The sequence below is a fragment of the Amphiprion ocellaris genome, chromosome 5 (assembly GCF_022539595.1).
Source record: "Amphiprion ocellaris isolate individual 3 ecotype Okinawa chromosome 5, ASM2253959v1, whole genome shotgun sequence".
In the NCBI taxonomy this organism is placed as follows: Eukaryota; Metazoa; Chordata; class Actinopteri; family Pomacentridae; genus Amphiprion; species Amphiprion ocellaris.
In genome coordinates, this window is record NC_072770.1 from 19,713,379 (window position 1) to 19,841,124 (window position 127,746).

Here is a 127,746-nt window from a genome sequence, read left to right on the forward strand (position 1 = left end):
ACAGGAAACTTTGTTGATACGTTTTTGTTTTGTTTACAGATGTTAAGTTACAGGAGTTTTATTTGTGACGTATAACCAATCAAATCACTACAGAAGACAGCACGACCACAGGTAGATTAAGATTCAGAGTCAAAGTAGCGCCATTTTTAAATGTATTTATCACCATAAATCAGTAAAAAATAAAATACTGATAATCAGTAAATCAGTCCACAATTACAATTCTACAATGTATGTCTCTTTCCTTTGACTTGTTATTTGTACAATATACGATGTATATGATCGCATTTTTTCATACCAAAGGCTATACTATGATGTTTTCTAAGAGACATACGATGCTACTCTGTTTGTTCTGGCCCTGGGCCGCTGCACTCCTCCTCTGTTGTTTTCTGGAATGTTCTCAGCTTCATGCCTTCGTCCACTCGGCCTCCGTTGACTCGTCCCGCCTGCCGTCTCTGGAGCTGAAGCTGGATTGGAACAGACCAAAGTACAGTCCAATCATGATGCCAGCTGCCTCTCAAAAGGCTCCTTCATCTGGCGGAACTTCTTCTGAGGGGAAGCTGAGCTGGCCCGGCAGAACTTTGGAGATGTGTTCCAGTGTTTGGTGGATGTGTGGGGAGATAGAGAGGGACCTTTGACTTGTTCAGAAAGGAAAAGAGGAAACCCATTGGTAGTTTTAGTTTAGGGTGCTACTGTGGTGTGATTTTGGGCTTGAAGAGGTGAACAGGAAGAGGTTTTTTTTTCGTATTGATTATCTTTTACTTTGTTCCTGGTTGGAATGCCCATCAATGTCAATGTGAATTTCACTTTTAGTTCTGTTTATTTATTTTTATTTTACTAACACCCATTTGCTTTTAACCTCCTCACATGTGTTGTTGTAAACTTACTCTTTCAAATAAATACTCATCTAACCCTCTGGAAACCAGCGTTTGGAGTGTTTTATATCATTATTTCATCATATGGCACGTTTTTAAAACATGTTGAAAAATCGCATTTTTTTCGACATAGTATACTATGGCGTTTTTTTGCGCCAAAATTCATGATTTTTTTTTTCAAAGACCTCTCTGGAGTGTTTTTCGCAGCTTTCTTAACATTATTTCATCATATGGCATGTTTTTGCAACATGTTGAAAAATCACATTTTTTTTTCAACATAGTATACTATGGCGTTTTTTTTGCGCCAAAATTCATGATGATTTTTTTTTTTTTAAAGAAAACCTTTCTGGAGTGTTTTTCGCAGCCTGCTTTACATTATTTCATCATATTGCATGTTTTCTCAACATGTTGAAAAATCGCATTTTTTTTTCGACATACTATACTATGGCGTTTTTTTTGCGCCAAAATTCATGATGATTTTTTTTTCAAAGAAAACCTTTCTGGAGTGTTTTTCGCAGCCTGCTTTACATTATTTCATCATATGGCACGTTTTCACAACATGTTGAAAAATGACATTTTTTTTTCGACATAGTATACTATGGCGCTTTTTTTGCGCCAAAATTCATGATGATTTTTTTTTCAAAGAAAACCTTACCATAGATTTTTTCACGGCCTCCTTTACATTATTTCATCATATGGCACGTTTTCACAACATGTTGAAAAATGACATTTTTCGACATGGTATACTATAGCGTTTTTTTTTTTTGCGCCAAAATTCATGATGATTTTTTTTTTCAAAGAAAACCTTACCATAGTGTTTTTCACGGCCTCCTTTACATTATTTCATCATATGGCACGTTTTCACAACATGTTGAAAAATGACATTTTTCGACATGGTATACTATAGCGGTTTTTTTTTTTGCGCCAAAATTCATGATGATTTTTTTTTTCAAAGAAAATCTTACCATAGTCTTTTTGACAGCCTCCTTTACATTATTTCATCATATGGCACGTTTTCACAACATGTTGAAATATTGCATTTTTTTTCAACATAGTATAGTATGGCGTTTTTTTTGCGCCAAAATTCATGATGATTTTTTTTTCAAAGAAAACCTTACCATAGTGTTTTTCACGGCCTCCTTTACATTATTTCATCATATGGCACGTTTTCACAACATGTTGAAAAATCGCATTTTTTTCGACATAGTATACTATGGCGTTTTTTTTGCGCCAAAATTCATGATGATTTTTTTTTCAAAGAAAACCTTACCATAGTGTTTTTCACGGCCTCCTTTACATTATTTCATCATATGGCACGTTTTTACAACATGTTGAAAAATCGCATTTTTTTTCCGACATACTATACTATGGCGTTTTTTTTGCGCCAAAATTCATAATGATTTTTTTGTCAAAGAAAACCTTTCTGGAGTGTTTTTTACAGCCTGCTTTACATTATTTCATCATATTGCACGTTTTCACAACATGTTGAAAAATGACATTTTTCGACATGGTATACTATGGCATTTTTTTTGGCGTTAAAATTCATGATGATTTTTTTTTTCAAAGAAAACCTTACCATAGTGTTTTTCGCAGCCTGCTTTACATTATTTCATCATATGGCACGTTTTCACAATACGTTGAAAAATTACATTTTTTTTCGACATAGTATAGTATGGCGTTTTTTTTGCGCCAAAATTCATGATGATTTTTTTTTCAAAGAAAACCTTACCATAGTGTTTTTCACGGCCTCCTTTACATTATTTCATCATATGGCACGTTTTTACAACATGTTGAAAAATCGCTTTTTTTTTTTCGACATACTATACTATGGCATTTTTTTTGGCGTCAAAATTCATGATGATTTTTTTTTCAAAGAAAACCTTACCATGGTGTTTTTCGCAGCCCGCTTTACATTATTTCATCATATGGCACGTTTTCACAATATGTTGAAAAATTACATTTTTTTTCGACATAGTATAGTATGGCGTTTTTTTTGCGCCAAAATTCATGATGATTTTTTGTCAAAGGAAACCTTTCTGGAGTGTTTTTCGCAGCCTGCTTTACATTATTTCATCATATGGCACGTTTTCACAACATGTTGAAAAATCGCATTTTTTTTCGACATAGTATACTATGGCGTTTTTTTTGCGCCAAAATTCATGATTTTTTTTTCAAAGAAAACCTTACCATAGTGTTTTTCACGGCCTCCTGTACATTATTTCATCATATGGTACGTTTTTACAACATGTTGAAAAATTACATTTTTTTTCGACATAGTATACTATGGCGTTTTTTTTGCGCCAAAATTCATGATGATTTTTTTTCAAAGAAAACCTTACCATAGTGTTTTTCACGGCCTCCTTTACATTATTTCATCATATGGCACGTTTTCACAACATGTTGAAAAATCGCATTTTTTTTCGACATAGTATACTATGGCGTTTTTTTTGCGCCAAAATTCATGATGATTTTTTTTTCAAAGAAAACCTTACCATAGTGTTTTTCACGGCCTCCTTTACATTATTTCATCATATGGCACGTTTTTACAACATGTTGAAAAATCGCATTTTTTTTTCGACATACTATACTATGGCATTTTTTTTGGCGTTAAAATTTATGATGATTTTTTTTTTCAAAGAAAACCTTACCATAGTGTTTTTCGCAGCCTGCTTTACATTATTTCATCATATGGCACGTTTTCACAATATGTTGAAAAATTACATTTTTTTTTCGACATAGTATAGTATGGCGTTTTTTTTGCGCCAAAATTCATGATGATTTTTTTTTCAAAGAAAACCTTACCATAGTGTTTTTCACGGCCTCCTTTACATTATTTCATCATATGGCACGTTTTCACATGTTGAAAAATTACATTTTTTTTCGACATAGTATACTATGGCGTTTTTTTTGCGCCAAAATTCATGATGATTTTTTTTCAAAGAAAACCTTACCATAGTGTTTTTCACGGCCTCCTTTACATTATTTCATCATATGGCACGTTTTCACAATATGTTGAAAAATTACATTTTTTTTCGAAATAGTATAGTATGGCGTTTTTTTGCGCCAAAATTCATTTTTTTTTCAAAGAAAACCTTACCATAGTGTTTTTCATGGCCTCCTTTACATTATTTCATCATATGGCACGTTTTCACAACATGTTGAAAAATCGCATTTTTTTTCGACATAGTATACTATGGCGTTTTTTTTGCGCCAAAATTCATGATGATTTTTTTTTCAAAGAAAACCTTACCATAGTGTTTTTCACGGCCTCCTTTACATTATTTCATCATATGGCACGTTTTTACAACATGTTGAAAAATCGCATTTTTTTTTTCGACATACTATACTATGGCATTTTTTTTGGCGTTAAAATTTATGATGATTTTTTTTTTCAAAGAAAACCTTACCATAGTGTTTTTCGCAGCCTGCTTTACATTATTTCATCATATGGCACGTTTTCACAATATGTTGAAAAATTACATTTTTTTTCGACATAGTATAGTATGGCGTTTTTTTTGCGCCAAAATTCATGATGATTTTTTTGTCAAAGAAAACCTTTCTGGAGTGTTTTTCGCAGCCTGCTTTACATTATTTCATCATATTGCACGTTTTCACATGTTGAAAAATGACATTTTTCGACATAGTATACTATGGCATTTTTTTTGGCGTCAAAATTCATGATGATTTTTTTTTTCAAAGAAAACCTTACCATAGTGTTTTTCGCAGCCTGCTTTACATTATTTCATCATATGGCACGTTTTCACAATATGTTGAAAAATTACATTTTTTTTTCGACATAGTATAGTATGGCGTTTTTTTGCGCCAAAATTCATGATGATTTTTTTTTCAAAGAAAACCTTACCATAGTGTTTTTCACGGCCTCCTTTACATTATTTCATCATATGGCACGTTTTCACAACATGTTGAAAAATCGCATTTTTTTTCGACATAGTATAGTATGGCGTTTTTTTTGCGCCAAAATTCATGATGATTTTTTTTTTTAAGAAAACCTTTCTGGAGTGTTTTTCACAGCCTGCTTTACATTATTTCATCATATTGCACGTTTTCACAACATGTAGAAAAATGACATTTTTCTACGTTTTTTTGCTCCAAAATTCATGATTTTTTTTTTCAAAGAATATCGTCCTGGAGTGTTTTTCGCAGCCTCCTTTACATTATTTCATCATATTGTACGTTTTTGTAACATGTTGAAAAATGACATTTTTTTTGACATAGTATACTATGGCGTTTTTTTTTGCGCCAAAATTCATGATGACTTTTTTTTCAAAGAAAACCTTACAACCGTGTTTTTCACGGCCTCCTTTACATTATTTCATCATATGGCACATTTTTAGAACATGTTGAAAAATTGCATTTTTTTTTGACATAGTATACTATGGCATTTTTTTGCGCCAAAATTCATGTTGATTTTTTTTCAAAGAAAACCTTTCTGGAGTGTTTTTCACAGCCTGCTTTACATTATTTCATCATATGGCATGTTTTCACAACATGTTGAAAAATGACATTTTTCGACATAGTATACTATGGCATTTTTTTTGCGCCATAATTCATGATGATTTTTTTTTCAAAGAAAACCTTACCATACTGTTTTTCATGGCCTCCTTTACATTATTTCATCATATGGCACGTTTTTACATGTTGAAAAATGGCATTTTTTTCTACATAGTATACTATGGCGTCTTTTTGCGCAAAAATTCATGATGATTTTTTTTTCAAAGAAAACCTTTCTGGAGTGTTTTTCGCAGCCTGCTTTACATTATTTCATCATATTGTACATTTCTGTAACATGTTGAAAAATCGCATTTTTTTTTCGACATAGTATACTTTGGTATTTTTTTTGCGCCAAAATTCATGATGTTTTTTTTTCAAAGAAAACCTTTCTGGAGGTTGCTGTCAATGCTATAGTATGACCTTTTTTGGACCAAAGGCTATACTATGACATTTTTATAGCGACATGCTATACTGTGACGTTTCAAGAGCGACATGCTATACTTTGACGTTTTTTGGACGACATGCTATACTCTGACTTTTTTTGGGTGACATGCTATACTATGACGTTTTTAGAGCGACATGCTATACTATGACGTTTTTTGGGCGACATGCTATACTATGATGTTTTAAGAGCGACATGTTATACTGTGATGTTCTTTGGACGACATGCTAAACTATGACGTTTTTTGAGCCACATGCTATACCATGACGTTTTTTGGGTGACATGCTATATTATGACGTTTTTAGAGTGACATGCTAAACTATAACATTTTCAGAGTGACATACTATGATGTTTTTAGAGCGATATGCTATACTATGACGTTTGTAGAGCGACATGCTATACTATGATAATTCAAGAGCGACATGCTATACGATGACGTTTTTTTGGACGACATGCTAGACTATGACTTTTTTTGGGCGACATGCATACTATGACGTTTTTATAGCGACATGCTATACTATGACGTTTTTACAGTGACATGCTATACTATGACGTTTTTAGATTGACATGCTATACTATGACGTTTTATGGGCGACATGCTATACTATGATGTTCTTTGGACGACATGCTAAACTATGATGTTTTTTGAGCCACATGCTATACCATGAAGTTTTTTGGGCGACATGCTATATTATGAAGTTTTTAGAACGACATGCTAAACTATGACATTTTTAGAGTGACATGATATGCTATAACGTTTTTAGAGCAACATGCTATACTTTGACATTTTTAGAGCAACATGCTATACTATGATGTTTCAAGAGCGACATGCTATACGATGACGTTTTTTGGACGACATGCTATACTATGACGTTTTTTGGGCGACATGCTATACAATGATGTTTTAAGAGTGACATGCTATACTATGATGTTCTTTGGATGACATGCTAAACTATGACGTTTTTTGAGCCACATGCTATACGATGACGTTTTTTGGACGAAAGGATATACTATGACGTTTTTAGAGCGACATGCTATGCTATGGCGTGTTTTTGGGCGACATGCTATACGATGACGTTTTTAGAGAGACGTGCTATACGCTGACATTTTTAGAGCGACATGCTATACTATGACGTTTTTAGAGCGACATGCTATACGCTGACGTTTTTAGAGCGACATGCTATACTATGACGTTTCAAGATCGACATGCTATATGATGACGTTTTTTGGATGACATGCTATACTATGACGTTTTTTGGGCGACGCTATACTATGACGTTTTCAGAGCGACATGTTATTCTATGACGTTTTAAGAGCGACATGCTATACTCTGACGTTTTTTGGACCAAAGGCTATACTATGATGTTTTCAGAGCGACATGTTATACTATGACGTGTTTAGAGTGACATGCTATACTATGACATTTTTATAGCGACATGCTATACTATGACGTTTTTAGAGCGACATGCTATATGATGACATTTTTAGATCGACATGCTATACTATGACGTTTTTAGAGCGACATGCTATAGTCTGACATTTTTAGAGCGACATGCTATATTATGACGTTTCAAGAGCGACATGCTATACGATGGCGTTTTTTGGATGACATGCTATACTATGACGTTTTTTGGGCGACATGCTATACTATGACGTTTTGTGGACGACATGCTATACAATGACGTTTTTTTGGACCAAAGGCTATACTATGACGTTTTTTGAGCCACATGCTATACTATGACGTTTTTACAGCGACATGCTATATGATGAAGTTTCAAGAGCGACATGCTATACGATGGTGTTTTTTGGACGACATGCTATACTATGATGTTTTTTGGGCGACATGCTATACTATGACTTTTCAGAGCGACATGTTATACTATGACGTGTTTAGAGTGACATGCTATACTATGTTTTTATAGCGACATGCTATATTATGACGTTTTTAGAGCGACATGCTATATGATGACATTTTTAGATCGACATGCTATACTATGACGTTTTTAGAACGACATGCTATAGTCTGACGTTTTTAGAGCGACATGCTATATTATGATGTTTCAAGAGCGACATGCTATACGATGGCGTTTTTTGGATGACATGCTATACTATGACGTTTTTTGGGCGACATGCTATACTATGACGTTTTTTGGGCGACATGCTATACTATGACGTTTTTTTGGACCAAAGGCTATACTATGACGTTTTTTGAGCCACATGCTATACTATGACGTTTTTAGAGCGACATGCTATACTATGACATTTATAGAGCGACATGCTACACTATGACGTTTTTTGGGCGACATGCTATACTATGACGTTTTTTTGGACCAAAGGCTATACTATGACGTTTTTTGAGCCACATGCTATACTATGACATTTTTAGAGCGACATGCTATACTATGACGTTTTTAGAGCGACATGCTATATGATGACGTTTCAAGAGCGACATGCTATACGATGGCGTTTTTTGGATGACATACTATACTGTGACGTTTCAAGAGCGACATGCTATACGATGGCGTTTTTTGGATGACATACTATACTGTGACGTTCTTTGGGCGACATACTATACTATGACGTTTTAGAGCGACATGCTATACTATGACGTTTCAAGAGCGACATGCTATACCATGACGTTTTTTGGACGACATGCTATACAATTACGTTTTTAGAAAGACATGCTATACTTTGACGTTTTTTGGACGACATGCTATACAATGACGTTGTTTGGGCGACATGCTATACTATGACCTTTTTTTGGACCAAAGGCTATACTATGACGTTTTTTGAGCCACATGCTATACTATGACGTTTTTTGGGCGACATGCTATACTATGACATTTTTTGGGCGACATGCTATACTATGACGTTTTTTTGGACCAAAGGCTATACTATGACGTTTTTTGGGCGACATGCTATACTATGACCTTTTTAGAGCGACAAGCTAAACTATGATGTTTGTTGGACCAAAGCCTATACTATGACGTTTTTTGAGCGACATGGTACACTATGATGTTTTTAGAGCGACATGCTATACTATGACATTTTTAGAGCGACATGCTACACTATGACATTTTTTGGACCAAAGGCCATACTATGACGTTTTTAGAGCGACATGCTATACTATGACGTTTGTTGGGCGACACTCTATACTATAGGCTTTTTAAATTGACATATTACTAGGCCTTTTTTTTGTTTTAGTTTTTTTGTATTTTAGCAACATATAAGACTTTGAGCAGTTTTAAAAATTACTATACTTTTACTTGTGCAATGAAATATTATTCTATAGGCTTTTTTTTAGATGACATATACTCTGATGTCTTGAAAAACATACTATTTTGACACTATACTGCACTATGACATTTTTTGAACCACATATCATACATGACAATTTTAGGCAACATCCTATCATTTTGCACTTATTGAACCACATAATAATCAGTTGGGTTTTTTTGCCAACATGCTATACTATGAACTACAGGCCATACTATGTTATTCTTGAAAAGTATACTATACTTTGACATTTTCTGAACTACATCCTATACTATGGCATTATACACAGAGTGCTTTGGTTACATGTTGATTTATAACCTAGATTTTTTTCTGTTTTGTTTTTTGACGAGATTACCACAGACCTGACCGTGAACACCGTTGACACCCACCCAAGGGAGATGCTGCCTAAGATCTCAAGGCTGCTTCGTCGTGGTCTTTCTGGTCCTGCTCCAGAATGCCTTCATCAACTATGTCTTCTTTTGAAGAGGCCCTCAGATGCTGCAATCTCTGACCTTAAGGAGGAACTGCTACTTTCACTCTGTAACGAGACAGCGGTTATTTTAAAGACCCAGCTCCTGGCGGCTTTGAGTGAAAGTTTAACACCCATCAAAACATCAATGATGCAGCAGAACTAAACTTCCATTTTCCTTCTTGTACTTCTGATACTAGAACTAAACGTATCTTCAACACGGATCATCTGCTTTTAATGAATCAGCAGCAACATCACAACAAATGAGACAATTTTCAACAAGTTAATGAAACTGATGTCATTTAAAACTATCAGAGTCTGTTTTGGTGTCAAATTAAAGCTGATTACTGACAACTAGAACATTAATGTTACTGTTTTAATCACATTTAAGTTTCCTGAACGTTACATTAATGTCAACCAGCCACAGTTTTATGAACTTAATGAACCACATTGCAGGAACACAACACACTTCAGCTGTTTACATGAAACTCAACACATTAGCTTGATGCTACGTTAGCTTTAATCAGACTACGACTGAGCAGCTAGCTCGGTTAGCATCGCTAACATTAAAGCTAATATTTACTATGCTAACTTTCTTCTCTGGTCAACACACACTGAAACAAACTCCACCAACATCTGGAGTGCATGGCGCGCATTATAGCTGACACTAAAACTGCATATAAAGTGCATTAAAAGCGGCACCGATACGAAAATAAACATTTACTTACCGAACTATTAGAGTCCTTTCAGTGTCTGCTGGTAGAATCAGCCGAAGGTAGAAAACTGGTTAAAACAAGCCAACGGGCAGGAAAACTGTCTGTGGTAAAATGTTCTGCTGCTCCACCGATAAATAAACCAACAGTTATTATATCAGAATTAATCCAAACGAGGAGAGCAGAGTCTCTGCTGCCTCCTCCATAGGACCTGTCAATCATTCCAGACCGGACTGTCAATCAAGTACCCCCGCCCCCTGGCTTTGCAAATCTTTAACGCTCTATAAAAAAAAATCAATATTGATTTATTTTAAGATCGGCCACCTGATCTCTCATTTTGACCATGAAAACTCACGAAAAAAAAAATGTATGTACAGTCTATGCACCGTACTCTGTTTGGCTCCACACTTGCTGATGACCACTTCCGGTCTCAGAAAATGGAAAAAAACTGACCTTTTTTCGTTTCTGTCTCTTACACTGATTTTACTTTTTTGTTATTCTAAATATAAAACGAAAATCAAAGCATTTAAAAAAAAAAAAAAAAAAGTCGTATATCCATTTTTGATCATGAAAAGGAAAAACGCCTTGTATTTCAATTTTAATTTTTGTATTTTAAAACGAAAATCAAATAACCACTCATTTTTTGTTCTTCAATACCCGTTTCAGAACGGAAAATCCAATTACCAGATCCGTACGGACCCGCAATACATCAAATGGCAAAATTTATGATTAATATTGTACATGGTCCCTTTTTAAATAAACTGATTAATAATAATAGTAATTTAGGAGTGTAGTATTCTGTGTTTACAGAGAATTAATAAGAGCTGCAGCTGCAGATATCTTGTCAAAGTTGTCCCCTGCTAGAGTTTCGGTTTCGGTGGAACGTGTCCTAAAGCCATGCTCAGTCTCTTTCAAGGCATCTACTGAAGTCTGTAGCGGCTGATGTGTTGCTGGATGAGGGTGGAAATATTCTTTTAAATTAGCCTGTTGTTTGGACAGTTCTCCCACGAGTTCTTTCATAGTTATTCCTTCATCTTTGGGAGAGTGTCTATTGGAAGAGGCCATATCCGTTAGCTTGTTAGCATTCATGCTTCGCGTTGTCAGGGTGGTTGTTTTTGTGTATAGGAAGTCATTACAGGTTTTTGAGGTCATTTAAGGCACTAAAATTGGTAAATTACTTAAATTTTGAGGTATTGAGGTCAATTTTTAAAAGTTATATGCAAGTGTGCTCAGAGCTCCTCACTCATGCTGCCTACACCTATATGAACTGCTATTCTGCCTGTTAAACTTCCACAGCTCCCTTGCTTTGGAGACTCATATGGACTCTAGTGCCGCAAGTACAAGTCAAAGTTAAACCTCTCGCTGTGATGGTTTAAAAGATATGTTGGTACTAAAAAGTGGGAAAAGTCTTCCCTTAATCATCTCCCACAACTTAACCAGCATTGTTTGATCATGCCTATCTGTGACTGGGTGCAGTTGGGCTATGCTAAAAGTGATACTGAAATCCTACCAGGTCCCTAATGGTAAGATTGCAGCGCAATTTATTGGCTAAATGAGTTGGGTTATCGATTCAGACATAAATCTGACATATTCAGTTGAACGAAAGGGGTTAACATTTCAATTTAGTGGAAATAGTGCAGAAAGAGTTCTTCTTGAGAACAATTAACCACTGGGGGCTGCTGGCAAGTTGTTACTGCACAAATTTAAGACTGTTTTACTGTTTAACTTGAGCATAACTTCCTGTACATTACATGCACACAAATTTTATGTGTGTTAGTCAGCATTTAAAGGATGTGGGATAACTCCTTTTACCCTCTTAGCCCCAGGTAGTTTCTGGATGCCATCACATTTCACTGCAATATAAATTGCTACACTTCTATGAAAAAATGACAATCATGGCTGGATGCAAAGAGAACTCAAAAATGTCTTTTTTGCAGTACAGCAAAGTTAAAATTTTGTAATTCATAAAACAGACAAAAAATTTAAACCCTGCAAATAATATGTATGACATATTTCCAAGTGCCTTCAGGTGTTACCAATCCTGGAAAAAAGGGTTGTTGTACTTACTATACATATTTTACTACTTGCATTTAACCCTGGAAGGATTAGAGATGCAACATTAATATCATCACTTTTATCATTTTTAAAATAATCACATTATTTTGGGTCCATTTGTTTAACCACACAGTCCTACTGAACACATACACCTACAAACTTGGCTTCAAGTTCATCTTTGTTTTATTGGACTATTTATGTCAAAATTAAAGTAAATAATGACTAGAATAATTTAAGTCATTAACGCAATATCCAGAAACTGTAGATATCCAGTTCCACTGGAATACTTGAATTATATTCAATTTTTAGTTCGTTATGTCTGTTGCAGATCCTCATACATGGGTGAGGATGGTAGTCAAAGTAGCACGTAAACCTGATACATGGTACCTGATACATGGCACAAAGGTACACATGGAAATCTGTCTTGTCTATTTCATTCAGCAAAGTTCAGAATGTGGTGTACACCATATAATACATTATTAGTATATTAATACATAATATATAATATTGACAAATTTAACAAATATATATTTGACTACACCAATTATATTTGGAAAACCCAACAAGACTAAGGACTCCCTTTGAGCAAGCATATAGTGGGGACTTAAAAACTCTCTTAACAAGGAGAAAACTCCAGCAGAACTGGGAGGCCGGCAATCTCCCTCAACTCGTTGGGTTGAGGGACAAGGGATTGCAGAGAAGCTCCATCGATCAGTCTGGCAAAAAGGCTCGAAGTCACTCACGGTGCAAACCGTGCTCACTCAGAGCAAACAGTACTCACTCTGACCAAACAGTACAATCTGCATGCAGTGTGGGACTCACTCTTAGAGCCATGGTGATGATGATCAGCCCCAGGTGAGGATAGTCACAGCTGCTCTCCCCCTGCGCTGATCACCAGCAGAGCAGAGGGAGAGGGACAAAAGCCGATGAGCCAACCAGGAAGGTGGGGGGTCAAACGCTGTCCATGACATTTTCTTCGTCATCTTTTTCCCTTTCCATATTTTTTAAACGACCAGGTTTTTTTTCCATTTCTTCCTGACAGCTCTGTTCTAGCACTTTATGCTTGAATCACGTAAGCCTGAAATGTTTTGGACTTGTGTTATCGTCATCTTCATCTCTTTCTCTCTTTTTTGAGCTACCAGGATTGTTTTCTTTTTCAGAAACTTCATCCCACTATCGGAATTTTTTGCTATCCTGATTATTGACATCCTTGTCATCTTCTCTCAGTCTTTTTCTGGATGAATCAGGAAGATCACCCGCATCAGTCTGACTGACTTGATGATAAACTGGAACATCAACGACATCATCATAATCATCAATGTCGCTGAGAATCCGATTCAGACTCGCTATCATCAAATTCGTCCCACCAGCGGAATCTTTTACTCCGAGTACCTTCGTCTTCATCCTCCTCGTCTCTCTGCTGTCGTCTTGATCCTTCAGGCTGAAGATCATCAGCTTCTGCTTCCTGGATGACCTCCACCTCTGGTCTTCAACATTGTCAATGTCAGTGTTGTTTACATTGTCAGTGGAGTAGCTGCCAAATATTTTGCTCAAATAAGAGAACAGTGGATCGTCCACTCCATGATAGGTTGCCATTCAAAGTAGTGCCAGCAACGCAGGTGCATGATCTGCAAATTCTGCCTCAAACATCCCTTCAGTTGTGGCCAGTTGGAATATAGCCACTGCAAGATCAAATAGACCATTTTGGCACAATTGGTAAGAATCAAAATGGAAATCAGTAATTCAGTTTTCCTCACATAGCTTTTCTAAAACTTGCTAAACTGTACATCACAGATATCCCAGGTGTGAAATAATGAAACAACTACTTACGATTTGGGGGCTGATAGAGAGAGTCCCTGTTGTTGTCCATCTTTTGAAAAGGAGTTGGCCAGTAAATTGCACAGTTGTGTTGAATTGTGAGAGAAAAACAAAGTTTTCTACAATAATCTGCAATTGCTCTGAAGTCTGTCAAGTCTTGGTCCTCGCCGGTCCAACGGTAATGTTGATTGTTTCAGTGAGTTCGGAACTTGCAGAGTAGTCTGCTATATTAAAAAACTCTGATGACGATTTCATAGAGGCATAATTGTTGTCAGTCCATGGAGTTTGCATGTCAACCGCTTTGATTTGACTGTTCGATTCAGTTCAGATCAAAACACTTTATTGGCCCCATCTGGGCAATTTAAGGATTCTGGTGTAGCGGCCACCCTGAGTGAAAATTACAGCTTTCACCAACATGGAGGTTAAAACCAACAGAAAGTCATTCATCTTGGCCAAGAAAATCACAGATGCACCTGCTGTCAACTGGCTCTGCTGGAGAAGGACTCTAGTGTGCTGCTGTATGGGTTAAAAAACGCTGATGCACAAGCATGATAGTGGAGAGAGAAGGAGTGACAAGTCACACTGCTCCACAGCGAGACTTGACATGGGATCACTGTAGTTACATGCGATTGTACTTGCAACTACTGCAGCACCGCTACATTCCAAATGTGAGACAATATCTGCCTGCTTTCACTTTTTATCAGCCCCTTCAGATGTCTGTATTAACAAAGTTAAATATTAATAAAGCTAATTTAAGTCGAAATTGATAAAGTGAAGGGAATTTCTGATTTGTCTTCTATAATAATAGATTAACTCACTTTTACACCCAGCCTAGGGGACACTGAACGCAACATGAAGTGCCATCCTGCCGGGGTCTCAAGCAGCACACCACAATGTTTTCACAAAGAAATTAACAATTTATTTAAAATAGATGTGTATTAATTAACAAAGATTGAGTTAAACAAAAAGTAATTGAGGGAAAGGTGTAAATTAAACTAGGAATGAGCTCTACACCAAAATAATCAACAAAATCACACTAAACTTTAGGAGATTGACTGACCTACCAAAATAAAAGTTCAAAATTTAATACGAAGTCTATCCTCCCTCTGTAATTTAAGGTGAAAGTGAATAAAACCAAAGTAGCAGAACTTGGTTTTACTAGGCAATGAACAAATTGTGCTGGCTGTGTGCCCGTTGGGATGCCGTGGAGGATGGCCCGTCCTTCTGACCCTCTCTCTGACATCATCCTTCCGCCTTATATCTGACCTTCCTGCTAGAACCCATGGCTAATCAGTTTCAATCCAGAAGGGATTCCATGATGCTCCAAGAAGTTGTGGTAGACCTTATTGTTCACGATCCCATTAATTTTAACTCAGTTGCCCATGTCGTTTCCACAAATGGAACCCCACCCCATAATGGAACCTCCACTGTACTTCACTGTGGGTATAATGCATCTAACATCAAAACGTTCTCCATCTTTCCTGCCGACATAAGCACAATGATGCTGAGTTTAAACTTGTATTCGTCAGTCCAGAGTACCTTCTTCCATTCATCTACAGTCAAGTGTTTGTGCTCCCTGGCAAATTTTAGGTGTTTTTGGATGTTTGCAGGCCTCAATAACAGCATCAGAGCAGCCATCCATCCATCCATTATCTATACACCGCTTAATCCTCACTAGGGTCGCGGGGGGCGCTGTAGCCTAAGCCATTCTTCCCTTAAAGCTTTTTTCATTCAGTCGTCTGCTGATCTAGAAGCATTAATCTCTGCCTGAAGACCAGCAGTGGTCTCCCTTCTGTCTCTAGTACTTAAAATCTTGAGGTGCCTGACATCTCCTTCAGTTAGCTTTCCTTTTCAGCCTCTTCCTTGGGGCATTTTGTCAGTACCAGTCTCTGCAATCGAGTCCAAGGCATACTTGACCACACTGTGAGAACACTTGATCTCTTGCCCTGTTTGTCTCAAAGACCATTCAGCATCATGAAATGCTTTAAACTGAATTCTGTCTTTCTCAGTGAGTTCTTCACCATTTGGAACAGGAGTGAGGTATTTCAAACTGAATTCACATTTTTTTAAACAAATTTGAGCCAGCACACTGGAAATCAGAAATTGGCATCTCAATCAAAAAATAATCTCACACACACACACACACACACACACACACACACACACACACACACACACACACACACACACACACACACACACACACATATATATGGTGTTTATGGTGTTGCTTAAAAGTAGACTAATATGTATATATATATTAGTCTACTTTTAAGCAACACCATAAATAACGTATTCTTCCTCTTACAAACAAAAAATTAAATATTACCTAACATGAAGTATAAACTCTCCATAAATATTGTTGTATCAGCATCTTTAATGGTCAAACACTTCCATGAGAATAGAATGACTGATTGCAAACCTGACCTGAGTAAACTAATGAAAAGCTGAAAAATAATTGCATATTTAAACTATTACATTGAAACTCACTTTTTTTAAGTTTGTTACTTTTAATTAAAATAACTTAATGTCACTTAGTGTCATTGCAGTTAAGCTGCACAGTCTCACTCTGAGGATATGGTATATTCTAAGAGTTAAAGAAACAAGCTCAACATTAATGTGACACATTCTCACCAAAGGTCGCAAACATGTCCCTTAAGAACACTCCATAAAATGCCCACCTCTATGTGATTTCAGTCAAAGTCCATGAGAGGGAAAGAATGGTGATCTGTGATGTTTTGAGGTCTTTGGGGCGGTTTACATTAATTTCAGTGGTCCAAGAACAGACAGCAGACTCCAGAGGGACCAAAGGGAGCAGTGGGTGATTTACTGGTGGTGGTCAACAAAATTTACGTTTCTTATGACTTAACTTTATTCTCATTTATTTTTTGTAAGAAGTGTATTTTCTACCCCGAAGGTAAATTATGATGTAAAAGTAAACACTTCAAGTTTGAAAGTACCACAAAGAGAAGGTGGAGGTGAAGGCATAAAAGCTTGATCATTGTCTCTTTGGGATGAACCCACTGACAGCAGTTGTGAACACTACAGATGTGTAGCTGTTATTCTAGGGGTTAAAAGAAGTTCCCTGTTCTTTCAGTTCAATTTGAAATATGGAGCGTCTTGAACTACTAGATATAAGTTTTCGGTTTTCTAGTTAGTATTGTCTGTTTATTTAGTTTATATGTCTTAACTGAAAAATCTGCTATGGAACAACAATGTACTAAGAATAGCAAAAATGGAACAGAAATAACAAAATCCTGATAAGATGGTATGACAAATGAAACAGGTTAATGGACAAAGATGGTCAATGAAATACTACAGTTCATTATTGTTTATATGATTTGTCATTTGTTATGCATTCTCCAGATTCAATTAAACCATTCTTCTCATGTTATTTACAACAGTCTGTGTCTCATAACTTGGTCTCTGTTGTCTTTTCCTCTAAGAAGGATTTCCCACAGACAGTAATGGCTTTGAACTCCTCTGAGATTTCCAGCAGAGTCTTTCCTTTTGTCTCAGGCAGAATGAAGAAGGCATAAAGAGAACCCAGCAGGCACACACAGGCGAACAGAGTAAAGCTGTATGTGGTTAGAGCAGTCTGAGCGAGGAAATGGAGAATAAAACACATGCATGAGCTTTATGGCTTCAAGAGTACAATATGACCCACATTCTTGTGGATGCTGTAATATGTTGCTTATTTTCATGTTGGTTGAACTCACAATAAGGAACGGAAAGGTTAGGCCCTGTAATATTGCTGTAGACCAGCGCAGCATCATCACGAGGACAAAAGCTGCCGGCCGATCAGACTGGATGAAGAGCTCAGTGTTGAGCGTACCAGTAGCTGCTCCTGGGTGAACCAGAGAGAGGATGCAGGGGATTGAATGGATTCAATGCGCACAAACATCCTGTCACATCTATTTCCATCTAAAATGTACTCAATTTTCATTTTGTAACACCCAGCTACTTATGTAAAGTGTAAAGCACATACCAGGTCCTCCACCAAAGGAGATAATGAAGAGAGTGATCAAAGCAGCAGTAATGTATGGAACCCAGTAGCTTGGATCCTACATGAAGGACAGTTTAATATTATTACATTTTTCCATTTGGTTTGAAAAGCAACTTGCTGAAATTGCTGCCTTTCGGTGCTACTGCAGTCAAAATGTTTAAACATTTCTACTATATGTGAAAATGTCAGCTTCAGTTTAGTTGGCAATACTGTTTTATATTTAATGGCACCACAGAAGTATTTTTACTCATTTATCCGCCAAACTTCGTGGTAGTTTTGTTTTTATTTGCTTATAGGATAGGTTTTCTCAGTTTTTTTAATCTTTATCCCAATACAACAAAGTGTTTCATTTATAAATTTTGAATCATTTCGTGCTTCTAAAATCATACATGAAAGAACATTACTCCAGTACTGCACATTTTTGAGGTATTTGTAGTTCCCTTTCATGCTGCCTTATACTTACAGTTTGTTTCACTGCATTTATTTGGCAGCTATAGCTCGTAATTTACAATCTACACAAAACACAAAACATATAATCTACTTATAAGATACAATATAATGTTTAATGCAGAGCTGTTTGAAATGTTCAGAATTTTTGTGCCGCAACCTGCCTCATTCAGACTTGTTTTTGATTAATTAAAGAGGAAAAACTTGTATATTTGATATCTGAAGTAGATGGAACTGCCCAGCATATGAAAAAAAATCAGTTTTCTCTACCCTACCCTATAGCTACAACAATAAAACACAATGCATTAGCAATGACAGTCCCATATTTTCAGCATCTGTATGTGAAATAAAACACCTTAAAATTAGGTTTTCTTTTTTTCTGTGAAATGAATATTTTGACTTTTAACACTTTTAACAGGCATGAAATATACTTTAAGTTTACCTTCAGGTTGAGTGTGACAGTGACCAACACCCAGATGACAGACATGGTACCGTAACCCCCAATGAACAACGGCCTCCTTCCTATGTGCTCAATCAAAAGACTCTGACAGGGAGGAAGGTAGAAAACAATGATAGAGTTTTAAAACATATGATAGCATTGGTTTTAATGAACAGATAGTTGAACAGTAACAATAAATACAGAAAAGCTCAGGGACAGACTGAGGGATTTACTCACACTGGAGATGGAGGTGATGATTTCAGCTATTCCAAGACCAACAGTCATGTAACGGATATTATCTTTTGGAATACCTGCATTACGGAAGATGTCAAAAGAAAAGGTACTGATCTGGGAAAAAAGAAAAGTGCATTTAAATTTCTTGAGGTTATAGTGGTCATTGTTTGTATATGTTTATTGTTATGCATGTCTATGACAAGTCATAAGTGTAATTGTTTATTATGTGCGTCCACCTCTTAAACACTGCTGCTTAAGGAGGTACAGTTAATTTCAAGGTAATACCATGAAGCTGTATGGTTTCAAAAAATAGTTTATGAAATCTAAATTATACTAAAAAAGCTGTATTTTGTAGATGACCAAATTAAAGCGCATCCTCACCACAGGCATGCCTGACAGCTGGTTGCAGCAGTAGATGGCGGACATGGAGATGAGCTGCCATCGGACAGTTCTGTCCCTCAGCAGCTGCAGAGGGTTTTTAGGTGGAGCTGCTTCGATGGCCGCTTGCTCAATCAACATCTCATCCATCTCCTGTTTGTAGTCACCTTGGCCCCACAGACTCTGGAGAGCTGGAATGAAGAAAGAAAAAAAGACATGAAAATTTCACTTTTTGCTCAAGTATCCAACAGTAGGAACTCAGTGCAACCAAAGCCAACTTTCATGGATTCAGGTCAGGCGACATTCTTGGCCAGGTCATAGTTTCTACATTGTAGTTGTTTAGAAACTCTTGTGTGATTTTGACAATGTGCTTTAGATCATAATCATGCTGGTGTGTTTCTTTTATGCCAAGCTTCTGCAGACTGGGAGTCTTCTTGTCTGTCAGCATTTTGGTTTATCTACAGGCATCTATGGTACAATCAGTAACTGTCATCATCACACTCCAACATCCATGTTTCACTGTCAGGACTATGAATTCACTCTGGCAGTTCTGGCCAAGTTCACAGCAAACATGCTGGAGCCCAGATGAGCCGAACAAATTTTTCTTGGTCTCTTATGTTCAAAGAATGTGCTCCTAATATCCAGCGGGCTTCTTTTAATGTTATTTAGCAAAATTTTATCTTTTCTGTTTTTTTCTTGGACGCCATCTATACAGGTTGATGTTATGCATTGTCCTTTACACTGCCTGAGGTGTCACAGAAAAACCTATTTTTATTGGTGACCCCTGTGGTTGTCTGTCTTACCCAGCGGTTTTTCAGAGCTAGATTATAAAAGCAGTTTACTGTCCATAAATTTTAGGATAACCGCCACTGTGGCTTTCATTAGTTTTGGTATGGCTCATCCTATATTTCCTAATTATCCTGTATCCTTTTATACTTCTTATATTTTTTTAAGTTTTTACAGTTGCTCTGGAAATCCTTTTCCTTGTATAGCCACGATGCAAACATGCAGACAGACACGACCCATAGGCCCAAAACTGAGATCATTCTGGTGATCACAGGTCCTTTTATAACCATGTTAATGCAGTTAGGCTGATTGTGTTCACTCTTGCTTCAATGATCACATTTGTATTCACTTTGGTTGCACTGAGTTCAAACTTTAGAGCCTGTATTTTTAATATGCTCTTTCTAAAGTATCTGTTTTTGATTTTTCATAAGAGAAAATACTCTCCTATTTAAATAATGCATTAAGAGGTAATTCAGTTTGGAATCATTTAACATTTAGATGTTTCACAAGGGTCTACTCACTTCTACTGCATACTGTATAGTTGCTTAAAGTTCTAACACTTCTAAAATCCTAGATAAGTTTAGTATTTAACTGCCATTAAAGACAACAATCATTCAAATATTGTTAGTAAATATATGAGTAGCACATTTTTTCATTCACATTCAGTTCAGCTGACGGTGTTGTTTGATGCACAAACTTAGAAAGGCCATTTGCTCAGGTCTTGCATGAATTTGGGGAATTGCACCAACCTTTTTTGCATTCCTTGTCGTCACCTTTCTCTATGAAAAGATATCTGGGAGACTCAGGAAGTAAAGGCAACACCATTATCGGAACCAATGAGAAACATCCAGGGACAAAGAGGACAATGTTCCACTGGTCTTCACGACCTAGAATCTCACTGAAAAGACAAAATGGAAAGTTGCGGTGAGGTTTAGTTTGTTATTTAATTGCTATTTTGCTGTGAATAGTTGCACTTTAATGTTCTGCCTGGCATTGGGCTTTTTGTGCACTCTTCTTCATTTCATCCTCAGCTGTTGTCTAAAATGCCTACCTTAATCCAAACAACTGTGCAGACAGTTTGCCAAGTGAGCCAAAAGTCGCTGAAGTCAGAGTCACTATCCCTCTTATCTTTCTGGGTGAAATCTCCATGAGATACATTAAATGGAGGCTCGCTCCCAACCCTGCAGGTCATTGATGGTATGTATGATGAGTGAGACAAATAAAAACATGTGTTCATGAGCAGTGTGCAGAATACGGTAGATTACCTGATGAGTAGCCATACAGGATCCTTGCCACAATAATCATTTCAAATGATTTGGCCCATTTACTTGTCAGCATGATCCCTGCTGCAATAATGGCAATAAAGTTGTTGCAGATCATCGCCTTTTTTCTGATGAAGGAGCACACATCACTTCAGGTCTTAAAGATTACATGACTAAGCACTATAATAGTAATAGTTTCATACTCACCTTCCCAGCCTGCTTGTAAAAAATTTGACACTAAAAGCACCAAAGACTCCCCCGACAGAAAACATGGAGACAACAAGAGACCAGATCATTGTGACCATGTGTGGCGATGGAAACTCTTCATATCTGTCATACCAGGTGCTGTTGATGAAGCTCTGTATGTACTGCAGAGACAGTTTCATTTTTTATCTTGTAGTGTAAATTTAGAAAAAAATAAGGACATGAAAATGAGAGATTAATGGAAAAGTGATGTCTCACTGGTGAGGGAGAACTCAGTCCAGTTACATGGTAGCCAAGATGAAAGTTTCCTCCAATTCCCAAAACAACAATGAGGAGCAGAACATTGCCACTGGTCTGCATATCAGAGTGAAGAGCAGAAATAGGATTCACCAATCAGATGTTTTGTGTTATAAATCATTTCATAATTTAACTCATAGTTTTAAAATCCACTCTACATTTGAAATACAACATTCTCTGAAATCAGATGTTTAGAAGCTAATTCTGGTCAACTAAACTTGAAGCCTGTCCTGAACCAAACACTGAGGATGGACTTTCAGTGAAGTAGGAGACATCTTGTGTCCAGCAGTGGAACTTTTAACCCTCCTGTAGTCCTGCGGGTCAAATTGGCCCGTTTTAAAGTTGAAAAATGTGGAAAAAAAAAAAAAAAATTTCACAGCGAAAATTTCTACATTTTCAGCATTTTTAAATTGTTGAGCTCTGAATTTTTGTGTGAGAGGAAGAGTGTAAAACATAACACAGTAACTGACAAAGTGCTATGACTCAGCTGAAATTGTGGTTAAAATGTCTCACGGAGTTCTATCAAACTGCAAAACAAACTGCTGGCCTAAAACAACACATTATGTTTTTCTCCAGATTTGCTGTTATAAAAGCTCATTAGAACTCAAGTATAAAGTCAGAAATTTAGAGATAAATTAGCCTTTTCTGTGTTCGATTTTGACACAAACATGTATTACATAATACTCAAACTGCCCTTTCAGAGCTTACACATACATACATAAAACAACATTACTGACTTGTATGTAACAAATTCAGCAGAAATGAGTGAAAGCTTACCAGCTGTTGAAGCAAAGTTCCCATTTTCTCTCTACTGCATGGACCTTACAGTGCATATGTCCAGACTTCATGTACTCTGTTAGTATTTCAGGCTGGTTATCATTAACTTTTCAGACTGGAAATAAAGTAACTGACAATCCTCCCTGTCACCGTGACAAAAACTTCCCTTGTGTGAGTCACTCATCTGTCAGGTGGACTGACTTTACTGTGGTGGACAATCAACCTCATCCAGCTGACTTTTGATTGCTGAGTCATAGCAGCATCCACATGTAGTTTTAGAGTTTCAGCAAAACAAACTTAAATATGTAAATATATAATCTTATGTGACCACTTGGGGGTTTCATGGATTTGACCTTCAGCATTAGTGTGCGTGTACGAATGTCTTGGCATATTTGCGACCATTTATGGCACGTTACAATATAGCACTACTGAATAGGTTTGAAATTCTTATTCAGTGAGTCTGTTGTTGACTTTTTTCATGTATTTGTTGGTGTCATTTCGGCCATTTTTTTGGCATTTAAGCACTATATAAACCATAAAAATAATCACTGGTCTGCAAAAGTACGATGTTTGCAATGTTTTATCAAAGTAATTGTCTAGTTATTGCTTTTTTTTTAAAAATTCTCTTTATTGAGGTTCATATTTCTGTGCAGGGCCAAAAACATACAAAATGGAACCTTATTGCCCACGTTTTTTTAACAACTGAACAAATATGAACATACAGCAGGTATAAGAAAAATAAATAAATAAATGTTAAAAATGTTAATAAATGAATTAAAATAGTAAAATAATAATAATGATAATAATAATAAGAAAATAATAATAATGAAATAAATAAAAACACAAACAGAAACACCAGAAGTTCACTCCTCTACACCACCAGAGTGTCAATGTTTCTTAAATTGACCAGAGTACTGCTGACTTATTAGAACAGGGTTCAGACTAAAACATGTCCATAACAGCCACATTGTCCAGAATGGGTTGCCATATCTTAATAAATCCTTCAGTATTGTCATGAAGGATGTAGGTTAGCTTTTCCAGAGGAAATATTCTCAGGACCTCCTTATACCAATCCTCCACTGTAGGGCTGTCCTTTGATATCCAGAGTTTGAGGATTGTCTTTCTTGATATATATAAGAGAATTTCAGTCAGTTTAGCATTATGTTTGTCCCTAGCATTGTCCACTTTCGCTGCCAAGAAACACTGAAATGGGGTGAGCTCCAAGTCATATCCCATCAAAGTAATAACTTCTTCCTTCACTTCAGACCAGAAATTTTGTATTTTACATTTCCAAACCATGTGTGTGTATGTACCAATTTCCGAATTACATTTAATACAGTGAGGAGAGTCTAGGCAATGGAGTCTGTTTAATATTTTGAATTGTGTCTCTTTGTCTGTATTACAGCTCAGAATTCGAAGTGTGTCTTTTATAATTGAAGTCCACACATTCTCTTCTATTTGTTCCCCTACATCGGTCTGCCACTGCTTTCTGATGTTGTCAGTAGAGTAGCTAAAATTTAAGGCAAAGGTTTTGTAAACATGAGAAATATCTAAATCTTTTTGGTGTGGGTTGTATTAGAAGGTCTTCCAGAAATGTTGTATTGGGAGCATGTACATTTTTAGGTATACAGTGTCTTATTTGTAAATAGCGGAAAAAGTGAGACTGTAGTCAAGAATATTTACTTTTCAGGGCTTCAAATGACTCCATTGTACCTCCCTCATAGAGTTTAACAAGCCGGTCCAAGCCCCTTTCCTGCCAAAATTTGTACACAGCCAAGGAGTTTACCAAGAAACAGGTAAACTTCTCCATCTATCCAAGTCATCCTTGATGTGTGTTACGATTGGTCGTAGGTTTAATTTAATCAGTTTTTTTGAGAAATGGACTAACTTTTATTTCTAGATAGGTAATCTCCTTGGGTGACCAATAGAAAGGGAAGCCACCAGGTGGAGCAGAATCCGCCATAGCACCAATGAGCATAGCGTCTGTTTTTGACAAATTTACTTTAAAACCTGATACATATCCAAATTGTTGTAAACATTCGAGCAGATGTGGGATGGTGGTATCAATCTCAACTAAATACAGAAGTATGTCATCTGCATAAAGCGATATTTTGTGTTCTGTGCCTTCAAAGTTAAAGCCCCTAATCTCTGAGGAAGTTCTAATAAGCTCTGCTAACCAGTACAAACAAGCGGGGACTCAAGGGGCATCCTTGGCGGGTTCCACGCTCTAGTGGGAAAGAATTTGAACAGTAGAGGTTCATGATGACAGCTGCTTTAGGGGACAGATATAACAATTTCACCCAGTCAATGAACCCCGTACCAACTTTGAATTTTTCCATAGCGTAAAAGAGGAATGACCATTCTACTCTGTCAAATGCTTTTAATGAATCGAGAGACACCACCAAACCCCTCATTTTTTTTCATGGGCTAGCTGTATTACATTCAGAAGTCTCCTGATATTATTAAAAGAATTTCTTCCTTTAATAAATCCTGTTTGATCAGGTTTTACTAATAGTGATATCAATGGTTCAAGCCTCAAGGTCAATACCTTGGCCAAGACTTTTGCATCAACATTAATGAGCGATACAGGCCTATAAGATGCAGGGTCTTCAGGGTCTTTATTCTTCTTCAGAATCAAACAGATGTTGGCCAATGACAATGATTTTGGCAAATGATGAGCAGTGTTAAAGCTATAGTTGTAGGTCCTGTCTAGGTGGGGAGTAAGCCTGTCCTTGAAGGCCTTAAACCATTCCACAGGGAACCCATCCGGGCTCGGAGCCTTTCCACTGCGCATTACAGTAACTGCCTTTAAAATTTCTTTCTCCTCAATTGGTTTCCCCAAAAACTTTTGTTGTTCTTCTGTTAATGTTGGTAGTTTAATTTTGGAAAAAAAGTTATCAAGTTCCTCTCTGGTGCTTTTATTTTCAGATTTATATAGTGACTTATAAAATGATACAAAAACAGAGCTAATGTTTTTCCTGTCAAAATGTCTTTTCCCTTCCAAATCTCTAATCCCTGCTATAGTGTTGTAAGTTTGTTTCTGGTTGAGCAGTCGTGCCAAATATTTACTAAGTTTGTTCCCATATTCATACATTTGTTGTTTTTGACAAAATAAGGACGTGGAAGCTTTCTCATTGAGAACTGAATTTAGTTCTGCTCTTATCGCTTGTGTTTTAATAAAATTTGTCTTAATTGGGTTGGATTTATAAGCTAGTTCTGCCTCGTTTAAGTCTTTTTCCAATTTACTTTGCTTCATCATCAAAGCTCTTTTTCGATGTGACATATACGATATGGTGAATCCTCTAATATAAGCTTTTGCAGATTCCCAGAGATACTCAGGATTTGTTTCTCCATTATCATTTATATCAAAAAATAAATCTAGCTCTGCCTCCATTTTCTTTTTAAAATCTTTATCATATGATGAGAATCGCCACCTCCGTGTGCTAGCTGTAACATCACATATGTTCATTTCTAAATAAACTGGGGTGTGGTCACTGATATGGATGGATCCTATGCTGCATGTATTTACTTGTCCTGTGATCTGTGGTGGTATGAAGAAATAATCAATTCGAGAGTAGGAGTTGTGTGAATTCGAGTAAAATGTAAAGTTTCTAACTGATGGATTTAAAGTTCTCCATATATCTATCAGAGTGACATCATCCAACATCTTAACAAGTGAGGTACCCATGCTGGCTTTTCTATGTGCATCTGTTGGAGTCCTATCTAATTTGTGATCTAGACTGCAGTTAAAATCGCCACCCAGCAGTGTCAAGGGACATTTGTACTCCTCCAGATCTAGTTCAAAACGAAGAGGATGGTGGACTAGGAGCATATATATTCATCATAGTAATCTCCACGCCATAAACTGTACCATGAACGATGATGTATCTGCCGTCAGGGTCCTTCTTGCATGCTTTAAGTACAAATGGGGTAGCCTTGTGTATCAGAATAGCGACTCCTCTACTATTAGAGCAGAATGATGAGTAGTAAGCCTGGCCCACCCAATCTTGTTTAAGTTTTATCTGCTCTTTATCCACCAAGTGAGTTTCTTGTAAAAAAGCTATCTGTATCTTGTCTTTTTTGAGAAAGCTTAGAATTTTCTTGCACTTTATGGGGTGATGAATCCCTTTCACATTAAAAGTGCACAATTTAATGGTATTCATACTTGACGTGTCTCATTTTTTCTTCTGTCCCAGAACGCATAGTTCTATCAGCTGCTTGCCCTTCCAGCTTATCTGTCCCTCTCATGTCCAATTCAGACGGATGTTTTTTGATGGTGATGGGGTGCAAATAACAAAACTGAAATACCCTTAACAGAGACAACAGAAAACTTAAACTTACACATACCTGCTTTAACACAAACTTTCCTATGGGGCTCATGTGAAAACACTTACTTCCTAATATCTCTTCCTCCTTCTTCAACTCAACACTAGGATCAGTAGGATGTACCAGAGGTTCCCAGACCGCCCAGAAAAATATCTTCAGAGATAGTATGGTTCAACTGTACACCCCCCCCCCCCCCAAAAAAAGAAAATGTGCATCTTATATGCAATAGGAAACAGTAACTCTTTTCAAAGGGAGTGTGTGTCCCTAAAACTTAGAGTATAGCCTCTAGTAATTTGGCCAATGTCTTCAGCATTTCCTCGATGTTAAACATGTCTTAAACTTGAATTACAGATATACATAACGTAGCTGCACTCATGTCAATAAATGTCTTTTATGCAATACCTGAACTGAGCACACAAGCAGAGCTGCATGTGTGCTCCACAGCACTTGCATGTGTCCATTATATGTAGTCTTTGTGCATCTCCTGAGCATACCTCTGTGCCTCTGCCGCCGTTTTGAAGAGCTGGACCTTGTTATCATGTGTGACGCGCAGCACCGCAGGAAAAAGCATCCTGCAGGGAATCCCCATTGCCCGGAGTGTCCTCTTTGCCTCCAGGAATTCTCGTCGCTTTTTTTCCACTGTGGGTGAAAAGTCTTCAAAAAAGTGTATGCGATTCACGGAGGCGGAGATCTCACCCATGTTCCGTGCACTCTGCATGATCAGCTGCTTATCCATGTAGTTATGGAGACGGATGTAAACGATCCTCGGTCTCTCTGATCCCGTCCGGAGTTGCGCAGGGCTGCGGTGGCATCTATCCATCTTTATCCAGTCGTTTTTCACTTTAAGATTCAGAATCCTTGGTATCCACGTCTCGAAGAATTCTTTAGCATTGTCGCCCTCTGTACACTCTGGCAGGTTGACGATCTTTATGTCCTGTTCTCTTGGTCCTCTAGCCTCTGCATGGTCTCCCTCAGACGGGCCTCGGTGTGTTCAAGTTTAGCTAGCAGTTGAGACGCTGAGTCTTCCGTGTCAGAGATTCTTTGTTCTGCGTCCTCTACTCTTCTCTCCAGAGCTTTCACGTTCTCACACACAGAGCTTACCGATTTGGCTATCTGGTCCAGTTTAGCGTCCAGGATGGAGCTGAGTTTAGTGAGCACACCTTCACTGATCTTCGCCACCAGGCTATCAATTTCCTCATCCTCCGCCATTTTATCAGGGCCGGAGGCTTCTGGCTGTGGCTGAGTTTTTTCGTGTTTTCTGTCGTCGAAGGCGTTTGTCGTCAGGTGTTTTCGCCCAGAGTTCACGCAGTGACATTACTCTCCTGGTTGTGCTATTTTTAACAGCATTAAACTATCCCTGAAGTGTTCGATGTTATATTGGCCTGGGAGCTCTGTTCAGTCGCTCCTACTCTCTCCGCATCACGTGACCCCTCTTCCGACCTAGCATTTTTTTTAAAAACACTTTTTTCGCAGGGTAACCTTGGCTAGGGGCTGCACAGTAGCGTGGTGTTCGTAGGTGTGATTGTTTGTCTCTATATGTAGCCCTGTGATAGACCGGTGACCTGTCCAGAGTGTCCTCTGCCTTTGCCACGAGTCAGCTGGGATAGACTCCAGCCCTCCGTGACCCTAATGAGGATTAAGTGGTGTATAGATAATGGATGGATGGATAAACTTGACTACTAATTTTCTGCCTTCTACTCCTTCGTTCTGCAACATGAATAGATATATGCAGGAAAACATACTACAAGGTTCTACTTTTTACAGTTTGCATTTACATGTTACAGTCTTTGTCTAACTTTCTTCTGCTTGCTGCTGGTTTTGACTCCAGCAAATGTTTTTTATAGACCAGTGAAAATTCCATGTCCCATTAAAAGCATTACACCACAAGAGATGGCTGCATACTGCAGGTGAACCATAAAGCCACACATTTAATTGTCATATTCAGAAAAGGTGCAGACAGTGACTATCAGCAAACAATATCACAGAATTAAAACCACTGACTCCTCCATCATCACCACCATGGCTCCAGATTGTATTCTTACAGTGAAATGCACTTACCACAACCTATGCAGAATTTAGCTGGAGTATTCATAAAAACTTACCATAAAATCCATACGACTGCGTGTTGTGCAAACCTCTAATCACGACAGAAGGTTCAGCAGTGTGCAGGAGTTTTGAAGGCAGAAGTAAAATAAAAAAACAACTGTGATATGTGAATGTGAACTGTTAGTAGTGGGAAATATTGTATATCCAGTAATGCAAAAAAAAAAAAAAGCACTACACAAAACCTCTAATTTAGTCATTTTGAAATTGGATTCTAGGTATGTGACAAAACTTACTACTGAAGCTGATGCTGATGGAAAGTTTAGTAAAATCCATGATTTCGTCTGATTGAGTCTGTAAGGTCCTTGCTTTGTTTAAGATAATTTACTCTTTTTTTACACTCATCTCTCTATCAGATGGTCCTTTTGATTACAAATTGCTATAGAGTCATGTCAGTTAAAGTGTTTTCTTAAACTAAGCCCAAAGTCCCCAATTTGTCTACAGTGGTATATATATACTTTCACTTTATATTCATGCATGCAACTGTTTTTGACACAAAGAACGTAAAATGTCATTAAATACACATTTGCAATGGTTTCTTTTGTGTATTGTGTGTTTGTATGATTTAAGCACAACAATAAAATGATCAAATATACGTTTATAGAGAGAAAATGAGACAGTAAATAACCCAGGGTGTGGATAATATTTAACCCAGCGAGGGAGTTAGTTTCACCCTGGTTGGGTCAAATGAACAACCCAGCCTTCTGCATTAAATGTTACAACCCAGTACTTTGATCAAACCCTCCCAGCACATGGTCCTTCACAGAGTCACAACATGTTCCCCAAAGAAGCCTCCAAAAAATGTTCAAATCCCTTTGAGCTCAGTGTGTGAGAGAGACAGCTGAAATGGATAAGAATGGTGAGGCTTTGTGAGGCACTTTCCATTAATTTCTTTCCCTTCAGTGGTCCGAGAACAGATGGCGGAGTCCAGAGGGACCAAAGGCAGCAGTGGATGATTTATAGCTGGGAAGATGGAGGAAGGAAATTACTAATCCCTCGGTAGCAAACACATTGCAGCTGCAGGTGCAGTTACATTAGGTAACCTATATGACATCACAGTTGGCTCTGACAGTGTTTGCTCTGAAAATGTTTTGTTTCATTGTTGCAAACACTGAACTGCATATTTGTCAATAACATTTAGTTATTAGCTTTTAACACCGTTTACCTACAACAAGGTGTACCACTTAATTACGTTCCAAATGAATGAAAAATTGATATCTGTGATGAGTTCCAGCAGCTTATTTTAATAAGTCATGAAAACTAGCATGCAATGAAGGCTCTCAGATGTGAATATCAAAATACAGCTTCTGGAAATATGTAGATGACAGGACAGGACATTTAATATCGCATGTGAAAAAAACCCTGTTCTTTAAAAGAGAACAAAAACAACAAACACAGAAAACATCATACCAAGAAGGAGAACTTACACACAGTTTTATACCATTTTTATTACATTTAACTCTAAAATTTAGAGTCCCAAATACATAATATTAACAGGTTTTCAGGTTGGAACAATGACTAAATTGAGTACATAAACAAAAGTCCCTGTGTATCAGGGATCCTTGGAGGTAGAAAGTACAATCTAGGTGGAATAAACCTTTAAAATCATAACTTATTAGTTAGAAAGCATGACATGGGTGGAATAAATCTCTAAGTCAAACCCTACATACGAGTGTTTAGACAGAAATTACTATTAGGGGTGGGATAAACCTTCAAAAACAACTTGTATTATTTGTGTGGAATAAACTTTTAAATCTATAAATATCTACATAGAAAGTAGTACTTGGGTTGAAGTTAGAGTACAACCTGGGCTGAATAAAACTTTAAAACTAAAAGTAGTTGGAAAGAGAGTCGTATGGGGTGGAATGAACCTTCAAAACCATACCTTTTATATTATTTGTGTGGAATAACAAATTAAATCTTTAAATACATAGACAGACAGTAGGTTTTTTATCCCTTTAAAGTTCTACTCAACCATTTGGTAGAGCACATTTTGACTCACTATATCTTATTGAAAAATATGTTTTACTTATTTCCACCTGTTTCAGCCATCTCTACCACTCAGTTGAGGTACATTATACTAAAAAAAATAGTCCAGTAGATGTCACTGTGTTTTGAAATAGCATGCAGAGCAAGTTAGTCTGCTCACAGGAAGTTAGCGCGAGCAAAATCACTCCTCATATGAGGCCTCTGTTTGCTGTGATTTTCAATGGTAAAGTAATACTTTTGACATATGGTGCCTAAGGAGTTGCTGAACACAACTGTGTCATTTGAAATGTAAAAAAAAAAAAGATTTAAAAGGGTGAAGTAAGTTTTCTCAACCGTTTGGTAGAGGTCAATATTTTAAAAACCGCTGGGTCTCTTCATAAAAAATCATTGATTGTTGTTATTAGTGCCCCAAAGAGATAAGAAATATAAAGAAATAATTTTTTCATTGCCTTTTTCTTGGTGAGGATGTTAAAGGGTTATTTGGGGTGGAATAAACCTTCAAAATCATAAATCAGTATATTATTTGATTGGAATAAACCATTTAATCTATAAATATGTGTACAGAAAGTAGTATTTGGGGTGGAAAAAACTTTAAAACCATAAGTACTTGGACAAAAAAGTAGTATTTGAGTTGGAAATATAAAAAAACAACTTAAGTTATCTGAGCTGAATAAATATTTAAATCTGTAACTACTTGCACAGAAGGTAGTATTTGCCTCCTCTACTGCAGACCCATAACATTGCTTTACCTTCAGCAGCGGTGTAGTTAGTGATGGCTGATCGAGGCTTTGTTGAAGCTTCGACACTTCATTCAAAACATGGTTCATTACTCGAGGCCCCAATGACACACAGTGCTCGAGTAGGACATCTAGTGGTCAATAATATGAAGTGCAATCAAGACGTGGTCGTTGGTTCATGGATTGTTTTGGATTTGATTCGCCATGCACACATTCCTGTTTGACTACACTAGATGATTGTATGGGTTGTAGTGGACACAAAAATAATATTACTAGTAATAATAATGACAATAACTATTGAAGAGCACGTTTCTCTTCTTATCCCCTGAGCTACTCACTCAGATGCTTTTTTTTTTTTTTTTTTGCGCATTTATCATCTATTTTTTTTTTTGTCATTTTCGAGTGTTTTTAACTTGAGTCTCGACTCGATCGTTTTTCTAAGGAGGTTGGACTTTAGCCTTTGTGCTGGAGGGTTGAACCCTCAGTTCCAAGACTTTCAAAGCCTCCAGACCTCCCGAGTCCTCAGGACCTGAGCTTTCACACAGTCTGAGGGCTGAAATTTTCTAAGTCCCACAGTAGTTCTCTGTTAGATTGAACTTTCAGACAGTCCAAGGACTGATATCTTCTAAGTTCCTGAGTAGTTCTCTGTTAGTTTGAACCTTCAGACAGTCTGTTAACGTTTCGATTAAATCTTTAAGGTTTTTCTTTTTAAATGTTTTACCACCTTTTAATGTTTAATTTTCTTTTTAAATGCTTCATTGTATTTTCTGTTTAATTCCTATTTGAACTTTTATTGTCTTTAAGATATAATTTTCTAATTAAACATTTAATTTTTTAATTAAATGTTTTGTCTTTTTATTGGATAGGTGTAGTGAGAGACAGACAGGAAACATGGGAGAAGAGTCGGGGGAAGACTTGCAGCAAAGGACAACTAGCGGGACTCGAACCCGGGACGCTGCGTCAGGGACCAGCCCCTGTACATGGGTCACCCGCTTAACCCGTTGAGCTATATGGGCGCCTATGTTTTGTCTTTTTAAGGGTTTAATAATCTGATTAAATGTTTTGCATTTTTTAAAACGTTTAACATTCTTCTTGTTTAATTGTATTTTTTAAATGTTTAATGATGGAAAATACTTTTTCTGTAATTTCTAATATTTGTATTTTAAAAATTTTGTTTAATTTCATAATGACATGTATTGTATCGTGTTGAATTATCTCATTCCATATTTTGTCTGTTTAATAAAATTTAATGTAATTTAATGTTTACTCTATTAAACAGACAAAAATATGGAATGAGATAATTCAACACGATACAATACATGTCATTATGAAATTAAACAAAATTTTTAAAATACAAATATTAGAAATTACAGAAAAAGTATTTTCCATCATTAAACATTTAAAAAATACAATTAAACAAGAAGAATGTTAAACGTTTTAAAAAATGCAAAACATTTAATCAGATTATTAAACCCTTAAAAAGACAAAACATTTAATTAAAAAATTAAATGTTTAATTAGAAAATTACATCATAAAGACAATAAAACTTCAAATAGGAATTAAACAGAAAATACAATGAAGCATTTAATAATTAAATTATAAATAAATTTATTATTAAAAAGAAAACTAAACATTAAAAGGTGGTATATGTACATATAATTTATTGTATTTAATGTTTAACTCTATTAAACAGACAAAATATTGAATTAGATAATTCAACAACATACATGTCATTATGAAATTAAACAAAATTTTTAAAATACAAATATTAAAAATTACAGATAAAATATTTTCCATAATTAAACATTTAAAAAATAAAATTAAAGAATATTAAACATTTTAAAAAATGCAAAACCTTTAATTAGATTATTAAACCTTTAAAAAGACAAAAAATTTAATAAAAAAATTAAATGTTTAATTAGAAAATTACATCTTAAATTTCTTAAATCTTTTTAATAATAAAACTTTTAAAAAGTTTTATTGTATTAATTTTTTTTGTTTGATTTAATTGCTTTTTGTTATGTAGTTTATTTCTTTAATCTTCTTTTTCTGTCAAGATTTTACCCCAACCTTAAAAATGAAATAAACCCTTAAATCACAATGAAAATACTTCTGTTGTCACAATCATGAGTTAGTCAGTTATTCAGTTTATCAATTCAACTTTATTTGTTTAGCACCTTTTACACAGATGACAAAACTAAACAAGCAAAGAGAAAAAACTATGATTAAAACTCAAAAACATTAAAAAAAAAAACAAACAACAAAAAAAAAACATTTAACATGGTAATAAAATATGTTGTGTCCAGGGGATGGAGGGAGTTTATTGAAGTCTTCTTGGGCTCACATGGGAAATCATTTAAAATATAAACTTGATATTCAGTCTAAGGAAACTGCAGAGCGACAGAAGAACCAACAGTATTTCCTGTTTTCTCCTTTTATGAGTCGACTCTTCTTGTGCTTTCAGACCAAAGAACTACAGACTCTTCACAACCTGCTCAAACTCTTGGTACAGGACCTCACCACACGGGTCAAGAAGGTTTCTGTCTCATTTCTACTCTGAAGCTCACCTTCTCCTGCTCAAACTGCTGACAAATGTTTCTGCTGCTCTAAAGTCTGCTCTCCAGAACTTCCTAAAAACTCTCAAAGTCTCTTCTGCTGCAGGTTGCTTTGTAGAACTGTTCCAGAAAACCTCACTAAACCACATGGAGGGGCCTCAAGATAGTCGTCCAAATGAAACCATACAAAAACCAAACTAGCACAACCCAAACACTAAAGTCTCCTGCAGCCTACCAGAGAACCTCTGAGAACAGAGAATCAGGACAGGAACTCTTACCTTCTGGACAACCAACATTGGTTCTCAAACAAGAATACAGAATGTGTCTGACCAAAAACCTCTAAAGACTCACTACAGCCAAGATAAAGACACAACTCAGCTGCACCAAATCCACTAATCACTGTAAACATTAGCACCATGTGGGTAAAGAACCACATTTACCAAGACAACTATCCAGTACAAAGCCCTAAAACACACCAAGAAACACATTAAAGATGATTTTACTGCTGGAAGCTGCAAGCCAACACCTAAAGAACAAACTAAAGCAATGGAGCCAAACCCAGTTCAGTGGTGAAGGAAAGCAGAGGAAATGTTTGTCTGCAGCTAAATAAAGCAGGAAGACACTGAGCTGCTCAGGTGTTCCTAATAACACCAAGCAGCCACCTGGACAGCCAATAGGAACACAGCCACCTGGACAGCCAATAGGAACACAGCTTCCTGGAAGTCCAGAGGGCTGGGTTAGTGAAGGAAATTTAGTTTAAAGTTGAGGCAGAAAGTTAACAAAGAAAGTTGAAAACCACCTTCTGATACCTGAAATCTCTGAGTTTTCACACAAAGAACACCTGAACATGTCAAACTGGTTCCATAGTAGAACCATCATTGTAAAAACGTCATAGTATGGTGTGTTGCTCAAAAAACATTAGGACCCGGCTGTCAGGGGACAAACATGTAAGAAACATGAGAACAGAGAGAACCCAACCAGTAGGTCACAGTTTATCATCCCCCAGTCATCTCCTGAAGTCCATATGGTGAGAGACATCAGTATCTGGTTGTTAATTTACCAGAGGATGCTTATAATCATGCTGATGTGGTCTGTACTCTACAGTATTTTAGTGACTCAATAAATGCCTAAGTTGTTTTTTTAAAAATGCTTTTTAGTTTTTAATAAACATTTAATAGCCTGTAATGTAATCAATAAATGGCCTTTGCCTATCTTAAGAAAAATTCACTCAGAACTCTGGTATGTTAACAGTACTAAATAAATCAATAAATACATGCATACACACAAAAATAAGTTAATACATTAACTGTGTTAAGATAAGATTTAGATTTTTTCAAAAAAGTTGTTTATGTTTTTGCAGAATCCAGTATTACTCACTGGTTGGTCATTACATTTTGTTAGTTTGATTTCACTGTTTAAAATGATGCCACCTCTTTTCAGACAGAACCTGTGATAATAAAACAATACAAAACTTTTAGTTCCGTGTTAATAAAGCACTTAAAGCTTTAAGTATGGCTAAATGCTTTTTTCAGAATTAAATATATCACTCCTTAGGTGGTAGTGACCCCAAGTTCAGTAAAGTTGGAAAGATATTCACAGATTCGGACTTCCAGCATCAATAACTCATTAGATATAGGTTGTCAAAACATAAACGGTGCCTCTTTCCCATTGTTGCAAGGCAGACAATGTGCTACAAGCCCAGTTTTATCAAAAGTAGCTGTCTTTCAAGCTACAGGAATAACATTGGTGTCTATGGAGTGAACAGGGTCCGTCTGCAATTTGCAAAACCGCTGCAACAGTAAAGAGAGACAAATATTCAATAACTTCACTCTTATACATTGTAGTGTCACTAAAATCACTGCAGCCTTCAACTGGCTCCTGTTGACAAAGTGTTTTAACAGAAATGTAAATGCTGTAATTTGATTCTTTTAATGAACCATGTAACTTGAATGGATGTGATGCTGGTGTGACCACAGTGCACACGTCTGATGTTGCTCACAGTGGTCCACGCTCAGGGAGTTTGTGTGTTTGCTCAGACTCATGAAAAATTACAGGGAACATTGTTTGGGACTCAAGCAGTTCCTTCTTTTACTCACTATCTCCCCAGCCTTAGAAAAAAAAAACCTGTTCACACGGCACAGATGAGGCTGAGGTACACAGGAAATGTTTGGCTCCATTGTACAAGTTTGGGTAAACGGTTTTGTGGGTTGCCCAGTAAGCCAGTGGGTCTGCCGTTCTTTCTACAATTGCATTCGCTGTGGCGCTTTGCATTTGCCAGGCTCTACTTGCGTCTTCGTCTTATAGGCTCCACAGTTGAACTGAAAAATATTGAAGATCATCATCATCATCATCACCAGAAATGTCAGTCATTCCCTATTCAGAAGAGAAAAAAAAAATACCTGTGGAAGGTGCTGCTGGTGGTGGAGGACGAGGCTGTGGTGGTGCTTGTGACGTAGATGACTGCTGCTTGGCATTCTTTATGTTAATTGTTGTGCATTCTGTTATTAAACGTTCTTTCACACTGGCTGCCACTCTGATTGGTGAATCCAAAAGTTTTGAACTGCAGAGCCACAAGTGTAGCAACAGTCAGTGAACTGTTCTTTTCTTTGGTTTGTTGTCTGTCAGCTAAGCACCTGACAAGGTTCTGTGCCAGGTGTTGTGGCATGGGGGGGGTGGTGAGTTGGGAATATATATATATATATATATATATATATATATATATATATATATATATATATATATATATATATATATATATATATATATATATATATATATATATATATATATATATTCTCTACGAAATACGAAATCTGACATACTACTAACTCTCAAAGCAAAAACAACAGCAAAAAAAACTATCTATTCTGCGAAAAACAATTCAAATGAACAACACTAAATAGGGATCTCCTATCCCGGAACACTCGATCCCGCTGAGTGATTCACATAACAAACCGAACCAATCAGGTGATTCGAAGCAGTTGAGTGCTTCAAACGTCACTGAAGTGATTCAAACGTCACGAGTCACGTGACCAAACCACGCCTCGGCACAGTGGCTCGATACGTTTGCTTCATGAGCTACAGCGCATGTGTCGAAGCCTCGGGTATCAGAGAACCATCACTTGGTGTAGTTCCTCCTCCTGTCCGGCAGGGGGAGGTAGCGACACACTGCTGGCTGAACGTCTCCGCTCTTTTCTCCGGTGTCTGACAGTCGACTTGGCGGAAACAACCGTCCAGTGTTTTCCGTAGTCATCGTTGACTAGCTGGTAACGGTGAGTAGCTGGCATAGGCAACACAAAGAAAGACCTAAGTTTGTGTATTTGCTTTTATACTTTTGGCTCAAAATGCCGTTGGAGAATCTGGAGGAAGAGGGTCTGCCCAAGAACCCCGATCTGAGGATAGCACAGCTGAAGTTTCTGCTCACCATGGACGGACACCGACAGGATGCCAAAGTGAAGACGGAGCTCATGGACGCAATCAAAGCTAACAGTGAGTTAGCAGTTCACTTCGTAACGTTAGCCCGAGTAGGCTTTTTCATTTTACACACACGTTTTGTATGTAGGTAACAACGTAAGTGATGCTCTGAGTGCATGGTCGTCACGTAAATGCTCAAAAAAAAATCCAAAAAGTTACACATAGTTAACATTAACAACGGGCGTTAGCTTCTTAGCTAATGCTATTAGCAAACGTAACTAGCCAACTAGCTCAAAAAGGGCTGTTTGGTCAACTCGTCCGATAATTGAGAGTTCTTAAATGTGCATGATCCACTTTATTCGTAAAAGTTAAAGTGTGTGAGAGGAGAAATAGACGTTGCTTTATTATTTTACAATCTTCGGGAGTTCATTGTAAGTGCCATTATAAATGTCTGCATTATTTTGATTTGCTACACCTGTTTCTTATTTGACTTGCAACACTTGCTTTTTTTCATCTTTTAATCATCTTTAACTGTTGTACTTGTCAGTGTTTTCTTTTATGCACCACAACGCCATATCAATTTCCACATATGTGGAAACAAAGGAACGCTTGTCTATAAAACTGGTTCTGATGAATTCAATCCTCTCCCGGGTAATAAGTATGAGATGTAACAGCTGTTTGTTAGATCTGAGCACAGATGTCTAATTCAGTGTATTTTTTTCTTCTGCTTTAGATATGGCACCTTATTATGAAGGTCTGTGTAAGGAGCTGAAGTGGCAGCTGGACAGTGACCTGCTGAGTAAGATGAAGAAGGCCAACGAGGAGGAGTTGAAGCGCCTGGATGATGTGCTGGAAGATGCGGAGAAGAACCTGGGAGAGAGCGAGATCCGAGATGCCATGATGGCCAAAGCTGAATATCTCATCAGAATTGGAGACAAGGTATGATCTCCCAGTAGGGTGACAAAATTATTGTTTCATGTTGAAATTGGAATTTGAAATAATGCAGTTTGTTTGCAAATGGGGCATTTCACATAATATGAAATATACTGAAGCTGTCATGGTTGTTTATATGCATCACTCAGTGTATACTCTGTGATTCAGGCATACTTGCTGTGGTTAGACTGCGATAAGGTCACCCTTATTATCTAATAGCCATACCTCGGACATTTTACAGCAAGTCTGAGCCAGGATTTAAACTGTGTCAGTGGTTAGGGTTAGTTAATCCCCGATTCATTCAGCCCTGTCTCACAGTTGTCAACAGATCTGAATATATTTTCTTAAGCGTGAAATGTTACAGCACCAATTAGGAGAATGAACCCTGATTGCCCACGAGTCTAGCTGTGATGTTGCATTTTGGAAAATATCACTTGTCTTTCCGACTCCCTACACTCGACGCCCTCTACATCACGTTTGCCTGATTTTTATTAATACAAATGGCACTCTGAACTTCACTCTTGTGTTTTTGACAACAGATAAGTCATGGTTCTTTTGTCATTATTACTAAGTGAGCAGATATTATAATACAGTTGTTGACAGTTTCCCTCTAAAGCAGTATAGCATCAATTAAAGTTAAAATAATGAAAGTGACCATTTGTATTTGTATGTTATATTTTTTATCTATTGCAGCTGTCGTTGCACAAAATGACCACAGTTGACCACCTAAGTTGTTTGTCCACTAATCTGAGAAGTAGCAGATTGATTGACATTGTCGGCCTTTGTTTCGTTAATCCACAGGAGGGGGCTCTAACAGCCTTCCGAAAGACCTATGACAAGACAGTGGCTCTAGGTCACAGATTAGACATCGTCTTCTACCTGCTGAGGATCGGCCTCTTCTACATGGATAGCGACCTCATCACACGCAACTCGGAGAAAGCCAAGAGGTAAACATCCTGGTGTCTTCTTTTGCGAAATATCCTTCTAATCTGTTCAACACTCATTTGTTTGTGAATCTCTTTTCTCCTCAGCCTTATTGAAGAGGGAGGAGACTGGGACAGGAGGAATCGCCTGAAGGTTTACCAGGGCCTGTACTGTGTGGCCATCAGAGACTTCAAACAAGCTGCTGAGCTTTTCCTCGACACGGTCTCCACATTCACCTCCTATGAGCTCATGGACTACAAGACATTTGTTACTTACACCGTTTACGTCTGCATGATCGCCCTCAAAAGGCCTGACCTCCGTGAAAAGGTAGAAGACTAAGAGCACAAAAGATTGTCACACATTTTTAGAAACACGTGTAAATTGGCAGTGTACCTGCTGGTGATTGTTGTAAATTTCCCAGGTGAGGCAACAATCAAGATTAATTTATCTTAAATATTTCTCTGTAGGTAATAAAGGGAGCAGAAATCTTGGAGGTACTGCACAGTCTGCCTTCTGTCCGCCAGTATCTTTTTTCGCTCTATGAGTGCCGTTACTCTGTCTTCTTCCAGTCTTTGGGTAAGGAGGCCTTTCTTTATTGTTTGAAAAAAAAAATTTGACAACTTCTGGACAAGATAAGATTTTAGGATAATGTTATTTTTTATACCGACAAATCAAAGTAAAGATGGTTTTTACCTTAGCTGACATGTTTCAACTGCAACTGCAGTCTTCTTCAGAGCGTCATCTGATGTGTGCTGACGTGTCCTTTTTATCATGTGACCTGTCTGACAGATCTGTCAGAATCTGTCAGATAGGCCACGCCCCCCGCCGTCCGGTGGCCTCTGGAGGATGGAGTCCCAGGTATTAGAGGGTGTAGGCCCCCTCGTCCCGGTTCATGGAGCAGCTCGCCCGCTTCCTGATCTCGATGGCCTCCTTGATCCATCGTTTATGCTTGTTGGTCTCCGATGTTACAATCCTCCCCCTGTGATAACAGAACCCATACAGCACATAATGAAAAAAACACAACATCAATACAGCAGTAAAACCACATACAAAACTCCGACAGCTATTAGTCCATCCCAAAGACAAAATAGAACCAGACAATAAATGCAACATCATATATGAGATTGTCACATTCTGACAGATCTGTCAGACCGGTCACCTGATAAAAAAGGACACGTCAGCACACGTCAGATGACGCTCTGAAGAAGACTGCAGTTGCAACATGTCAGCTAAGGTCAAAACCATCTTTACTTTGATTTGTCGGTATAAAAAATAACGTTATCCTATGATAATTAATGACAAAATGAACATCATCCAAATAAGATAAGATTTTATTTAGGAGTCATTATGTGGTTTTTGTGCTACTGTATGTTGGCACTTCAATAATGAATGTGTAACTTTGTGGCACAGCCATGGTAGAGCAGGAGATGAAGAAGGACTGGCTCTTCGCCCCACACTATCGCTACTATGTGAGGGAGATGAGGATCCAGGCCTACAGCCAGCTGCTAGAGTCCTACCGATCCCTCACCCTGGGCTACATGGCCGAGGCCTTTGGTGTCAGCACAGAGTTCATCGACCAGTGAGTTTCGATCGCCAATATTTATGTGCTGTGTCCCTCCTGTCTGAAATACTGGACATTTTTTTTTTAATACCAGTGGAATCAAGACAGAACTACAGAAATTGTAACAGTGGTTCTCTCTGGCGCTCTTAGGATTTTGTTGGATTGTTTTTCTGTAAAGTGGCCAGTCAGATCAGCATCTTTTTATGTGGATTATCATTTTTGAAGCATCAGGATGTTCACTTCAGTACAAGGCCAAATTTGGTTTAAGGTTCTGTGAAGAGAAAAACAGACAAAAATACATAGCTCAATAAATTAGAACCTGTAAGGTTTACATGTGTGTGGGTGTTTCACTGTGAAAGTGTTTACTCAAATTTAGACAAGTGAATAAGTGGAGTTGTCAAAACAGTGGCCCATTCTTAGTATTTTTTCTTGCAGCTAATTTAATCTCCTTTTCTTTTCACAGGGAACTGTCCCGTTTCATAGCTGCTGGCCGTCTCCATTGTAAAATTGATAAAGTGAATGAGATTGTGGAAACCAACAGGTAATGCTACTGTTATTGAAATGATACTGCAACTGATGCTTGTGTTAAATTATTCCATAACCAGACAATAACTCTAAATGTTGTTTTTCTTTGCAGACCTGACAGCAAAAACTGGCAGTACCAGGAAACCATCAAAAAGGGCGACTTGCTGCTCAACAGAGTCCAGAAGCTGTCGAGAGTTATTAACATGTAAACATGTTAGGCCATCTTTGCATTACTCGTCTTGGTTACCCAAACCTGTCGTTTGTTTGACAAAGTGACTCTTATATTGTGTATATAATAAAACTTGTTCAACTGTTGACATTCCATTGCTCAAGGTTGTTTTTTTTTTTTTTTTTTTTACTTTTAGGAAAGAGCCAGATACAGGATTTCATATAAATAGCAGTATAAATTATTTTATTTACAGAAACTTGTTACAAAACAAATATACTATACAATCTTTTCTTTAAATATTAATTCTAACCTATGTTTTGTTCATGAATTACATAGCAGCCAATACATAAGTCCAGCTGAAAATGATTCTGATAATGTATACCAAAAAAGAAAATCTATACACACTTTTACATAGTATGAATGGTGGATTTGTTTTTTTCTTCCCAGCCACAAGCTGTATTCTCTCTCACTTTCACATTCCAAGTCTATGGTACTAATAAAACATCCTTGCAGTGTTCCCATGTACTGGAAACAAAGTGAAGATGTCAGTGGAGTTGGAAGGGTAAACAAAACACTTGAAGTTTCTACATAAAAATCCCAGTAACCCAGACGGGGCCTGAGCCACAAACTGAGGCTAACGATATCTCAACATCTTGTCTGGAAAACTCGAGGAAAATAACATTTAAGTGTTTCATACTGGGTAGCTGTCAAGCTCAGGCTTTACCACATTTCAGATTCATAGGCAGATTTAAAACTGAACTCCTAAATACTTTGAACATTCAAGTAAGGTAAAACAACCCAAAGAATACTGTCCTCAAACAGTCAGGGTGAAACAAATTCAGGCACTTTCTTATTTTGATATTTCTTTTAAAAGCTGTGATTCAAATTACTTGTTTGGCAACGACAATGCAAGCAATTGGACTGTTTGAAGTGTTCCTCTTCCTTGCAATGATTGCTTAAGTCCCTTCAGCCTTTATAAAAGAACATAAGCGTTTCAATCATGAAATGTGGTTAAGGTCTACAAAGCGTACGACTGAAGGGTCCATGGAAACTGGTTAGACAATGGGCACAGCTTTAAGCCTGCGTGACATTTCAAAATCACAGGCTAACTGGGTCACAGAGTAAAATTTTTTTGTTGTTTTGATTCATAGGCAACATAAAATGTCTTATAAAAGCACATGTGATTGAGACCTTAGGTGAATAAAGGTATCCTCTGTCATTCAGACACATGCTACAGTGGCAACACTTCACCGTACTTCCTTAAAGGATCTCAGTACACGATTCATGAGATGCTTCAGCTTCTACATATAGGCGTATTGCATTATACAGACTTGGCAGTGAACCACTTCAAATAGTCATGTTCTCTGACTGTTCATCTTTTTTTTTCATCTTTTAATAAATAAATAATGATTTTCAAAATTGTACCAAAAATTCAGCGTGTACGAAAAACTGCCTGTGCAAAAATACATATTTTACTATGTACAATTTGTTAACAAAATATGTATTCTCAAATAGGGATACTTCAATACTTGTTTGATACATAGGCTACAAGAAAACAAAAGCTAAATTAAGATTCTTTTAAAAAAAAAAATTTTTTTTTTAAAAATTGCCTCCTTTACTTTTCCACACTATCTGACATCAGTGGAGGTTCCATAAATCAACAGGTGTTGCCAAAAAGTTCAAATATGTCCTGTGAAGCCATCTCCATGAATCTCGCACCATAAAACTCAACCCGAGACCGCTCTAAATAAGCAAACATCCCAACCAGACCGGCAAGTATTGCCTGATTTAAGACTCCGCTTTGACAAAGGAATAGAGTATAATGCCTGGCTACTGTGACGAACCTCAACGCACAACAACATAGTGCTACGGCGAGGCAACACTATGTTGTTGTGCTGAAACTTCAACATCCAGCGCTTGGGTAGTGGTTACACACACGAGGGACAATCATACCCACAGAAGACAGGTGACGTGCAAGTTTGCTCCAGTTAAGACGTACCATACCTGATTCCCTATGCAGGAAAAAGAAAACATTACAATTCACATCTGCCCACGTGCAGCTGTGGAGTTCACACAGCTGTATGGGTAAAAAGCAGGTAAGTTGTGGCTATAACAATACAGCTTGCACAGATCTCCTTCATATCCACAATGCACCATCACCGCTTCATAAGCAGGACTGCCTATCATATAGTGTGGAATATAAAAGTTGTTGGCAAAGCTGATTGCAGCTTTTGGCTAGCTCTGTGGACAACTAAGCAGTGCCTGTGGAGAAAGTAGTTATTTAGTGCTGTTCACAGTTGGGGGTAGGTCTACTGTGGCTATCATTTTGCACAATGGAAAGATTCAAAAAAATTAACAGGTGTTCTCAAGACCAAGCTGTCTCTGACAAAAGATTCAACCAAATGGGCACATCAGGTGTCCTTTTCACATTTAAAAGCACAACCGTCTTCACCAAGTCTACAAAGACCCTTTGTAGTTCAGTGTAAAAAGCTCGTAAGAAATCATAAAAAGGTAACACTTGCATAATATTTCCGGGTAATAAAAGAATTGACCAGATCATCCCTACGGGCTTGTCTCAGGCTACCATTTGTAACCCAAAGTTATTCGACATGTCACCAGAGAGAGACTAACGAAAAGTGAAACAACAAAGTGATTGTGTGTTGTTTAAAGTGTTGCAAGTATCGATTTGCTCCTCCTCCTGCTGCTCTCCTTGCAAGGCTTCTGAGATCAGGCGCTGGGGGTGTAAATTAAGTTGGAAATTCCAGTAGTCCAGCAAAATCTGACATGAGAAAAAATACTTGTACACGCGCGCACATTCACACACTCATTCTTTAACAAACGCGGAAGAGATCGGCTTGTTGTCTCCCCAGTTGCTCAGCGTCATGACGGCTTGTTGCAGCAGCCCTTAACCTGAACCCAAAGAGCTCGTTGAACCACAGGACAGGAGACCCATGGCTGTTGCAATTGTTGCTCCTACCTCCAAACAGGAAGACCTCTCAGATTACTGGGACAGCACTTGCGTGGGGGATCCTTGGCTCGCTCATTAGACCCCCATTCAGTGCCCCTGCCCACCCCGAGCCCCACACACATGGCTTTGGGAGAAATAGTAAAGGACCACATCTACTTCACTGGGCAGTCCAGATCATCTCCACCCTGAGGATTGTGGGAAGCTGAGTATGTGGGTTTGATTTTAGAAGGCCTCGTGCAGTCCAGAGCAGTATGCGGACCGCTCCGGACTTTTCCCCGCCCGCCTGCCAGTTTCATACACTGAAGCCGGATGCCGCTGTCAGGGACGAGCCTTTGGCTGGGGAAAGAGGAGAGAAAAAAAAATCTGTTAAAATGGTTGTTAAGTAATCTATCTGTGTACAAGGTCATGCAGCAATCATTCACCAAAAACAACATTCTCGGCAAACACGACGCCTTTTAGACACACACTCCTTTCCATAAATTTCACGGCTCATTCAGACATGTTGCTTCGTGTCTGAATTAGCTTTTCAGTAAAAGTCGCAATAGCAACATTTCCACATCACTCTCAGTGCAGCACAAATCTGAACTGCATGCTGTTGCATTACAGGACATGCACACACATGCGACAAACTTGGAGTCGTGGGAAGCAATTCGGAGAAAATTTTTCTACATGTCACCACAAACATCACAGAGTGCACAAAAGACACAGTTTGAGTGTCAAAATCACAAAATATCATTCTTGTTCTTTATGTTCTGTAATTTTACATGTTACAAACTTAACTAGGATGAAGATACAAGTCAGTTTAAAGAGACAAATGCATAATAAATGTAATCTACATTTTTGCAAAATATTAACAGAAGCTTAAGTTCAGTTTGTTCCAGCTGGTTGTACGAGTATTTCATCTTAGTTTATTAAATACCGACAGCATCAGGCAACAGCAGGATTCTTACAAGTAGATCGGTGGCTACTTCAGTACTTAGAATTACAAATTATCCCTCGAATGGAGACAGGATGAGTGAAGATCTAACAGCAAGTCACACTGTGTACGTTTCTATACTCTGTCTCACTCAGAGCTACAGTTTATGAGCTGCAGATAAACAAAGCAGCTGTTAAGATTATTGTCAGTTAGAATTTTCAGGGTTTATGAAATCCTAAATAAACCAACTAAATATTATTTGGACACTTTGATATGCTGCTTTTAGTTTTGATTTAGTGTTCTCAAATGCATACTGTGGCTCTCTTCGTCACTGTGGTGGGGATGTGTTAATGAATCAGTCAGGAACAAAAAGTGACCTGTGTCTGAATGACAGAATGTCATCACTTTAACAGACTGACTAGAGGCACCATTTTGAATTTTAAAGCAAATTAAACATGGATATGCAGAATGGACAATTTACAAAAACCTAACTTTATTCAATAGATGTTTAAAAAAAACTGCTCGACTGATTCAGGGAAACGCGAAACTCTTGTGTAGTAATTAATGAAAATGTTTCACTGTTGCAAATATGGCTAAAAACTTCATTACATGCCATCTAGCATTTTGGTACCAACCCACTAACCACACATTTCAGATGCTACTTTGTCACTCTCAACATGAGGCTATTGGTTCTTTTTGTTTGGCAGATGTTGACAATTTCAAAAGTGTTCCCCTTAACATTTTAAAGGATTTTGCTTTTTTTGTGAGGATGAGGGTTGTATTTTGATGCACCTGTGATTTTGGGACAGATAATTTAGCATCTGAGTCGTGTCTTACTTCATGCTACTTTAAAATCCATTATCAAATGCTGCAAACAGCTAAGTACTACCCACGTTTGTCCAGCTTGTTACTTTTATGTTTAAGTTCTTTTCAAAATGGAAGACATTTTGGATCTGGGCAAAAAATCTTATGTTGACCTTTGGTGATTTACGGTCTGAATTCCAATTCCCCCTAAAGAAGTTGTTGAACTCAGGTGATCACTTGATAAACTGTGCATATCGTTGCCTGGTCAATTCAACGCAAGGCTAAAACCCCAACTCACAAATCTCTGCATTGTGTTTTTTCAGATTTTCAAAGCAGAAGTGATAGCTTGTGTGTCCACTGCACTACAGCTTCTTTCAGCTGCTGCTAACCAGCCTGCTCCAGTTCAGCTTGTGTTTATCCTCCTGCACTGGTCAGGTTGCTGTTGCAGTGGTCCCTGATGTAATTCAGCTGACTCTCCAGTTAGTCTCTTTTCCCTTGGACAGATTGCCAACACAGTCATTGACTGTAGCTGGGTAGCCTGTTGTCTTATCATGGGAGGACTCTATGACGTTCTTGTTCTGCTTTGCAGCCTCAGTGAGCAGGGTGTAGTGGCACAATAACCAGCTCTCCACCTGCTCCACATTCTGGTTGGAGTGGCCCTCCAGCTTGCAGTGGATCTCCCAGAGAACAGAACAAGGACTACTGTCACTGACTGCTATACTAGACAGTGGAGTTTGTCAATGGCACAACAGACTGACTTGACAGGCAGCTAAATGAAGTTGAGGACTGATACAACATCAGCCTGGTCAGCATGCAGGTGGGAAACACGAGACGGGATGAGTCGAGGCTAACTGATTAATAGCAACTAAACCTTTAAATTCAAATATAGCACCCTTAATGACACAGGTGTGCGATTCATTTGAAAAGTTAATTATTGCTGTTTATGATATCAGATTTTGAGAGTGCAGCTTAAATATACAGAATATGTGACAAAGGGCTCTAGACTGGGACCAAAATGGTTGCATATGCAACAATTTTTTGAGAATGATCGCTGTTTTGTTGTTGCTTTAACCAGCACAGGCAAGTACTGCTTTAGTCCATGGCTCTGTCAGTCTTCTCCTGCCTGATGGGTAAAACGAGCTATTGAGCTACTGTGCGTTCCTCAGCTAAAACTGAGGAAAGAAGAGGCAGCGCAGGAGAGGTTCAAGTCAGACACACTTGATGATCAGAGTGTAGGTGCAGGCAGGAAGATACTGAACATATGAGCTAACCAATTACAATGGCTTGCTCAGCTGCAGGGCTGCAAAATTAAATAATCAATAAGCACAATCTTGATTTAAGCTTCAGTCTTTACGTTTAAAAATGCGCTCTGCTCATGAAAGATGTAGCACATTTATGTGCACTGTTTTCTCCGCTCATAGAAAACAGCACGTGGCTAAAATTACTGTTTAATCTTGAATAAATCTGAAATTAGAACACTTTTATCTCACTTTTTTCAAACTAATTTTTCCTCAAACCGTCAGAGTGCACTGCTGCATCTACCACAGCCTGCACTGTGAGGCGTGCAGGGAGCACTGGTAAATATAGTATCTATCAATAAGCAAATGTTCAGCTACTAAGGTGTTTTGCTTGTGAGGTCGGAGGTGCAACCAACTGACTGTGTGACTAGTGAAAAAGTTAATGTGGAGCCCTGACTTGGGGCCACTTGTTAAATACTGTACATGTTGATTCCAAGTTTTGGCAATTTTTGTGAAGTAAATAATAAAACACATTCTATTTCTGGAAATTGCCCCAGAACTTTCCTGGATTTTTCATGGAAAGTTCCAAGAATTGTTCAGGAATGTTCTGGGAATTTTATTGGAATTTTCCAGGAACTCTGTAGAAATTTTATGGGAATTTTAGGGGCATTTTCCTGGAATTTTATGAGAATTTTCCTGCAATTTTTGGGTAATTTCTGAGGAAATTTATGGAAATTTTGGCAAAATCACCCAGAATTTTGTGTTATTTTTCCAGAAATTCTATGGGATTTTTCCTGGAATTTCACCGAAATTTTTCGCGAATTTTATGCCAATGTCATGGGAATTTTCCTGTAATTTATGGGAAATTTCCTAGAAATTTTTACTATCTATCTTCTATGAAAATTTTCCTGAAATTTTATGTGAATTTTCCAGGAATTCTATGGGAATTTTCCCACAATTGTGTGGGGGGACTAAATTATTTGCTGGTTTGACCAACCAAAAAAGTTGGTAGCACCAGTGCTACCAGTGGAAAAGTAGTCTGTGACATGTATAATATAAACAAACATTCTCTATCATAGGCACATGTTTTCCACAGTTACAAAAATGCTTTCTGCTACAGTACAAAACCAACCTGATGTAAATGAGAGTTGTTGGGTAGACCCGGCGTCCCTGGAATGCTCCGCCCATGCTTCCCATGGATGTTGTTAATAGCAGGCGACTTGGCCACTTTGGGTCTACCTGGTCCAGGTCCTCCCCCTCCTCCTCCTCCTCCTCCGAGCCCCCCTCCACCACCTCCACTATTAATGCCACTGGAAGCAGAAGAGCTTTTGCGCTTCTTGCCCTCCAGGCGCCCATCTGTGGAGTGGTGGCTGAAGCTGGTGTGGTGGTCAGATGAGGATGAGGGCTGGTGGTGGACAAAAGGCCCCAGGGAAAGGGTTGAGTCACTGCTGTTCATCACCACACTCATACGCTTGATGGACTCTGCAGGGCTGCCCGAGGGAGGACCTCGTGCAGGTGGCCCAGAGGAGCCGCCTGCTGAACCTCCAGTAGGTTCGGCCTTGAGGCTAAGTGAGTTGGTCCGCACAGTACGGCCACAGTTAAGCCCCACGCTGTGGACTCCACTGTGGGAGGAGGATAATGATGCTGAGGCTGACGGACCTAATGAGCTGTGGTGGTAGGTGCTCCCTGAGCTGCCGACATTTGCACAGTTCTTCTTGAAAGACGAGGAGGAGGAGGAGGAAGAGAAGTTGGCATTAGAAGAGGAGGATTCAGAGGAGCCATGGGATGAAGAGAGGACAGAGCTGTTTTTTCTCTTCTTTCCCGAGCTGAAGCTAGTGTTGCTACTGTTACTGTTAGCTCCAGTGCTTCCTCCACTAGTGGAGTTTGGGATGACGGGCGTGGAGGAGCCAGATGAGATCTCCTTGGGCCTGAAGGACGATGATGACTTGGTAGTGCTGCTGCTGGAGGAACGGGACTTAAACGCCCGGCCTGAGGCTAGGGAAGGAGCTGAAGAAGAAGAAGATGAGGACAAGTGGGCTGAAGGCATCTGCGGCGACGAAGACACTTGTCGGGCCTGCGTGGTGCCATAGGCCGGGTGCTCAGCCCCGCCCTGCGGGGAACTGCGGGCATTTAAGGTGGTCCCATAGGAGAGCACTGACTTGCCCTCATACGACTGGCTATAAGGAGCCTGGGGCAAGGTGGCAGGGGGGCCCAGGAAGCCTGAAGAGGGAGTGCTACCGTGGGAATTTGTGCTTGTCCTATGGGTAGGTGCAACAGAGGAGGAGTTCTCCAAGGCCAAGGGGATTTTCCTGCAACAACACACAATATTATGCATTATTCAGAAATGTTCCCTTCTGTTGTATAGTATATATCTCTCTGTGTAAGCACCATGTGACTAATTCAATAGGTGTTTTGAAAATGCATTTAAATGCTGCATTTTTTACAAGATCAATGTCACAAATCTGAGATGGACAAACTCACTTCCACATCTGAGAGTTGACATGCTTGTCCATCATCGTGGTTAGGGCATATCGCACTCTGTCCCATCGCCGGTCAAAGGAGTAACAGCTTCTCCCAAACAGTCGACTTCCAAAGGTACAGTACTGAGAACAAAAGTTGAACGTGGGTGAGAAAAAAACTACAGTTTGTCATAGTTTAACCATGGTAAAAAAAATGAAGTTTCTGTGGATAGTCACAGATCAAGTGCACTTACAGCTGCCGGTCGTGGGTGATAACCTGAATAGTGACAGTCCAGTTTGTCAGCGTTGTCCTCTCGCTCCTCGTTCTCTCCCTCGTCACTAGAGGGTCTGGAAAAACCATCAGGGGTAGTTTGGGGATGGTGTGGTGACTCGTGGACTACTGCAAGGTCTCCGGAAGTACCCCCTCCGTGAATGCTGTTTAGTCTGATGGACAAAGAGTGTGGCTAATAACTTTGACTTTAACCATAAAAAGCACAAGACGTGTAAAATGCTAAATTACAACTGCGTTTGTTCCACCTCTTAGCAGAGGTGGGTAGTAACAAGTTACATTTACTCCGTTACATTTACTTGAGGAACTTTTTGAAAAAAATGTACTTCTGAAAGTAGTTTTACTCTGGCATGCTTTTTACTTTTACTTGAGTAGATCTGTGAAGAAGAACCGCTACTCTTACTCCGTTACACTGGGCTACACTCGAATCGTTACTTTTTTATTTACCATATTAGATATGCTTTATTTTGCCGGAGAGATGCCCCCAGTGGATCTACCACATGACTGTGTTTCACTAATCAGACGAAGCAACAATAATCACGTGACTCTGTTTCACCAGACGTCGCCCTGCGGTCACATGACCACATACGAACTGTGGCAGCATAGTGGCACAAACTCTACACACGTAGCAGATGAGAAATGAAAAAAATGGGGGCATTTTCGAGAAATTTCATCTTGCTTCGGAATCCAACAACATTAGCATAGCATTAGCATGGATATCTTCGGCTTTCGTTTTCTGTTTACTAACACGGGAGAAGTGAAGCATGACGTCACGCTTGACAGGTCTGCGTGATACAGCGGTGGGTGGGTGAGTGGGGGAGGCATACAGTATATCTTGTCACTGGAAATAGTTTGCACTGTTCAAGCATACAAACGCTACCTTACTACAGGTATTTCCTTCAAAAGCTTTATGTTGTGAAAAACAGAGATTTGGAAATTTGTGTTTATTATGCCTTAACTTGTCATTTTGTAACGATGTTATTTATTTTTGCCATTTTAAATTTTATTATTTGGAAAAACCAGAATTTGCACATTATTTTACATTTCTGTCTGTCTGATCACATCATTTCTAAAAAAAAAAAATTCAGACATTACATTCACACAGTTACTCAGTACTTCAGTAGTCTTTTCACCAAATATTTTTTTACTCTTACTTGAGTAATTTTTTGGATGACTACTTTTTACTTCTACTTGAGCGATATTATTTTGAAGTAACGTTACTCTTACTTGAGTACAATTTTTGGATACTCTACCCACCTCTGCCTCTTAGTGAGGAAAGCTACTGGCCTGGTGTGACTATACTCAAAAGCAGGACAAAGTGAAATGATAAAATTAATGTGGTGCAGCACTTACCGTGGAAGACCAGGGCTGTGAAATTTGGGCTTTCCAAGTGGCGAAGGCTTAGTGGCATCTGGGGCGGGTCCATTGCCATGAGCCACCTGGTGGGCATCATGGCCAGGGGTGGGGTGGGAGGAGGGGTGTGGGTCCCTGAGAAGGGGGTTTGGCTGGGAATGGGGTTGGTGGAGGTCTCGCTCCCTCTCCCTTGCTCTGTTCTTGTGCTCTGCCAGCAACGTGTCAAAGCGCTTCCTTCGCCCTGGCACTGCCCTCCGCTGGCTTAAGGAATGTGTCTGTTGGGACAAGGTAAAAAATGTTTTATTAACATTTTATTTTGTGAAAAACTTCTCCTTTGGGTCCAGTCTAACAATGTACATGACAGATACATTGCTAACAATTTTCTGACAATATGTGTGACTTTGCAGCAAATAATCACAAATGTCCTTTAAAAAGAAGTCTGGTAAGATTGTACATATTTTGATAAAAGCCATAGTTTATCACTCTGTGCCATAGCACAAAAACTATTTGAAACAGTTAATGAATGACATCACTGCACTAGATGTCACGTCCCTTCATTGAACACAAACACTGTTCTTTATTATAATATATTGTTTATAATTGCAGGCTACATGTGGATTTGCTGTGCTCTTGTCAGTAACAAACCACAAAGGCTGCAAGCATGTGTCCTAGAAACACCAGACCTCAATAGTCAGTCAGCTGCTACCATGGGAAACTCCCAGCCAGAGGTCTGAAGCATCGATGCTGCCTCCACAATTATGTCAAGAAACCTTTCTATGCTCTTTTGAACAAATGAATTTCAATATCACCCTTTAATGGGATTTTCTGACAAAAAGAAAACTTTAAAACATTACCAGCCTTATGTTTGAAATAATTTACAGCTTCGGCACACAGCACAAAGCAGAGAGACGGGTTACCTTGCATGTTAGGGATCTTGTGCAGGGTTTCCGAGCTGTCATATCCACAACGCCACAGTGGATATCTGGATTGTATTCACGTTCTAAAGAAGAAGCGACAGACAAACATTTGTTACTGACACTGAGACAAATGACCAGCTTTGGTAATATTATTCAAGATAAGCCTTTTAAATGATGAATGTGACATTGTGATATCAAGCAGACAGGTTTATGTGTACAAGAAAACTGTAATATTTGTGGTGTGCATTGCTAATATCCTGCAGGTTAGTCTTTCACCTATTGATCAAATCTGACTGCTTTTATCTAATATGAAAGTTGTATTTTACTTTTAGGCAAAAACAATATTTTATATGAGCAATATTAGTGTACAGTGCAGTCAGTTTTCAGACACCTTCACTTTATTCACATTTTGTTATGTTGCAGCATTAATTTAAAACAACTTTATTTTACTATATTGCTCATTAGTCTACACTCAATACCCCATAATGACAATGTAAAACCAACAATTTTAGAAGGTTTTGCCAATTATTTGAAAAAAGACAACTGAAATATCACACTAACTGATAAGTATTCAGACCCTCTGCTGCGACATTTGAAATGTAACTTCAAATGTCAATTGATGTGACATGATTTGGAACAGCATACACCTGTCTATATAAGGTCTCATAGCTGCCAAACCGTAGCAGAACAAAAAACAAGCCATTAAGTTGCAGAAACTGTCTGCAGACTAAACTACTGTTTCCTCTCAAATCTGAATGTCATTTCTGGAGGAAACAAGGCACTGCTCATCACCTGCCCAATAGCACCACAACAATCAAGCATGTTGGTGGCAGCATCATGCTGTAATGACGTTTTGAAGCGGCAGGGTCAGGGAATCTGGTTAGGGTTGAGGGAAAGCTGAAGGGAGCAAAGCACAGAGACACCCTTACTGGCAATCAGGTCTAGTGTGCTCAGGACCTAAGACTGAGCTAAAGGGTCACTCTCCAATAAGACAATGCTGGAGTGGTTTAGGGACAACTCTGTGAATGCCTTAAAGTGGCCCAGCCAGAGGCCTGGCTTGAACCCAATCGAACATCTTGGAGAAACCTAAAATGTCGATCCACCAATGTTCCTCATTTAACCTGACACAGCTTCAGAGGATGGCAAAGAATGGCAGAAGATTCCCAAAACCAACTGTGCAAAGTCTGTACCCAAGAAGACTTGAGACTGTAATCACTGCCTCAACTGAGTACCGAATAATTAATCTCAGAGTTATTCTTGTCCAATATATTTGTAAAAATTTCCAAAATAGTTTTATTGCTTTGCCATTATGTGGTATAGAGTCTAGACTGATGAGTAAAATAATGAAATAAAAAAATTTTAACATTGCATCTTAAAATGTCAAAACAATGAATGGATCTGAACACTTTCTGAAGGCACAATCTCAAGATAATTCATTATTTAGACTTGATGAAACAGAACACTGACAGCACAAAAACTGTAACCATAATTTGCCGCCATTTCCCTCTCCAGCTGACCTGTGACTTTCTTGTTAAGGTGGCGTCTGCTACTGGCACTGCTGCTGCTGTCCTGCTTCTTGTCCGAGAGGTGGCCCTTGCCGTTGAGAATCTGACCTGGGGCCAGTAATGGAGGCTTTGGTATGGAGGGACAGTTAAGGCCTGCTTTAAGGGCTGATGAGGAGGAGGAGGTCGTGATGGCGGTAGTGTTGGAGCTCACAGTGGTGCTAGAGGAGGATGTGGAGGAGGATGAGGTGGTGGCGGGGGAAGATGAAGCCTGCACCAGCTTAGCTGACGAGTCCACCCTCAGATGCATCTTCTCCACCTTAACAGCGGGGGTGAGGCTGGAAGAGAAGGTTACAGAGATGAAGAGGGCAGCAAGGAGGAAGCTGAGAGTTAGAAACACTGAGCCAGTGAGAAGCATATGGTAAGAGATAGATGTGGATGTATGGATGGGGCTGGGAGGACAAAGCATAAATCTAATATGTTCCATCATTTATCAAAGACTTGAGTTTAAACAAACAAGAAACAAGATATATTATTTTTCAAATGCACACAAGTCAAGGTTGGAATAGACCTTCTTATAATAAATGATAAGGTACTAGAAAAGCTTTCAGCGTTGCTGGAGTTCAAAATCTAAAATGGTAATGCATTTGTGGCTGACGATTTCAAAATATTTATAGAAATGCAACTGAGAAACTTTTATTAACGATACAACACCCAGATAAGAGTGATAGGTTTTAGAAAATGCAGTGAATCTCTGAAAAAATCAAATCAAGATAATTCATCACACTCATTGGAAAGTCACTGAGCAGTCCTGTCGATGGATTTACAACATTTCCCACAAAGGCCTCAAATGCTCAGAGATACTAAAATTACTGCTACTACTGCTACATTTCTGTCATCTTGGTTATATTTAATTATTATAGCAGAAGGTCTCCAACTCATGATGACTGATTCACAATCATTGTAACAACTGTATTCACCAACTGTCATTTCTGCTCAGCTGAGCTACGTAGGCGAAATTAAACAATAATCAGAACTGAGTAAGTCTGCTGGAAATAGTAGCCATTATAGCGTTCAAATCAACAGTCACTGGCTGAAACCCGCATGTGTTACTGCATATTAATGCACATTTTTTTATCCAAGTTATCTTCAGAAATGAGATCATGCAGTTTAACAGTAAACTGGTCAGCCATAGTCCTGTTATTCGGCCATACAAGCCTACTACCTGACAATGCTGCACATGTTGTGAAGTACAACTTACATCTTATCAGGCTGGAGCATCCTGAAGGGGGCATAGGAGGGTCTTTGCTGAGGGACTGGCAGCTTCTCTTTGGCTGGTTTCAGGAGTTTGGGATTGGAGGAGGATGATGACGAGGAGGATAAACTGGAGCTAGCAGTGGAAGGTCGACCAAGGACGCCTCCACTTGTCACTCCAGCTACAGACCCCGGAGCCAGCCCAGACCCAAGCCCACTGCCACTGCTCCGGTTCCTGCCTGATACAGGGAAGGGCGAGGTGGAGGCAGGCTTGCTTGCCGAACTGTGTCTTCTCTCTGGAGCAACAGCATAAACCAAGCATTCATTAAAACGTAATAGTTACTTCAGTAAGATTTTAGAGATATCAGAATCAAACACTCCAACAGCCCAGTCAATGCGGGTAAATATGGCCATGAGTCTAGAGAAAAGACAAGACACATGGGAACATACAAATCTCCCTCTGACAGTCGTGAGCAGGGTACCTCAACAACAAATAAGCAGTATTTGTGATTCATGCCAACGCAGCCTGAAATAGAACCAGCCAACAGGTCAAGAGCTTTATTTCCTGCCTGAGCTTCTTATAACAGCTGCTGTGCAAACTGATAAAAGGAAGTATGACAGCAGAAAAGGTTAGGATGATGCTTGGTTGTGGATGGAAAGACAAAAATAGAAGAAAGAATAAAAATCTCATCACTAAGTGCCTGCATCCCAAACCAAATATATTTAAGTACACCATGGTTTTCAAAATAAACAAACACAGGCACCTGTGTGCACATAATCACTGCAATTACAGAATTAAAGAAGACAATCACAGAAGCTTTGGGTTTTCAAAGACCGTTCTCATCATTTACTATTTTTAGTAACAGCGTACAACAAAAGCTGCTGTCCCACAACATAGACTAATTTCACCACCACACAGACACATCTCATAGTCTGGAGTTCATTAGCTGCCACAACAGTAACAATGGAAGAAAAAAAGCTGGAGAGCAACATCATGAAAGTATTTATTAATTCTGAAACAACTTGCAGCAGAGTTTTGAATCCTGGCCCAGTAGCATCTCCCTAACAGACACACTGGGCCCCTGGGGTCACACAGACAAATACTCTGCCCTGAGAGACAGCATGACCGACAGACACAGAAAGGTAATTGTGTACTGATGAGTTCAAACAAAAGACGCTGAACGCTGACTTGACCCTCATGTTGTCAACACTTAAGTGTATGAGCACAACTTCAAAGAATGAGGGGATGGAAATAACAGCATAAATTAAGGAAATGTAAGGGGACACAGCATCAGGAGCACCAACAAGTTTTGAACATGTCTCTGTCAGGAGCTAGCTCCCACCATTGAGGTGTGGGCCTGGTTAGCTAACCTTCTACTGGGCCAATTCCATCCTATAGCTGAGAAGTGGGCCGTGAGCCAAAACGGAGTCTCAGCATGTGACCTGCAAAAAGGCTTGTTGCTGCAGGAACGGTGGAGGGGATACTAACACACATGAAAGCTCAAAGACGCCTCTCCTGATCTCCCTCAGCTGTGTTCAAGACAAAAACACACACATACACCTAAATGTTTAGCCTTCTTCCAGTTTCTTTTTTCAGGGAGAAAAAAAAGCTTTTAAGAGTGCCCTTTTCTTATATGAGGGCCTCCCTCTACACGCCCATTCACCACACACTCCAGATATTTTCTCTCCTGCTACTTAGCAGCTCAACAATCCAAAGGGTTTTCTTTCACTGCCATCCTCCCTTCGTCCTTCCCTGCCGTCTTGTCCTGTCCCAGTCACAGTCAACAGCACACCCTGCACACAAACTCACACCAGGAAACCCCAGCGTGACACTCAGTGCTCTGTCCACAAAGCACCAACACTGAGAAAAGAAAGCCAAGACCAGCGGCAGTAGGAGAAGAATAGAACAGGAGTCAAGAATGATGTAGAGAAAAAATACAAACAACAGACACAAGAAATAGGAGGAGCCCTAATATCCTTTTTCACACTGAGAAACTGTTGGCTCAGTGATATGGGGAATCCCTGGCTGTAGAAAAAACACAAAAGCAGAGAAAGAAAAAAAAGTGATGCCCGTATTACTTATCTCCACAGGCACCATGTTCAAGCCATAGCATGGCTGAGTCGCTGAAATATATTTGCAAAACAATAATAACCTTGTTGGTAATGAGTTAGTTTTCTTGCTATCTGAGCTCAAGGTAAATAATTAGGAAACATGTTTGTGTATGTCTGCTTAGGTATCACCAGATCAGTGATGAGACAAGCCTTTGTTCGACAAGATCATAAATGAATGTATAAAACGGCAGACGAGCTTTCAGTTTCCCGTTCAGTGGTGAGTGTCACCCCTGCTGGGATCAGCCTCAGCAGAGAAGAATAAACACCTAACAGGAGACAGATGGGCTCAAAGAAGCACACTAAAATCATATTGAGACCATCTCAACGGTGCTGAGATCCGTGCCTTAACACCACATGAGGTCTTCCCATAATGACAACAGTGAGAGGAAGACAAGGGGTAAAAAACAGCAAGAGCACTCCTAGTCTGCATGACCACATATGGCAGCATGGCCACAGAATTTTTGCTTCGATAAAAACTGTTTCACCGTGGAGATGAGACAATCAATCAACAGTTGCTAAATCTGCAATTCTTTTGACAATCGACTAAATGTATAAATCTGAAAAAAAATGTAATTTCTAACATTCTTTGATTTTAACATTTCAGATGTGTGGATTTTGTGCTTTTCTCTGTTTTTAATCTGTGTACAGGGAAAATCTTTGGGCTTTTCAACTGCTGGAATTTGGGCCTGACACCAGATATTGGTACATACCCTGAATTTATGAAAAGAAATAGCTACGGAGAGAAAAACAGTAGATTGGTGCATCTGTAATACTTATTAACACATTACAAAGAATGTGCTCACATAGAAAACATCAATTCGGGATTGGCCAAAAAGGGCAATAAATCTCTTTAAATCACTGTAAAACTCCTGATCATTTTGGGTGTTTGCACTCTGCAGACCAGACGATGCACAGTCAGCGGAAGCAATACCACCCTGCTCAGATGCACCTCGGTCACCTGCTGTGATGCTGTCAGTACTGTTTTACTATACAGGCACAGTAATGCCCTCCAGTGTTTGTCCACATCTCATTTAGACTCCCCTGGCAGGTTTGAAAACTAATCTAGATGCTGTGCAACATATGTAGTAATCAGGTCTAGACAGGCTTGCAGTCTATATTCTTTAACCATGTGGGAGAAGTCCATTCTTTGAGTGTTGTTGACACAGTTGCAAGGACAGTTCCTGTCTAAGCCATGTGCCGTTATCACTCCCTCTTGTGGCTAGCCTTGACCACTGCTGTCACACTTCACAGGGAATGCAACGCTCTGAAAAATGTTTAGTGACAGACTAAAAATCCTACATCAACTAAGTGGTTCAATATAAAAAGGCATAGTTGGTGTCATGTTAACTCTTATCATTTTAAGGGAACAATGTGGGAGTGAACAGAGTGTGTTTCTTTCAGGGGCCATGACAGTTTGTGAACTTGTCATCAATACTGTTGAGTTTATATATGCACAATGAAGCAACCACTAAATCAAATATCTATCATTTTCCTAAGCACACTAGTCAAAAATCCAATTTAACTATTAAATGGCAGAAATCCATGCAGTGAAACAAACATGCACTCATCCCCAATGTAATAACAGAACAAAAAATCTGATCTAAGCTTTATATGTTAAACTGTCACATTATTGGGAAGACTTGCAGAAGACACGTCAAATATTAACAGGGTAAATGTAAACACAAGTGAGGTGGTGAGTTTAACAAATACATTTTTTTTTTAAAAACAGGGAGAAGAAACAGTGGTGGGGGACTACAAAGGTAGAGGAGGAAGTAATATCACAGTGTGTTAATGCATGAAATATTCCTATCAGCTGCTTTACTAGTCCCTTCTTCACTGATCTTACTGAGGAGTATGTCGCCGTCCACGTGCACCTCGTTGTTGTACTGGGTTAGGGATGCAATTTGAAAACGCTAAACGTAGCTCTGCGTAATCATTTGCATGAAAGATGACTCTGAATATATGCATACAACAGGGCATACATAATCATGCATGTTTTGCGTGTGTGTGTATGAGCATGACACTTACCGTAGTGTGCTTGGAAGGCTTGTGGCTTGACTACCTGACTACAGTGGCTGCACATCACCAGGTAGAAGTCGTCTTGTGCGGGACACTGGCCAAATATGGGCATGTCTGTACACAGGGAAAGAATCAACCAGACAGGGTACAACTCAAAGAGAGGCAAATAAAATAGACATGCATTCACCTGGTGCCCCAGGTGGCAGCAGACTCTGCCAAATGCAAATCATCCATCACTTTCAATCGAGATTGAAACCTCTATCATTTGTTTTCATAACACTGTGATAGCTCAAGATAGGGTAATTCCAGTTTGATGGCTTTTTTTGCTGTTGTTGCATAAATAAAACAAATACCACAGACATCAAAAAAGAAAACAGCTCTTCGTCGCGTTCTAAAAGAAATTCAAAATTGTTGCATAACATACATGGAAACACAATCTATATCTTAATATAATCCACATTAGTATATTAAAATCTGATAGAGCTCACTCAGGGAAACCCAACATGCAAAGTCTTAACATGCAACTTTGCTTATACTCAGGAATAATCTGCAAATACAGATTACTTACAAGCCTAAATTCACCATGGAGAACATGTTCAAGTGATAAGAACCACAAAAAGGGCAGAGCCAGGAATCCAAAGGTTACCCGCTGTCAAAGAATTAATGTCTTTCCCAGACACAAACAAATGTGAGACTTACATAGTGTGGAAGATGTGTGACTTCAAATGAATTTGGGCCTATCACTGAGGAACATAGTTTAATAAGGAAGATGTTTGCTCTCTGGTGCCATGTGTATCACATTTTCTAGGAACAGCAAAAATCTGCCTTCCGGAGTGGCACTGTGTGAGAGAGTGCCAAAGGAGTCGTTCACAGCAGACATTCAAAGAATATGGCTGAGCTAAATAATTATCTACTAAAGAGTGGTCCAAAATTTGTCCCAAACCTTGTACAGGTCTGATCCACAGCTACTGGCGTCAGTTGTTTGAGTTTATTGCTTGTCTATAGCTGCCAAACGAGGTTCAATCAATTCAATCCAAGAGTTCACTCATTTTTTCTACCAGCACTAGGAAGGTTTAGTAGGCATGTTCAAGGGAACTAAACACTGGAGTTGGTGGTGAGTTATTAGCTTAAGTACATTGTTTTTGTCTACACTTGTGACTAAGATTAAGATCAGATCACATATCAGGACCAGTTAATATGTTATTTTAAATAAGTAAATAGAATTTTGAGCAGACCTTTTGCCAGTCAAACAATGATCAGTGATTAACTGGGAATTAATGGTAAGATTAGCTCATAAAGAAAAAAAAATCAGCACTTGTTGCAGGCCTGCAATCTAAACAGATGTATTTGTTTCTTTTAAGTTCTAGCTGAATGTCACAGACCAGTAATGCAGGACACCTTCTCCTTAATCAGGACTCATCTAAATTCCTTCACTAAAGCAAGCTTAACACAAAAAAATACAGAATTACAATTAAAATGCGGCTGCACATAAGATGTCAGACCCCTGACATGCTTGACAACAACACAGCACTTCTGTATAAGATTGACTTAAATGGAAAACATAGTTGGTTTCTGTGGTAATTTTTTTTCTTTTTGAGTGAAAATGTCAACAGCAAAGGTTGGAAAGACAGCACTTTTTACTGTAGTGCCACACAGGCAGCACAACTTTCAGGCATGTAATAATAAAAACGCAGAAGAAGCATGAATGCATAGGTACATCAATGGCATGTCTTCAGCTCAAGCATCTCGACCCACCCAGTAACCAAACCTCACACTTTAGAAGCCATTCGAAAGCAAATCAGAGGGAAGAGCTGCTCCTCACCAGAATGTGATCAAAATTTACCCTGGCGCAGAGAACCAGAAACCACCTAATTAAGGAGGCTAATTAAGAGATTGCCTGGGGCGTTATGATGAGATGAGCAGACGAGAGGATCCAAGTGGAGAGGAGTGGAGTCCCTCTCCAATACGTACTCCGCCAGGGCTGTCAAGGGTTCTCCAAACACCACTGGACGAGTCTAGAAGGGATGAGGGCCATTAAGCAAAGACCACATAAAAGGATCTACCTGGCGGATTCCCTCTCATGGAGGTCAGTGGCAGCCTTGTATGGATGAATTGACAAGCCTGATGCTACTTAACATGTGTCAATTGTCTGAAGCCACTTTGCTAAGTGTCTCCTTCAACAGCAGTGGAGCGAAAAGACTTATTTTCACAGCGCCTGCTCTGCCACAGAGAAAAGACAAATGTCTTTTCTTAATGGACAAAGGCTTGTAAATTATATAGAACTTGGGTAGGAAAGCACACTGCTGACATGCACAAGAAAAGGTCTGAGTGCTGTGCAAAGAGAACAAGTGCAGAAATGTGATGTGAAGGGTAATATTCACTGGTCACCAATTGCAAAAGTTCAAGCCCTTAAAGCAATGGCTGAATGTCGGCTTAAGCGTTCTGGGTAACTTTTCTGCTCTACATGTCTGTTTTAATTAGCCATTATCCTGAGCCAGTAGCAAACTGGAATTCAGTGAGCAAACATATTTGCTAAATCAATAACTTTCCATGTATTCTTCATTAAAACTCCACTTTCTCTCAGATCCTTTATTGAAAAAGGCCAGGAACTGCAGCATCCAGCAGGCCAACCACATTTCCTTGCTGGATCAATAGCAAGGTCAAACAAGACTCATTTCCAAACTGCTACTGCTGTTCACTTGGAGTGTTCTCCAAACTGGTTGCTCAACTATGAAAGCAGGCCTGCTATATAGCCTTGCTACTCTACATTCAGCACACTGGCACCAACTGGACTGTATGGCTAAAATGGCCTGACTTCAAAAGTGGTCTAACGCCACTGTGTCTGCCCCATTCTCAATCTCCATTTTCTTCCATTGCAAGGAGGCAACAAGGATAAGGGGAAAAGGAAGTCGCCGTGGAGAAGAAAGAATAGACAGAACAACAGAGCAAAGCCTAGAAACAAGCGCAACATGGAAAAAAAAAACAGAGAAGCAGGCCAATGCCTCAGCGAGAAAGAGAGAGTGAGCAGAGGACCTGCGCTTGAGGAGGAGGAGGTGGAGGAGAGCCTGTGAGCATGAAACAGAGGAAGAGAATGAGAGTCCAGTTAATTTCAGCATCCTCATCCGTGGCAGTGATGAATGATCTAGGTGGAATTGTAGCAGCTCTGGCTGCCTCCTAGCAGCACACATGCTGGCTGAATCTGACCCGTGGCTGACAGTGGCACTACATTTCCCAGCTTCCCTGACTGTGACAGTGCCGCTGCAAAATTCATAAAAACCTTGACAGGGTGATGAATTTATCAGTCATGATTTGCCATACATTTTTACAATGTGTGTGTGTGTGTGTGTGTTAATCATCTGTGTGTGGTAGAATGGCAGTTACGCCACAGGAGGAATCTGGTGGTGAGTCATGGCGGAGCGGTGTAGTCATCCACTTGTAATACCCCTACTAGACGCGCACACACAGAGTTTCTATGAACACAAACTTCTGCCACGAGCAGCATGTGTTGATCAGCCCCATGACACTAACAACCGTCACTGACAGACGCTGCTACATGATAAAAACACGTTGCAAGCTTGCTACATGTAGACTGACCTAAGCAGTCTTGAATTTTAAATCACAATTCTGTCTCCCTGTCTTCATTTAAAAAATGTTCTTTGACCTGAAGGCACATTAAGCTAATTCACTTTCAACCAGCACTCCTTCAGTACAAAGCAGAAAGCATCTCTTTAGGCCAATCGCCACCTAAAACACATGCAATCTTATGTATACTACATTAAAATTGCATTCTGTGCTACATCATAAAAGCCAAAAACATGATATGCAAAATAAAAGCTTTCTTGTTACTGGGAGCCGCTAGGACATTTGCTACTGTAATTGTGCAATGGTCTTAGCATATTCACACAGGCCACAATGTTGACCAGTGCAAATGCAACATTAGATAAGTGCCCTGACAAGTGGCCTGTATTTAACCCTTTCCTTTACAGTAACACGTGACAAGGAAAAACCACTAAAGCTGGAGACACAATGATGACATCATAAGTGTGGGAATAAATCACGTGATATAAGAGTAGTATGTCATTTTTTTTCTCTTCCATGTGTTAACACTTACAGACAGGTAAACTGTTCATACACTGTGAAGATAGATATTTTGGAAGGATAGATGGGAAGTAGAAACAGCCATTCCAACACACGTTTGCCTACAAAATGTCTTGTCTGAAAACCTGTCAAATTCACTATTACACACACTACAATGACCACTCTGCAGTTGATGGCGGAATGATAGTTAAGTGCATGGCTGAAGCGGATCCTCATAGATTTTAATAAATGAATGCCAACATATTTCTCCGCTAAATTAAATGCACAAAAAATGCACAACAGATGACTACGATATTTTCCCTCCATGCTTAGTTCTGAAGAAGAGTTCAAAGGAACGGATGCAACTTAATCTTGGTGTCCTAGTCACTGTAATGACTGTCCCATAACAACAAGGTCACATGTGACATGCCTGACTCGTGTGTCCTTGAGCAGGAGATAAAACTCCTTCCTGCGAAGTGATTAAAAGTAGCTGTGGAAGTGTTGCTGAAATGTAATGTGTGAAACGCAGGAATTAACACTGCCACCTTTGCAGGTATACCGTTTTAAGTAGGTTGCCAAACTGACTACTTAACACAGTTCAGAACATGAACCAAGCATGAAGTCTTTCGTTTCATGAGCTGAGCTTCAAACTACCATCACTATATCCTCACATTAACAAAGTTGATTCATCATTCATTCACTTAATTCTGAGTCAGCTGAGCAACTCAGTAGTCAACTGTTCCCGTCAACCATTTCATTCTAATGTTAATCATGGAGCCTCGTGTGGTTCTTTCAGCCTGAAAATGGAGCATGATTGTAGACTCTTGAGTAAACAAGATGCCATTTTATTGTTGTAACAATTTACCTTTTGTGATGAAGCTCATTCTAAATCCAGGCCTGCCAGCAGGACAAATCAGCTAAAGCTAATCGAGGCGTTGCCAAAAATAAAACTGCAGAATAAACTGCTCTGAAACATCACTCTGCGGCTTGGAATCCAGGTGATCTGCGACATCATTTTACCAGTTGTGTTAGATGATGTGATCGCTCTTTATTCTGTCATAACTATCTTACTAACCTTTAAAAGCCAAACCTTGTTGTGTTTAGCTTTGAAGACAAAACTGAAATAACCTAAAATTGAGTGCAGTTACTAGAAGGAACAAAACGATCATGTCAGATTTGTTTGGTTGAGTGTAGATTAATGCAATTTTAGGGTTTACATTTGTCAAGCCTGAATAGATCCGACATTCCGGTTGGTGGGCAAATAGTTCAAAAGACATTAATAAATTCCATTAAATTTAGTGTGCTGATAAATTTGCTTGCATTATTTATCTAAATTTGCATTTACAAAACAATTAGTCACTCCTATTTTGAGTTGAAGCAGTATGTGTAAAAGGAGCAACATATATCTTAACTTCATATCACTTTAACAGGAAAAAAAGCTTTTACAGCAACATTTCATCTGGGCAATTTAATTTTGAGAAATCCTACATGCTTCCACAAATTTGAAAATTCAAGCAACAAACCTCAGTGTTATCTTAAGGGAAGACACGTGAAACATGGAGGAAGTTTTCATTTTTAAAATGGCAGAAATGTGGATTTTCGAAAATAAAGTTCATTTAATACACCCTCCAAATAGGAAATTGCATTGTTATAACTATATTTGGGCTTATACCAAACTACAGCGAGTCTAAGTTGTTAACGGTTAAGTTATTTTAGGTACAGATGTAAATGTCAACTACCACACGAATAACCAACACATTTTACTGCTAATATCCGCTTATCCAGTACAGTCTTGGTGCGCATGATTTACAGCACATTTTGGCCGAACGACGCGTGTGAAGTGTTTGAATCCATGTGTGTGCGTCTATGTGTGCAAACCCCCAGAACCAAAATACACCTTTGGCCCTAGAGGGAGAAAAAAAAACACTCACCTTCTCTGCACAAACGCATGGCTTCTCGATTTTTCCCGAAGTCTTTGAAACTTTCCTCCGATTCAGCACCTGAAAACGAGGCGATCCGACACGGACACAAATAAATAGTTGCACTTGCTTGCCTGCCCGTGCTGTTGCTACCAGTAGCGTTTCTTCATATTCAACCAAAAACTGCATGCAATCGGCCAAAAAAAAAAGGACGGGACTGGCAACTGTCGCGCTCCACCTCGCCTCGTCGCGCACATTCGGGACGCTGGGGAACTCACCGTCGTTGCCGTGGAGTTTGGCGGCGTCGACCCAGTTGCTCCAAGGCTGTCCCAGCATTATTTCTGGACTAGGCAATGATCTCCGCTCCGCAACAGTCGCCATTGCTGTGGAGCCTTCTCCCCGCTGGATCTGCTGCTGCTTCAGCTGCTGCCTGGCCGCTCGGCGCTGCTCCCCCCTGACGTCATCCTCGGCCCTTTCCGACATTCTTTCCGCTACAATGTAACAACATGAGAGTCAGCGTTGGTAGCGCTCGGGATAGGAGGACTTTCCCGCTGATTGACACGGCCAAGCGCGTGTTGTTTCACCGCACCCGCCCCTCCAAATAAATAAAAAAATAAAATACAATACAACGTGTATATATATTTATATAGAAAATCTGTGACCACTCGACGAGCAACAAGTATAACGCCTACGCAACATATAGACAGAATAAATTGTCTGACAGGCTCTTTATCTGGTAGATTAGCTTTAATCTCTGAGGAATATAGGAACAGGTGACAAAAGGAACAACCTGAACCCTTGACCCCTACAGTGAGGGAGATTTGATGGCTCTGTTTGGCATTTTGCTGGCATGGTTGGGGTCCTCTTGACCCCTTACACAGGGGGGTCACTGCAAATCAATACAAATCTGTTCTGAATGGTCACCTTCATGATGAAACATTCTCTTCCAGTATACCCCCCATCCATAGAGCAGGAAGGGTCACTAACTGGTTTGATGACCATGAAAATGATGTGAATCATACACTGTGTCTTTCAGATCTCAACTGGTTACAGATCGATTATTGGCCTGGCTGATTATCGTGGCCGATATTTACGATCATCAGTATTGTTGTTTTTATTGGCCGATTATTGCTAAATTAAATGTGCTACTTCAGGCCTGATGCAGCCTTCTCTCTCCGTCTGTTGTCACTCTGTGGTCTCAGATGTGTCTCTCAAGCAGAGACTGCAAAAACTGAACAAGAAACACAAGCTGTTGCCACCACCCAGGAAATTAGTTTCTCTCTCAGTGGCTAAAGCTATGCCAACAGATGGGGCTAAGTTAGAAGGCAGCCACAAATTACCCTGAAACAGAGTCTGGAAAACAATAAATAATAATGCTTTAAAATATGGACCTTAGGGGGCAATAAAAATGATTGAACAGTGAAAGATTAAGAAAACAGAAAAGAATAGCAGATGTAACTGCAGGAGACAAACTGATCAATCTCAGTCGATCCCACATAAACAGAGGAGAGAGTCCTAATTCAATCACTCCTGTTTCTATTTTACATTGATAGTCATCCTAATTAATGAAGAAACCTGGTTATGAATGACAGGTTTTCTGATATCACATGCTGTTAAAACATTAAATCAAATGCACATCGGTTCCAAATGTCGGTTATCAGCCTTTCCCGAGCTCCAACAATCTGCATTAGTACAGGCCCTGGAAAACCCATAGCAGTCGATTCCTATAATCTTGACACAACTGAATACCCGACTGACGTATCAGACTTTGCGCTTCACCATTACCACCAAATGAGGAAATAGCTCCTAAAAGAATAGCATTCCTATATGAAATTTTGGACTGACATGATCAACAAAACACCACATTAGGGAGTACCTTTTGGAAGACCAATGTTCATCCCTCCAGTGACGCTCCAGAAACTTGGAGAATCAATGGCATCGGTTTTTCCCTTTAAATTTACACCCGAGCATATGTGGCTGCTCCCTTGTTACTTGGCCCATGCACATAGATAATATGGTTCACTCACATATACACACACGTATACATGCGCATATAAATAATACATACAAACATGCATGCTATACCATTTTATAATAAAACAGAATATCATACTGTCCTTAATAGGTTCCCTATTGTAGAATTCTAAAATTGTCGAAAAAACATAAAGCTGTACGTAAGAATTTCATGCACAGTGTATGAAAGCTGCATGGAATATTCAAGGCTAGCTTGTGAAAACATATATTTTTTATTTAGTATTTGCAAAAAAGAACTTTAAACTTTCAAATACTGTCCTTTGAGAACATTTGTGATTAGCTGTGATTTGAAAATGTGTTTGGCCTTTAGAAACAAAATAACTGGCATCAATGTATATCTTGTTTTGGAAATTTCCTTAACAGATATAGCGTAACCTTACTGAACACCTGTGTGAGTGTATAAACTCTCATCTTGATAATGCAATGAGACTTTTAAAAGGCAAACTATGTAATCTCTTATTTTTCCATGCTAAAAGAAAGCAAACTTTCAAAATCCAAACCATTAGCACACAAAAATTCAAATGCAAGGTTTGCAAAGACAGCACTATAAACAATACAGAAAAAAAGGGCTGCCACGTCTTGAATTGTATGAAATTTTCACTACGCAGATATTAACCAGAGGGCTGCACAGTGGCGTAGTGGTTAGCACTTTCGCCTTGTAGTGAGAAGATCCCTGGTTCGCGTCCCGGCTTTCCCGGGATCTTTCTGCATGGAGTTCGCATGTTCTCCCTGTGCATGCGTGGGTTCTCTCCGGGTACTCCGGCTTCCTCCCACAGTCCAAAAATATGCTGAGGTTAATTGATTATTCTAAATTGCCCGTAGGTGTGAATGTGAGAGTGCTTGTTTGTCTTTGTATGTAGCCCTGCGACAGACTGGCGACCTGTCTAGGGTGTCCCCTGCCTTCACCTGAGTCAGCTGGGATAGGCTCCAGCACCCCCCTCCCCGTGACCCTAATGAGGATTAAGCGGTGTATAGATAATGGATGGATAATGGATATTAACCAGCAATACTATTGGCTGAATGTGCACAACAGTATGCCACAAAGATGTGTCGATCAATATGTAAACTTACCGGTGCAATTCTATTGCATTATGTTAATTTAATGTATGTTTTGTATTATGTTTTGAATGTAGACATTCAGACATACAAAAATATAGGAGAAACACATTTACAAATACTGATTTGTTATTCAGGGATGAGCAGTTGTGTTTACAGTATATCCCTTTGACAAAGACAGATTCAGATTAAATAGGTTCTGTTACTGTAAAATGGAATTTCTAAGATGTATTAATGCAGAACTTACAGATATTTTTGACAGACTTGAACCCATTTCACAGTGATTACTAAGCCTGTAAGATGTCGACAGTTTTTAACAGCCAAGTTTACTTTCACTTTTGAAATGAAATGTTTCTGATCCACCCCAGTGATGCACATATTCAACTGACAAAAGCTGACAAGCAAGAAAACATCTGCTGTCGTTCTCCCTGTTTAATATGAATGATGCAGTGCTTGATTCTGTGTAACCTTTTTCTCCCCATCTGAAATTCTTAAGACACGACCATCCGTCAGTTTGACAAACAAACAAGGGCCAATGTAAGCACCCTTCAACACTGTTTTTCTGATATCAAATGGTGGGTGTGCTTAAAAAAATAAATAAAAATGAAAATAAAAAAATAAATGCCATAAAAGTTGGACGTATATTCCCATTCAGCATGCACCCTAAAGAGGCTTGTGCAAGAATGACCGTGACCCTCCCCCTCTGTTACTGGCTTGAAGTATACGGTTCAGAAACTTGCCTTTGCCTTTAAACCAACTCTAAATTTAGACATTCAAATTAAAAAGCTTATCTTGAAGATGTTGCCAGTATCTCACTGAGAAAAAGTTCTGCTTTACTTCCAAGAGCCAAGTTTATTGAAAATGCGCACACTCTGGTCACAAGCTAATCCGCTGTATCTGACTGTTCAAAAAAGCATAAACACTGCCAACTTCACTATTGACTTAGGAGATACAGCTGCAGAGGTTCACATTATAAAGATGTTGATTTTCAATCTATAGCTTACATAATTAAGGTGGGCTACTGCGGGTAACCTTTTAAATTGTCAAATCTGATATCCAGATGAGGTGCTTAAAGCTTGTATCTTGTATCATTTAGTGGAGCCAACAGATGTAAAAGTGACACCCAGGAATGAACCCAAGCAGAAGACATTATGAGAGGATTTGTGACCTGACTGCAATTACATGTTACTTTAATATATGTATGGATACCTACTGCAACTGAGTGAGCAAACACAAGCTTGATGCCAGAAGCTGCTTCAGTAGCTTAAAGCTGACAACTTTTAGAGCTTCACTATGTTCTTTGAAAGTATGCATACACAAATAGAGTTTGTAGTGTGTTTCACACAGTGGGTCAACACATAATATTCTACAGGGATATGAAATGGCTTTTTCATATTAATTCAGTCATACACACATCAGTGCAGAATATACAATTAACAAATATCTAAACCAAAACAAGTATTTCTCACAATGGCACAAAGCATTATCAGTAAATTTTTCCAAGAGGTATATTCACCAAGTGTTTTTCAGTGTTTGTAACTTATCATGACAATGATTAATTGCTGAGTCATGAATTGTTCTTAATGATTCGATCATCCATCCATTCAATTTCTATACATCACTTAATCCTCATTAGGATCGCGGGGGGGTGGGGGGGCTGGAGTCTATCTCAGCTGACTTAGGGTGAAGGCAGGGGGCACCTTGGAGTGGCCACCAGTCGATCACAGAGCTACACATAGGCCACGTTTACATGAGACCTTTAATGCCTCTTTAATTCGGAATTTAAGTTAATTCCACTTTAAAATCTCCTTGTAAACACTTAATTCCGAATTAAAAAGTTAATTCCGAATAAAGTTAATTCCGAATAAACTTAATTCCAAATAAACTACCTGGTTTATTCCGATGTTAATTCCGAATAAACTAATTCCTGTGTACGTTCTATTCATGTATACAGTTAATTCCGCTTTAGTTAATTCCGGTCAGTCTGCGCATGCTTGGTTCCTCACGTAGCGATGACGTAGTGACATACACAGCTTGGTCGTCGGCCTCCCTTCTCCGGTATTCTATCTCTCTTCTCCTTCTCAAGTGACGCAACAGAAGTAGTACGCCATTGTCGAGTTGTTGTTTCAAAACGACAATAAAAAGCAAAAAGCAATGCTTATTAGTTGTTCCTCCATGTTGTTGGGGAAAAGAAATGCTGCGGCAAATGGAGTTTGTTTTCTTCCAGTAAACAGGGATACGTCACGTCCACTCCCTGTCCAATCAGAATCTTTTCCAACGCCCAAGCGTTAAAGCGGCCTTAAGGAAGGGGAATAAACGTGCAGTCCATGTAAACCTTAATTCGGAATTAATATTTCCATGTAAACGCAAAACACAAAACTTTAATTACGAATGAGTAAATTCCAGATTAATAATTCCGAATAAAAAACTTCATCTAAACATGGCCATAGAGACAAACAAGCACACTCACATTCACACCTACACACAATTTAGAGTTACCAATTAACTTGAGCATGTTTTTGGACTGTGGGAGCAAGCCAGAGTACTTGGAGAAAACCCACGCGTGCACAGGGAGAACATGCAGAAAGATCCCGGGAAGACGGGAACGCGAGTCAGGGATCTTAAATCAATCAGGCAGAATTCAAAGGTCATGTACGTAAGAAAACATATTGTAGATGTTGCTGTAGCTCTTTGTGCTACCACCAGGTTACTGTTTAATGACATGAAGTTACAGGCGTGACAACCAGCAAGTGTTTGCATAAAACAAGCACACCTCCCTACTGCTGTCTAACTCCTAACTGTTGCAGTTACATTGATAAACTCTGCAGCATAGAGTTATGAAAAAGGTGTCTGGTCGCCGCTGAGTTCGCTAAGTTAGGGTTTTTAAATGCTAAAACAGGCCAGCAGGGTGTCTGTCAGCAGACAGCAGATCCAACTGTTAATGGTGCTAAAATTCAATAGCAGCAGGACTCTGATTACTCACTTCCAGTAACATTCAGAACCACAGTGATGAGCTGTATCGGCGACACTCTGAGTATAAATACATTTTAGAGTAAGTTTAGAGTAAATTTTATAGACTGTTAAAGCTGACCCAGCCGTATTTGTGGACATATGTTCAATTCAATTCAATTTTATTTATATAGCGCCAATTACAGTCAAATTGTCTCGAGATGCTTTACAGAACCCATATGCCTGACCCCCAGAGCAAGCCAAAAGGCGACAGTGGCAAGGAAAACACCCTTTTAACAGGGAAAAAAACCTCGAGCAGAACCCGGCTCTAATGTGGGGGGACCCATCTGCCTGCTGGCCGGGTGGGTTGTCTCAAAGATTAAGCCATGCAAGTCTAAGTACACACGGCCGGTACAGTGAAACTGCGAATGGCTCATTAAATCAGTTATGGTTTCTTCCAGCTGAGCAGCTGTTTTCAGCAGCTGGACTAACATTGATTACAGTGAACAAGTTACTCCATCATGCAAAATACGTATGGGAATTATTTTTGATGTAAAACTCCTGTGAAAACATTAATAACATGACAGGTTATTTACTATGGAAGACTGCAGCTCATTTGCTGTGAAAATCAAGTAAAGTTTTGTCTGTTTTTCAGATTAGTAATGTAACTGAGACAGTTTTACTGTGAACATTAGGTGTCAGTGGTTAAAAAACTATTTCAATACACATATGAAAAAATCACTCTATACATTTAATTAATTTAAATCATTAATCAATTATTGATTGTTAGGTTGTCTAACCCTAACACTAACCCATGATGATGTCATAATAATAGAGTTTTTTTTTTCATTTGGCTCCATACCATCTACACTTCGTCCAGTATATCCACTTCCGCGAGTTGCTACACTAATAGTATGAATCTGACATAGTTAAGTATATAGATGAACAACTGGTCTATGTTGTTTGTAAATCAGGTTGTAATTTCTACAGACAAACAAAAAAGTATATTTTGCTGCATGTGTGTTTAAATCTCTAAAAATAATTGGTAGGTAATCAATAAATATAGGTGCTTGTTTGGGAAACTGCAGTTAATGTCTTTATTGCTGCATAATTGTTATATGCAACTCCGATACATTTCTAAAAAAAAAAATAACATCTGTAAACATCTGGAAGCTCTATTTAACTAGTTATGATTATTGTACAGTTATTAGGAAGTATTTATTGTCAGTAGAGTTTTATAATGCATAGTTCTGAGAGCTTACCTTGGCAAAATAAGAAACAAGGAAAATATTTTTAACTCGGTCAGTCGATCCTCATCAGTTTGGGTGACTGCTGGCGGACACACACACTGAAGAGGAAATCTGGAGACACACACACAAAGAGACACAGACACCGACAAGCATTAAGGGCAGACAAGTCAGCATCAGGGTCCTTGTTGTTCTGTTTCTTCATACAGTTAATTAGTGGAATGATTATAGACGCCGTCTAGAGGGTAACACTGTCCTCCCTAGGCCTTATCCTGGTAATATCTACCACAATGCAATAATCCAGTCATACATCACTATCTTACACCCCCTCTCCAGGCACACTGTAATAAATTTTAAAGACTTTATCATTATTTTGTTGTTGTTTTAACTAATACAAGGCCCATTATAGCATATTTACATTAGTAGTCAATGACTTTATTAACACAAACACATACAATAAAAACTATTGTGTATGCAGCAATTTACATTGTTGAGATTGTTCAGACAATACATCGAGTTCTTCGTCAAAAGCTATTTCTGTAGCCTATCAAAGCCCACAACAAAATTAACTAACTTTAAAGTTGACTTTATTTCTTAAATTTATGAAATATTTTTGACTTGCTGTAATGAGTGTGATTCAACTGATTATCATTTGGAAATATGCTACAAGGACATCTGAATTTTGCAAACATTTCGTTGTACACTACATCTGCATGAAATATGCATTTACCATCTTTTTGGTAGGATCAGAAAGAAAATCTACATATTTCTTACACTACTATGCATAGAAAGACTGGTAGTAAGTGCAGCAAGTCAAGAAATTTTTAAGTCAACTTATTTTAAGCATTAACCCTCTATAGTAAGAACAGGAAATGAAAAACAGACACGGTGTAAATGCTGAAAGTTTTGTTGTGCATGGATGACTGCGGTATGTAAAATAATAAATCATCAAGTGGAAGTTATATCCTGCCTTGTCATTTAGAAAATTCTCCTTAATTGCAATACACCTAAAAGCAAGCACTGATTATTATTGTCAGTAATTATACCCGTTGAGGTGCTACGCTTCTGAACATGTAAAAAAGTAGAATATTGACAAATACTGACAAACACTTTAAGTGTAAAGCAGTACAACTCATGCTTTAGCTTGTTGTAAAAGTCAGTGTAGATATACACTACCAGTCAAAAGTTTGGACACACTTTCTCATTCATTTGAATGAGAAAGTGTGTCCAAGGTTTTGACTGGTAGTGTACATCCTTTGGGAACTGTGCTTAAAGGAAATCTGGAACTCTCAGCTTTTTAGTTAAAATGTCTATAAGGTAGTTGTTCTGCCTCGTCAAAGTCTCAGGTGTTCACTGGCAAACATACAAACATCTAGTCAAAAGTCCTCATTCAAAGACTGAAACATATACTGACACTGTCGCTAATAGCATTAATAACTGCTACTTTCTACTAATAAATGTATAGTGCAGCTTGTAATGTCTTAATGAAGCATTGCATAAACTGATCTGCTATTAACTATTATTACACAGAATACTATTATGAGGGCCATAAAACATCCTTTGAGGTGAAACCTTGCGCTCATAGCCCCTCTCTCTTTTTAGCATATTGTTTTTTCCTATTGAAAGTATGTCAAAATCCGATTTCTTAAAAAGTGCACCATTGAGGTGAAAGCAAGTAATATCAAGATTTGGCAGTTTTTTGTGATATTTTTGCAATTGTATGTACATCTTATCACAGTGCTATTCTAATGAGAATCAGCTAAAGACCGAGAATCAGCTAAACTGAACTATCCCCCCTCTCTGTTACATTTCCCTATGCACTGAATATAACATTCACATTAGACTGAATGTAAAGTGTGCACTGTAACACTGTACTGCCAGACAGATTTCTATCTTGCAATTTAAGCAAACCAATACCTCAATCTGTACATGAATTAAATTGTTGCTTGGGCTCTAGGAAGCCAGTGTGTCAAGGGCCATGAATGGCAAAACATTGCATTATGTAATTATTCTAGAAACAAAGCACTTTGTGGGTGCAACTCTTGACAGCAAGCTAACAGCACCTAGCAGAGACCAACAGGAGCCAGCAGTGTTACTGACTAGCCTTGCTCCCACCTCTACTTGACACGTACAACAGTATCGTCATATTTTTTAGTTCAAATATAGAAAAAAGTAAAAATTAATGGGAAACACGACATTTGAAACAACGGCATATGTCAATGATAAGTGTTGTGTCATGAAACCAGGCTCCATCCAGTGTGGGTCTGTCACTGGTACAAACGTAACTAAACAGCAGTGGTGGCTAACTGTTACATTAGCCTGCTAGCTACAGCCTGTAGCCAGCCATGACTAGCGTTAGCGAGGAAGCAGGCAGAAGCCTGACAGCACAGCATAAGTCATTAGCCGTCGTCGCATATCGACAACAACTTCACTCTTACCAAGACTCTGGATGCTGTAGACTTGAACGTGACACCAGGCGGATATATATCAACTGGATGCACTGGGCGAAGGAGACAGAAGACGGTGGGGAAGAGCGAGTGCAGTGCTCAGCCTCTGTGGAGGTCTTCACCTGGTGCTTCCATGTCTGTTTACCAGACTGCATTCTGGGACAGAGACGTCACTGCGCCAGGACGCACGCACGCACCGAGGAGCAGCTTCTCCACCATCAAAGTACTCTGTGATCCTAAGTGCCATACATTGACATGAAAGTCTGGAGGTTTGTGTTGGGCAGAAAACGACAAACAAAGAAAATATTTCTGTGTGAGATTTACTTGCAACACCTTAAAGATTTAAAAATGAATGACCCATGGGTTACAGGTGGGAATAAGTAGAGCACCTCATACTTATTTCTTCAGTGTGTTTTCTCTAGAATATATGATAAGGATATTATAGAGTGATTTAGGAAATTTTTTGACAATAGCTCTGAGGATTGTCGGTAGACACTGTGTTTTGCTTTAAGTTTTCGATAGGAATTAATATATTTATGTGGTAAAATTGCCAAATTCCAAGCCAGACGTTTGCATTTGGATATTGAATTTAAATGTTAAAGCACTACCTTTGATAATAAATCAAAAGTATCAAAGCATATATTTAGGTTAATCATCATCTCAATTACGTGAATAATTAATATTGCTATAATTTTATTATGTCCTCGGTTTTAAATTTTTTTAGTGTTTACATTTATTTTATTCTGTGGGGAAAACAGAAAAAAGGATGCTTACAGCTGGATGATTTTATTTATTTATTTATTTACAGTTAGCTGTGGTGATAAAATAGCTTCACGAACATTGCAGAAAACAAGCAGCTATTACATTTTTTAAAAAATCAGTTATGGGTGCTATTTCATGACTTTACCTTTAAATGTTATTTAAATGTCATCAATCCCATTAATAACACAAATGATTTTTAATTTAATTAAATTTTTAATAAAACTATCTTTAATGCTTTAGCAAGCATAAATTTAACCTGAAATCCATGGCAATAAAGCAAATTAAACTGTGAATTGTAACTGCGAAACCTGGTTTTAGCATTTAAGTTTATGATCTAAGCTGGCAGAATTTTCACATTTGACTCATTTTGTCCTGTTTCTTTATAAACTGAAAAGGACTCATCTTAGAAATATCACAAAAAGTTACCATATTGCAGGACTTTTCAGAGAAAAATGTTTCATTTTTGAATTTCTTTAATCTAATCTTGACATTTATTCATAGAACACAGACAAAATGTTAGTCGATTTGTTAGGTTTCTATGTATATTTTTAAACAAAAGCATAGATTTAGTTCTAAATTAATCATTATTATGTCTTATGTCTATAATTAATAATATGGTAGGGTTTTGTCTTACATTTTAATTGTTATTTCAATCTCCTTAATTAAATACACACAAAAAGTTTCATTTTATATCAATTTTGTAGAGTTTAAATCATGAATACTTAAATCACTTGGGTAAATCAACACCATAAATAACATTGTAGGTTTTTTAATATCAATATTCAAACTTTTTTGGTTCATTGACAGCCCCACAGCCTCTTACTTTTGTGAAAGAGGCACTTGTTTGAAATGTTTTATAAATAAAGGTCACTTGACTGTACATGACAATTGATTGATTATATTATATATTATATTAAATGTCATGTTGCTGCTTGTGAGACTGTAAACTTTTCTTTATAGTCTAATGTAATTAAATCTATGTAATTTGCCATACTGTTATTGTTGTTTTCTTCCATTTTAATTTTTAATATTCTTCGTGTAAATGTTTAAAAACAGATCGTCCAGTCAGCGACGTCTGTGTTCAGGGGCGGGGCTAAAAGGCTTTGTTCACTTCCTGCTGTTCAATAAAGTTTGTCTTGCCAATACACTCGTAGTACAAACATGGGGGCCGTAACAGATGGTGAGTTACTGTTTAATTCAATGTCTTTAGCTCTTTGAAAATAGCTATGAATATCAATGGTTGCCTTAGCGCTTACAGTATCAATATATACCCCAAAATACTTTATAAACGAACCAGTTTATACGTAAACGCGCTTCTTTTCCAATAAATAGTAGCCATGTTAGCTAGCTGCTTGTTAGCTCAGGGCTTCATGGGTTCACCTGATGTATCAATTCTCTCTTTTGTCCGTGTTCCAGACGAAGTTATACGCAAACGTCTTCTTATTGACGGCGACGGAGCTGGAGATGACCGAAAAATCAACGTGCTGCTAAAGAGTTTCACCAAATGGTGCAACTCGCCTGGGACCCCGGAGGAAGGGTAAGTGGGCTCTAGAGACCCCCAGCCTTGGACTGGAGTATTTCTGTAAAATTGCGGAGAAAACCTTATTGTCAGGCATAACAAGTGTTGTAATTGTGTTTAGATTTACGCAGTATCAGAGGATGCTGGGCACACTGGCTCAGTGTGAGTTTTCCATGGGGAAGACGTTGATGGTTTACGACATGAATCTTCGAGAAATGGAGAATTATGAGAAGATTTACAGTAATATAGGTAGGAACGAATTTTCAGGTCCTGGCATGTAATATTTACACATGCTCACAACTTATAATTTGTATATTTCAATATCTAATAGATATAGCAATTGTATTTTTATACTTTCTCCAACACTGCAGAACAAAACATCATGTCTGCGCACGAGAAGATAGCAGAATGCAAAAAAGAAATTCAGAGGGCAAAGAGGATACGAAAGAATCGCCAAGGTAAGAATATTTTTTGATTAGACCAAATACTGTATTCACAAGGATGTTATTTTTTCATCTAAATTGGAAAATTTATTTTTTTAAGAGAATACAATGTTGCAGGGTCCTAATATTTAATTTGTCAAATGTATTTGCATAATTGGAATTGTAGCCTTAATATTTCATTTAGTTGTGCAACTTAGATTTTTGTTGGATTTTAGCCTTAATATTGCAGTCAGTTAAATTGCATAATTAAAAATGTTATAGTGTCTGAACCTTCAAAATTAATTTAGTCATGTAAGTGTTGGATTTTAAATAATGCTGTAAGGCTCTTAATCTTCATATTTAATTTAAGCAAATAAGTTTGTATTTTAAATAATACTGTTTGGTCTTAATCTTAATATTGAAGCTTGTTTGGTAGATGTCTAGCCCAAGTTTCATTCCTCTACTGGAAAGCACTTCAGCCATGTGAATAATCTAGATGTAGGATCTAGGAAACACCACAACAAACGGCGAAGAAAATAGGAAGCACAACGTTGTTATACTATATGTACCTGGAGTATCCGAAAAACTGAGGAGGGTTTTCTCCAAACATAGCATCCTGGTACACTTCAGACCCAGCAACACTCTTAGACAACGACTGCTTCACCCCAAGGATAAAACACCAACATACAAGCGGAGCAATGTTGTATATACAGTCCAGTGCTGCTTGTACATAGAAGAAACGCAACAGCAGCTTCACAAGCAGATGTCTCAATACAGGAGAACCAGCTCCTCAGGACAAGACTCAGCAGTTCACCTGCATCTGAATGATAAAGAAAATTCCTTTGAGGACAGCAATGTACACATTTTGGACAGAAAGGACAGATGGTGTAAGAGAGGTGTAAATGAAACCGTCTCTAAATAGAGGAGGGAGTTTGCGACTCCATTTATCAAGCACCTATAACACAGTGATGAGAACTCTCCCCAGAAAGTTTTGCAATCGTTAACATCTTATGTCACTCCTGACTTGGCAGATTCACATCCTTTGTTAACTGTCATGCCCCATCCCCATGATTGCTGTTGTTGCTTGTGGACTGCCTGGTTTCACAACAATTCACACCTTCAGGCACATTAGTCCTGGTCATTAATGGGTGATTAGCCATGTGACCTGAAATGCCTATTCTGTCACCCCCCATTAGAGCTAGAACAGGTAGAACTGAAGAAGCCTCTTGGTTGAGAGGTGAAACGTCTTCAAGAGCCTACAAGAGAAGTCCAGTTGATTTCTACTGAAGCTCCTATGATTACCATGACCTGGATGACTGAGAATCTCCACAGACACAAATCTAGATGTGATTTCATTTGACTATTACTATAGGCTTGACTTCTGGATATTCCACTTTTGCGTAGTCTGTCAGAACACTGTAAACCACTGTATTTAAAAGTCTTATATGAAAAATTTTTTTCTAAGAGATAGACCGCTAGTAGTTTTATGTATCGTTAGGATTTTTTTAAACACATAAGTCATTTTATTATCATAGGCAATAATGGTCATCAAAATAATGTAAATATATATTTTTTCTTCTTTGCTTCCAGAGTACGATGCTTTAGCTAAAGTAATCCAGCAACACCCAGACCGGCATGAAACACTAAAGTAAGCCAGCGTCTGTCTTCTGTTTCATCCAAGTATTGATTCATGTGCTCCTGCTAAATGTGTAAGGGCAGGTTTTCACGTTGACAAGATTATGTGCTCAATTTAGCTTTGTTCTTTTACAGGCAGTTGGAGGCACTTGACAAAGAACTCCAGCAACTCTCTCACATCAAGGAGAATGTGGATGCAAAGGTAAAACCCTCTGCGTACATTTATCATGTCATCTGTTCTTACCTCTGATGTTTTTCGATACTATTGACATTATTCTTTCCCTTTTGTCCCACTTAGTTGGAGTTAAGGAAGAAACAGTTTCATGTGCTACTCAGTACCATACAGGAGCTACAGCAGACTCTTGAGAGTGAGTACTTTTTATTATCAGTAGCTGTAGAGCAAACTAATCTGTAAACTTTAGGGGGAACTAGTAGGGGTCAACAGATTATTACGGTAGTCTAGCCAATTATCATATCTTATTCAGACCCGATTATTTTTACAATTAGCATCATCAATATATATATATATTTTTTTTTTACAGATTCCTAATACAAAATATTAATTTTAAAATGTGCTTCTTTTCTTTGATGCTTCCCTCTTTCTACATGTCAAATTTAATAGTCCATCAACACTAAAGTGTAAATGTTTAAAATAATGTAAAACATGTAACAACACATTAACAAAGGCATTCCATTTTACTGCAAATCTGTTATTAGTCTCCTTGCTTAGTAATAATATCGGTGCTGGCTATGAAAAAAAGTGAAAAAAATGGTGTCAACCTTACCTAGCCAATCATTTTTATCTTTCCCAGATGATGAGAAATCAGACGATGACAACAATCAGGAGAGCCCCGCAGAGAATGGTGAATGAACACGAAGAGATCCTGACTGAAATAAATTGTGAACTGCTTTTAAATGATTAGGATTTTGTCTAAAAATACTTTTTTTGTATGTATTTTTAAATAAAGCTGACTTGTCCATATCTGTCTTGTTCGGTTTATTTATCAAAATGGAGAGTTTTTAGATTTAAGTCTAATATTCTGTCAACCTCACCTTGTTCATTGAAATAAATTGTCACGATTTCCAAACTTTATGCAAAAGTGTGACAGACCACATTTGTTTATTGATGACCTGGAGAAAGAGATTCAAGCACTTGTTTTCACAGCATGAAAATATCTGTAATTAGTTTTCATATTACCGAAGAATCACATCACAATGTTTGCGATTTGCTGTTGAAGCCGTTTTTTCCTATATAAAACCACAAGGGGGCGCTACAAACCACAGTTCTCTGTAGATCGTCTCAGTTGTGAGTTAGAGAGTTTACAGCATCCATCAGGTGTCCAGTAGCTACTAAAAGTGCTTGGCAGCTACAACGACATAAACTGAAAAGGTGAGATTTAATGTATTTTAGATTATTAGTATCTGATCTTGTATTTGGAGTAACAGGTCTCTGCCAAAGTCAAACAGAACAGTTAAGCATGTGGGGATAGACTTAAATTGGGCAGTCTTGTGTCCAAAATCATAGTGAAATGGTCAAATTAGACAACTATTCTTGATTTAAACAAATGTATAGTTCTTTATTCAAACATGTTGAAAAAATATGAACATGTGTTTGGTTCCATGTGTCTTTCCTTTATCAGGAGACCCTGACAATGTTTACAATCTTTTATAATTCCTATAATATACTTTCTGGGTAAAGAATAACAGATCTAAGTTTTGCAGTGAGTTTCTTAGACTTTTTTTTTTTGCATGACAGCAGATACAATACAAATCCATCCATTCTAAAGTGGACACACTAAAAAATAGTTATTGAACAAATAAAGTATAGTAAAACAGTCTAACAACTACAATAGTGAAAGCGGAGTAAAATCATTTGACCTTCACCTCTAAAACTCCACCAGGTATCCGCGGGCCCGCATGAGGCGCTTGAGGCGACTCTGCAAAGCTGTCCTCTTGCTGCCGATGTCAAAATCCTCCTTCAGCAAGAACTCCAAATTGTCCTTGTTCTGAAGCATCTGCAGCATCTCCCTCTGCAGCTGGATGGCAGACTCCTGCAGCATCTGGTAGCGGATCACTAGCGGGATTTGATCAGCCAGACGCATGCCAGCAATCTGCATCACAAAGCAGGAAGTAAAGTTTCAAACACTTCCTGTCTGTCTAAAGCGTATTGATTTTGTTCAGAAATCTGCCCTCTAAATTAACACTTACTTGGTAATACGATTTAAGGTGCATCATCAGCTGCTGAAGTGTTGCAGAATTATCCATGATAATGAGTCGTTCTCTGATTGGTTTACTTTTCAGTTTGGCTTCCTTCTCCTCCTCCTCTCTCTGGCGTTCAGTCAGACTGCTGCTGTAGGTCCTGTCCTGGGAGTAAACTAGCAGCTCCATCTTGAACTGAGTTCTCAGCATGGATTCAGCAGTGGACTCTTTGTCTTTCTTGATGGCTTCAATCTTTGCCTAGGAAAGATTCTAGTCAGTATAAATATTGCCAAAAAGTGAGGCAAATTACACTTTGACATCCAAAATACAGAAAAAGACTGAGACTGTATGAGTGCGAGTAGCTTTACTCATAGAAGATCATACCCTGGCTGTCTTTATGAGGTTAGGAAATCCAGTGAAGCTGCTGAGGGCCAGCTGTATGAACACCTTCTTAACAGCGTCTGGGAAAACAGAAATACAGTATTCAATGGCTTGCTTTCCACTGAGCATTTATTTATTGGTTATGCTGGAAAAGGCTAAATATTTGTCTTTCTATTCTTCAGGCTTTGTATTTAATGTGAACTAAAATAGTGGATACCAGAGAGGGCCGAATGTCATCTCTAATTTGAGTAATACTTGTGACTATGCAAATGAAAAAGATACAGAAGGGTCACAGAAAGTAAAAAAAAAATCTGACTAAGAGGTATCAAAGGCAGTCCATCAATCCATTCATCCATTATCTATACACTGCTTAATCCTCATTAGGGACACAGAGGGGCTGGAGTCTATCCCAGCTGACTTAGGGTGAAAGCAGGGGACACCCTGGACAGATCGCCAGTCTATCACAGGGCTACATATACAGACAAACAATCACACTCGCATTAACACCTACAGAAAATTTAGAGTTACTAATTAACCTCAGCATGTTTTGGACTATAGGAGGAAGCCGGAGTACCTGGAGAAAATCCACGTATGCACAGGGAGAACATGCAAGCTCCATGCAGAAAGGTCCCAGGAAAGCCGAGACGCGAACCGGGGATATCAAAGGCAGTCTTTTTGCCAAAATAAAGCAATTGAAAAATGCAATTGGAAGTCTTGTAGATTACCAGAAAATCATTTCACTTGATATAGGCAGGCATGACCACTTATTCAAGTGTCAAAAAGACAAAGGCTACGATCCTGTCTGCAAAAACATACAGAAAAAGCTGGTAGAGATGCAGAGCAAAGTTTTATAAAATGATGAAACTCAAATTAATCTCCATCAAAATGACAGAAAGATCTAAAGTGTACTACCTCATCTGTCAGATGCATTTTTTAAAGCATAGACAATCCATGGCTGCCACTGGAACCAGCACATTGCCTGTATGCATGTATTTATGATTTTATAGCCAACGTTTTCTACAATCGTTAGTGCCATGCCATGTCTCCCTACTGTCAGTGGTGTGTGTGTGTGTGTGTGTGTGTGTGTGTATGTATATATATATATATATAGGGAGGGGGGCTGCACATTGCTGTAGTGGTTAGCACTTTCGCCTTGCAGCAAGAAGGTCCCTGGTTCGCGTCCCGGCTTTCCCGGGATCTTTCTGCATGGAGTTTGCATGTTCTCCCTGTGCATGCGTGGGTTTTCTCCGGGTACTCCGGCTTCCTCCCACAGTCCAAAAATATGCTGAGGTTAATTGATTATTCTAAATTGCCCGTAGGTGTGAATGTGTGAGTGCTTGTTCGTCTTTGTATGTAGCCCTGTGACAGACTGGTGACCTGTCTAGGGTGTCCCCTGCCTTCGCCTGAGTCAGCTGGGATAGACTCCAGCCCCCCCCCGCGACCCTAGTGAGGAATAAGCGGTGTATAGATAATGGATGGATGGATAGAGGGAGGGTTGGGATTTCTTGTTTTTACTGTTTTTAAATGTTGTAAAGCACTTTGTGTTGCATTTTAATTGTATGAAAAGTGCTATATAAAAAAGTTTGATTGAAGCAACAGGGTGAATACAGAGGAATACGAAAGCATTTCGTATGCTCAAAATCATTAACATTCTTTAAAGTTACATCCTTAAAAGTGAAATTTGACTTCACCTTAGCTTTGAGTCTAAGTCCTCCCACTGCATAATTATAAAAAATGTTCAAGTTGGCAAGACACAAAATGGTGTGGCGACAGGGGAGGATGTGTGAAGCAGGAGTTGCTCAGGGACATCGTCAGACCACAGAAAAATATAAAGCAATGCAGAGTGGAAAGGCAGGCATCTATGCCACAAAGGGACTTTATAAGGTAAAGAATCCACTTAAGTGGAAATTAGTGTGAAAGAGGATCACAGTGGTCCCAAACTAAGTCAATTTGAGCTGTTGGCTGTAGCCCAAAGTAAGATGTCTTGGAGCCAAGGCAATGCAGGTCTAGGAGAGGATGGGGTCAGTACAGAGTGGTTATGTTAGTAGGAGGAGAGCATTAGGTTGTGGTGGTGGGTGCCTCTGATTGCAGGGCTTAACCATTCTTCTTTTTGCATAATGTAGATATGTCCCAAACAGTAGACTCTATGTTACCACTGGCCTTGCAGGGGTCAGGATGATTCAGAACAGTACATGGCCTGCTGAGCCACTTTCAACTCAAGAAAGTTTTTTTTAAAATAAATTTGGTAAGAAATATCAGCATTAACAGCAGCATTGTTGAGTTTCAATCCTGTACAGTGATATGATTTAGTTTAGGCCATGCACAGTACTTGTTTAATTGCAAAGCCTGAAGAACAAAAAGAATCTAACCATCCCATACGTAAGGCCTGGACTATAACATTAACATGTACCTCCTACGTCTCTGAGTTTCTTGACAGCAGGTTCTTCCAGCTGCTTGATCTGCTCCTTGACCATGACCTCAAAAGTCTTGTAGTTGATGAAGCCTGGTAGCTCTCTGCCACGGTATCGCTCTTCATATTCCTCCACCTCTTTTTCAATTTTCCTGTTAACTGCAAAACACAAAACTCTGTCAGAGTTGTGCTCATGGAAAGCTCTATACCAGATCAAAATAATATACTCACAGTTTTGCCCTGAGCGTTCCACGTGGGCATTCCACTTTCCAAACTGTCTTCTCAGCATAGAAAATACATTGAGCTTCTCTCCACATTTGAGTTCCTCTCCTGAAGTCAGACTGATGACATCCTGAGTGAACGCAGTCACTTTCTGCACCACATGCACATTACAGATATTTTAAGTTTATTAAACAGATATGCATAAGCAAACAAATGCAGGCAGGTAAATGTAGTGTAGCAGGAGCTTACGTCAATGAGGAAGATGAGTCTCTCAGCTGCATCAGATGGGGGTCCGTTACCATATTTGTCCAGCTCTGCCTGAGTCTGTGCCAGTTTCTCCTCTATCTGCTCTTCTAGTCTAGGCAGGGATCTCTGTAAATCACACAGCAAGGGTCAAATATTTGACAACTAGGCATTAATTTATATCAAAATTGTTGAAGTGAACCAATAAGAAGCATTCACCTCGATGTGATGCACCAGCTCTAGTGTGAGTTTCTCAGCCAGCTTCGGAACAGTGGCATGGCCTTCACTGTAGAGGATGCTACAGCAAGAATAAAAAACTACGTAAGTACCTGTTATAGAGGTCACCATACACAGTGCAGGGTTTATACAGTTACCCAAAAGCATTAACTTACTTGAAATATGCATGATTTTCGAAGAAAGCTTGTTCCTTTTCAGTTGCTTCCATAAGAGACACTTTCTCTGAGATCTCCTTCTGACCTCTGCACCTGACGATCATGTAGCCCTTCTTCAGGTGGATGACCTCATTATGGACAATTTCAACCACTGTGTCCTCTGTGCCTTTGTCCACCAGGTCAGGCTTGGTCAAGATACCTGACAGAGAGAGACCGAGAGAGAGTGGACTACTTACAAACTGTGTAACTTACTCCAGATTGGGTGGTCCCTTTACAGATTTACTTTAATTTATGTTAGTGTCTATTTTCTGCCCTTTTTTTAAAAAAATATTGCATCTATACAAGAGGGTATAAAGTCCTACAGAAATGTTATGAGTGTCTCTTTTTTAAAACCACTTCTGCTTACCCAGAGTCCTCTCTCCATCAGGATCCACTTGCTGCGCCATCTTCAAAGCCTCTGTGGTGGCAATGTCCACGTTGCATGGAACAACCACCAAGCTGATGGTCTCTTGTCTTGTGATGAACTTCTCAATCAGTCTCTTGATCTGAAAATACAAATTCATACAGAGCAAGTTATAAGGTAAATGAAAATAAAGTGTCCACATGTCTGAAAAGCAATCTTTCCGAAGTGAAAGGCCAATATGGAAACATTTTCATAAGCCACGTAGCAGTTCGAAACAGGAAAGGTCCAGGTTTTTGTAGATACAAATCTCACTGTCAACGCTTTTCTTTGAAAAACTTTCTACTTTAGAAATCATCCAAAAAACATTGTAATCTTGGGACATTGGACTCACTCACCTGATCACCGATGTTCTCTGGTTGTCCCTTTACGGCCACCCTGGCGATGCCAGGCAGGTCAATGAGAGTCAGATCTGGAACATCAGGGGAGGCGATCTCCAGACTGATGAGGTCATCGCTGATCCCCACTCCCACCCCGGCCATTTCATCCTGAGCTGGAGAGACAGGATAAGATATTACAAATGATCAAAGTGCTCATCAGTGAAACCTAAAATGTCCAGCAGCTTCCTTAATACTTGCCTCTTCTTAGTGGTATTTAAAAGTGATGTTCTGTTGTCTGTACCTGCTCTAATCATTTTCTCCACATCTGCAGGGTCTTCTATCAATTCCTCGTGGTCCTTGTAGTTAATCTTTCCGGACCATTCGTCTCCCTCTCTCTTTCTCTTCATCTTCAGCTCGAGAGGACATCTCGTCACGATGCCTGTGTTAATAAGGACAAAAAAAAAGTGAGATCCAGTGTGCATGACAATATTAAGAGACTTCTACTTTTTGTTAAATAACAAAATAAAAGTACATGAGAAGTATAAAATTTCTGTAAAGTGACTTGCTAGTTTGACTTGCAGATTGTCTAAGATGTTGGGTCTTTGTAATAGAAAGCCAGCAGTTGTGCCGACACTGTTGCAATACAGTTTTTATTGGTTAATAGTTCTCTGTCTATCTGGTCAGAATTTACGCTGACTAACAAATGTGTTCACTTTAATTAAGCGCGCCAATGCATAAGCTTGAAATACACATATTGCTATTCCTGGGGCTTATTGTTACAGATTCTTCCGACATGTGGCTCAATCCAGGATGGTGTGCTATGTCTTTGTTAGCGATTCGATGTATGGTTTTTATGAAACTTGCAAAAAACTGCCCGAAAAACCTCTATCGAAATGAATAGGAAGTGGGCCTAAACCCAGCCCTCTTTGGAACCGTGTAGCTCCGGCATATGTTTCAGTAGAAACTTCTTGCAATGTTTAAGCGGGTCACAAAGCATTCAGTGTTATTCATTCAACTCTGTGTTTTGAAATCTTTTGTGGTTTTTATGCAGTTGCAGTTCAAGTTGTATGAATGCTTTGAAAAAAATTGCAGTTAACCTTGTCTCCTCACAATTTCACCTCTATATACACAATTCATACATAAAAATGTAGGCATTTCTGTCCTGTTTCATTCAGTGTGAGTCTCACTAGCAAAGGACTTGTTTTTTGTCATAAATTACCTCAGAGAACAGAGTGTGCCGACCAAACCTTTCTGACTGCCATTATATCAGAGCTCCAAAACTTCAGGTGAAAATCAGACGTGTTGAATCTCTCTAACATGCCACCAAATCTAAAATATATCAGCTTGTTCAAAACAAGATTGTGTGCCACATGGTGAAGGACTGTTTTTTTTTTTATCCGATTTATAGTTTTTGAGCTGTGACCGTTTGTTTGAGGAGCTAATCTTTAGTCTGCCTGTCTGCTCCTCTCTCTGCTCTGCTCACCACAAGCAGCCAGTGACTCACAGCTGATTGGTTGATTCATATTGGACCACACTTTCAAAGTAAAAGCTCAGTCATGTTAAAGGGTACTCACTGTTCCTGAAACATGCTGCCTTTTCAAAATAAAATGCACATATACAACTGACACTTTATGTATAATTATAGCAGGACATATGAAATGGCAAAACCTGCGTTGGCGCTCAAAATTTCTTAAGAAATTTTCTACTTCACATTATTTCTGTGTTTTGTGTACAACTAAAGAGCAAAAACTATGCATGATATTTAAAGAGAGATGGACAGAAAAGGTGTCATCTTATTCCCACAGTCACAAAAGTAATTTTCCATTTGGAACAAGCATAACCACTATGGTCAGCATGTCATGCAGGCAGGGGAGGACTGAGGGGATACGTATCTAAAAGAAATACAGAATGCCTGAGAGCTTTATTGCATTACATCCTGTATTTTACCTATTGCAGAAATAAAGACCGTTCCAACATAAACAGATGCAGAGGAAGCGCACAAAAAATCACCAGGATGAATCAAATGTGTCTCACATCCTCCCCACCTTTTTAAAGCTCTCCTAAAATGAAACCTACAACTGTAGTTTCAAGCATACTGACCCCTTAACTCAAAGTAATGTTAACACAGTTTATTGGTAAGGCATCAAAAAGTGTAGCTTCATTCTATACCTACAGGCTTGAGCTGGAATTACATACATACAAGAATAATTTACTGGCAGACACCTGTTCATACAGCACCAGTGTTATGAAGCTATCCTAATTGTTTTTCTTCTGGCACTCATGTTGCTTGGAATTCCTATTACAACCTGTATCTTGGCCAAGTCTGTGAACGCAGCTTCGGGCATTTACTGATTGTCTTAACGTGTACTTCTCTAAGCTCTGTTGATGTTTTTTGTTTTCTTAATTTGTCTTCTATTTCTACTACTTCTATTGTCCTTTACATAAACATCCATCATTTCAACAACGATGATGAAAGACAAACAGGTACAGAGATAGATAAATTGATTATTTTTCCTAAGTGGGTGTTACTCACCGCTTCCTCTGGGCAGAGCCACCCCCGACAGCGCCTCCAGCACGGAGCTCTTCCCCGAGCTTTGGTCTCCGATCACGGCGATAGCAGGCAGCGCCAAGTCCTTCTCTACACCCAGAGAGCGGAGAGAGTCGATGAGGTCGATGCAGGGACGAACCCTCTCCTCATACTGCTGGTTCAGAGTGTTCATGGTGTCTGCTGAAAAGAAATAACTGCTAAAATAAAGAGTTTGGTCAGAGAGTTTAGTCTGTGACCGGCAGCCTGCTGTGACTGAGGCTGACGGAAGTAATGTGAGTCAATCTCAGTAAATAAAATCGAAACTTTAGCTGTAAGTTTCGTTTTCTCATTTATAATCTCTCCAACTCTTTAGGGGAGAAACGTAACTCAAATACCAAGCGATACTTATTTAACGTGTCTGTTTTTTAAGTTTAAATGTGATGAACATTTATTTAATCCATGCGCAGCCACACAGATAACATGACCCCATCTCCTGTTGGGCTCTATATTCTGTTGTAGATTGCATTAATGAATAAAACTGACTTATTTTGCCCCTATACACCCAGTTATCCACAACAACAACAACACAACATTTGACAATACTATTCAGGACTCAGAAGCTTATCCGATTCCTACAGGCCGATCCTGACATCTTCAGCTCTCTCCACAGATGTTTTGTGGGGTTTAAATGTGGACTTTGACTTATTTGCTTTGGTTCCCAGTCATGCTGAAAGGTGAACCCTCTGTCCAGTCACAAGTTGCTGAACTCTAGAGAAGGTTTCTTTCTTTATACTTAGCTGCACTCATTCTCCCGTTGATCCTGACCTGTCTCCCTGTTCCTACTGTTGAGATGAACACCAAGAGCATGATGCTGCCGCCACCATGCTCAGTGCAGATGATGCAGCGTTTGCCAGATGCAGTATTGGACTTGTCCCCAAATAGCCTATGAGTCGTTGAACAAGACAAAATGCAGTTTGCCAAAATCCAAATTGGCTGTTATGTTCCGTTCCTTTTATTCAAGAGTGGTGTCTGTTTATTTTACCATAAAGGGCCGATGGATGGAGAACAACTGATTTTGTAATTTTTTAAGCAGGTTTTTGATCCATGTCGAAGAAATCTGAACATCTGGTAAAGTGACTGCTGGGTTTCTGGTCACTTCCCTGATGAAGGCCCTCATTTCTCAGTTAACCCGTACGCTCAGACTGTGAGTCCTGGTCGTTTCAAACTTGTTGACACAATCATGAAGGACGCTGTTTCTGGGAAGACTCGGAGCTTCAGAACAGTGATTTTAAAAAAAAAACTTTTATAAAAGACTTTTGAGCTTATGGCTTATTGAGCATAGATTGATGTGGGGAATGGCAGTTTAATGAATGTCAAATTAGATGTATAAGATTACAAAGTGTCTGAATATCAGAAATACCAACTCAGAAGGGACAAAGAAGAGAGTCAAAGTCTTATTTATGTTTTATTGTATTTGAAGTATTTATTTATTAGAACTGAAGGTGAACAGGCCACCTGTTTCATGCAACACAAAGAGTGCATGTACAAACAAAAAGTTTCTGGAGTGCATGAGATACTATTTGTCTTGCACTAAACAAACAAACAAAAAAACAAACAACAATGGACTGTTTATGTTTTTTTTTTTAGCGCTATATGTTTTCTGCCATAAGAGTTTCTTATACACAAAAAAAGAAAAAACATTTCTGGCATTTGGCAGATTTTCAGACCCCCATTTTCAGTTAACTGTACAGATATGACAACTTACAAAAAAAATCAGTCTCTTCATCAGGAGCTAAATGATATTTTTCTCTGCATTTTGCCACTTTTTACATGCTATGTTGTGCTGTCAGGTAACTTCAGAGTAAAGGAAAATCCTTTAGAAGCCAGACACAGTGTCATGCACAAACATTCATTTCCCTTCAGTGTTTTCAGCACAGAAGCCTTTTAACGTGTGTGAATAAGTAGAGTGAGGAACGAATGCTAACCCCATCAGCTGGCTGTGGAAAAAACATAAAAGTATTGTTGTTTCAACATCATAAGCAAAACATAGTAAAAAAAAAAAAAAAAAAAAAAAAAACAGCTGAGAAATGAAAGTGGAGTAACAGTCTGGAAATAATTATGAAACATGTCTTTGAATCGCCACTGAAGGAAAAGTTTAAAGGACTGTGATGTTGCCACAAGTTTGTCTCTTAGTCGATGCATAATACTATAACAAAACAATCTAACTTCTTAAATGTTAGAAATCTGCTTTTAAGCTTGGCACTGCATTTGCATTTGTGTGGTGCTGAAGTTGAATATGTTCATGCTAAATTCAGTCAGCAGAATGCGAGCCTTTGTCAGGCGCTGAAGGCGATTCTCAAGGTGGGTTCTCTTTGCTTTTATGCCACAGTCCTCTTGAAGCAGAGACTCCATTTTCTCCTTGTCCTGAGGCATCTGCAGCATCTCCCTCTGCAGCTGGGTGGCAGACTCCTGCAGGATCTGGTAGCGGATCACCAGAGGGATCTGGTCGGCCAGACGTCGGCCAGCAATCTGTGGTTTGGAGATGAGAAAGTAGGAGCATAAGGCAAAGCTACTCCCTGTATTTGTTTAGGTTACAAAATTAACTCTATTTTCTGTATTATTTGTAAAAGATATCTGTATATCTAATTTTGGATTTTACTAAAACTGAATTTTTTGCTTTCTGTGTATCACCTTTTAAGGTACATACGGGTTTCACTGACAATAGTAGAATATTTTAACTTAATCTAATAATGAAATGTGTTTTGACATCACTTTCAAGAAAGGAAAAAAAAAAGAAAACAGTAACCTTAAACCAAAGTAAAAGATCTGAAACTTTTCCACTGGTGGAAATTCAAAGAGGAAATTGAGTTAATGGTAAACAGAAGATGATGTACACTCATGTGGACAAAAGTTGGGAATATAGTACCTTTCTTTGACATATTTGGAAAAGCAAACATTTGATTCTCTTTGAAACAGTGTCTACAGTTAGCATACGTGAACAAATCCACAAGAAAAATTAGCTTTTTTCAACCATTTATCTCTGAAAAAATAGCAACAGATTTAATATTCTTTTTGCACCCAACAAACTAATATTGGCTCCTTTAGCAGAAATAACTTCTCATAGGCTTTACAATACTTATAAAACGGTTTGCTTAGATTTTTTAGCCACGTGTCTACTTTTACTGTGACCAATCAACTCCATTTAATTTGTTGAAAGCACATTATTCTAAACGGTCTGCTTGTTGTTTATATGTTCATTGGCAAACTGTAGTTTTGCTCTAGTATTCTTTTGGACAGTTTTGTCACAGCATGCATCCTATGCAGGGCAAATTTGTAGAATCTTTTTGTGACTATAGAAACATATGCATAGACACCAACAGTTTCAGTGTTATCAACAGCCCTTGGATATTTTTTTCCTTACAGGGTATTTTAAAAATGTAATTTAATTATCTGTTTTCTGAAGGCTTTAAAGACAACACCAGCAAAAAGACCACCAGATACATGATGACCTGAGGTTAAAAAAAAAAAAACTGGCCACATCCACTCTGAGGAGGTTCTATTCAGGATGCATCCAATCTGGAAATCGTGATTTAAATTTATAGAATGCATACTTTGATTTTCTAGGTGACCGGTGTGTGTGTGTGTGTGTGTGTGTGCGTGTGTGTGCGTGCGTGCGTGTGTGTGTGTGTGTGTGTGCGTGTGGGTTTTAATTTTGAAAATGAAATTTATGTTATTTATTTGAATATACCACCTTCATCTGTATGCACTGTTTCAAAGAGTATTAAGTGTTTGCTTCATCAAATATGTGTTAAAAAAATCCAAATTCCCTTATGTTGTGAAGACATAAATGTTCCACCTTTAAATTACTTACTTGAAAATAGGATTTAAGGTGATTCATCATCTCTTTCAGGGAGGCCCCACTGTCGTCATTGTTAACAATTACGAGGCCGAATCCCAAGTGATGTGTAGATTTCTTCTGCGCGTTATTCTGCTCTTCTACCCTTTTACGCTTCCCCAACTTCTTGCTGTAGGTGGTGTCCTGAGTGTAAATGATCATCTCCATCTGAAACTGAGTCCTCAGCATGGACTCTGCCACAGCTTCTTTCTCATTTATGCTGGATTCAATCTTCATCTAAATCACATTAAAAAAGTCAGTAAAGATGCAACAGTTTTGGAAATTTGTATACAGATGCAAGTAACATAAAAGATGGTACCTTAGCCATTTTGATGAGGTTAGGAAAACCAACCAAGCTTTGCTCTGCCAACTCAGACAGCTCTTTCTTCACAATTTCTAAACAAACAAAAATAACAAATCAGATGCAGAATAAAAAATCTACAAAGAAATAACACCTGGAAGGTATGAGACTAACCTGACACCTCCTTGAGTTTCAGGATGGCAGGCTCTTCCAGTTGTTTGATATGCTCCTGGACAATGGTTTCAAAGGTCTTGTAGTTGACGAAGCCCGGTAGTTCTCTTCCGCGGTACTTTCGCTCATACTGAGCCACCTGTTTCTCAATATTAGTGCTGACTGCCAAATGAAAGCATAAAAGTCTGTAAAATATACTTCATTTCTATATAATATGAAGGTGTCTAAAAAAAGTATTTTACTAAGCAGTTTACATATTAGATTACAAGATCAGCAACAGCAGATAATCAAAAGTGATCAAAATATTAGTTCACTTACATGTTGTTGCAGATTCCTCTACTGTTGTCTTCCATTCTGCAAACTGATATCTGAGTATGTAGAAGGTACTGGACGTGATTCCACATTTAAGCTGCTCTCCTTTGATGAGATTAATAGCATCCTGTGTAAATGTCGTCACTCTCTAAGATGTAAGAGATCAAGATATAAGTGCAGGACACATGAGTTACTCATTAAGATACACTTTTGGCTTGCAAAAAGAGCCAGTTAGTGAACTCACATCAATGAGGAAACCAAGCCTCTCTGTTGCATCCGATGGGGGTCCATTGCCATATCTGGTCAGCGTCACCTGTGTCTGTTTTAGTTTCTTCTTTATTTGGTCTTCCAGTCGAGGCAGAGATTTCTACCCATCACACAGGGGCCAAGACATTAGCAGCTGGAGTGGGTAAACTTACCTGCCTTTAAGCCATTAAGGTGAACCAGTGAGAAGCATTTACCTGGATGTGATGTACCAGTTCAAGGGTGAGTTTTTCTGCCAGTTTGGGGACAGTGGCATGGCCTTCATCATAGAGAATCCTGCAGCACAAGTAGAAAATGTAATGCGCCACAGCATACCACACCACAAACACTTGTTTGAAAAAATGAACTTACTGGAAATATGCATGATCCTTGAAGAAAGCTTTTTCTCGTTCTATTGCTTTAGTTAGAGAAACCTTCTCTGAGATCTCCATCTGACCCCGGCACTTGACGATCATGTAGCCCTTCTTCAGGTGAATGGCCTCATTATGGACAATTTCGATCACGGTCTCCTCTGTGCCTTTGTCCACCAGGTCGGGCTTGGTCAAGATACCTGTCAGAGAAAGACAACATGTTGGATTACCCCCCCCCTCTATGACTAGCTGGACAGATAGGGTCGCGGGGGGGAGGCTGGAGCCTAACCCAGCTGACATAGGGCGAAGGCAGGGGACACCTTGGACAGGTCACCAGTCTATCACAGGGCTACACTTTGGAGCCTGGAGCCAGTGGTCAGTTGATGGAAACACAAAGAATTGGTGCAAAGTCAGGCATTGGCTCCGAACTAGAACTGGAACGAGCTTGATTGAAAAGGGGCCATAGAGACAAACACTCACACTCGCATTCACACCTATGGAATATTTAGAATCACCAATTAACCTCAGCATGTTTTTGGACTGTGGGTGGAAGCCAGAGAACCCAGAGAAAACCCACGCATGCACATAGAGAACATGTAAACTCCATGCAGAAAGATCCGGGGACAGCAGGGATGTGAACCAGGGATCTTCTAGCCGCAAGGTGAAAGTGCTAAACACCAAGCCACTGGGCAGCCTGATTCCCAGCTTGTGTATCACAGTTTCTTCAACATTTATTTGCTTGGACTGAGCCCACGTTAGCCACTACTTTTCTGTTTGAATTCCCTCCATGTATTTGAGTTGACTACAGGATGTGCGTCACTGCACCTTTCTTCCGACTTATTAGGTGCCATTTTTGTATTCATTTTAGTTTCCCATCTCCCTTTTATCTGCAGTGCATTACTCAAATTAATGAATGAGAATATTTTGTAAAGATGATGTATCGCTTTTGTATCTTAACTCCCTGTTTGTAGTTTTTTTATCTCCAAAACTTTAACCCATTCCTAATGATCCTTTCAGAATCTTAGTAATTGTAAATATCTGACAAAGTCAGTGTTTGAAAGTGTAAATTTGTCTTTTAACTGTTTAAATAAATTAAGGCTGCCATCCTTGAGGAGTTGGTCTATGTTAGTGTCTACGTTCTGACCATTTTTTCAAAAAACCATGTAAGACGGTATAAAATCCTTCATGCATCAAATGTTATGAGTGTCCCTTTTTTAAAACCACTTCTACTTACCCAGAGTCCTCTCTCCATCACGATCCACCTGCTGCGCCATCTTCAAAGCCTCTGTGGTTGCTATGTCCACATTGCATGGAACAACCACCAAGCTGATGGTCTCTTGTTTTTTGATGAATTTCTGGATCAGTGACTTTATCTGAAAGTACGAATTAAAATTTTAACAAATACAAAATTCTAAACTCTACAAATATGGTTATCAACTGTACAACTATCACTACTGTGTTCTGAACTGTTCTAATATTAATTAACTTTATTTTATATGGAACTTTTCTATGTAACAGAAGCAAAAAAAAATATTTTCAAAGACTAATTAAACTGAATGAAAAATAAATGTCATAAAAGCAGACAGAGAACTTAAAGAGATCATAAAATAAGGATCAGAAAACAGAACTGACACAAAAAGGGATCACAAGATAGTCACATATCACACATTCAACAAGCATTTTGATAAAAGAAGAGATTTAAAAGACATAAAGATGTTTCCTGTTTGATCTCAACACACTGTTCCACAGTTTGGGTGCTCTTTTGGCAACAGCCACCCTTGTTCACATGCTGACAGGAATACCCATTTACTGAGAGCACTCTGAGACTTAAGCTCTAAAAGCTCCTCAATGTAAGTTGAATCAAGGCCACTGAATGCTTTAAACATGACAAATATAAATGTAAAATCAATATGGAACTTTACAGGCAGTAAATTGTCAGTGTAAATTAGCAAGTCTTGGAACATGAAGCATTTCAGTAGGAGGTGGGAAAAAATAAATACATACATAGTCTTCTGCAAACATATGGCAGACACGATTTACCTGATTTGTTTCAGTTGAATAACCAGTTTTGGGAGAGGCAATGTCTTACATTATTAAAGCAAGCAAATGGTTGTCAAGGTTTGAACTGAGACATATAACTGCATGTCATCTGGATAACAGTGGTGGGAGTTACAACGATTCTAAATTTTTTACTTAAGTGAATGAACAAAGATATTAAAACACTCTCAAGCCACACTGATGGCTGAGTGATGTTTTATTTTACATGCAAAAGATATTTTTTGACTCTATGATCAGTGTGCAAACACTGTAAAAATACTGTAAGCTAGATTGCAAGTTGTACTATTGGAGGAATTCAGCCATACAGGTTCAAATCTGACACTCATTGTGAGACAGAAGAATGATACACAAAGCCCCATCCTGCAAGCTGACAGGATTGGCTCCTCAAGTTTGTCTGAATGCATGTTTTTGAGACTGGCATCAGCACACTGCAGTTTTAAGGTAGAAATATTCAGTTGACTGCTTATTTTGCTCAGAATCTGTCATATGATGTTAACAAGGTAAAAAGTCTTCAGCAGCAATTATTCCACTGCAGCTTAACAACAAGCAAGGTATTGCAGGGAACTGTCTTTACCAGCATCTCCAAAACACAAAACAACAGACGGAAAGTTTAAGTAATCGAGCAAACTGTATTCTTACCAGCTACAACCATAGCTTCGAATGAAGTTAATTCAATAATTTTCAAGATAGTTTACTCTGGACTTTTAATTACTTAGTCCTGGACTCACATACCTGATCACCAATGTCCTCTGGTTGTCCCTTCATGGCTACCCTGGCGATGCCGGGCAGGTCAATGAGCGTCAGATCTGGAACATCAGGGGAGGCGATCTCCAGACTGATGAGTTCATCACTGATCCCCACCCCGACCCCGGCCATTTTATCTTGAGCTGAATGGAGAAGATATTATACATGATCCGACGTACAGCAAATTAAACTACCTTTTCCACCTGTCAATACTACGCTTGCCTTCTCGAATCTTTTCCTCCACATTCGCGGGCTTTTTTATCTCTTCCACACAATTCCTGTAGCTTATCTTTCCGAACCACTTCTCTCCTACCTCCTTCCGCTTCATCTTCAGTTCCAGAGGACATCGTGTCACAATGCCTGGATTTCAGAAGAGTAAATGGTGAGACAGCAAAGAGAAAGTTAATCTAGCTAGATGAAATTATCAAAAGTAACAAGATATCTCAAATGAATTGTTTGGTCTCAGAGAAACAGAAATAAATAAATGAAACTCCAGTGTAGTGTCTCACTTACTCTGATCTTTAAATTTAGAACTTTTATCAAGTAAGTCACTTCTTATATCGATTTCTTACCTGCATGTTGATCAAGAAAAATGCATCAAGCCTTTCCACTGTTGTCTGTCAGTGTCGCTGTTTTTTTTTTGTCTTGATTTTAGTCTAGAATAAATCCTCCATGCATTTCAAATTTTCTAATTAACTTTGAGCCCATTCAATTATCAATTAGTGCATTTTAAGCCACTTTTAAGAAAGCCACTGTGACACACTGTTAACACTGCACAGCATCCTCTCAGTGTGTGATAAAAACATAGTTTAATCTCCTTTTATACTGGAAGAGATGAGAATACTCAGCAAAGATTGCCAGTGTCAGGCCAAACAATGATCATGTGCCAAAAACTGATTGCCATCCACTTGCTCTGCTTGGTAAAGCTGTATTAAACATGTTTTTTCCTGATTTTATCTGGATCAAACAATTATGCTGTCTAAATACACTGAACTTTACATCCATGGTTATAGCGTGAATATGTTTTCAAGAAATTTCTTGTTACTAGTGCTGCAACTAGAGACTTTTTAATTGTCAACTAATCTGACGGAATGTGCTCTCAATTAATCGATTAGTTGTTTAGTCTGTAAAATGCCAGGCAGTAGTGGAAAATTTCAATCATTATCAGTATTTCCAAAAAGCCCAAGATGATGTGCTCAAATGTCTCTTTTGTCCACAACGCAAATGTATTTTGTATACTGTCATAGTGTTAAGAAATCAGAAAATATTCCCATTTACATTGGAATAAGAGAATTTCGAGTTTTTTTTTCTTACAGAAATAGGTGCTGATTAACTTAATATCTGACAACAAATTAATAGCTGCAGCTCTACCTGTAATCAGATAAGTGTGACCAAAGAGCAGTTTATAGTTTAATCACGCATGACATTTACTGATAACTCACCGCTTCCTCTGGGCAGAGCCACCCCCGACAGCGCCTCCAGCACGGAGCTCTTCCCCGAGCTTTGGTCTCCGATTACGGCGATAGCAGGCAGCGCCAAGTCCTTCTCTACACCCAGAGAGCGGAGAGAGTCGATGAGGTCGATGCAGGGACGAACCTTCTCCTCATACTGCTGGTTCAGAGTGTTCATGGTGTCTGCTGAAAAGAAATAACTGCTAAAAAAGAATTTGGTCAGAGAGTTTAGTCTGTGACCAGCAGCTCTTTGCAGTCCACAGTGACTGAAGCTCATGAAAGTGATGTGAGTGAATCCCTGCAGGAGAAACGGAAAGTCCAGTTTTAAGTTTCGTTTCTTTTTTCCTGCTTCTTGTGGGTGAAACGCAACTCAGCCCCCCCTTACCCCCACCCCAAAGTGATTCTACCTACCTGTTCTGCAATTCATTTTGTAATAGAGTCCAATGTACATAAATAACATTTTGCCCGTCAGTATACACCCAGTCGGCTATCCCACAATAACAAAGTGAAATTTTATTATTAAAAATCAAAAACGGACCTCTTTCATTTACAAACGTGCTCAGGCTCTTACATCATTCCATTTACAGTCCATTACTGGGAAGGAGATGGAACTTGAACACATCTCAGGAAATGACTTCCTGCATGGTTTCGGTAGTGTTAGGATGTCTCCTCCTGCTGGTCACACAGAAGGCTGTCCTAACAAATGTTAAAATTGCTCAGTTGAGGAAAGCAGCTGTTAGGATTTTTTTTTTTAATCTCACAAAGGTAGTACTAACTGAACACTGAAACTGATATTACATATGAGTGTTACAATATTGATAACCATGTAATGTGCAATGAATGCATGAGTTGTGCTTGACCTTTAAAAGGGAAGAGATGGAGCTAAGCACTAACTCCAAGCTCTGATGGATACAGACAAATCAGGCTGGAAAATTACAGCCGCTTACAAAAAATGTTTTTCTTCTACACATGCATACACACTAACACAGATAGAGTTTTGGCTTTGACACACAGCACATGCTTATTTCCTTACAAGGTAACAACTAATAGTACTGAAACTGCTAACTCCAGGTTGTTTGAGGGAGAAAACCATAATAATCCTCCTTAAGGGACACCTGCATCCTCCCTATGAAATACCACTAATGGCTACATCACATCTCAGCTAACCAAGGAATAAGACTAACCGGTAGAAAGCAGGAAGAAGTTTGCAGGAGGGTTCTTTTTTACAGGGTGCGGCTCCTGGAGATTGGATGAATTGTGTGCCAAGAGACATGGACGTATCTGTGCACCAAATAATGGGAGAACTAAGTCTAAACCACGGTTTAGCCCCACCTTTAGTCAATCACATGTGTGTTCACTTTTGATTTTATTCTTTTCTGGGAGGCTGTTCCAAACAGAAAGGGTCCTTGTACAAGATTCTTTTGAGACACTGATATTAGAAAATTAACAGCTTAATTGGAGAGAAGTAGTTTGTCTGCTATCTCAAAAAATGAACACGCACAATACAGCTGTCTATTAAAGATCCACCTTGGACTGACAGTCACAGCATGTAGCTGTTTCTTGTACAGTGTTATTATGTAATTCAAGTAACTGTGTGTATATTTTTGAACCAGCAGATTTTGACATATTTCTAGATGACCCATAACAAATCTATGACCGAGGATGAAGCCTTTGGGGATCTCCAGCATTTAATCTCCACTTGGTACAAAGTAGTTCCTGTCATTAAAATATAATTGAAAAGAGTTTAGCACTCTTCCAGAAAGTTCCACCTAGTTGTTGCAGATTTTTTTGCCAATAAAATAAAAAGTCCCAGGGTACTGATCCGTCATGGCCACAAGATGGCCTGATTATTCCACTTCTACTTTTACTACTGCGACTAAGAATAATAATCCTGGTTTTCATATGCTGATACTGATTAATATACAGTATATTTGTCAGCACAGAGGGAATATTTAAAGGACAGTTCCACTGAAATATGAGAACTTATTGTTACTCTGCAGACAAGATTTTTGCTTTTATTTAGCTTTGATGTTTTAAAGTCACAGTGAAATGAACAAAATTTCTACAGATATTACTAATGAATATTTTTTTTATTAAGTTTGTAATGAATGGTGTACGTGGGGGGGGCTTCTGTCACTGTATGACGGTTTTACTATGTTTTAACTTTAAAAAAGTGGGCATTTTTCTTTTCTAGTGAGAGTATCGCTCTTGGAACTCAAGAGCAACAATGAACTACTGTTTAACTGACAAGCTAATCAGGCAAAATGATTACAGTCTTTAGGGAAAGTGAATGCAACAGTAATAACTACATGCATTAGTAAAATTGCAATGAATTTGTACATATAAAACTTTGCCTTTGCTTGAAAATGTTGCACTCTGTTTCTTATAGCTAACAGTGAAAAAAAACACCATGTTTCCATGTTTCTGTAGAGGTCAAAGGTCAGAGGTCAAACACACACATCTGATAAAGGGATCTGAACAGATACACAAAGTTGAGTCACTTATGGACAAATTTGTACATCTTTATTTGCATGAATCCCTGTAAAATATCCTCCACACTCAGCACACGGACCTGTACACGTTTGTCATGGATGTCCGACTATTTTACATACATGGATGTTCAGTTTATTTTATTACACTGATGCAAGCCACATGCTTAGAAGGTCTACAAGGTTGCACAAGTCATATAAATGTAAACAAACAGCAACCAAGCATTATCTCTTGATTATGACATTATAACACAAGAACTGCAGAGACTCTTGCTGTACAAAAGTGAATTGTGATGTTAAAACTAAAGCTCAGTCATCGTTATGTACAGATGAGCCCATTGTTCACTATTCGTCCATTATCACCGTGGTACTGATGTGCTTTTTTGCTGAGCTTTAACTGTGTATATGGATACCGTGGACATGCTTTAAAGAGGTGTAACTTATGTTTAGAATTTCCCAGTAGTGTGAGGATAACAGAAAACAGTCACAGCAGTTTGTAGCAGGAGCGGCCACTTGTAAACAATAAGAGAGACAATCTCCCTCTTTACATCATCAAGCTAAAATGACAATGAAAATCATGGAAACAGAAACTGCATGCTGCATATGTTTGCATACACATTTTTTCTTTTCCCCACAAAAACCTTGTATAGTGTATTTTGCTGAATGCAGCTATTGCTTTAGGTTTTTATAATTTTTGACATTATCAGAAATCAATGACAGAAATGAGCTGGAATGTGTTTGTCACAAATATAACAATATCACTAAATTATATTCAGAATCCATATCTGAATTAGAAATACCCATTATCAAAATATATTTCCTGTTAGATTAAAAAATGATGTAATAATACTTACCTGAAAAATATTCAGTAATAAGCCAGGGCAGTGTGAATTATGTAAACTTTCAGAGATAAATTGCAATTTTTTTCCCTCCAGTTTGCCCCACAGACGGCATAAGAGCACACATACAACATCATGCACTTAAAAACTTCAAGAATTATACAAACATAGAGCACTTTTCCCTTCCAAGATAGAGTGCAAACCAGTTTGAAAAAGACGCCCGGTCAAAACAGTGTTTGCTAATTACCAAGTACAGAGAGACAAACTGCTACTAATGTGTTTCAAACTACGAGAAATACAACATTCAGTAAACAACACCTCTGAAGGAGAAGGACTAAAATACTATATCTAATCATTTTGTACAATACCCAACAATACTTGTATGTACAAAGGGTGCATTTTGACACCTTTTTAATGACCGCCACTTCTGTCAACCCCTTCATTGACCTGGTTTAAGATGCACAAGTGCCACTCATGAAATGAAAAGGCACGGCTACATTTGATTGGAGTAGGAGGTCGGTCCTCCCACCTGGCTGTACTCAGACGGCTGACCCAGGTTTCCCTGGGCGTTGTAGCTTCCTGACTGGTCGAAGCTTCCCTGGTTGTAGGGCTGCTGGTTAAAGGTGCCGGCCTGTTTCTCAGACGTCCCGCCCGCAAACCTTGAAGCACCCTTGTGCCAACCGGTCTCCTTGAAGACAAACCAGATGTTTCCAGCCCAAAGAACAAAGTTGAGAAACCCAAAAACCTAAAGAGAAAGGGAATGAAACCAACAGAGACTTTTTATGAATCTTGAACTGAGTTCCTTCCCACTGTCGCTGACTGCTTGCTAATAGGGAATCCAAAAGCAGTTTTGGATTGTTGGGATCTCTGTTCTTTGTTTAAAATTCACAAGGTCTTCACCTTACTATGTGAAATGTTATGAGATGACATATGTTGTGAATTGGCGCTATATAAATAAAATGGAATTGAATTGCTATAGCTATAAATTGTCCTGGATACTGTTGGTTGTAACTGTCAACTATTCAAGCATAATTTCATTCAAACATCACAGTTGTAAGCTTCTTTAGAAGTAGTGTGCTTCTTTTCAAAATGTTCATATCTCACATTTTTCAGGTTTTTCTCTTGGCATGACATTTCAACTCCTTTCGTGCTGTTAATTTGACAATTATATTGTTTCAGCACCTACAGTAAGTCTTCACCTTTTCACATAAAAAATCCCTTTTTCATCTCATCTAATTCCCATAATTTCCGATGTTCACACTCAATTTTACCCAATACCATTTTTAGATTCTACACTTACACTGGTGTTAATTTCTTCCAGGACTTCCACATCAGCTGAAACTTGTAGCTCAGCCTATCGTATACACTGCAACTGACATTTCAACTTTCTCTCTGCATTTTAACTTGATGCTTCCACAATTAAATGTACTTAAGTATTTTATGTTTTTTTCTCAGCTGAAACTGCTTTCATTCCTTCTATTATTATTATTAAATTGATATTTTATCTTCTTCTGTCTTGGTATTTCATTATTTTAGCATTCAGAGGAAATTAACTGATTTAAGGAAAGTTAGCCTTTTCTGTTTTCTTTATTCATTCATTTCCACTATCGGGGACACACATCTTGTAAACCTACCACTGAGGTGTTGAGGCCGGACCAGCGTGGTCCGTGCACAGAGCCACACTTGTTGGTCTGACTTTTGCAGGCAGAGATGAGGAGCTGCACCTCATCTGGATCAGTGGCCACTTTCACATCAGACAAGGCTTTGGCCCAAGCAGAGGAGCTGACCAGCCACATGAAAGAGAACACTACTGTCACTACAAAGTCCTGAGTGAGAGAAAAGACAACAGGTGAGAAAAAACTCAGCTCAAGAAACAACATAACAAAGAACTGAAAAGAAAGAATACATCACTGTACTCACAATGAGTGGTGCTCGACTGTTTTCATGGTACTTATTCAGAAAGAATATGTACACAATGGTGGCCATGAGGGAATACAGGAAGGCAAAGACCGCAATGGTGACGAAGAACTCTGCAGAGGATGAATAGTCTCCGATGAGGAACACGCGCTCCCTCCTCATGGCCTCGCATGCGGGAGCTTCAAAGGACACCTGGTGCAACCTGGTGCAACACGAGTCAAGTCCAAAGAATAATGAACAATTATCATTTACTCTATAAGGCTGGTGCAAGGGTAAACACAGACGTTGGTAGGTGCAGATGAAGCACACTCACCTGAAAGGATAAGCAAAGTCGATGCCAATGCTGAGGTTGCTGCTGGCCTTCTCCATGCAGTCCACACTAACCCGCAGCTGGCCAGAGTAGCCACCGCATGTTGCAAATGCAAAAATGGCAAAGAGCTGTGGAGCCACAAAGATGGAAAAATACAACAAAAATCAGGTGCCTGTTCTGAAAGTGACCCCACAACTGATATGAACTGATCAGCCACAACATTTTGACCACTGACAGGTGAAGTGAATAACATCAATCATCTTGTATTAATGCAATGTTCTGCTGGGAAACCTTGAGTCCTGACATTCATGTGGATGTTTGACATGTACCTCCCACCTAAACATTGCAGGTTAAACCATCCCACCTCTCATGGCAACAGCAGTCCTTGATGCCGGTTGCCACCCTCAGCAGGACAATGCACCCAAACACACTGCAAAAACTGGTCAAGAGTGGCCCGGGGGAACACAACAGAGCTAAGCTGTTCACCGGGTTCCACACTCTCCATATCCAAATCTTATTGAGCATCCGTGGGATGTACCAGGATAAGCCTGATCTAGGTAGATCCCACCCTGCAACTTACAGGACCCGCAGAATTCAATGCCACCATCCCTGTGCCACGGGACATCCCCAGAGGTCCTGTGTCCATGCACCACTGGGTCAGAGGAGTTTTAGAAGCATAAAGGGGACCTACACAATATTAGGCAGTTGGTCATGACGTTATAGAATAGCGTTGCTTTTAAACCGACAACTGAATAAGTAAAGTATGGTTTTACCTTAGCTGACATGTTTTCAATGCATCTGCAGTCTTCTTCAGAGCATCATCTGACGTGTGATGACGTGTCCTTTTTTATCATTATGGAATCCCAGGTATCCGAGACGGTGTTGGCCCTCTTGCATACCTGGGATTCCATCCTCCAGAGACCACCGGACGGCGGGGGGTGTGGCTGGTCTGACAAATTCTAACAGATCTGTCAGATCGGCCACGTGATAAAAAAGGACACGTCATCACACGTCGGATGACACTCTGAAGAAGACTGCAGATGCAGTGGAAATATGTCAGCAAGGTAAAACCATACTTTCCTTATTCAGTTGTCGGTTTAAAAGCAACCAACAAGTCGATGCCGATGTTCATTGTTTCGTTACTATAATGAGCAACGAAAAAATTAACATAATCCAACAACTGGTCATGATGTTATGCCTGATTGGTGTATCTGCACAGTCGCATATTAAAAGCCACCTACCTGGAGATTCTGTAACAATGTCCTCTGCAGCTCACATTTCTCTGTTCATCAATATCTGTTTCAACATATCTACTAAGAAAGTCAATGTGAGACCAGAACTATCAGGTCTAATGAAATACATCATCAGAGGCTTGAGAACAGAGACGGCTCTTGGCTTGAGGGATTTGCTGGCTCGCCGGCAAAGCAGATATTGAGCTGTTTTTTATAGGTGATTACCATCTAGACCATGATTGCGGAGGCAATATTTTACTGTACACTGCTGTGTTAGTAGATGCATGTTTCCTGAACATCGCATGGGGTCAGTTAGAGTTCTCTAAAAGCCTGACAGAAAACCTGTAGTGCATGATGCTTTTAGAAACAGCTTTTTAGGTAAAGACAAAAACACTTTAATTACTTTTTTGATATTCTATCAAAGCTGCAGCAAAGCTTAGTTGTTTTACTGTGCATCTATTGTGCATGTTTTGTTGCATTTTGTAGTCCCTGGTGGTCTAATGGTGCTCTCACCCCCACAGTTCGATTTTCGGTTAGGGAACATCTGTTTACATGCATGTTCATGTGTGTAATCTATATGATATGTTACGTAATAATCCAAAGACTGCTTAATATCAGATTTTAGGTCTGACTCAGGAACTAAACTCAAGAGTCTCAGACTTGAACTTATTTTATGACACTCATCCAGGTTATTTTCTCCTGACTAGATCTTTACTTGTATTGTATCTACACTCAGATGTACGTCGCTTTGGATAAATGAAACTGTAGAACTGTTGGTCTTTTTCCTTAGTACTGGGTCTGTTTTTTACTCTTAAAATATAAATTATGACTTCACACAACCGCTTAATCTTCTGAGGCAAACACACACACACACACACACACACACACACACACACACACACACACACACACACACACACTGCAGCACTTTCCTCAGGCAGCCTCCTCCAGCTTCTGTTTCATTATCTGAATGCTTCTGGGAGCTGCAGCTTAACAAAGCTGGATTAAAGCTTCTCTTTTTCAGTGAGTTTGGTTTTATTTGCACTACTAAGTTAATTTTTAAATTTTTTAATAGTAGATTTAACTCTTAATGGATGCTTTTTAAGGAAGCATTTTTTTTACACCCATGTGGTGTGAGAAGTCAGATTTTGTGCCATCAAAAGGAGAGTTTAAAATTTTAAAGCATATAAGAAAGTTGTCCTAAAATCAAACCTCTTTTTTCCCCCCTCCTTCTTCCCTGTTTATCGACCTGCCTGTGTGCACACAGCGCCAGAAGAGACGTAGAGATTCTGTGCCACTGCTGACGGCAATCACAACATTGTGTGTGGGTGTGTGGGTGTGTGTGTGTGTGTGTGTGTGTGTGTGTGTACCTCACACTGTTTTGTGTCTTTACATCCCTCCACGACTTATTTTCTTGTTATTAAGTAAAAATGGGATGAGTGGGAGGGTCATGAAGGGGGGAGAAACTGTGTTTTTGTATGTGTGTGTTTAGGGGGTAATTTTAGTAACTGAATTAGGGCTGCATGATATTAGAAAAACTGACACTGCAATATTTTGTTTTTCTACGGTATATTGTATATTGCAATATAAGAAAATACAGGATTTTCAGTGAATGACTTCAGTAACTGTATTTTGTTCCTTCAGCACTTACTGGGGTGATTTTGTAGGGAAGTGGATGTGCACAGAGAAATATTTATAACAAAAATAATCATTTGGAATCTTGTGTAGTGTATTATTGGCTAAGGCATATTTGCTTTGGCTTTGCACTCAACATACAGAGCTTTGTGGTGTTGACTTAAATGGTCCAAAAAATAAGTTAGGTCCTCTGATGTTGTGGCAGCAGCTGCTAAGACATTGTTGACAGAATATCTGTCAAGGCCATCCGTTCCATAAGAAATATTTCCATACAGCTGGTTTTGAGTTGCTTGTTGCAAATGAATCTTTCTTTTCAGTGTTTCTCCTCCATTTCTTACTCATTTTGCTGTGCACATGTGGAGCCTGCATCTCAACAAACTTTGCATCTTTTGAATAAACTAATTTTGAAAAAAATCTATGAATTTGAGTAATTATGTTCTATCAGACAAATTTCTCTTGTAAGTTAGTCAGAAAATTGTTTAAAGATCATGTATTGGGTTACCTGGCTTAATTTACTTTCAGGCACAAAACCGCATATTGTTTATGAAAGCCATTGTGACAGCACTCTCTGGTGAGTAGAACCTGTGAACAACGCAAGTAAGGTGACAGTTATATAGTCACTAATCTGACTTGTCAGATCTAGACTGTAGGTACAGAGGCTTTCCATTTCCACCTGCATGTTACCATTTCCAAATTCCCCTTTGCTACAAGAAACATCACCAACAGCCACCAAGGAGCAATCTACATGCTTAAACTTTCAAGTTTTCCTGAAGATTTGGATCGTGCATTAAGGCAGCCCTGCTTGGTTCTTTCAGCAAATTAGTTATTTGTTACTGGCACCACCCAAGAGGACTGTGGTTGGTTTAAAGAGCCAAAGTTTTTCCTCCCTTAGTATAATGATAATGAGGTACAGTCTGGCTATGCAGGATTAGACAGTCACAAAGTCAGTATAGAGAGAGGGATTGATTGATGGGTACACAAAACATTATACTTACTGCTACCTCTTTTTGCTTCCTGTATGAGACTTAACCAGCATTTCTTTAAATCATGACCATTTCAGCCCATTACTTGCATTTTATTGTAAATAATACAATGCATATCCTGCGTTTTAACCCAAACTCTGCCCTTCCTTAAACCTAACCATTTTTTTGTATTTAAACCTCACCAAACAGAGGCATGCCACATTTCCTGCCAACTCTAGAGGCAATCATTTAAGAAATGCTCCTATGAGTAGTATCATGGGGTGGAGACAAACAACCAACATGTTTGTTTAAGTCAGGCTCGTTTATGAACAGTACAACTCAAGTGACTTGAGGTTACTTTTTAAATTTTTTTTTTTTTTTTTACAGTTCTCCTTTTGTTCTAAACCTAGAATGGCAAGGCAGTGTAATGGCAGCATAGAAGAAATGCTGTAAGTCCTGCTAAACGTTACTGTTCATGTAGTGGTGCAATATGGTGCATCATCTCTAAGGTGTTGGGGTTGGATTTGATAACATGAAGGCTCAAGTGGACACAGAATGAATGTGATGTAGGTGTGGCAGATGATATACAATACAGTGTATAATGGAAACCCTCAAGCTACATGGGTATTTTGTGGACATTAAGGTACACAATGATACAAATCAAGCTCATGTTTTCAATATTTGAGCAAAAATTATGCCACAAAATTTCACCCTGGACATCTCAGCTTGAGAAGCCTTTAACTATATGTCTATTACGACAAGCTAAATATAAACACTTCTTTGACTTTCTGTTCCTGTGTTAAATTCTCTTTCCAATAGTACCCCTTGGGTTCTACTGAGGCTGGGGTTCATAAATGAAACTGATAGGGAAACTGAGGTTCACACAGTGAAATACATAAAATGACTATTTCAAACTGAAGGATGCAAACCAAAGTCAAGATTCAGCCAGGCTTCCCAATATAATCCACAAACATTAACATGCGGCAAACACATAATCACAGACACACTCCTCTGTCCTTAATATGCTCTCTCTCTTAGCCCAGTTGTCCATATAAAGCTCCCATAGCCTCAAGAGTTCTCACAACCATAATCACCATAATCAGACCCGACGCCTGGTTAGCATGAACCTCTCCTCTCCCATATTACAGGCAGCTGGGCATGCAGCTTGCCAGCAGCTGGGGAGGATACAGCTCTTCAGTGTGAAAGCCACTCGACCTCTGGAGGGCACTATCAGATCACCGAGCTGCACTGCCCACACTCATCCTGGGAGTGTGTGAGAGGATGCTCTTGAAGTGTGAGGAGATGAAGAGTGTACATGGCATCTCGCAGACAAAAGTTCTAATAGTAAAACCCCAGTCTGTCAGACATGCCCAGAAAATGATTTCATGCCGAACTCTGAGGCCCCCGAGGTAAAAGCATTACATGATACAACAAGCCACCTAGGCCTCAACAGGAATTAATGTCCGTATGTAGGATTACCTTAAAGAAAAAACTGATGTCTCTTCATGAAATCCCAGTCTGACTCCATGATGCTGAGATTCAGCCTCTGTGGCAGCCAGACTATCTGTTGCAGGACTTCTTGTGGCTGAAGGTATTTCTTCATGACCCTGACTGCATGTCTGGGGTTGGACATATTAATTTACTGTAGTTCTTGATTTCTTACAATATTTTGCATTATATTTTTACAATGTGTTTTGCTAAATTGTCATTCACTATGCTATACTATATACTATACTATACTGGTTTAAACACCAGCACCCAACTAAGGAGGAGTTATAAAGTAAATAAATGCAATTTTTAAATCCTTTTTGTCTAATTGTTCGAACATGTATTAAATGTCCATGTTTTGCCTACAAATGGTGAACATAATGGTAAACAAGTAAAGTGTTGATTTGACTCAATTCTCTTGGTTTTGTCACTTCTGAGTTCCTCAATTAACTGCTGAATGATGTCCCTACCTCACCGGAGCACCACTTCAGAGCATTAAACTAGTGGATTTAACAAAGAAATGCACAAATCTTTGTTGCAATGGAAAATCCAGATCCATCTTTCAATGCATATAAACATCTGAAGCCAATGACACAGAAGTGTATTGACATATTTTGAGAAGTTAGAAACATAAAAGCCATTACGCTGATTTCATAAAGTCTTCATTCAATTCTATGAGGTGGTTTATGCCACCATGTGGCCGACTGTAGATATGAAGCTTATAAGGTACCATCAGAGAGCATTGATGGGTCCATATTTACTGAGCATAGCAAATTTTAAGCCTGATATACAAACCACAGTCTGTAATGACGTCTGACGTAGAGTTAGAGCTTTTATGGTACAGTGGGCTCACAGTTAATGACCTCCTCCAATGAAAAGCGCTTTAAAAAAATGTGTGTGTGTGTGTGTGTGTGTATATATATATATATATATATATATATATATATATTTTTTTTTTAACATCCATATGGTTTGTTTTATATGAGAAAAACAAGCAATCAATGCCACTACTGAGCATTTCCACCATGGAACACACCAGTGTCTCAAAAACACAAATTCATACTTTCAGGGTTTCATATGGAACAAACCTTATGAATAAATCCTGTCAGCTGGCAGGGTGAAGCTTTATGTGCGATTATTTCCCAGTAGTCTTCCACCCCTGGAGGCTCGGTGGCTACTGTTAGCTCACAGGTATAACTGCACCATAATAGATGATGCTTTGCAAGGCTAAGCTTGGTCTGGCTGGGTTACGCCAGCCCAAATTAAAGCCAAAATGCTGTATGATAAAGAACAATGTCCACTTGTTCCATGCAGTTTCAGGCCTCAGGTGGAGGCTGAATGCTGCTTACCTGGCTGTCATGGTGCACAGCTGGAAACCCCTCAAAGTCAAGTGGGGTTTTTTTTTGTTTGTTTTTTTTAACAGATCCACTCTCTTTAGCTTTGGTCCTTTCTGAGATGTGCCAGACCGCAAACATCCACATAAAAACATGCTCAACAAATTCAAATGTACAGCTAAAAGAACTGCTAGATACTGTACATGCCAGTTGAAGCGTGTGCTAATCTGAACACATAGATGGAAAAAAATGACCAGAAGAGTGAGAGAATAAATACTCCCTCTTAATTATCACAAACACCCCACAGATAAACATCTCTCTCTCTCTCTCTCTCTGTATGTCTGTATTCTCTTTCGTTCAACTGCCTCCTCTGCCTGTGATTTTCGGCTCTGGTTTAGCCCCTCTCATTTCTGGCTGGGGCCTTTGAACAGGAGAGCGTGGCATTGTGGAAAGAGGGTGGATGCTAAGCCCCGCGCCCCCGTGTGTTTATCTGCCTCTTCCAGCTGGGCTCCTCAGGGAACAAGAGATAGAGAGAGGAAAGGGGGTGGATGGGGGAGAAACAGAGAGAGACAGATACAGAAAGAGAGAGAGAAAGGGGAGAGAAAAGGCAGGGCACGGGAATGAAACACGTCGGCAATGCAAACTCTGAAAAGCTCGGAAACATCTCCCCGTTTGCCCTCTTCTCCACTGACCTACATGGCACTGGAGTACACAGTACTAATGCAAATGTCATCATCGGCTTTGAAACCAATGCAATGTTTTGCAGTCCAATCAAAGATTTTTTAAAAATTATGTAATAGTGAATGGATGAGAGTTGTAGCTTGAGCAGAGTTCGAGGCTCAAATGAAGATGTGAGTGTGGAAGAGCGTTGGCTGGCTGAGGGTTATGAAACTGATCCACCAGCTTCAGGCTTGGCCACCGGCAGTCAGACCTACTGTCCAGTACACAGTCTCTGCTGTGGGGAGCAGGAAAACAAATAGCAGAGAAAGCACAGAGGAGGCAAAGACAGAGAAATACTTAACGAACGGCAGCTTAAGTAAAATAAGTGATGGCGACACGAGAAAAATGGAGGAGCTGCTTAAACACAAGGACGCGATAAGAGCGGCAGAGAAAGCGACAGCAGAGGCGGCGTCGGGTGGGGAGGTGAGGTGAGCTAAAAGATGCATTCGCTGATGAGGCACACTTGACATTTTTGCAAACACACACACACAGTCCACCTGCTCTATTCAAGTCGATAGGAATCATTGCAGTGTCAAGTGGATGCCTCAGGAGGAGAAAAACGCCTCAGATGTTCACCCCTCTGCCTGCCTGACTGGGAGGGGAGGGGAAAAAAATCTAGGACACTCTTTATGAATCCAGAAAGAAAGAGATGGATGAAACAGAGAGTGAGACAGAGATTGAGAAAGGGAGGCATATCTCTTTCAAAGTGCTGATCCTCTGCTGTATCTTAGAGTCAAACTACAATATAAACAACACGAAGCAACTGTATAGACTGTGTCGTTTTAATAAGAAACAAACAAAAACTTAATAAAATTGCAAGAACATTATGACTTAATGAAACACAGAATTTAAATGGAAACAATGTATACTGGGTGACGCACTGACAAGCCTCCTAAAGCTTATATTTGTCAACAACCATTTTAAACACTTGTCTTCCAGCCAAACCAAAGTAGGCGTCACACATGTCAACACACTGTGATGAGTCAACAAGTTTCCCTGACAGTACACTGAACAAAAACATAAACGCAGTATGAAATATTTTATGAAATTCTATGCATTTTTTTTTAACATAGGAAAATAAGAACTGGTTCCAACGCACAACATTTCTACAACAGAATGGACATCATAAAACAACCAAGTATGCACTATATTGGAAATTATAACGGGCAGATGGAGAGTGGGGGTCAAAGATCAGAAATCACAAGTCAGTAACAAGTCACACATCCTCAATGAACAGAGTTAATGAGGTTGTTGATGCTGCTTGTGGAATATTGTTGACCTTTGCTAAAGGAGTTGGACAAGTTGAGGGATTGTGTTTTTGGGAGACAGGATCATGTTGTTAGACACATTCATCCAGAGCATCATGTGGTAAATTAGCTGTTGTGACTGAAATGATTTCAATCGTGTCATTTGAATAAAGCTGCATCTTAAGGTGGCCTTTTATAGTCACTGGCCAAAGAAGTGTCTGAGCTCTCATCACACTGTCTGATCATTGTCCTTCAAAACCACCCAACTAACTGTGAAATAACTCCAAGGTCACCAATTTGTCACCAGTTCAAAAGCTCAAAAACATTCATGCACAGTTAAATTTAATCCTTTTTAACCGTAACAACACAAATGAGATTTTACACTATTTCTTTAACTCAGAAAAGAAGACAGTTTTTGTGCTGCCTCAATATTTTTGTTCAGATACCAATACAGTTGGCTAAAGTAGCTTCATCAGGGCACCAATTTGTGGAGTTACTTTTGGTTGGACTCAAAGACAAATGTTAGAAATCATTTATGTGAAATTGCCGTCCTTTTGGAGGACACGTATCTTTTATTCATGTGTTTTTTGCCAGGTTCTGTATTCTTTAAAAGTTACAATGGGCTAAAAGTATAAAGTATCTTCGAAATGTCCACAATCTTTTAAAAAAAATTTTAAAGTACTGGGCTTTTCCTATTTAAAAAAAAAACAACTACTGGATCCAAGAACATTTGAGGAAAAAGAGGCAATGTCAGTTTTGGTTGTCATGACCTGAGAGTCAATAATGTCCTACAGATGCCACCCAATGTGGAACCTGAATCATCCAGCTAAACAGTACCAATCCATCGGCCTGTATTTGTCATGTGTTTTCATGCTTGCGTATTCATACAGTATTTCCGATTATTTAGATGCCCGTGTTTGTGTGTGCATGGCTGCACGTGTGACTCTGAATTAGTATAACTGCTCTGTGCATGTGTGTTTGAGCAGTTAGGGGCCTCAGTGTGAGCGTGCAATGTGTATATATGTGAACGTAGAGTAAAAATATCTCACTCTCTCCACTCAGGCAGAAGCATTAGCCATAGTCCACACACACACACACACACACACACACACACACACACACACACACACACACACACACACACACACACACACACACACACACACAGAGTCTCACTTGCTCTCGCTGCTGCAGCCCGCCAGTGTGCAAACATGAGCAATTTTACGCCAGCTAGTTAAGTACAAAACAAAATGACAAACACGGATCAGAAACAGAAGCACAGTGGAGTGAGCAGGCAGATGCACATTTGAACTGAACTTTTGTGAAACGACGACGATAAATAACACCAAATGAAAATCTCGTTTTTGTGATTTTTGTTTGGTTTAATTCGTTTAAATCCGCAGCATCAGAAATGATACCTGACTGAAGATTTTTCCTTCTATACAAACAGATGAAGTTGGATGTGAGTGATATTGAGAGATTAGTTAAAAACACACCTACTTCGCTGACTATATAGTTACACAAAGAGGTAAAGAATTCAAGCCTTCAGTGGAAAGCCGTCTGATCTCTGCTTCAGTAGCAGCACCACAGAACAAAATCAGTAGCTCATTTAGCGGCGGCTAATCCCCCCCTGCACAGGGAGAGCTTTGTGCCAGGCACAGCCCAGATTCATCTTTCCCTTTATCTCACTGCTCTCCCCCTCGGCAAGCTTGACTGACCACAAGAAAATTTCCATTTAATTCTATAACAGTGTCAATTCTTGGTGCTTTTCATGTCCCTACGGGGTTTCCATGGCTACTTAGTCAGGTGACCTAGCTGGAACCTGGAGCCCATTTGACTTGCAGGGACAGTCAGAGCCGTTACGATCCGGGGGCACCCAATGGAAATGCAACACTAACCCACTGTTTGTGTATTGTGGGTTAAATGGATTTATGTAGATGAAATATTTAGAACCAGGTTTAGGTTTCAGAACAAACTAGTTCATACAAAGTGTCGTCATGTCTAAAGGCAAAAGTGTTGACTTAGAGAAATGAGCATAACATTGCAAAGCGTCTCCCATCCAAGGCAATCGCAGTGTTGCACTCAAACAAGAAAACTAAGTTCAAATCCTGCCAGTTGCTATGTGAAGTTGACATTTTCAAAGTTCAAAGTTCACTTTATTTGTCTCCCATGGGAGAAATTTGTCCTGCAATGTTGTGCAACATCTGTCATAGCAGACACTGTAACACATTACCAAGGTGGTAGGTTAATGAAGAAATAAAATGCGACAGACAAAAAGACAGTGAAAGATAAAGGAGAAGCACATGATGCCTCTAAATTAGACTGTTAAGTCTGTGGTGTGTTTTACTCTTATGAGGCTTTGCTGTATTGCTGTATTTGCATAACTACAGAACAATCCTGGCTGGTGTCACAGTTTTAATTAAACCTGCATAAAAAATGCTACTACTTTCCAAGTCTTCTATTGACCGTCAGCTGGTTTTCATGAGGAATTGGACATGCAGTCATCACATGTTTATAAAAAGTTTTTTTTAAAAAGTAAGACCCTTTTACAAGTCTACAGTTCTTACATTTTTAAAACAAATCAGCTCAAAACATTAAATCAGCTGGAGTCAACATTTTTCAACTAATTCACAAATTATTACCATTAGCATTGCCTAGTTTAGAGACAGAGTGTTCAGTTATGGGGCTCCTCTGCTGTGGAACCAGATCCTAATGTGCATTAAAGAGGCAGACACCATCTCTGTTTTTAAGATTAGGGCTAAAACCTTCCCTTTTGATAAAGCTTATAGTTAGGACTTGGTCAGGTGACCCTTAGTTTTGCTATTATAGGCTGAGACTGCTGGTGGACTTCCCATGATGCAATGAGCAACTCTCCTGTACTCTCTTCTTTCTCTCTCTGTACATTTATATAACACGATTGCATGTCATTAATTTTGTGTCTTTTCTCTTCTGTGGGTTGTGTTTTGTCCTTGTTGCAGGTATCTCTGGCTGTGGAGCTTCAGGTTTCTGCTCAGTAGTTACTGACCTCAGTAACCTCTAAAGTGCTTATTGTTCTCTTATGCATTGTTCGATGCATGTCTGCCTTAATATTCTCTCCCCTTTATCCTCACCCCAGCTGGTTGGAGCAGATGGCTGTCTTCCCTGAGTCAGGTTCTGCTGGAGGTTTCTTACTGTTTTTTTTTTCTTCTCCCTGTTGTTGTGCCTGTGCTTGGTAAAGGGAAACCAAAGCAAACATTGGATTTCTTGGGTTTCTCTGTATAATTCTGTAAGGGTTCACCCTTGAGATGACACATGTTGTGAAGTGCCACTAAATGAAATCACCAGCTGAAAATGACAAGTCTGCTTTTTAAATGTCATTGTCAGGACACAAAGTGAATATGATTGTTCAATCTGCTGGTATTATCTCTGTAAACTGCAAAAATACTAGACATACAATATAAGTGAACCAGGAAACGGCAGACATACAGTATTTCTAGTTCTACTGAAGCTGACTACTGCCTGAATTAACAAAGCAAAATTTTCTACTTTGAAAATGTGATCATAGGCAGCAATATAAATAAAGAGTAAACTCTTTTGATCGTGAACAGAGGAATGCTTCATACCTACACTTTCCACAAATAAATATGATTGAGCAGTTCACCTGAGACCCAGAGGTGGGTTCTAAATGTTCACAAAGGACACAGCCTGAGTAACAAAGGGGACAGGAAAACAAGTCACCTTTAGCTTTAGCAAATATTAATTCATTCATTTGAGTCATTACATGAGTCAGGTCCAAATAGTAGCTCAAATAAATAATACTCTATCTGCAAACACGCACAAACATACACACTGTGCTCAGCTGACCCCAAGGCAAGTGAACTGGTGTACAGTAAGGTACTAAGGATGACATCATAGGCCAGTGGGTCAGTCATGGGTTTTGGATAAGAGATGGACCCTTACTTATGAATTAGACTCATGATGGAGGCTTTGTGACTCATCTGCCTGACTATTGCTACAGTAGGCCGAGGCCACAGGAAGCCAATGAGCTGATCCAGTGCTCATACTATTGCACTGTATGAGATGGTACAACACCGTGACGATGCTTCGGTGCATAACAAAATGCATGTTTATCATCTGCATCATGTGCTCAAGCAACTGTACAATTTTGCTCTTTTTCCTTCCTTCTATCTCTCCCCTCAAATGCACACACAGAAGCATGAAGACACACACTGTGAAGAGTTTGGGCACATCTCAAAGGACAGCTTCTGCATGAGTTGGTCGACGGTGGAGAGGAGGGGACCTTACAGCTGTTTGGAGCAGAATATGCCAGCCACTGACAGCGTGCCAAACAGGCCAAGAGCCTGCATGCACACATACACACAGACTGAGCTGTAAAACCATCCTCTAAAATCTCCTGCAGACATGACTGATTATGGATGCCTTCTCCTTGTGCAGATCCAGCACTGACTGATGATGCAGGAAACCTGCGAGTCTACTACAACATCTTGACTAAGGTTAACATAACCTTTAAACAACCTTCTGTTTGTCCACATGACCAATCAGCCATACAGTCAAGGGTTCATCATTAGCAAAGTAAATGTCAATCGCTGCCTAAACAAAAGCCTGAAATGCCAAGGGGCATGTGTTTCTGCTGGTGTCATTCTGTGGGAAGATATTTACTGCAGGCCTTTGGATAGTGACACATGATTATTATAAACACGGAAATTGGTTTTACAGATGTTTCCATGACTGCCATGTCATTCTAAAAGGAAGCTGCTGTTTAAATAGCAGTGTCTCTAGGAAATACATCCATATTTGACCCTCACACTATATCCAATACCAATATTAACTGCCAGTGTAGTTAGTAGTGCAGCATTTGTGTAACACGTGTTGTAATTTCATGTGAGAGACCAGAATTTGCATCTCATCATGGGCAGTCATAGTATGCCTTTTTGTTAATTCTAACCACAATTTTTCTTGAACCATGTTATTAGTTACTCAACTCTAACCATATCATAACTATATTTTATCTGCCATAACTACAGCCTTCTTATGACCTTCATCAGATAGATATTGCAGAAACTAAAAGTTTAAAAAATGCTGGCAGTGTATGTAGAAAAGACATTCATGTCAATATAATATAACCTTTGGTTTTCCAGAACTGTCGATGAACATCAATGTCAACAGACAGAACAGCAAAAATGGGGGAAATATTCCAGAAACATCATAAGGATGTGTATGTATGGGTACACAGGCACTGCGAAATAATTACACCATAAAACATGAATATGTGTAGATCCATGAGGAGAATATCATACTGTAACACAGGTGGTTTTAATGGAAGTTATCAGTTTCTTATTTTCACCATGTGACTATTCTCATCTCACAGTTTCTCTATCTTCCGGTGTCTGATGCTGAGCAGCATCAGTCACTTAGTGGGCGACAGAGGGAAACTATTCCTGCAGACTTCTCACTTCCTAGATTCACCTCAGTTAATATTTCTAATGAGAAAATTCAACAATTTTTCAATTTCATTGGTTTTACTTTTGAAATCGTAGCCATTTATCTATTACCATCATGATTTGTTCCTATTTCTTTCATCTCAGGACGTTTATGGGTAAGACGTGACACTCATGAACTTTAGGACTCCTCGCATTAAAACAAACTCTATGAAAAACACCTGATGAGGAAAAACAGTCCTAATCAGGTGCTTCATTATGTCTGACAAAGTGTCCTCAGGCTGGAGCAGAGCTAACCTGGAATCAGACAGTTATGTTGGGCCAAATGAGGACAACCAGTATAGCTGTACTGTTTAAACTTCAGATGGAGGCAAAAATAGTGAGATCATCTGAAAACAACTGGGGCTGCACAGAGATTCCTTTCCTCTGAGGAGCAGCTTATCTACCGCTGCACCACTGCTAGTGCTGCAGAATAAATCAGAATACCTGGGTCATAATTTGAATTGTTTGCATTTTTAATGGGCCAGCAGAGACATTGTAAAGCTCCCCCCTCTTGAGGGAAAAGAGCGGCAGAGCAAGGAAAAGGTCACTTTAATATTAGTGTAATCGAGGTGTGTGTGTCTGTGTGTGTTTGTGTAACGAACAGGAGCTTGCACAAGATCGTGTATGATTACATGCCAGTGAACACAACCAGGTAATGAGTGGATCAATATATCGCTGGATGTCAGAGGACTATGTGCAGTCATGCTCACATGATCACATATGCTTCCCTACACACACACACACACACACACACACACACACACACACACACACACACACACACACACACACACACACACACACAAATTCAAGAAGACAAAAATGGGGAGCTGATGACAAAGTGCTATCTTCACCATACAGATGGTGCTTTGGATCATCTGCTTGGTCTTTGGCTCTGGCCCACAAATATCACAGCGAATCTGGTCAAATACAAACAGCCGTAAGGGACACACTGGGGAACGCACCTCAGTGATAGACATCTGTGTTATCGCAACTAAAATGTCTTGTGTCTTTTGGAAGTGAGTTTGAATGAAGCTCACTTAATTTGAATGCCAAATACAAAAAAACCCCAACTTTTTTTTGTGGAGCACAAACTGCTGTTTGATGATTCTCTGCACATTTGATGGCATTTGCAAAATTGGGAAAGACAAGCTCACACAGACACACACAGACACACACACATCCTATCAGAGCAAAAGCTGAATACCCTCATGGCTACAGTAATTTCTCTAAACTCACATCAAAGAAATTCACTTATCTTTTTTGGCTCCAGGCTTCTCTGCACTGTACAATAAACAGAGAGTCTACAACCGGCACCCAAACTGAAAGAGGTAGTAAAGCTTTAATTCAGTCAGAGCTAGGACACCCCGTTCTTCTTGTTGATTCCTGTTATATCATTTCACGTGAGGTAAAATGGGGCATTTTTGTGTGTGCAGACTGGCGCAAAAAGGCACAGGGTTTGGCACAACGCATCCAAAATACGCATAATTGAAAAGCTACATGGCGGTTTCCCCTGGCATGTAGTTCTCATAGAGCTATAAATCCTTACATAAACTTAAGCCATTTAGTCACGGCGAGGCGGATCATAGCCCAGATGATTGCGGGGAAGGTGTGGAAGTCACACAAACACCACTATTCAGACAGCAAAAACCCAAAAGATGTGCGTAAAGTTGGAAGTTTCACCACACAGAAATGAGATCGAATCCAGATGTGGGGAAAAAAAGTGCGCTTCAGTGCTGCCACGACACAGCAGAAACCCTGCATTATATAATTCATGGTGTATTTTCATTGCATAATTAAGTTATTGTATGCAAAATAGTAAGTTCCCAACTCACCCACTCCAAAACACGGATAAATCCCAGAGGTAATTTTAGCACTTGGAATGTCCCAACAGATGCAAGCTGCGTAAAGGACAAAGAGAAAAAGGATTTTAAAAAAACATACTCATCTCCATCACCAATTAACGACACGCTGGCCAGTTGAGCTGTAATTAGGATTTATGCGACAAATTTATCTTTCTGCTCGTTTATCATCAGCTCACCTGGTTCGCGGTGTCCATTGCAGCAGCAGGATACTTTGCTTCTTATTACTTGTTTAATTGGACGCCAAAAACCTCAAACCGCAAGCCAAGACCCGACTGATGTGTCTGTCGCACGTTAATAGTCAGCGGCTCTAGGCTCCGATTCCGAGTCCGACCGGAAAAACCCGAGTCCCCGTCGGTTTGTTATTGTTGAGTGATGTACAGTAGTTTGCCAAGGAGACAAGCAGGGATTGGCTTGTAGAGAGGGGAAGTGAGGTCCTCAGGTTTTGTTTTGTTTTTTTGCAAATGGTGGGAACTTTTTCCGATATTTTATCAATTTAGCAGCTTTTATTTGACATTTGAGTTGTCAGATTTGCCCGTTTCTTCCAATGTAAACGCAGTATGGCTCACATAAATGAGATGCTTTTGTTTTGCTCAGTTGTGTTTCAAAGTAAATTCACAGAGCATTTCAAATTAATCTGAAACTGCAACCTTAAGAAATGGTCTGATGGTTAAAAAAAAAAAAAAACAAACTTTCACGAGTAGGAATCATACATTCATGAAGCTTATTTAGTAAATGAACAAAACCATAATTTACTCTTTGATAGAATACAGAATAGAATAGAAATACTTTACTGATCCTCAAGGAGAAATTCTGCTGTTGCAGTAGCAAGCTGAAAGACTACAGTGATTATCACCACAGTAGTAAAATATAAAATATAACACAAATACAATAGAAAAAATATATGCTAACATACAAAATGCACATCATCAATAAAGTGTGAAATTTACTATGAATAAAAATTATTTTTTATTCTCATAAATTCTATGCATAGTGCCTTCATAATATTCTTATTCAGGATTGCACATCATAATCCCAAACTTTAATGAGTAGCCTGTTGTCATGATAAACCTTATAATATCACAATCAAATATAATGTAAATAACAACAACGAAAATAATAATAATAACTGTGTGACCATCAGTTGTTGTTAAAGGAAGACATTTTGAGTTACACATATCTACCTACTAGTGCCATAAATTGTCATTTCTACAGTTCTGCTTGTGTACAGATCTCTCCGTGCTCCATTCAGAATGCAGGTACATGAGTGGATAAAATCTGATAATCTAACACCTTGTCAAGAAAGTTAATACTTTTGTGTTCTTATTGTCAAAAAAACTGTTCATACATTCATTTGCAGAGATGCATTATGTGGTGTGGGTCAGACCCACCTGCTACCTCCTAAACTGGAGAATAATTGTTCAGAAGCTGCAGCCTCACAAAGTAAAGGCACCTCACTTGCCCACTGGAAACGTGACTTTTAGTGTTTGCAGACTGACATTATGCAGTCTGTGACAAACTGAACGAAACCACGTCCTTGTTCATGCGTGCCCTCTTTCACATATACACAGATGCACACTAACAGGTAACTCTGTGCGATGATCTCTGGCTGTCTGAGTGCGTTTTTATCCACAAGGAGCTGGAGCAGTTTGTCATCTAATGAGTTTGCCAAGGCATGGGGGGGGGAGACAGAGAGAGAAAGCCTGAATCTCACTGCAGGCGAGATGATAGAGAGCGAGGGGGGCTTCCCTGAGTCTGCTCCACTGATGACAATTCCTTTAAAGCAAAGTGCAAACTGCTCTGACAGCGTAGCTAATTTTACAACATCTCTCCTATCGTCCCTTCCTCTTTCATTTTCTCTCTGCACTGTCTCCCTCCTCTCTGTCTCTCTCTCTACACACACACACACACACACACACACACACACACACACACACACACACACACACACACACACACACACACACACACACACACACACACACACACACACACGCTCTGCCTGAAGGGCTCTGTCCATGCGATTAGGAAATTGTTGGATCTGATTGGCTAATATTTTCACCACAGGAAATCAAAAGGATCTGAACAAGAGGAACGAAGTCTCTCATGTGTTCTTCATCCTTTTAGTTACGATCTGTTTCATGTAATGAGCCGGGGCTTGTCCATAGGCGTTCACGAAGGCTTGCCATTTGATCCGACTGCACAGTTTGAGAATGTAAATATGGGCACAGCAGACAAATAAGCTTCACAGTTGTTCCATCAACAGCCCTGGTGGCTTAGAGACCCTGTTGCCAGTGTAATTTAGGCTTTTGTTTCCCCCAAATAGTACAAGATGATCATTTAAGCATTCAAAGTTTTTATGGTGTTCTAACCATCCATGGCAGGTGGTGTTTTGCCCAGAAAAACCTCAGGCTCTCAGGAGGTGATACATGAAGTGTGAGAAGTGGTAGCCATGGTACTAGATACATTTACAAGCTTGGAAAATGCAGTTCAAAAACATGGAACAACAGAACAGAGCAGATATTTTACTCAGCTAACTGTGTCCATTACTAGTAGTGTGACAGAATAATACCATATCATCTAAGAGTATCTCCAATCAGTTGCTTTGATGATTATGAGATGAAGCTACTAGTCATCATTTTGAGAAACTGCATCCTTTGTTCAGCTCTGCCCAACATGATTCTGATTGGTTTAAAGAAATACAAATAAATACATTTTCCCCCCTTTAGCAGAAACAGCACAAAAATATAAAATATAACACAAATACAACAGAAAAAATATACTAACATACAAAATGCACATCATCAATAAAGTGTAAAATGTACTATGAATAAAAATTATCTAGCAGCGCAGCTAGACCACTAGCTAGACCACTCTGTAAAGGATGATGGGCTGGCTAAGCGAGATTTATCATGAGACAACCCAGGGGACGCCAGTGGAATAGGGCCACAAGGAGAAACAAATTTTGCATACTTGTTATTTTCCTCACTTTTACTTGTGGAGACAAAATACACTGCCAGTCAAAAGTTTAGACACACCTTCTCATTCAATGATTTTTATTTAATTATTTTCTACATTGTAGATTAATACTGAATACATCAAAACTATAACATAATAGATATGGAAATATGCAGCAAACAAAAAAAGTGTTGATCTTCAGTATTAATCCACAATGTAGAAAATAATACAAATAAAAAGCATTGAATGAGAAGGTGTGTCCAAACTTTTGACTGGTAGTGCAAAATAAATTTAATGTCTCAAATTCAGCAAATCAACTCAGTGATGTCAATCTCACACATAGATGACATTTAAAAGACGAGACTGAATCACCATGATGTCACCCTTTGGTTTGTGGACTACAGTTTTAAAAATCTCGAGTTTAGAATTTGGCCAACACCATCTTGCTCTTTTGAAACCAGAGGTAGTGACTGAAAGGTGGATTTGACTGAGAACTCGTAGATACTTTACACAACAATACAGCAGCAACCTGTCAATCACAGCAGTAGCCCCGCTCTCAATACATGTTTATTTTCTTCTAAATGATACAATAATTCACTAAATTAAGACAATGCTGTATTGAAGGAAGCTTGAAACTGGTGATTGAAGCCATCAACAATTTAGGAAAATGTTTACTGAGGTAATAAATCAAGTGAGAATTAAAACCCATTTCTCATAGACTTCTATAAAGTCAGACTTTCTGTTTGCACCCAGAGGATTCTCCCACTGTTGGTCATTAGAAAGAATGTAGGTTTGAGGCACTTCATTATTGGCTTCACTTTTCAGACACAGAGTGTACATCCATATTTAATATACAGTCTATGGTTACAAAACATATTCTATTTTAAATTACCCAACAGTTTCGAACGTAGGCCAGCAGTAGCTATAGTGGATATTCTAGACAGAGTAAGGTTGTAGCAGCGGTATATAATTTGTAAGAAAATGCTTGTGTTGTGTTTTGTTTTGAAGGAATACTTTGACATGTGGGGGAAAAAAAACTTGAATTTACTTTCTTACAAAAATTACATGATAAATATGGCAATAGGACGCCATACAGCCAGTAAGTTTTCTCAATTTAGCTGAAACTTGGGTTGCGCTACTCTGACAGTGAGACTCCCAGTGGTGCATATGTTGAGTTTAATTATGTGTTTTTAGTTTAGCATAGCTCAACCTATGGAAATACAGGGAATATTTAGCCTAGCTCTGTCCAAATGTATCAAAATCCGTCAACACCTCAAGAGTCCACCAGTTTCATTTATTTGTATGGTTGTTTGTATACCTGTTTATTGCCAGTATCAGTGTTTTGCTAAGCTCATCGTCTCTAACTGTCTCTCTAACTCTCAGCAAGAGAGAACATAATTGCGTTTCCTAAAATGTCAAACCTATTCCTTCTAATCCTGTTCTCACCTAGTGGATATGAGTCTTTGTCCTGGCTGTGACTATTTTGCCTCCTCATTACTGTCAGCACACCCGAGGTGAAGAGCTGCTGCCACATCTTTAAACATGCTGGGACATCTACAAATAGGCACAAAGCACCAGAGGGGGTCCCAGATGTAGCCAATCATCTCTCAATTTCCTCGCAGTGTATGACTGTGATATTTGGAACAGCATTACAAAATATAATGCGGATAAATTAGCTGCAAAACCGACTCTCCATCCCCTCCCTGTCTCAAGCTTTACTGTATATGAATGTGCTGAAACAACCTCATTTCCTTGCTCGAGGGGGGAAACAGAATAACCTGTCACACACACTGACAGGTGTCTAAACGCATCTCAAGAAACTGGAAGTATACTGTGCAGACCCATGGAGAAAACACACCTGGGTACAGTAGCTAAAGGCCAGTGTGCAGGAGAGAGCAAGATATGGAGGATGTAGCACAGCAGATAACAAGCAGGGAGAAAGATGCAGGATGTGACTGTGTGTATGTGTGGACAGGATGTGTACATTCACCTGCAAACCTCTTCAAATGGATTAATGCGTTACAGTACCTGGTTGCACCATGTGAATGGAGCTGTTTTAGAATAACACCTCATGTCTTGCATTAATAGCACCATCAGAGGCAGTCTGAACAGCTGGAGCTAAGCAGGTGCTGTCTGAGTAGAGAAAAGCAGTATGAAACAGAGCAGAGAGAGACAGCAGAGCAACATTAGGAACAATCGCCATTCTTCTCCTCCGCTTAAGCCTCTTTTATATTGTGACACACAGAGGAATTATAGCGCAGAGACTAGGTCAGCCACTTATCCATCTCATCCAACACAGCAACAAGCCACAGCTCTGCAGCAATTACTGCTCGGCTGGAACCGCTGCCAGAACACGTCCACATCTTCTGGGGCTGATGCAGTCACAAGTGCTTTAACAATAGTAATGAAAACTATGCAGCAAAATACATACCTTAAAAAAAAAATCCATGACATTCACATAGCAAAGGGAATGTTGTTGTCTTGTTAGTCAAAATAGCATTAAGACAGGTGAGGATGATTAAGGATGATCCAAATGTTAAGATGAACAATCAAATCACATTAAAAAAGCAGCAAAAATATCAAATATTCGGCTGAGGTTCAACCTGACTGCTGATTCTCTGCAGTGAAAAGACACAGCTGGCCAAATTTGGATGGATTTCTATATTTCACACTCACTTGTTAATTAAACCTATCCTCATATGCCTGTGAAAACACAAAACAATGAAACATGATTAGATATTGGAACAAAAGACAGGCTTTGGAAATGTTTCTGCGTAAAATGGCATTAGGCTGGGTCTCATTTTGCACCAGTTAGACAGCGTACATAATCAGGATTAACTTTAGCATGATGGCGGAAAGAGAGGGAGCGACACAGAGAGAGCAAGAGTGAGAAGAGTGGGTCATGGGGAGAGAGGATTCACCCTCAAAGTCACTCTGGAGGAGAGGAGCACTGGTCTAGTTAGAACCACGTAATGAATATGTAAGAAGCACATTTGTTTCTATATTAAATACAGTCCACAGTATTTCCTTTGTGTGACTATGATTATCCACGTAAAAATGCCATGTAATTTATGCTAAAGATTTTGTGTAATGAGCTTAAGGATTTTTCTTTTCCTGAATTAGTGATTAGATATAGGGTATGGTCTTGATTAAAATTTTGTTTAGAAGGCATAGACATGGATATGGGGCATTTTTTCACCTCATCTTACCCCATTATAACTGTAAGGGCTGGATTTTTTTGCACAAAGGCAAGCTAATCATTTTCTTTACATCCAGACTTACGTATGACGGTTAAATAAGCTCGTTATGTAATGTCACGGCAAATTGTAAATTTAAGTAGCCAAATAAGTCAAGGAAAAATTGGGAGATTTTGATGAAATACAGCAACTAGGTTTAGTATTAGTGTTCAGTTGCATTTTGCCTCCAACTTGTGAAGGACAGAAGGGATTTCTTCACACTCTCACAGTTTGGTAGCTGCTGTAAAGTGAGAACACCCTCAAGCTTGTCAGGGTTTGAAGAACTTCTCCATGTGGTGAAATCCTAACAGCTCTCAGCAAAGGAAAATGACTTAACCAAATATTAAAAAAAAATAAATAAAATCATCATCTAAATATAAGTAATATCACAGGACCATGAGACGTGCAAGAATACTGGGATATTTCTATGTTGCCCCCCCCACACACACGCACGCACGCACACACACACACACACACACACACACACACACACACACACACACACACACTCTCTCTCTCTTCTCTGAATGTAAGAGGTGCATCGGAGTCACTTTCCTCCTCAGACTTCCTGCCTCTTGTCCATCATTGTTTTGAGGACCGATGCAAAGGCTGATGAAGGAGAATGAACACCATGATAACACACTAGTCCTACGTGTTGCTAGGCGACTAATCCAGCAGGCATGGAGTAAAGGCGACTGCATGTTGTGACAATGATAGCTAATTATCAGCTGCCTATCTTGCAGTGAGTGCCATCTCTTTCCATGTCTCACATGCTGCAGTGGGGTAACACATTGCTGTTGTGTTTACTGGATGTGTGGAGGGTGAATGGAAAGATTCCACTTGTGACAGTAATGCCACCAACAGCCTCCATGAAACCAAAACAATCTCATGAGCTATCTACATAGTTGGAGGCACATGACCTTAGTGGACAGGCACTGTCTTACATTCTACTAATACATTATATGTACATTGTATACATTTTGTCTTAAGTTTTGTGCTTTGCCCATGATGCTGATCAGAGGTTGAGATCTGTTAAGATCTCAGTTTCTGGGGTATTTTTCTACCAAACTTTTCATGCACATCCAGTCATGAGCTGCAATATGTGGTTTCAGGCTCCCTCTGTAGTCTTTTCAACAGCAGAGCACTTAGAATTGCAGGCTTAGGTGCTCAGTAAAGCCTGTTTTGTGGATACAGCAGCTTCATTCTGCTGCACCTA

The 127,746-nt window shown here is 39.1% G+C and overlaps 7 protein-coding genes across 8 annotated transcripts; 2 read left to right on the plus strand and 5 right to left on the minus strand.

Moving 5' to 3' along the window:
• Positions 1-16,514: 16,514 nt before the first annotated feature.
• slc2a9l1 (solute carrier family 2 member 9, like 1) lies at positions 16,515-23,162 on the minus strand. Its single transcript, XM_023279530.3, has 12 exons — positions 22,988-23,162; positions 22,172-22,267; positions 21,917-22,077; positions 21,713-21,837; positions 21,499-21,628; positions 21,197-21,345; positions 19,665-19,852; positions 19,287-19,397; positions 19,053-19,154; positions 18,146-18,221; positions 17,877-18,004; positions 16,515-17,755 (listed from the first exon to the last, which is right to left on the minus strand). Exons 1-12 carry the CDS (start codon positions 23,009-23,011, stop codon positions 17,570-17,572), a joined length of 1,476 nt encoding a protein of 491 aa, XP_023135298.1. The 5' UTR covers positions 23,012-23,162; the 3' UTR covers positions 16,515-17,569.
• Positions 23,163-37,924: 14,762 nt separating this feature from the next.
• Positions 37,925-42,376, plus strand: psmd6 (proteasome 26S subunit, non-ATPase 6). The gene is made up of 8 exons (XM_023279524.3): positions 37,925-38,186; positions 38,845-39,050; positions 39,846-39,991; positions 40,076-40,295; positions 40,436-40,544; positions 41,379-41,547; positions 41,993-42,070; positions 42,167-42,376. The coding sequence occupies exons 1-8, from the start codon at positions 38,042-38,044 to the stop codon at positions 42,261-42,263; spliced, it is 1,170 nt and encodes a 389-aa protein (XP_023135292.1). The 5' UTR covers positions 37,925-38,041; the 3' UTR covers positions 42,264-42,376.
• Positions 42,377-42,438: 62 nt separating this feature from the next.
• LOC111574773 (ataxin-7) lies at positions 42,439-75,934 on the minus strand. Its single transcript, XM_023279534.3, has 13 exons — positions 75,775-75,934; positions 73,352-73,450; positions 66,329-66,541; positions 66,063-66,131; positions 60,064-60,168; positions 55,931-56,219; positions 54,685-55,007; positions 53,168-53,250; positions 52,251-52,525; positions 50,863-51,052; positions 50,631-50,752; positions 49,282-50,458; positions 42,439-45,527 (listed from the first exon to the last, which is right to left on the minus strand). The coding sequence occupies exons 3-13, from the start codon at positions 66,531-66,533 to the stop codon at positions 45,510-45,512; spliced, it is 2,856 nt and encodes a 951-aa protein (XP_023135302.1). The 5' UTR covers positions 66,534-66,541; positions 73,352-73,450; positions 75,775-75,934; the 3' UTR covers positions 42,439-45,509.
• Positions 75,935-77,619: 1,685 nt separating this feature from the next.
• On the plus strand, positions 77,620-81,103 carry thoc7 (THO complex 7). Its single transcript, XM_023279533.2, has 8 exons — positions 77,620-77,725; positions 77,962-78,082; positions 78,186-78,313; positions 78,436-78,522; positions 80,077-80,134; positions 80,257-80,323; positions 80,420-80,489; positions 80,934-81,103. Exons 1-8 carry the CDS (start codon positions 77,707-77,709, stop codon positions 80,990-80,992), a joined length of 609 nt encoding a protein of 202 aa, XP_023135301.1. The 5' UTR covers positions 77,620-77,706; the 3' UTR covers positions 80,993-81,103.
• A 567-nt stretch (positions 81,104-81,670) lies between these two features.
• Positions 81,671-89,554, minus strand: LOC111574762 (interferon-induced GTP-binding protein Mx). 2 transcript variants are annotated; one of them, XM_023279517.3, is made up of 12 exons: positions 89,282-89,554; positions 87,050-87,187; positions 86,767-86,921; positions 86,375-86,513; positions 85,969-86,167; positions 85,796-85,874; positions 85,583-85,705; positions 85,343-85,484; positions 85,112-85,270; positions 82,705-82,781; positions 82,330-82,578; positions 81,671-82,232 (listed from the first exon to the last, which is right to left on the minus strand). In XM_023279517.3, the coding sequence occupies exons 1-12, from the start codon at positions 89,466-89,468 to the stop codon at positions 82,008-82,010; spliced, it is 1,872 nt and encodes a 623-aa protein (XP_023135285.2). In that variant the 5' UTR covers positions 89,469-89,554; the 3' UTR covers positions 81,671-82,007. The 2 variants fall into 2 exon arrangements, with proteins under 2 accessions (XP_023135285.2, XP_054866396.1); XM_055010421.1 differs by lacking the exon at positions 89,282-89,554 and adding an exon at positions 87,968-88,193.
• A 1,173-nt stretch (positions 89,555-90,727) lies between these two features.
• Positions 90,728-99,178, minus strand: LOC111574765 (interferon-induced GTP-binding protein Mx-like). The gene is made up of 12 exons (XM_023279523.3): positions 98,813-99,178; positions 97,593-97,730; positions 97,359-97,513; positions 95,803-95,941; positions 94,570-94,768; positions 94,416-94,494; positions 94,199-94,321; positions 93,961-94,102; positions 93,646-93,804; positions 93,490-93,566; positions 93,147-93,407; positions 90,728-91,804 (listed from the first exon to the last, which is right to left on the minus strand). Exons 1-12 carry the CDS (start codon positions 99,096-99,098, stop codon positions 91,526-91,528), a joined length of 2,037 nt encoding a protein of 678 aa, XP_023135291.3. The 5' UTR covers positions 99,099-99,178; the 3' UTR covers positions 90,728-91,525.
• A 2,135-nt stretch (positions 99,179-101,313) lies between these two features.
• Positions 101,314-120,687, minus strand: synpra (synaptoporin a). The gene is made up of 6 exons (XM_023279525.3): positions 120,516-120,687; positions 120,310-120,375; positions 104,380-104,504; positions 104,070-104,268; positions 103,784-103,975; positions 101,314-102,894 (listed from the first exon to the last, which is right to left on the minus strand). Exons 1-6 carry the CDS (start codon positions 120,531-120,533, stop codon positions 102,643-102,645), a joined length of 852 nt encoding a protein of 283 aa, XP_023135293.1. The 5' UTR covers positions 120,534-120,687; the 3' UTR covers positions 101,314-102,642.
• Positions 120,688-127,746: the final 7,059 nt, after the last annotated feature.

Coding starts and splice junctions, on each gene's coding strand:
- slc2a9l1 (XM_023279530.3), bottom strand. CDS start 23,011: ATGGGAACTTTGCTTCAACAGCTG. Junction 22,078..22,171: donor GACTGAGTTCTCCCTCACCA/GTGAGACATCAC, acceptor CTGTCTCTGCAG/TACATACAGAGCTTCATCAA. Junction 19,398..19,664: donor AGCTGTCAGGCATGCCTGTG/GTGAGGATGCGC, acceptor CTTTTTTCCCAG/ATCAGTACCTTTTCTTTTGA.
- psmd6 (XM_023279524.3), top strand. CDS start 38,042: ATGCCGTTGGAGAATCTGGAGGAAGAGGGTCTGCCCAAGAACCCCGAT. Junction 39,992..40,075: donor AACTCGGAGAAAGCCAAGAG/GTAAACATCCTG, acceptor TTTTCTCCTCAG/CCTTATTGAAGAGGGAGGAG. Junction 40,296..40,435: donor GGCCTGACCTCCGTGAAAAG/GTAGAAGACTAA, acceptor ATTTCTCTGTAG/GTAATAAAGGGAGCAGAAAT.
- LOC111574773 (XM_023279534.3), bottom strand. CDS start 66,533: ATGTCGGAAAGGGCCGAGGATGACGTCAGGGGGGAGCAGCGCCGAGCG. Junction 56,220..60,063: donor AGCCTTCCAAGCACACTACG/GTAAGTGTCATG, acceptor CTGTTGCTCCAG/AGAGAAGACACAGTTCGGCA. Junction 53,251..54,684: donor CCTTAACAAGAAAGTCACAG/GTCAGCTGGAGA, acceptor CTTCTTCTTTAG/AACGTGAATACAATCCAGAT.
- thoc7 (XM_023279533.2), top strand. Junction 78,314..78,435: donor GAAGATTTACAGTAATATAG/GTAGGAACGAAT, acceptor CCAACACTGCAG/AACAAAACATCATGTCTGCG. Junction 80,490..80,933: donor GCTACAGCAGACTCTTGAGA/GTGAGTACTTTT, acceptor TATCTTTCCCAG/ATGATGAGAAATCAGACGAT.
- LOC111574762 (XM_023279517.3), bottom strand. CDS start 89,468: ATGAACACTCTGAACCAGCAGTATGAGGAGAGGGTTCGTCCCTGCATC. Junction 86,168..86,374: donor TGATGGAGAGAGGACTCTGG/GTAAGCAGAAGT, acceptor TCTCTCTGTCAG/GTATCTTGACCAAGCCTGAC. Junction 82,579..82,704: donor ACCTCATAAAGACAGCCAGG/GTATGATCTTCT, acceptor AATCTTTCCTAG/GCAAAGATTGAAGCCATCAA.
- LOC111574765 (XM_023279523.3), bottom strand. CDS start 99,098: ATGAGCTTCAGTCACTGTGGACTGCAAAGAGCTGCTGGTCACAGACTA. Junction 97,514..97,592: donor GGAGGAAAAGATTCGAGAAG/GCAAGCGTAGTA, acceptor TTCTCCATTCAG/CTCAAGATAAAATGGCCGGG. Junction 95,942..97,358: donor CAGAGGACATTGGTGATCAG/GTATGTGAGTCC, acceptor TCGTACTTTCAG/ATAAAGTCACTGATCCAGAA.
- synpra (XM_023279525.3), bottom strand. Junction 104,269..104,379: donor GACTTTGCTTATCCTTTCAG/GTGAGTGTGCTT, acceptor GTGTTGCACCAG/GTTGCACCAGGTGTCCTTTG. Junction 102,895..103,783: donor CCGGCCTCAACACCTCAGTG/GTAGGTTTACAA, acceptor CTTTCTCTTTAG/GTTTTTGGGTTTCTCAACTT.